This window comes from Eulemur rufifrons, chromosome 15 (assembly GCF_041146395.1).
Source record: "Eulemur rufifrons isolate Redbay chromosome 15, OSU_ERuf_1, whole genome shotgun sequence".
Taxonomy (NCBI): domain Eukaryota; kingdom Metazoa; phylum Chordata; class Mammalia; order Primates; family Lemuridae; genus Eulemur; species Eulemur rufifrons.
Genome location: NC_090997.1, coordinates 4076126 through 4215257, shown reverse-complemented (window position 1 = coordinate 4215257; position 139132 = coordinate 4076126). Strand labels below are relative to the sequence as shown.

The 139132-nt window shown below is 56.4% G+C and overlaps 3 protein-coding genes across 6 annotated transcripts; all 3 read left to right on the top strand.

The window, feature by feature from the left end:
* The first annotated feature begins 54207 nt into the window (after positions 1–54207).
* MLN (motilin) lies at positions 54208–64663 on the top strand. Its single transcript, XM_069488504.1, has 5 exons — positions 54208–54256; positions 57057–57180; positions 58996–59112; positions 62250–62397; positions 64596–64663. The coding sequence occupies exons 2-5, from the start codon at positions 57064–57066 to the stop codon at positions 64661–64663; spliced, it is 450 nt and encodes a 149-aa protein (XP_069344605.1). The 5' UTR covers positions 54208–54256; positions 57057–57063.
* A 4539-nt stretch (positions 64664–69202) lies between these two features.
* On the top strand, positions 69203–86169 carry LEMD2 (LEM domain nuclear envelope protein 2). 3 transcript variants are annotated; one of them, XM_069488088.1, is made up of 9 exons: positions 69203–69557; positions 71642–71682; positions 73957–74032; positions 77205–77281; positions 78152–78231; positions 79930–80075; positions 81077–81178; positions 81256–81358; positions 84604–86169. In XM_069488088.1, exons 1-9 carry the CDS (start codon positions 69209–69211, stop codon positions 84752–84754), a joined length of 1125 nt encoding a protein of 374 aa, XP_069344189.1. In that variant the 5' UTR covers positions 69203–69208; the 3' UTR covers positions 84755–86169. The 3 variants fall into 3 exon arrangements, with proteins under 3 accessions (XP_069344189.1, XP_069344188.1, XP_069344190.1); XM_069488087.1 differs by having other exon boundaries at positions 69203–69944; XM_069488089.1 differs by lacking the exon at positions 71642–71682 and having other exon boundaries at positions 69203–69550.
* A 20285-nt stretch (positions 86170–106454) lies between these two features.
* IP6K3 (inositol hexakisphosphate kinase 3) lies at positions 106455–129125 on the top strand. 2 transcript variants are annotated; one of them, XM_069487763.1, is made up of 6 exons: positions 106455–106644; positions 116237–116600; positions 122770–122971; positions 124102–124277; positions 125274–125449; positions 127649–129125. In XM_069487763.1, the coding sequence occupies exons 2-6, from the start codon at positions 116402–116404 to the stop codon at positions 128114–128116; spliced, it is 1221 nt and encodes a 406-aa protein (XP_069343864.1). In that variant the 5' UTR covers positions 106455–106644; positions 116237–116401; the 3' UTR covers positions 128117–129125. The 2 variants fall into 2 exon arrangements, with proteins under 2 accessions (XP_069343864.1, XP_069343863.1); XM_069487762.1 differs by having other exon boundaries at positions 124096–124277.
* The last annotated feature ends 10007 nt before the right edge of the window (positions 129126–139132 follow it).

The window sequence follows — 139132 nt, the reverse complement described above, 5'->3', positions numbered from 1 at the left end:
AGAGCCTTGCACTGGGGCTCAGGGGACCTGGGTTCCAGTCTTGGCTCTGCCATTAACTCACGGTGGCCTTGGATAAGTTCCTTCCCCTTTATTCTCAGGGAAGGACTTGGGGGCTAGACCATGGGCATCTGTGCAAGTTGACATCTTGGGCAATGTTAATAAAGTTTACATGAAAAAGTTCTGAGTTCGTATTAGTTTGGGAAACACTGAGTTTTTGTTAAATAAGTTTTCTACAGGACTTGTTAGTACATTTAATATGGTAAGTAATGTGTCAGCGAATTTCAAGGTGGGAGACAGAATAGGCAGCATTTTCTCAAAATATTTTTGGTCATGGAACACCTTTTTTCTTATAGTGTTCCTTGGAACACATTTTGGAAAGCACCAGACAGGAATTCTCATGTGGCCAGTCTGCCTGTTCCATCCTCAAGAAAGACAGGAACCGCCACGGCTGACGGCGACAGCTGCTTCCCATCGCCCACTCCGCGCTCCCGAGCGCCACAGCGGGCGGGTGGAGGCTGCTCTGACAGACCCGGCTGCGGGAGCAGCCCTGAAGGCCCAGGCTCATCTAGTCAACACTTCTGGCCCCAGCAACTGGCTTAGAGGTAGGCATGGGACCGCAGTGTATACAAGCAGAGCCAGGGCCAGGTTGCCTGACGGGGGGAAGGAAACACACCCAGTAGTTGCTAACACCCGTCGCAGGATCCCCAGAGCAGAGCGCGGAAAGAGGACACGGCCTGCAGGACACCGCTGAGCTCCTGCAACAAACTACCTGGAGACCACGGCCGTCCGGGCTTTTCCCATAAGACCCAGTCACTTTTCCTTCTAAGTCGGTCTGTGGGGGTCTTCGGCACTGGCAGTGGGAAGTAGACAGCATGTGAGCTCACCATTCTGCACCCAGGGCTAGAAGTCCTTCGTGTGAAGAACCTGGACTGGGCTACCAGGGTAGGGTAGAAACACAGCCACAGGGGGGACACGGTCCTCGCCCACCAGGGATCTCACAGCCTGTTTGGTGAGGGTTTGTGGGAGGGTGTAGCCTTGACAATGTGTTGAGAATTTGAGAATTCTAAACATTAGAGTAATGTGTAGCTGAGAAAAGTGTTCCCCCTCATCTGACTCATTCTGTCCCCTGGCTAAATGTTTGATGACGACAGTGACAATGACAGCAAGTAATGCTTACTGCGCACCTAGCCCGTGCCAAGCCTGTGCTCAGCACACTCGCCGTGCTAACTCACCACCACTTCACAACAATCCCTGGGGGAGGCACAGTCACGATCCCTGCCTTACGGATGAGGGAACTGAGAGTCGGGACGGAGACTGGCCCATCAGCTGGCCCGTGGGCGTGGCCAGGCTCTGACTTCAGGGGGCAGGAGCCTGGGACTGGGCAAAGTCCCTGCGTGGGCCTCTGGGCCACCTTCACTCACATCCTGGCTGTGCTGCTTCTAACATCTCCTCATCAGACATCACAGCCTTGATGTCAGCAGGCTGTTTTCTTAAAAATATTGCTGGGAAAGTGGCACTGGTGGAGAATGTGTTCCTGGGAGTGGCCACAAGCCCAGCCTCCCCCCGGCCCAGCCCTGTCTCTGCTCCATCCTTCTAACAAGGCATCCATGTGGCCTTTGGGAATGAGGTCAATGAACCTGAGACCCACGCAGAGGCTCTGTGGCCTTTTACTCCCTCTCAGTCTCCTGGCAGCCTGTGCCCGTCCTCGAAGGGCTCCCGAGAATGCTCTGCACTTGGTAGCAGACCACAGGTCACCCCAGGGAGCTGGCTCTTTCCCAGGTAGGCACCACCACCTCCTGCCTCTTAGGTGGACACCACCCTTGCTCAGCGCCACTCTGGCCTCAGCAGAGCTCCTGCCTCTGAGCACAAGGGCTCTTCTTTGTCCACGATGGCCTCTCACGTCTGCTTGTACTTGGAGCACCTGGCTAGGGGGCCTTGCTCTAACACTGTCCCTCATCTGACAGTGCCTCCGCCTTCCTCCTCACCTGGCAAGAGCTGAGTGCCTCACCCTGCATCAGCCCCTCGGTGTGAGCCCTGGGCTCACCCTCCAGTCCTGCGTACCCCAGGGATGTTGGCAGGAGTGGCAGGAGGGCAAGAGGGCAGGTGCAGCTCGGCCTACCCAGGCTGTCTTCCAACTGTGTTCCATTCCAACATGCCAAATTCAGAAGGTGGAAAGCTCCAGTTCTCAGACTCCCTTGCAGCTAGGGCTCCAGATGTGGTTTCAGGTCACCAATTTAGATGTGCCTGCCTGAGACTTGAACTTGGAGCTGAGTCATGTGAGGAGAGAGGCAGGGTGTGGGACACCCGTCTTACAGGTGTGGAGAATGGCAGAAGCAGTGTGATTTTGGAGCCAGCAATGATAGCAGCAACTTCCTGATATGGTGATTCCTTACTGTGGCAGACACACTGTGGTTCTGGGGCCATGAGCTGTGGGAAGCTTCTAGGCTCTGTAGCTTCCTGATTGAGGAGAGGCAACAGCTCTCTTAGCAGCCAGGTTCCACATTAAGCCTTCGGGAACTGCTCCTGGAAGTTCAACCTAAAGTCTGTTTCATCAGCCCCTCTGACAACTCGGTAAACTAATACCAGTAATAAATCCCTTTCTGCTTGGACTAGCTACAGAGGAGTCTGCCCTGCCCGATGGAGCCAGAATGACGCAGGGAGTCAGGACTGCAGGTCGAGAGCTCATCTGCCTGTAGACTGTCTCAGCTGGAGGCAGGTGGGAGCGGATTCAGGGACGGGGGACATACGCCCTTGGGGGAGTCCTAGACTTCTGCGGCGCTGATCTTCAGAAGGTTTGTCGGGGGACAGCTGAGCACTGGCAATAGCTGTGAGGAAGTCTCTGCGGTGGGGGTCAGAGGGATGCAGCTGACTGGGCTGTGGCAGCAGGCGGGACCCCTAGACCAGGGGGAGGACAGGGGGAGGATGGCACTGTGCTGGGCACGGTGGAAGGGGTTCTTAGCTGCAGGTGACAGAATCCCATGATTGTTGTTTAAGCACAAAGGGATTTATCAAGGAGCATAGATAGCTCACAGTAGCACCGGAGGATCCAATAAATAGACGGAGCTTCCAGGAACAAATCCCAGCACCACACCCGGAACCGGGCTGCCCAGGAAGCTGCTGCCTCTGCCGCCTCCAGAAGTTGCAGGCCTGGGAAGCTCCACTGAGCGCCTGTGCCACGACTGGCTCCGGTAAAGCACACACCTGCCCTTCCTCCCTCCCCTCACCGCTCAGTTCCAAAGTCTCTTGCCCCAGGCTGGCACAATCCCAGTGTGTCTGGAACTCACAGGAGTCTGGGACATGTAGTTTTAGCTGCGCAGCCTCCCCGCGCAGAGGGGAGCCCAGGAGAGGAGAACAGGAGCGGGAGCTGCCCCTTCCACGGCTCTTCTGCGGGGGCCTCGGGCTGGTGACCCTGGCGCACACCCCTTGGTGTGGCTTGAGCAGTGGCCCTATGTACTGCGGTCACATGATGAGGGCCCTGGAGGCAGAACCCACCAGCCCGGCTGCTGAGCTACCGCCCCACGACCACCTCCAAGTAGTTTAAGCAGAAAATTTTATTATGGGGTATGTGGCAAGTCACAGAGTCACTTGGGAGGGCCAGAGACCCAGGTTTGGCAGCTAAATCATAAGGAAGACCATCGCAATCACACCGCAGAGCTAGACTGCAGACTGCCGTGGTAGCCAGCCCAAGCATCCCATCTCTCCCCACCGTGGCTGAGGCTACGACGCTCAGACCTGTGCCACCACGAACCCTGGGGAGCTGGCATGCCCATGGCCACCTCACCCCAACAGACTGCTCAGGTGCCCGCCTCTCCGGTCACAGCTTCCTCTTGGTGGAATGTGGGCTCGTGCCTCTCCCCTGGCCAAGGAGAGTCCAGGAAAGCAGGTGTTGGGATTTCACAATGGGAGACAGACACTTATGGGGTGAGTGGAAGGTTCCCCCAACTTCTTAGGGTCTGAGTGGCCGAAGAGAATGACAAGTACCACTTCCAAACCCCCAAAGCCTACACTGGATAGGGGCCAAACAGGAAACTCGGCCGCTGGGGTGTGGGTGGGGCCTGGACACGATTCCACACCCCCAGCCAGGGCGGCAGCCCTCTCCATCTTCCCAGCCCTTCTCTGCTCCCAGTGCCAGCATACTGCCTGGCACCTCGAGGGCGTTGGCGGACTGTTTGTGACTGGAGCGGATCCGCCTGCGTAGCTAATATGCCTGGCTCCTAGAAACACGAGGGCGTTTGCCTGGCAGCGGGGCCCAGCCTGTCTAGAGGTGCTGTGGAGAGTGAGACGCTCTCGCCTCAGCAAGCTTCCTGTCAACTGTCACAGTGACCTTAAAGACTGGAGATGGTTCTGGTGACCGGGGCAGGCGTGGGCGAGGAAATAACAACACAATAGAAACAGCAGCTGACGTCTGTCTGCCAGGTACCGCACAGTGGCCACGCGCACCAGCTGGAGGCAGGCTGCCTGGGCTTGCGCCTGCCTCCTCCACCTGCTCAGCCCTGGGCGAGGTGCCGAGCCACCCTGCGCCCCAACTTCCTCACCCCTAAGATGGGGATGACAGCAGCAAAGTCGGTATAAGACTTTAGGTGTAAGTCAAAGAGGACGGTGGCCTTGCAGTGGTGCCTACTGAGGCCATGCCCAGCGCTAGTCTAACGCCTGTCTGGGAGGTCAGCTCACTGGCATCTCTCAAAGAGGGGAGCCCGCTTGCCTACAGCCTCACAGCTCGTGAGTGGTGGAAGTGGGATTTGAACCCAGGTTTGTCTGACTCCAGACTCTTACCCCAAGCCCAGGAAGGAGGGGAGAAGCCCAAGCAGTGCCAGTGTGCCTCCCACGTGCCCACCCTGCGGGGCCGCGGAGCCCGAGGGGAAGGGGCTGCAGCCACAGGCCGGTGAGTGACGAGGCAGGAGTGGCCCTGGGTGGTGCTGTAGCCCAGCCTGGGCACTCGGGGTGGCTTCCTGAGGGGCGTGGCATGGGCTGAGCTCTTGGTTAAGTTCATTTTGTGGGGGTATGATTTATGAATAATAAAATGCACTATTTTAAGTGAACCATTGGATGAATTTTGACAAACGCACACACCTGTGTAATCACCACTCCAAAACATGGACCGTTCTCATCGCCCCTAGAAAGTTCCCTCCAGAAAGTCCCCTTGTGCCCCTTTCCAGTCAGGATCCCCCAGCTCCCACGGGCTGAGGGCTGAGCGGTGAAAGGTGACAGTGGAATGAAAGACGAGCGGCTCCCTCCCTGCTCCCATCCTTTAGGCTCCAGCTGGGGCCGGGGGTCCCCAAAATCAGCCCGCAGCTGCAGGCTGGCTGTGAGTCCTCCCGGGCCGGAGGGAAGGTGGCTGCCGATTCCCTCCAGGGCCTGACCTCTGGCTCCCACAGGCCGCGGACCCCTCCATCCTGGCTCTGGGCCACTGAGCTGCCAGCTTGCCTGTGCCCACCAGCCTGGGTGCTCCGGGAGGACGGGAGGTGCCCACAGGACCCGGGGGTGAGTGGTAAGTGCTGAGTGACTGGATCCAGGTGTGGGGGGCCTTGGAAGGGCAGGGAAATGTGAGACACTTTTGCTCTACCCCTGCTGCCACCACTGGGCCAGAGCCCCTTCCCAGCCACCTAGTGTGGGCGGCCCGGGGCAGGGCGGAGGGGCAGGCTCTGGTCTCTCAGTCCCGGCAGGAGACACTCCGGGGCCTGGGGCAAGATAGGGGCTGGGCAGGAAGCCTCACCAGTGCCAAGAGCACTGGACTGGCCTCTCCCCTCTGCCACTGACTAGCTGTGAGCTTTGGAGCCAGCAACCCCCCACTCCCTCCTTAACCTCAACCCTTTCCTTTGGAAGTCCTTCCAAGGGTCTAACCTGCAACCCTCCAGCTCTTGCAAAATCCATGACCAACAGCTTGCTTCAGGCTGAGAACCCAGGCGGTGGAACAAAGATTGCACCCTGGGCCCACCAGGAAGCCAGGCCCAGAGAGGCAGCTGGACGCTGGGCAGGGCGCTGTTGGTGGGCTGCTGATGGTGCCCGGAGGCCAGGGGTGGATGAGTACTTCACAAAGCCAGAGCACCGTGAATTATTCCCCCTCCGTTTGTCGTGAGAGGGAGAGTGGTGGGACGCTCAGAGGGTGAGGGCAGCAAGCCCAGAAGGACCGGTTCCTCCCATTCCCACTCCCAGCCCTGGCCTGGGCCCAGGTGGGGCTTGGTCCCTCCCCTGCCCTTTCTGGTCTTGGCAACATTTATGGACTAGGTGAGGGTTAAGCACCCTGAGGCATCTACCGGGACCCAGCCCAACGCCAGGCAGCCAGGGGACGCAGGGATGGAGACCTGGCCCCGCCACAAGGAGCTGCCCTTCCAGCCGCTTTAGACAACCTGCTAAAGCCAGCGGCTGCAAAGCATGGGCCACTGGGGCCGGAGAGGCGCACGTGGGCCCTGCAGTGTGGCACTTGCCTGTCACCCTCCCCAGCCTTCCCCTCACAATGGGCCTCCCCCAGCCCAGCACTTGTCCGGGGCAGCTCCAGGGCCCCTGAGGGCTTGATCAGGGCAGAGGGAAGAGGTGACTCGGACCTTGTCCAGAAAACAAGAGTCATCCCCACACCTGAACCTCTTCAACTGTCTCCCCGAGCCTCAAAACTTCCACGGGGGGGCAATTTTACTGCCGTCTTAGAGGCCCCCAGGGGCCAGTTTATCCCCTAAGCAGCACCCTCCTTGTGGCCATTGACAGGAAGCGGGCGTAGCTCTACAGGTGAGGGCAGCCCATGCCAGCCCTGCAGGGGGCCCTGTGCCCACCCGGCTGTTCCTGTGGGTGTCTGGCCTGGTCAGAGAGTCGGGGTGGGAGTCTCTCCTGGACAGGCCCAGACCCTCCCCCTTGCCCCCGCCGGGACGCCTGGAGCTGACCCTCCTCTCTGGGATGGTCTCTGGCCCTAGGTGCAGGCTCAGCCCAGGGCGCGTCTGAAGCCCAGGCCTCCCCAGCTCGTTCTCACCCCACAGGCTGAGCTAGGGAGGGACGGGAGGAACGTCCTCATCCGTGGCTGTGCACACAGTGAGGCCTACTCCAGCCTGGACAGAAGGGAGGGTGGCGACCAGGAGGGAGCAGCGAGCCAACGCACAGCCTGGGGCCAGGGAGGAGGGGAGGCTGTTCTGGGCACTCCCCCTGCTGCTCCCCTCCCACCTGCTACCACCATGTCCATTTTCACAGCAACCTGCATTTACAGAAGCTGAGAATACTTGCTGGGGCGGGGCAGGCACCACGCTCAGGCCTCCTCCCTGGGACTTCCTGCCCACGTCTGTAAAATGGGCACGCTGGGCTCCGTGAGCTCTAGGGCCCCCTCCTGATTCCCCTGGGCGTCCTCCCTCAGAGTAAGCTGCATCCTCCCAGCCCCGGCCCTGGAGTCCACTGGCCTCTAACCAGCTGCACCCCCTCAGACAGGATTTCAGCCTCTCTGAGCCTGTTCACACCTAGCACAACAGGATGTTCACACCTAGCACAGCCTTGCCCTGCTGACCTCCTGAGGGTTAAATGTTATCAAGGATGGGAGGGGCCTTCAGCCCTAAAGCTCCCTGCAGATGTGCAGTAAGCTTATGTAATTCCGAGGCCCTCACAGTGACAGCCCAGCTCTGTCCCGACGGCTGGTCCCTTGGCCGGCCCCATGTTTCATATCTGAATGGGGCAGATTGGACAGCAGGGCGTGCAGGGTGGGTCCAGTCTGCCCCAGGCCTCCCCCGCCTGCCTCCTAGCCTGGCCAGCTGTGCCTGACACCCACCTTGGAGTCCAGCCCTGAGATTGGCGGGGTCAGTGTCCTCACTCCCACCTGGGGCTCCTGGGTCCTGTGTGGGCGGCCACAGAGCTGGAGCGCACAGAGGGCAGGGTCAGCCTGACCCACCCCAGCCGGCTGCCTCTGCCACCTGCCCTCCCAGCGGCGAGTGCCTGGCCTCCGGGCCGAGGGTAGGAAGGGGCCCGGGGTGCTGCCTCCAGCCACGGCTTGTGACAAATTGCTTCTATGGGCTCTAAAGTGGATGCATCATTTTCCCTCTTTCCATTTATAAATTTGCCGGGTCTGCCCCAGCCTGGCCTCCTCCCCAAATCTATACCTGCCCGTGCTCCCCAGACCTTAAAGAATATTTAACCACCTGTTAAATGATTTATCCCATTGAGGCTCCAGAGCTCGGGGCATCTCACGGGCCTCCTCGAGAATTAACTAGAGCCATAAATCAAAAAGACATTTGAGAAATTTCCAGCCGCCTTCGACAGCAGGCAGCGGCTCGGGCCCAGACAGAGGAAATGGCGTTTAGACAGGGGAAGTGGCATTTAGGATGGAGAGGCAAGAGGCTGGCTGGGAGCGGCCCCCAGACCTCTCAGAAGGGGGTGGTGGAGCAAGGACATTGAGCTTCCAGAGGGCTCTGTGGGGAGGGAACCGCAAGCACGTCCTCTCCACCCTTTGTGCATCAAACGGAGGCTGCACCCCAACTCCCCGCAGGCAGCACCCCAACTCCCCGCAGCCTTCTGCAGCTGGTGGAGAGCTCCCCACCTGCTGTCTCCTCTGATTTCACAACAGCCTGGGAGGCTGGCGCTGTGCATGAGTGCAGTGGGCCTAGTGGCAGGGGTTCAGGCATCTGCCAGAGGCAGGGACATTCTTGACTTGTGGCCACCCAAGAGTGAACAAATGTGGCTGGACACAGGGGCTGGACAGGGACTTTGGCCGAGGCACAGTGGCAAAAGGGAACCAGGTGAGGCTGTGTTCAGATTCCGGGTTTGGGGAGGGAAGGAGGGCAGGAGAAGCTGACACCAAGCACCAGACAGGCGCTAAACCCAGAGCCAAGTGGCAGAAGTGAACCCCTCAAATCCCACAAGAACCTAAGGAGGTATGTAGTTTTTTAAACCCCATTTTACAGATGAGCCAAATGAGGTTAAGCCTGACCAAGGTCACACAGCCAGCAATTGTCAGAGCCAAAAATTGAACCTAGATTAGTTTGGCTTCAAATCCCATGTTTTTCTTCTCCACTGTCAGGTCTGCGAAAAGTAAGAACTAAATTTTATTGGGCACTTGGCGGTGCAGCCAGCATTCTGCAATGGGCATTACCCGCACTGTCTTCCAAAGTTCTTCCAACAACCCGGGAGGGTGGTTCTCCTATTCTCCCCATTTTACAGATGAAGAAATTGAGGCCTCCAACCCTCAGCTCTAAGGAGCCGTGTTGGGGCTCAGAGCCCAGCAGTCTGACCCAGAGCCTCTCTGCATCTACCACCCAGCACATTCTCCTGTCTTTGGAGACCCAAGCTAGTGGCTCCTCGTGGAAGGCTTGGTGGCAACACTTTCCAGGCAAGAGTGAGGCAGCTGAGCCATCAGGGCCTGTCTTGGAGGGAGAGAAATCCACACAGAGGGGCTTAAACCAGACACTCAAACACCAGGCTAGGACCAGCAGAGTGCTGAGCGAGGAGCTCAAAGTGTCCCTAGGGATTCCATGGGGCAGAGGGTCTGGGCCCTGGCCTAGACTCATCTCCATCCAGGAGGCTGCCTCGGGGAAGTGCGTGCACTGATGGCTCTCCGGGGTGGTGAGGGTCGCCCTGAACCTCCCTCTCTCTTTCCTCTCGTGGCTGACAGCAAAGGCTCTGGCGCAGCGAGGGCCTCCCCGTGCGGCTGAGATGCTGGGTCCCATGGATAAGATACTGCCTCTCCAAGGAGAGCCGTGCCCTTCAGTGTCCATCCTTTGTCCCCATAACACTTGCAATGTCCTGGAAATGCCAACACTGGGTACCTAGATTCTGTCTCCCACAAGGCTTCACCCCAAAAGCAGAACAGAAATTCTTTTTTGGTCCGTGAGCCCCAGTCTGTGGTGTGAGAAGTCTTGAATTTGGGAGGAGGGCCGTAGAAGGCCTGCTGGAACCAGCGCAGCCTCCCAGAGGCCCCCGCCCAGCCACTCCGCTCCGCAGGGAGGCCTGGGAAGGAGGCAGGAAACATTAAGGCACCGGCACCAAGTGGGCAAGACACCTCGGCCACCCGACCGCCAGCCTCAGGGCCCTTCATCCCACGCAGGCTGCTGGGACGAGCCTACCAGGCCCTGCCACAGGGCTTGCAGAGAGGTCCCTGCAGGTGGCAGGCCCTGGGACAGGGAGCCTGATGCTCGCCTCCCACCCAGCAACCCGGCCAGCTCCCCACCCCCACCCCAGAAAGCAGGACCTGGACCTGCCCCTTCCCCTCTACCCCCTCCAGGAGTATAAATTCAGCCAAGTTCCAAGGAGACTAGTGTCCCCTAGAGTCTGCTCAGGGTGCCTCCCAGGCTCCCGAGGCTTGGAGCCGCTCACCTGCTGGGGAAAGGCGCCAGACGCTCCACGGGTCCCATACACAGTGGCGAGGCAGGCAGGTGTGTCCCCAACCCCACCTTCCCCCTGGGGGCTGCTTGCTGACCTCTTACCAACCCCTCAGCCCCAAACCGCTCACTCTACCTCCTCTCCTCCCCCATCAGATCCTTCCCATTCTGTGCCTCAGTTTCTCTGGCCAGATCCCAGCTGGTCTTGTCTCAGAATGTCAGGGCCAGAAGGAGCTCAGGGACACATTGTTGTCACAGATGTGAACACTGAGGCTACAGAGCAAGTGACACCAGGGTTGGCACAGGCACAGGGCGAATGCTCAGTTGGCTGATGGAGCCAGCGTCTGGTTTACGTGGACTCCATGACGGCGCGGAACTGGTTGCTGCAGATGGACTCGCCTTACCCACACTGGTCCCAGGGCCACCACCGCCCGGCCACCTCCCCGCCCACAAACCACAGTCCATGCTGGGTCTTTGTGGACTTACGGAGGCCTGCCTCTGCCCCAGAGCCCCTGAGAGAGGACTTGGGACCAGAGGCACGGAGCAGTGGCATTCCAGGCGGAGCGGGCGCGAGGGCAGAGACCCCGCAGCGGGGACACGGGGAGGCTCTCAGCTGCAGTGGGGCGAGTGTGCTGGGCCCTGCCAGAGGCCGCTGAGCCCCGACTCTGACGGATGATGTCAAAAGCCCCCAGGCAAAACAAGAGCTTCCAGACGAGAGAGAAAAGGTCATTCTCGCAGCACCTGTCATCTGTCCCTGTCAGGAGAGGGGGGAGGTCTAAAGCCTTGAGCAGAGGCGGGGGCAGGCATGGTGCACCCCAGGCCCTGGACTCAGGGCCAGAAAGAAAGTCTCTGCCCCTCTTCGTGGCTTCTGTCGGTGGAGCCCACCTGCCCCCCAGAGTGGCGTTGAGAGGCAGGTGGGCTCTGACACCGCCCGGCGGGCCTCCTAGTGAAGTGCACGGGTGGTTAGCGCTCCGGGTGCCGGGAGGGAGGAGTGGGCGCCCAGCCCGGCTCTCCCCCCTCACCTCGGGGTCCTTTGGCTGGAAGCTGTGCCAGCAGCGGGGGCAGAGTGGCTGGAGTGGTCCCACTGAGCAGAGCTACAGGGCCGTGCCCGGGTCTCCGAGGCTGGACGCCGTGGTGGTCCCATTTAATAGCTGGCGCTGCAGCAGGGAGGGTTTCCGGAGGCCTGGGTGCTGGCTGAGCACGTAGGTGGAGGTGGTGGTTGGGGGTTCCTCCCACAGCCTCACGGGAGACTGGGAGGCAGCCTGGTCCCCTCTCCCCAGCCCCAGGGCTCAGCAGGAGCGGGGCAGGTGAAGGATCTGCAGCCAGAGTCCCGCCCGCCCCGGAGGACAAACTCGCGTGTTGCTCAGGGTGCAGCTGGAGGGCTGAGCTTACATAGCAGGCGGGAGGAGCCTCATGCCTGCCACAGACACAAAGCCGTGGTAGCGTGCCGTGGTCATTCGCATCAGTTCTGTCCTTTGCTCATTGTAGTTAAGGAAGATAAGGCGCAGAGAGCGTCAGCAGCCAGCCTAGCGCGGGGACCCGGAAGGCACGGTGCCCGTGTTGTCCTAGGGCAGCTGCAGGGCGCAGGGCAGAGCGAGGACCCCTGTTTGTAGATGAGGAGGCTGAGGCTGAGAGCAGCACAGTGACCTGCCCGGGGCCCCCGCAGTGGGTCAGGGCACAGCCGGGACGGAGCCGACACTCACAGCTCCCACTTTCCGCCCCCTCAGCCTGTGACGTCGCCAATCCTGGCCTCCAACATAGCAGCCCCAGTGCACCCCTGACCCCAGGCCCTAAGGCAGCACTCAAACCCCAGCCCTGCCCGAAGCTTTGTTCCTGACCTCGAATTTGATAGGAATCCTGGTTCTAGCCCAACTCCAAATTGGATTTCAGTTCCTAAACCAAACCCTGACCCCATCTCTCCAGCCCTCACCAGGCTCAGCTCTGGGCCCAGGCATGCCCGTGTCTTGCACCTGCCCCTCAGCAAAGCCCTCCTGGGGGTGAGGACTGAGTGCCCCCCCCAGCCCCCCTGGGGTGAGCCGGGTCAGGTTCAGAGAGCTTAGGTAACTCGCCTAAAGTCACAAAGAGAATGCGTAGCAGAGCTGACCCTGGAGCTCAGGTCCCTGAGGCTCTGGGGTTTCCTGGTGGGGGTGGGAGGGCCGGACCTGAGGCCGCAAATATTGGCAGGCCTCCAGGGGCACTCCCGGGACAGTCCATGGGAGCCCCACCATGCCTGGAGAAGCGGGCAGCTCAGTGACTGTTAATCTCCATTCAAAGACGGGAACACTCAAGCCCAAGGGGAGGGGCCGAGGTCACCCATCAGGCCAGTGGCAGAGCAGAGCAAGAGCCCAAGTCCCCTGGCGGCCCACCCAGGGCTCTGCCACTGCCCCGCACTGTCCTCGTCCCACCCGGTAGGGGCTGGGAAGCCAAGGCAGGTATGGAGGAAAAAATAAAGCGGGAACTGCACAAGATCAGGGGTGGCAAACACTGATTTCCAGTCCTCATTCCTGGAGAAGTGCCCCAGGATGGCCAATGCCAACTCAGCTGCCTCTGGCGGGGAGCCGCATGGGCTCGGAGCAGCCCGCCCAGGGTCCCCACCTGCCCGCAGTGGGTACTGATCAAAGGCGTTAAGTGCCCTGCACGCCCTGTCCTCACCTGTAAAATGGGACCACACAGCCACCTCAAGATGTTGTGAGCACTAAGGTGGGATGCGGGATGCTCAGGGCCTGGCTTGTTGTGGGAGCTCCAGACGCTGGTTCCCTCCTCCGTCCACACCGCCCCGTGTCTGGGAAGGGTCACCTCAACCATTCGGGACCATCCACTCAGTTCTGGGATTTGGGCTGACGGGTGCCTTGTTCGTGCGGATAGTGGTGGGCTGTGAGGATTAACACCCTCAGTCCTTAAGAACCACCTGGAAGGCCAGCTGAAAGTAGTTAGCCCTGGCCACCTGGCTGCCTCTGGAACACTCAGGTGTCCCTGGTGCCGGCCTAGGGCCTGTGTGGAAATGCCCAGAGCTCAGAGTACTCCGAAGGCTGAAGAATGAGCCGGGAGCTGGGGAATGGGACCTGGCAGGGGGCTGAGGAAGGGGCCCCTGGGGTCGAGGCAGGGGGAGGTCCAGGCTCAGGGCCCAGAAGGAGGAGCAGTAGCTGTCAGGGTGCCCGGGCAGACAGAGGGGATCCCACAGGGAGAAGACAAACGGCCAGATGGCAGAGGGAAGGCACTGGCTGCAGCCTCCGCTGGGAAAATTAATTAAGCCTTCAATTACAGCAGGCCTGCCCCTGTCAGCTCCAAAGGGTGCCAGGGCCCCAGTTGCCCTGCCCAAGCCAGGAGTTAATAACTCACCCTCTGTGAACTCAGTAGAGAAAGAGCCAGAAGCACCCACCCATCCAACCGCCTGCCTGCCCATGCTCCAGGCAGGAGGGAGGGCTGGGGGCACCTCTTTGGATCCCTTTGTCCGCCAAGAGTCACACCATAGGCCAGCTGGAGGGGATGGCCTGGCGGCCCCTTCTGCCCCTGGGAACTGAACGTCCTTGTACTATTCCCAGAAAGGAAGGAACCAGAACCCCAGCATGTCAGGGCAGCAATTTACTGTGCTGGACAGTGTGTGGTGATGGGGACATAGAAGAACAAGACCCAGCCCTGCCCCCAGGAGCTTATGTTCAGCTGGGGTGAGTGTGGGCGGATAGACACAAAACTGACCATCATCAGAGCTGTCTATGCAGACCCTCCAAGAGGTATGGCAGGAGGTTCTCAGGGGTCGGGGAGAGAGCTACGCATAGGTAAAACCAAGGTAAACCAAGAGGTCAGGGTCATAGGGTCACACTCTTTGTTTTATGGGTGAACAATCTAAGGCCCAGAGAGGGCAAGTGACTGGCCCAAGGCCACACAGTTATTAAAGGTCAGGACCAGCATTAGAACCCTGTAAAGAAGGTACCTCCTCATGCTGAACAAGACCAGCGGAGGCCCAGAGAGTCACTTAACTGGGACTGTGAATGGAACCCTCCAGGCACCCAGCCCTCACCCCAAGAAAGATCACCCTTCAGGGAGGGTCATTTCACACAGTGAGCATCGCCCAAGGGTCCACACGCTGTCTTTTCTACTCAGCTCCAGAGAGCAGCGGCTCCCCCAGCCTCCCTCGGGTGCGTGGGCTCCTCTTGCCCCTTCCACCCCCTCTCCTGCTTGGGACCCTCAGCTGCTCACCCAGCACCTCAGGCTAGCTGGTCACCCTCCCAGGGCTGGCCAGAGCAGGGCTTTTTTTTTTTAATTTAATTAATTAATTTATTTTTTGAGACAGGGTCTTGCTCTCTTGCCCAGGCTGGAGTGCAGTGATGTGACCACAGCTCACTGCAACCTCCAACTCCTGGGCTCAAGTGATCCTCCTGCTTCAGCCTCCCAAATAGCTGGGACTACAGGTGCACAACACCACACCCGGCTAATTTTTCTATTTTTTGTAGGGACAGGATCTTACCATGTTGCTCAGGCTGGTCTTGAACTCCTGGCCTCAAGTGATCTACCCACCTTGGCCTCCCAAAGTGCTGAGATTATAGGCGTGAGCCAGGTGTGGTTCTGACACAATCTCAGCCAGAATCACGCAGGGTGCTTGCTAGAATGCAGATTCCCAGGTCCCACCCAGGATCTGGTGAATCAGAATCTGTGGGAGTAGGTCATAGGCAGCTGCATTTTAAAATGAGCTCTCTGTTTTTTTTATCCACAAATGGTATTAGTGGATACATAAATACAGAAAAGTGTAGAAGTCACAAGTGAATTGCTCAGCGCATGTTCACAAATTGCACACTTGTTTATTCTAGACCCACGTCAAGAAATGGAACCTTAACAGGCCCTCACAGACACCCTCACGCCCCTCCCAGTCAACCTCTCCAAACAGTGCCACTCTCCTGACTTCTAACAGCTTACGTCAGTTTTGTCTGCTTGAACCTCACATGTATGGAATCATACGGACACTTACGTCTGGCTTTTTTTGCTGGACATGATTTGTGAGATTCATTCACACTGTTACATGCGGTTGTGGTTGTTTAATCTCACTGCTGGGTAGCATTCCAGCCTAGGATTGTACTACAATTTGTATGCGTTCCACTGTTGATGGGCACTGGGCCATTCCTAGCTTTGAGATATCAAAAGGGGGCTGCCGTGAAAATTCTATTACAAGTATCTCTGTACACAGTGCTGATGGGTATATGTCCATGAGTGGAATTATTGCATCATAGGATCTGCAGGTTTAATAGATACTGCTGAACAGTTTTCCAATGTGACTGTACCAATTTACACCTCCACCTGCAGTGTGTAAGAGTTCCAGTTGCACATCCTCATCAGCCTTGGTGCATCTCTCCTTTCATTTTAGCCATTCTAGTGGCTGTGTAGTGATATCATTTTATGCTTCAACTTGCATTTCCCTGATGACTAATGATGTTGAGCACATCTTACTAGGTTGGTGCAAGAGTAATTGTGGATTTAGCATTGTTGACATTTGTCATTTGCTATTGGAATACATTCTTAAATAAATGTGGTTATGTTATACATAATTTTAATGTGCATTTCTCGCTTTATGTTTTTTTGCTACTGACTTATAACTTGCTGTTTGTTTTGTATTTCTTTTAGCCTATGGAAATGATGTTAGACAAAAAGCAAATTCAAGAGATTTTCTTATTTGAGTTCAAAATGGGTAGTAAAGCAGCGGAGACAACTCGCGACATCAACAACACACTAGGCCCAGGAACTGCTAACGAACGTACAGTGCAGTGGTGGGTCAAGAAGTTTTGCAAAGGAGACGAGAGCCTTGAAGATGAGCAGCGCAGTGGCGGCCATTGGAAGTAGACAACGACCAAGTGAGGGCAATTATAGAAGCTGACCCTCTTACAACTACATGAGAAGTTGCCAAAGAACTCAAGGTCGACCATTCTATGGTCTTTTGGCATTTGAAGCAAATTGGGAAGGTTACAAAGCTTGATAAGTGGGTGCCTCATGAGCTGACCAAAAAGCAAAAAACATCGTCATTTTCAAGTGTCGTCTTCTCTTATTGTACACAACAACGAACCATTTCTTCATCGAATTGTGACGTGCGATGAAAAGTAGATTTTATATGACAACCAGCGATGACCAGCTCAGTGGCTGGACGGAGAAGAAGCTCCAAAGCACTTCCCAAAGCCAAACTTGCCCCAAAAGAAGGTCACAGTCACTGCTTGGTGATCTGCTGCCAGTCTGATCCGCCTCAGCTTTCTGAATCCCAGTGAAAGCATTCCATCTGAGAAGTGTGCTCAGCAAATCGATGAGATGCCCCTGAAAACTGCAACGCCTGCAGACGGCATTGGTCAACAGAAAGGACCCAATTCCTCTCCACGACAGTGCTGGACCACATGTCGCACAACCAATGCTCAAAAGTTGAATGAATTGGGCTACGAAGTTTTGCCTCATCCGCCATATTCTCCTGACCTCTCGCCAACCGACCACCACTCCTTCAAGCATCTCGACAACTTTTTGCAGGGAAAACCCTTCCACAACCAGCAGGATGCAGAAAAAGCTTTCCAGGAGTTTTTCAAATCCCGAAGCACAGATTTTTACGCTACAGGAATAAACAAACTTATTTCTCATTGGCAAAAATGTGTTGATTGTAATGGCTCCTATTTTGATTAATAGAGATTGGTTGTAATGATTTAAAATTCACAGTCTGAAACTGCAGTTACTTTTGCACCAACCTTTATATGTATATTGGCTGTTTGGGCATCCTCTTTTGTGAAATGCCTCTTCAGATCTTTTGCCAATTTTTTAATCAGATTGTCTGTCTTTTTCTTATTGATTTATAGGAGTTCTTTATATATTCTGGATTCCAGTCTTTTGTTGGAAATATCTTTTTCAACTTGGCGTCTTGGCTTTTCACTCCTAAAGATGTTGGTCCATAAACAAATTTTACATTTTAATATAGGCCAAATAACTAATTTTTTTACTTTTGTGGGTAACATATTTTGCTTCCTGTGTCCAGGACACATTTTTTGCTCATGAAAGTCTGAGGGGTGGGAGTGCAGCTGTTCCCGACGCGTGGCGGTCTTTGCTATTGCTCATCCCCACTTCCTCCCCAGCCAGAGCCGCCTTAGTCACATGGCCACACTTGCCCTGCCCTGGGGCAGTGGACGTGCTGTGGCAGACACCCCTGTGGGCGTCTGCCCAGACTGTGTCCCAGCTGTGCCATATTGGCTGACAACTGCTCCTGGAGCAGATGGGGGCATAGTGTGGCAGCCACACTGGTACGTCACCTGGCCACAGCTGATTGGGCAGGAGCAGACCCTTACCAGGCTGAGCGAATCAGCGCCCCTCTCCTGGGGATCTGGAATTTGTCCTGGGGGGTGCTGAACTCTGTTCAGACTATAGCGGGGAGGACATATGAGAACTCAGGAGCTGAGGCTGCTGGGAAGGCGGGAGAGGGCACATCTGGCCCGGCACCCCTGGAAGCCACAAACATGGTCTGCAGAAGACAGAGGCAGCAGATGTGCAGAGAGGCTGCAAGGAGGGATGGAATGTGGACGCCATCTAGGTCCCCTCACCTCCTGGTCCTTGGCCTTCACGTGCGTTCCTGCCCTGAGGGTCCTGCAAGATACCCAGCATCTTCCCAGTAAATTCCCATTGTTGTTTAATGCGAATCCTGTCCTTGCAACCAAGAGAGTCCTAGCTAAGGTGTGCTTATCATCTGGAATCTTCAGAGCAATGGATTCTTCCCTTTTTAGAGACGAAGAAACTGAGACTTGGGCTCAGGGAATGATTTCTTAAAAAAAAAAAAAAAAAAAAATAGTATTTGGTTCCCTGATCCAGTTTGCAGACCTGAGCCAAATACACATGAAACAGGACATTCTCTGCTGCAGGGCTGGCCAGGGCCTTAACAGCAGGGCCCACACGGCATCTGCTGAATTTATTTGACCATGGAACCCCCTTTTATAAGGAGCATTGCATGGGATTAATGTTTTAAGGAAATTGCTGCAAGGAACCAAATTTCTTCTCCCCACCCAAAGGGTTCTCTCTGGGAGGAAGCGTCCTGGGCAAATGACTGGAAATGTCCGTCCCACGGGGTCCATGGCCCCTTGTTAGATATGTTGAGGGCAGGGATCTATCTTATAAATCTCTTTCCTGAGGGTGTTTCTAATCAACTCTGCTGGGCCTGGGCCCCGCTAGATGAATCAACTATAAGTGAATTTCAGAATCTTCCAAGTGGTCAATGCCCAGACTCCAGGCTCCACCAGGCCACGGTCACCCCAGGAGCCCGGCCCTCAACAAGCCTGCCCCTCCCAGTAGGAACAAGGCCAGGGAGGGGTGAAGGAAGACGGGGACCTGGGAAGAAAAGGTGATAAAGAGGAGGGAAAGACTGCAGAAAGGGGGAGAGGACAAGAGAGGAAGGAAACAGTCAGGAACAGACGGACCCTCAGACCAAGGACACCAGGAGGGTTTAGTGAAGGCACTATTTGCCAATGGATACGCAGGATTCTGGAAAACAAACAAGGATGGTTCATGCCTGGGAGCTGGCAGCATGGAGTGATGTTGCCACCCCCAGGCCTGGAGGAGCAAGGGAGAGAGTGGACCTGGAGAGGGAGGCGGTGGAGGAGGCCTCCGGGTAGTAGCTGCCAGGGCCTTTGATCTGGACCAACACCCCATCTATGCTGCCCTCTGATGTCCCAATAGTGCCTCCCACTGGCCAGACCCCATCAGAGGCCCCCAGGACAGGGAGCAGCGATGCAGCCCTGAACTGGGCAGGGTGGGGTCAGGCCAGAGCCGGGTGGAGGGCAGGGGAGGTTGTCCAGCACAGGCAGGTTTGGGAGAAGCAGGGGGAGGCGAGAGGGGAGAGCAGGGAGATGAAAACACAGGCCATCAAAGGGGAGGGCCTTGAAAGAAGCAGGAGCAGAAAGGAGAGGAGCCTCGGGTGGAAGCAGCTTTCTCTGCCTTCTCCTGCAGGCATGGGGTTGTTGCCATGGCCCAAAGCCCCCGATCTCTGAGTGCCAGAACAGCCCACCCTGGGAGGCAGGCGTTTGTGCCTGGCCCCTGCAGGGAGAGGGAGCTGGCTCCTCCGCACTCCTGCCAGCTCCCACAATCGGGTGGGCGGATGCAGCTCCACCGAGATCAGCTAAACAGACCCGCCTCTGATGAGCACAGCCCTCCCCTTCTGTAAGCCACGAGTGCCTGAAAGGTTGGGAGCATAAATCAATGCCAGGCAAGGGAGTCCTTGTTGAAATTTACCAGGAAAATGCATTACTGAAGATCCAAGAGTGAGTTCCTCTCCACAGGCAAGAGTTGTCCCTGGGCGTGTTTTTGTGCACGCATTGGGGTGGTTGAAAGTGGGCCATCCATCTGGAGGATTTCATCATGGGGACATTCTGGCCTGGCTGGGATGGGTGACGGGCCGCCTCTGCTCCCAGACCCCCGGCGTTAAGGGAAACTTGCCAGCACTCACACCCGCTCTCTGCTTCCTCCCTCCAAGTTCTGGTAACTCCACGGAGGGGGAGTACGTGTGCCTTTACCCACGCTGCCCACAGACAAACCCATGGGTGGGCGTGCAGAGCCCACTCAGGCCTGCCGGTCACCTGGCCCTCACTGTCTCCAACCCCTACTTCCCTAGCCTTGCGAGCTCTGTGCCCAGCCCCAGCCATCAAGGGAGGCCGACTCCCTTCCTCCAGTTGCCTCCCAGGGCCTGGCCAGGCGGGGACAGCAGGACAGTCACCTTCCCAGTTCACTCCCAGCGCCAGCAGCACCAGCTACCTCAGCGAGATGAATCCAGGAACAGCACGGCCAGTGCGGGAAAGTGATGTCTGAGGCTGGGGGATCCCTCATGGAGGGGACAGCTGCCGTAGAGCAAAGCCTGCTCTCTGCCTCTACATCATCATTAGCAGAGGGCAGAGGTGGGGGGAGACGGGGCGGGCGCAGGGCTGCAGGAGAGCTCTTTGCATCCCCAGTTTAAGGCTGGATGCCCCAGAGGCACCTGGTGAAGGTGAGGGGGCAACGCTAATGCCCTCTGAGCCCAGAGTGCAGTGGGGGCCAGAAAAGGGGCTCCAGGACCAAGCCACATGTCAGGGAAGGCTTCCTGGAGGAGGAAACATCTGAGCTGAGTCTGAAGGAGGTGCCAGTGGTGCCCAGGCCATAGTCGGATAGTCTGACCCCTTGTATTGGGAGAGTCTTTGCCCGTGGGGACTTAACAGAAAGGCAAGACACCAGGAGAAGGCTTGAATCTAGAGACTCATCACAAAGTGCCCATTAATGGGGTAGATAGATGAGGCAATCAGGGAAGGCTTCATGGAAGAGGTGAACCTAAGCAAAGCTTTAAAGAAAGGGAGTCGAGAGAGATCCCAGACTTGGCCGACCCCTAAGCTCTGTGCCCTTGTTGCTCCCAGGACCTTTCCTCCTCAGCTGTCATCTCAGTTTGAGAATGTACAGTCTTCTAATTGTTCCATGAATGTCACTGGACCTTGGGCTACAAGGTTTTGCTCACCATGGTGACATAGTGAATGTTGAATCAGTGTTTTTGGAATGAGTGTTTTTGGAAAGGACGAATGACTGAATGAGTGACTAGTCCCAACTCTCGTGGCCTGGAGGTGCAGTGGGTCAGTCCCACGGAGCGGGTGGGAGGCAGCGGAAGGCCTGGAGATGTCTGAGCATTGTGGAGCCACCCTGCTCAGGCTGGGGCAGGCACTGCGCGTGCGGGCTGCTCGGTCTTGTTCCGCGAGGACGCCTAGCCCGGGAGCCACAGGTGCTGGAGCCTGCAGGACGTGGGCTCAGAGGGAAAGGAGGGCCCAGTTGGAGCCAGACCTCATGCAATCTGCACCCCAACCACATGGACCCTTTCCCCAGCCCGGGGTCCCCCAGCAGCCACGGGGCCCTGCGTCCTGTCTCCCCCACGGCCTCCCTGGTCCGATTGTGCTGAGTGATTTGTGGCCCTGACAAGTTGAATTGTGGGTAAAGCGGATGTCCAAATGGGAAGCAAATTGGAACTGCGGCTCCAGCCAGCGGCCATCTGTCACCGGGAGAAAGGCTCCGCCAGCACCGCTCTGCCCCCCGCGAGCCGGGGCCAGCACTTCACCATGCCTGCCCCAGGATGAAGGGCTCTTCCCCCTTCTCCATCTAGGGTCTGAGGGGGCATGGCTGGGGGAAAGACAGGGAAGAAAAGGACTGAGATCCCCAATTCTTACATTTATAAGGTCTACTTTGGACTTTTCCATAGCATTTTTATGCTGATGAATTTCTCATAAAGCTCTCAAGAGGTGTATATATTTACAAATTGGGAAACTGAGGCATGGTACGTTTGGGTGACAGGCCCAAACTTTCAAGGCATTCACAGAGACTAGAGCATGCAATTTGCTTCTGGAATACCTGGAATTCTTAGCAAAGCAGTGGTTTCTTGCAACCTGGAAGAATTCAAAAGCAAATAAATATTCCATCTGGCATAACTCCTAGTTCCCAGAGTTGACACCTCGTGGCTCCATTATGAACCAACGAGGTGAAGCAGCCACAGAAAACACCCGTAACCTACAAGCCCTGCCTTGAGGGACTCGCCAACCGTTCAAGGAGTTGTGCCCCCCACCTGCAGCCCCTTCTAGGTAGGAGAAGCCACCCCTTGCCCAGCCTCTGACACCCATGCCTGGAGCCATGAGACCTGGCCATGGCTGATTAGGCCAGAGGTGGCTGACCGGCTGGGGGCCTGTCTGAGAAAGATGAGCTCAGCCAATCAGATTCAAGGAATTTGGAACTGGGCCCCTGAGCAACCCAGTCAGGTAGCAGCACGAGCCAAACTGAAAGGTGATGGTGACCTCAGGACTCATCTTCTCAGAGGCCCAAACTATCCGAACCCTGCTCACTGCCTCTCGCCCAACCCCTGGACCAGAAAACTCCGTGAGTATGGGGGTGGGGGAGGGGGTGGGGGTGACAGGGTGCTGCTATCGGCCACGGAGGCTGGTGAACTGTTTGTCCACATGAGTCATTTACGTTTCCCCTGCGGCCTGGGATTGGGAAACACAAAACCCAGCACCAGCCGCTTGTCTCTGTTTGTGCTGAGTCACCCTTTCCCGAGCCCACAGCTGAGCTGTCCTGCTGATTACCAAATGACTCAGCCAAGTTGGGGACCGGAGGAGCCACGGAATACGAATTGATGATCTGAAATGTTACCCTGTTACACAAGGTTACGTGTAGCCCAGGACCCCAGACTCTGAAGCTTCAGGAAGGGAGAAGGCCACCGCTGCCTCCTCCCAGGGGCGCGCACGCGTGCGCGTGTGTGTGTGTGTGTGTGTGTGTCTGTCTGCGCCCTCCTGCCGACCTCTGTGCCTCCCATTTCACTCTCACTTGGCTCTCCCTGGCTGCCCTGGCCCTGGGGCCCCTCATGACCTGTTAGCTTAATACTGGAAGTCGGGGCTGTTCGCACAAAGTGCATTTGTGTCTGTGTGGATCAGGGCTCGGCGCAGGAAGCAGAAGGCACGTGGGGATTTGAAGCAGAGAGGGCTTAACATGGGGCATTAGGTGCGCACAAAGTCACCGGAGGTGCTGCCGGAGTGGCTGTAGGCCGTGTCAGCGATGAGTCTGCACCTACTGGGTGGGCCCACCTGCGGAGGGGCTGCCCTGGCCCCACCAGGAAAGTGCCACCACTGGGACACACTGCTGTAGCTGCAATCTAAGCTCCGGAAGCCACTGTCACCACCATACCTGCATCTGGGTCCCACAAAGCTAGTGACTGGACATTAGAATGCTCCAAAGGGAAACCCCCAAGCCCATGACCCTGTCTGCCATCAGCAGACAGCCAAAGGGCAGAGAAGCTGGCCCCTGTCACCTCTGCCTCCGCATCTCATGCAGATGCCTCTGTTCAGCAGGACCCCACTCGTGAACCAAAACCTGAGGAGCACGGGGGTCTGAGAAACACGGTTTTTAGCTTTGCAGCCTCCGCAGCGCCGGAAGGAATGGAATGCATACTGAGTCCAAGCACATACCTCAGAGCCCAATTCCAAATTCCCAAGAGACCCCACAGGCCAACTCGGCCCATCTTTTATGGCCAGTGTGGACTGGCTGCCCTTGGCTGAGGCCTGGCCTAGGGGAGGCTGTGTGAACACAGGAGGGTCTGCCTGGCGGGGCCGGGAGGCTGGGCGCCGCTCTTGGAGCGCACACACACACAGGCGCCTGCACGAGCCTGTCTGGAAAGAGGAGTACAGGGGACCTTAGGGCTGGAGACCAAGCCCGGCCCACCCACATTCTCACCGGGACTCTGACAGCAGGAGCAGCCAGGATGTTAAAGTCGAGTCGGGAAGTCAGAGATGGGGTGGCCCTCAGCAACTCCCAGGGCTCCCTCTACCCCTGGATCACCATAGGCATCTCTGGGAAGCTCCCAGGAAGTCTGAAGTCTTTGTTTCTTCCTGGCCTACATTTGTTGGGGATCCCAGCCTCTGGTATTCCAAACAGGGTACCCAGAGTGTCCCTCTCTTCAAAATACCGTCGTGACACAAACACCGTGGTTGCAGATTCCCTGAGGGAGCTTGCTGGGGTGAGGCACAGCAGCCCTGAGGTTCAGGTCCCTCTGACAGTGGCCAGCTGTCTGTAGGCCACTTGGCCCGAGGCAGGACCGAGAGAACGAGAGATGCCAGAGCCAGGCGTGGCTGTGGCCCCCTCTGCCGAAGTCCTCGCTGGCAGAACCGCTCTCTCCTCTGCACTTGAATAGTCCATCTGCCGCTCCCCGCTCCCTGGAAAGGTGGAGGGGCTGCCACTCCAGCAGTGTCGAGCAGGCAGGAGGGAGGGCACACTCCAGGCTGCCCAGGAACGTAACCCGCTATGAGAAAGGGCCTGCCGCCTTCCGCGGTGTGGCAGAAAGACAAGACACCTGCCTCCCGCCTCCTCCCTCGGAGAGGTGTTCAGCCTGTAACGGCCTCAGCCTCAGGACCGACCTGGCCAGGGCCTTGCAGAGGAGGGGCCCAGAAGCTAAAGAAGGACCATCACCCCCACTCAGGCTGTCCCAAAGGGACAGGCCCCTCTTCCCTCTTCCCCCAAACTGCTCCCTCCTCCCAGCTTCCCTGTCTGTGTCAGTGCTCCCAACCCCCCCCTCAGAGACCTGCTGCTTCCTCCCCAAGGCCTCTTTCCAATGTGGCCCTTTCTTGTCACTCCTGCCTTTGGACCCTCTCTCCGGCCTCCTGTCCCCTACCTTTGTCACCACACAGGCCACCTTGCCCAGCCCTGCCTGAAGCTCCCCTCTCTCCTGTCTCGAGAGCTCCCCTGCTCTGACACCCCTGTGCCCGGGACCTGCCAACCCAGTGCCTCAGCCTTGTCTCTGGGGCTTTCTACTGCTCACCCCAACAAGCCTTTCCAGGCTATCTCCCCACAGTCCTGCCAAACTACATTATTTATCACTTCCCCAGTAGTGGGCACATGGTGCAAGCTGGCTAATTAGAGCCCTCCGCTGGGACTTCTGCCTGAGCTGGTCCTCTGGGATTCTGAGCTGTAAGGACGGTGCGGTAGACAGAAAAAAAAAAAAAAAAACATCCCTCCCAAAGATACATTCACTTCTGAATATCACTTTAGATGCCAAAGGAGTGAATATCATCTTAGACGGCAAAAGATGTGATTAAGGATCCCAGAAAGAGAAACTTATCCTGGATAATTCGGGGGGCACCCTAAATGCCATCACAGGTGTCCTTATAAGAGAGGTCAGACACATGGAGAGGAGAGCAGGCACACAAAGGAGAAGCCACGGCAACCGGAGCCGAGAGATGGGGCCACGAGCCAGGAAGTGCCCGCAGGCACCTGGAACTGACAAAGGCCCTAGAGCCTCCGGAGGGGGCACAGCCCTGCCCACAACTTGACTTAGGACGAGATGGACTAGATTTGTAGCCTCCAAAACTGTAAGAGAATAAATTTCTGTTGTTTGAAGCCACTAGGTTTGTTGCAATTTGTTATAGCAGCCCCAGGAAATGGATACAGGCAGTGAGCGCTGGAGCTGCTGGGGCCCTCTTGTGCCTGGTGGAGAGGGCTGCAGACCCATCAGCGGAGGGCAGAGCCGAGGCTCAGAGATGGACACGGGGGCCGGCAGAGCCCTGAGCACACTGGGTCACCCTGGAGGCAGCCTTCCCTCCCTGGCCTGTTCAGCAACATAAGCCAACTCTTCTCTTCTTACTTGAGCCAATTTGAACTGCTTTTCTGTCACTTGCAACCCAAAGAGTTCTGACTAATGCCCTCACCCAATAATTAATATGAGCCTTAAGAATAGCTCAAATCTTTGACCCAGTGATCCCAGCTTTCTGCCCTAAGAAAATAATCTTTCTAAGGACAGTCACTGCAGTGAGAGAAAATAGAAACAACCTATATACACAACCACAGGCCATGCGTTCATAAATTATGGAACAACCATATGGGGGGATATTATGTAGCTATTAAAAACTATGTGTTCATGCTTATTATAAAATGGCAAGTGAAAAGCAGGACATTAAAAAATATACATATACACATATACATACATCTCTATGATTTTGTATATAAACAGGATGATCTTTCATTTTTTTAAATTTTGTTTTAGATCATTTTTAAAAACACAAAGCATTATGCATACAGTTGAAATCTTTTGTGTACCTCTCCTCCTCCTTCCCTCCCCAAAGGGAGCCACTCTAGCTAAGTTGGTACCATTCCCATGCATAATTTTAAATATTTACTACCTATGCATCCATAAGTAATACATGATATTTGCACGTTTTTACTTTTCAGCAAATAGCACGAGGCTTTCTGCAACCTGTTTTTCCTCAACCAACAATAGGTTTGTGGATTTAATCCATTTTGATAACATGTAACTATAGTTTGTTACTTTTAACTGCTGTCAAGAATTTCATTTGAGTATCTCACATTTTATTCGTCTTTTCTCTGGTTAATAAGTGCTGAGATAATTGGCAATATTTTTACTCTAAAATGCAGCAACTCTTGCGCTTCCTTGTGTACACACGTGCGGTAGCCGGGGCACGGGACGCGCGCAGCTTGTCACCAGGCGCTGCTGGGCTGTGCTCCTACGGGGGGTCCCAAGGCCGAGGGGAGAGCTTCCATTTTCCACGTCTTCAATGGGGAGATGCTTTCATTTTTGCCAGTCCATGGGTAGGAAGCCGTAACGCGCCGTGTGGCTGTGAGGTGCCTTCCCTGTGGACGGTGCTGTCCGTCACCTTTCCGTGTGTTTATGTCCCCTCCGGTGTGCTCTTCTGTTCACTGTCTGCCTAGTCTTCTAGTGAGGTGTTTGCCTGTTGGAAAGAAATATATTCTCATGAACTACACTCAAATGTCAACAGTGCTTTAACAGTTTTTCTTTTTTGCAGTAACAGAACACTTTATTTGGGGCGGTGGCCCTGTCTGCCTTCTGTCTGGAAACACCCCTAACCCCCCACACCCCCACCTGCTCTGGCCAGGCTCTTGCCTGATTCTGCCTCACAGGCCACAGTGATTGGTCCAGGGTCAGGCATGTGACCCAAGCCAGGCCAATCAGAACCCTTCCCTGGGTTTTTTTTTTTAAACCGGAGCTGGCAGAGAGCTGCTCTTTCTTCCTTGATCATGAAGGCGTGAGGATGTGAGGCCACATTCCAGCGTCACAGAGACAAGCAGCCTGAGACCAAGAAACAGAAACATCGAGGGAGAAAAGGCAGTGAAAGTGGAGAGGGCCTGTGGGCAGCCAGACCTGCCAGACTCTAAATACACACGGCTCTGACCTTCGCTAAATGACACAGACGTGGGGGATGAGGCCTGGCCAGGACCTGCCCCACCACCAAGAGCCGCCAGCCTTCTGCAGGGCGCTTGCCAGGCTCCGACCCGTCCAGGGTGGCGAGAGGCCCCGGCTTTGGCTCTTCAGCCCCAGCGCTGCAGAGAAGCCTGTTCCCGAGCTGCAGCAGCAAGGCTGACAACTCCTGGGGGGCTCCCGTGCAGGGCTGGGCCTCCCGACCTGTGCGGGTGCGGCCAAGGCCTCCCTGCACGTCCGCTCCTACCCCCACGCGTCCCCTCTGAATCTGGAGGCTTAAAACGAGAAGTCTGTTCCAAAAGACGTGGCTTATGGGAAAACTTCAGCCAAATCAATTAATGATAAAACCCTTGAGCAAACACAGCTACTTTTATCACTTTAGAATGTTGTGATTTGAGTGGCAAACTAAATTAAATTAAAAACGCAGAGGCTTCAGGTCAGAACCCCAGCCTCTCTTGTTGGTTTTTAATCTCCTATTAAACGATACATCTTCCGATGGCTTTTGTCAGCCTACTGGATGTACTAACCTGGGGCGTGTGGCCTGCTCACCCTGGTCGTTTCTCTCCACGGCGCTGGGGAGGGTGCCGCTGGCAGCCAGGTCAACTGACAAGCGTACAATGGGGATGGGCAGGTGGGCCACGGTCACAGGGAATGACAAGGGGCAAACCGAAGGGCAGGGAGGTCCCCCAGGGCCTCCCATCACAGCTGAGTCACCTGGAGCCCAGAAAGCAAAAGGTTTCCAAAGTCACATTCAGAGCCAAGATTGGAACGCAGGTCTCCCAACGCCTGGCCCCAGCTCAGTGTCAGGGAAGGGCTGAACGTGGTGCTGGGAGTGTGGTCCTCGGCTCCCCATCTTCTCTCAGGGCGTCATCCGTCAGGTTTATTGAGCTCGGTCCGTGAGGCAGAATTGGAAGGAGTCCCAGTCCCCATCTTGGGGGAGATCCTGGCCTGATGGGAGAGGCAGTTCCCATGCCCTGGGACCTCCCAGGGTGATGACAGAGACACAACCCTACCCTCGGGAATGTCCCTGTGAGAAGGAGCACAGGCACGTACAGATGGCCAAGTCCACGAGTGAATTGTTTTGGTGAGAACAAGGAAGGCTGGCTTGGAATCTGTGTTGGCTTCTCCAAGGAAGGCTTCCTGGAGGAGGCTGAGAAGGAAGGAGAATGAGGTAGTTTCAAGACAGCTTAGGCAGAGGATTCACGGCAAGAGAGGCTGGAGCTGGTGAGGGAGAAGAGACACGGGGTGAATGTCCTCGATGAGTTCCCTGTGCCCACACAGACACACATAAACACACTGGCCTGTGCACACACTCACGCCTACTTGCACATACTCAACCATGCACACTCAAAAACAAGCTCACATGCCACACAGAAGCACACACGAGCTTTCTCCTACCTCCATGTGTGCACACACATGTATATACACACACACATTCATGCACACGCACCTATACATGCAATGAAATGCAGACCTACACACGGGCCAGAGCCAGGCTTCATATGCAGCTCAAATACACCCTGTACGATCTGCTCTGCACACAGTTCGGGAGCCTGCACCGGCCCCGGCCATGCCTGCGGTTCCCCAGCAGCTGTACCACCTGTCGGAAGTCCTGAGCCCCCTGCCTGGGCCCTGTCTGCATCCCCTGCCCCTACCATGGCCCCACTCTCTGGTACACCGGCTGCCTCGCCTCCAGCTCTGTGGGGAGCAGAGGGAGAGGCCAGGCGGCGATGCGGCCACAGCAAAGGCCTCAGCCACCCCAGGGCCAGCTGAGGAGGGGGATGGCCCTGCAGCCCATCCCACATGGGACTCGGGGGACCATCCTTTACACTTGCGCATTGACCAGCCACTGGGCTAAGCTTGAAGGAGGAGGTCCTCTTCAGCCAAGGGCACCCCCAGGGAAGCTGGTTCAGCTTGGAGCTGTCCGCCAGCAACCTTCCCCAGGGGGGACAGTGGGCACTCGAGTCCCGGCAGGAGGTAAGGGAACAGCACCTCTGTGTCCGCGTGTCTCCAAACGATGAGACGCCCAACTCCCTCCCACTGCAGGTCTCGCCCCGAGCCCCTCCTGCTGCAGCTGGACACTCCTCCCTCACGTTTTCCTGGGCCTGCTCCTGTCCGTCCCTCCCGCTGCATCCCATCTCCTTGGACCGGCATCACAGCTCCGGTTTCAGGCTTCTGTGTCCCTCTCAGAAAGCCTGAGGACAGGGCTCCATCCAGCACCCCCCACCCCCGCTCCCTTCTTGGAGCCTGGGGTCATCTGTGAACTCGGAGTGCTGAGCTGTCTGGGGAAGGGGCTGGGACCGTCCCCTCTGATTGCGAGAGCTCCGTGAATCAGATCAGCGGGACAGCGGCCAAGTCCATCCCTTTTGCTGTGGGCTGATGAGACAGTGGCGTGGGCTTGTGACTTTCCGACTCAGCAGGCTCTGTGGGTGGCAGAGACTTTCCATGTTTTGCTGATAGGACCCCTCCCACCTCGTACCTCGGTCCTTGGTGGATTCCCCGCCACCTCTGCTTGCTTGCATGCAGACGGCCATGGGAGCCTTTGGATCCAAAGAAAACTTTTCAGTTTTTCTTCTCCAGGGAAGGTGTGAGCTAGAGGGTGCTAGTTCTTAGACGAAGGGGCTGTCCCGCCTAGCCTATATTTCATCTGTCCTACGGTGCACGTTTGTTTTCACACGTTAATGTCCCTGAAAGTGGGATCTAACAGTTGATGGCATATCCTAGTTTTCTCCGCAGCTTTTCCCCCTTGGTGGCACCTAAAGTAATGGCGCCTTTCAAAACCCAATGGTACTTTGGAACTTTGCATCCACCTGGGAGGTGTGGGAGGTCAGAGGAGGGGATGGGGCCGGGCTGCTTCCAGCACTTCCCGAAGAGTCAGGTTTTCACTGCGATGCTTTGGGATCTGGCTCCTCCCAGGCCTCCTGCAGGCAGATGAAGAGCAGAACCACGTTCTGGAGCCAAACAGAAAATTATTTTTGGAGACTCAGGCCAGAGGTTTGCCTCTAGTGCCCTGCACACCTCATCTGCTGGTGGCCACAGCCCTCCTTCTGAAGCCGAAACAGAAGTGCCTGGAAGCTGGTGCAGCCCCTGCAGCCGGGAGGCTGTCGGAGATGCCAATGTGGGTGCAGATGGGCTCGGGCTTCAGCTCCAAGGGGGGCCTTTTAAAGTGTTCCTGGGCCTGGCTCTGTCTCGAGGAGAGAGAATCAGCCCTGTGGGGAGGCCAAGCGTAAGGAGCCTGGGAATCTAGGGAGAAAATGCAGGACTGGAGGAGCGGCCAGGGTGGGGGAGCCTGGGGTGCTGAGCTCAGAGCGGAGGAGAAGCGCATTCTGGACCTTGTCTGGCCACAGGCAGCAGGGAGCCCCCTGAGCCAGGCTCCCCGGGGATGGCTTCCCTGCCTCGGCCACACTCTGCACCCAGGCGCTCGCTGTTGCCACTGCCCTAGAGGCCTTAGTGGCCCCCCAGACAGCCATGCGAGCGGACTCCTGGGGGAGGAGGGGACAGGAGAAGGACACTGAGATCCCAGCTTCTCTTCACAAGCAGTAGAGACAGGAAGAAGCTACTCCAGGTGCAGGGGCAGGAGTGGGTGTGAGCAGGTGTCTCCAGAGGGGGAGACCAGGGGCTGAGGAGGCTGGAGGACCCCCCAGCAGCACAGACTGAGAGCCCCGCTGTGCCAGACATTACGCCCCCTCCTCCTCCTCCAACCTGAGCAGAAGCAAGGGGCTCTGGGAAGCGTGGTTTGCAGAAGGGCAGGAGGGCAAGGCAGTGGCCCCCACCCTGCCGGCTCCCGGCCAGCCCATGCCTGCTTCCTGCACCGCCACCCCACAAATATGTACCGAGCGGCGAAGCAAACACCCCCAAATTCCTCCTCAGAAGGAGTCTATGCTCTAGTCAGGGGAGAAATATATTAAACAAAATAAACATATAGGATGACATTGATATTCTCTGGGTGTCACGGAGAAAAATACCACAGAAAAGGAGGCTGGGAGGGATGGGAATACTGCTTCCCACAGTGTGAGCAGGGAAATCCTCCTGGAGAGATCTGACCAGAGACCTAAATGAAATGGGGGACTGAGCCACGAGGATATCTACAGGAAAGGTGCTTCAGGCTCAGGAAGCAGTATGTGCAAAGGTCCTGGGGCAGGATGAACCTGGGGTGGTCAGGGACTAACAAGGAGACCAGGGGCTGGGGTGGAGGGGACAATAAGAGAGGAAGAGGAGGTGAGGGTGGGCAGGGAAGTGGCATCAGATCCCACAGGGCTTTCTGGGCCATGGAGAGGACTTTGGCTTCCAATCTGAGTGAAAGGGGAACCTGCCCAAGATTTGAGCAGAAGGGTATGAGCTGACTTAGGCTTTACCAGGACAGACAGTTGTGGGCAAGGGGCAGGAGGCAGGGACACTCAGTATAAAGCCATTATAATCTTCAAGCAAGCTATGATGTTGGTTGGATTGTGGATATACTTAGAAGACAGAGCTGACAGGATTTGCTGACAGATTGGATTTGGGATGTGTTCCAGTTATCCATTGCTGTACAACAAACCACCCCCAATCCTTGGCGGCTTAAAACGACCAGTCATTTATTTTGCTCATGAATCTGCAAAATGTGGGCAGGGCTCAATGGGGAGGGCGCGTCTCTGCTTCACGTGGCGTCAGCTGGGGTGGCTGAGGGAGGGGCAGGGCCACTTTTCCGGGGGGGGGGGGGGGTCACCACACAGCCGGCAGGTGTGTGCAGACGGACTGTGGCTGGGGGCTCAGCTACTGGCCTGAGGTCTCAGCCCCTCTTTACGTGGGCCTGTCACGGGGCTCCGGGTTCCAAGAGCAAGCACCCCAGGAAACCAAGGTGGAAGCTGCAAGGTTTCTTAGGATCTAGTCTCGGAAGTCCCAGAACATCACTTCCACTGCCTTCTATTGGTCAAGCGAGTCACCAAGGGCAGCCCCGAGTCACGGGGAGGGAGATCAGACTCCACCATCTTTCAGTGGGGAGGGTAGCTAAGAATTTGTGGCCATGATTAATCTGCCACAGGTGTGAGAGAAGGGAGCAAGTCAAGGGTGACTCCACCATTTCTGGCCTGGGACACTCACATCCTTTTGCATACCACTGGCGAGGTCACCTGCATCCCAATTACCTTCCCCTCCAGAGACGGAGCAGGGTAGCCTTGTCCAAGCCCCATTCCTCACTGGACCTGTTTCTTCCTGTCAAATAAAGGCTTTGAATTAGAAGACAGCTGTTCCTTCCAGCCCTGGCACACTAGCCTCCAGGCTGGACGCGAATGCATCCCTCCCCCGCCACAGTGGGCTGGGTGCCAGGCCAGAGCCACCATGGTGGCCTTCACTCAGGAAAGAGGTGGACAGGACCAGCCTGCTAATGCCAGTTTGTGGTTTCTGGTGTCTCCAAGTCTGTATCTATCAGGGCACGATCAAGGGTCGGGATATCCAAAGTCAGCCAAGCCCCTGCCCACTGCGGCCCCCATGCCCAGCAGCCTGCACAGGGGCTCTGACACGCTCTCCTGGACACACAGAGGGTGGGAGGGGGTTGCTGCCGGTGGCTGTGAGCACACAGCTCCAGCCCGTCTAGTACATCACCTGCACACACATCTGGGATGGCCGAGGGATATACAGTCCCTCTCCTGGAGGCAAGACTAGCAGAATGCGGACCCCTCCACTCCCAAGAAAACACTCTAACACAAACTCTCACGTGCCCACAAATCTCCCAGGGGGAGTCGTTAGAATGCTGAATGTGATTCAAAGTTTCCGAATTTCTAACCAGGTCCCAGGTGATGGGGGTGCTGTGGTCCACAGAGCGACAGTCTGTCTAGGCCGGTGTGGCGAATCACGTTGTCATCCCAGCACTTTGGGAGGCTGAGGCAGGAGGATCGCTCGAGGCCAGGAGCTTGAGTGCAGTCTGAGCAACATATCCAGACCCTGTCTTTACAAAAAAATTTAGAAATTTTTAAATAGGCGTGGTGACACATGTCTGTAGTCCCAGCTACTCGGGAGGCCGAGGCAGGAGAATTGCTTGAGCCCAGGAGTTCGAGGCTGCAGTGAGCTGTGACAGACTCTCTGCACTCCAGCCTGGGTGACACAGTGAGACCCCTTCTATTAAAAAAAAAAAAAGAAAAAGAAAAAGAAAGAAAAAGAAAAAGTCTGGTCTAGCCAGACCTGTGGCTTCCCAGGTGGTCACCCTAGGGGACTGCAACACAGTCAACCCGGCTGAAGGAACCACTGTCTAGCCCCACATGTCACAGATGATGGGACAGCAGCCCACACTGAGCACCTATAATGTCACCACTAAGAGCACAGCCAGGCTCTGGGGCCAGACCACCCAGGGGGATGAGCTGTGTGACCTCTGGCAAGTTCCTCCATCTCTCTGGGTCTCTGTTTGCTCATATGCAAAATGGACAGGCACCTGGGGAGTGGGAGAGGGAAGGAAGGGTTGAGGGAGAAGGGAGAGGAGAGATGGGGAGGAGTATCGTACAGGACGGGACTGAAAAGGAGAGGGGAGGGGAGGAGGGAGGGTAGAAAAAGAAGGGAGGAGGAGAGGGCAGAGTGGAGGAAGGCAGCAAGGAACGCCGAGGCCAAGGGGGCTTAGCAGGAGCCATAGCTGGGAGGCAGCAGTGAGAAAGAGTGTGCAGAAGGGCCTGGGGGCGGTGGAGGCAGGAGGCGGAGGGGCAGGTGGGCCCAAGGGAGCTGCAGGCCTCTCATCCCGTCCCAAGCTCTCAGGTACTGGGGAGAAATGAGATTCTAGCTGCAACCCTCTGGGACACGTCCCACCTTTTCATTTACAGGGAATGGTAGAAAAATGACTGAGGGAGGTGCCACTACTGGTTTTTTTGGCAATTGCAGCAAAAATGTGTCCACTGGGAGCGTAAAGCCCATCACGATGGTTACATAAAGGCCTGGCCGCATCCGTCAGGCTCGGCATCCCCGGGCCTAGTTTCACCGCAGGGCCCTGCGGCCCAGACATGCCCGTGACCCTGCGGTGAGCTGCGGGGCAGACGTGAGACACCGGCGCCGGGCATCTCGCGGGCAGGCCTGGCCCTTCTGATACAACATCCAGGACCACCCCACCTCAGCTCTACAACACAGCCCCGCGCAGGGAAACTGAGGCATAGGAATAGTCTCGACCCCTTTCTGGACCACCACACCTGCTCATTCGTACTGGCATCCTCCAGCCATTCAGAGGCTGGTAGGGATCACAGCTGTCCCTGTGGAACAGGGCTTGTGGAATGACAGTTTTGGGACCTCCTTGAAGAAAAGAGAAATGGATATCTGTGCCTTCCTGTAGCTCACACCCCCCCCCAAAATAAAGATGTTCTCTTTTGATTTTTGCCCAAAACAGTTCTTTGTTGGGTAAGGCTGGGAGGGGATGGGAGGGGATGGGAAGGTTGGGGGGATGGAGGTGCTTGGGGGAAACAGAGGAACAATGTCAACATGCTGACAAGGGTAGAGGTTGGCATCATGGGCCTTTAAAAGGTGCCATGGTGGAGAGGGTGCAGTGTCGTACTCACAGGGTGTAATTAATAGACTCTGACCAGGCACCGCCTACCAAGCTCTGGCTGGAGGCCAGGGCAGCCCATGCCCTCCTCCAAGCGGAAGCAGCCCCTGCCACGTCTCGGCTCACACTGTACCTTGGCCTGGAGTGCCCTCTCCCTCTCACATAGCTGTGACTTTGCTCACACGTCAAGGCCCAGCACAGATGCCACCTCCTCTGGGAAGCCCACTCTGAGCCTTCCAACCTACTGTCTCCCAGCTTCCCTGACCGCCGGAAGCCAGCCAGAAACAGAATCCTGTCCGTGGAAGAATCACACTGTGCCCCGAGGCTGGGCTGGACTCTTTCTCTAAACACACGAGAAGCCCTTAACGACAGAGCGGGCCCTCGCCCCTGCTCCATGAAGAACCTTTGAAAACGCCTCTTCCTGTTTCACAGGAGGGGCCTGACAACCAGGTGTGCCGAGTGCTGCTGCTTTATCACTCTGTGGCCCTTGTCCCCCTCTGACACTGTATAGTTTAGTTCTTTTTTTGTTTATTGTCTATTTCTCCCATTAGAATGTAAAGTCCTCCTGGGTGGCTTATGTTTGCCTGTTTTCTTCACTATCATATCACCAGTATCTGGAACAGTGTCTGGCACACAGTAGGTGCTTAATAAATGTTTGCTACACCCAGTTCTTTACAAAGAGGGAATTTATGCATCAGAGTTGCTCCTTGCCTTGACCCACAAACATGCAGTGGCTGATGGGAGGGAAAGCACAGGGGTGAAGCGAGGTCTCATGCCATTCGGGGGTCTCAACCCTTTCCCTTGAAAATCTGAAAACTGGTAGCATCTCCCCATATAATTCTCCTTATCCAGAGCACAAGCCCTCAGAGAGCTCAAATAACATATATTTTTGTTCACGTATCTTGCCTGGACACATTGGAGAACACCCAGAGAACAGAACCTTTTTGAGAGTACAGTGACTTGCCTGATGTCACTCACCAAGTCGCTGGCCCAGCCAGATTCCCACTCCCTAACCCCGGGTAAGGGTACTGGCCACGGCCCATGCTGGCTCTCTGCCACCCACTGACACTGAGCAAGGCAAAAGGCCAGGAAATGAGCTAACGCTGGAGTTTTGCTCCAAAACACAATTCGAGAGTCTTCGGTGCAGGCAGCACCTGCCACACCTCCCCTCCTGGCTGGGCTGGGGGCTCTGGAGACGGCCAAGGTCCATGAGCTTGGGCACTAATGGCGCTGGTTCTCCGATGGGGAACCGGACCGCCTGGGCCAGTGGTCCTCTCCTGGGGGCTTGTTAGAACACAGGCTACTGGCCCCGGAGCGCCAGATCCAGTAGGTCTGGAGTGGGGCTCAGAACCTGCATCTCTGACACACGCTGACGCTGAGGGTGGCGGGACCCGCTTTGAGAACCACCGGCCCAGAGAATATACTCCCCGCTGTTCACAGCCCCACGCTGCCGAGTTGGACTGAGCGGGGGACGCGTGAGGGACGTTCGCTTTTCATTTATCCACCCAGGTATTGTTATGAACTTTTAAAAACCGTAGGGATTATTTTTGTAATAATTTTTAAAGTTTTAAAAGAAAACGAGCAATTCAGGCACGGTGTGAATGGCAATTATCTATTCAACCTAACAAGCATTTATTATGTGCCTACTGTGTGCAGGGCAAAGTTTGAAATGTATAAGCCTTAGTCCCCATTGTTGGGACACGTAAGGGCCACAACGGGGAGCTAGACAGATAAAATAGCATTACTGGAAGGAGGAGGAAGCACACTAGAGGTTTCTGTAGATACAATGGGAACGCGGTGGCAATTAATTGCACCTGAAGAGTCAGGAAAAACAGCCAGAGGGAAGGCGGCACTTTCACTCTGCCTAGAAGGACCCCGGCCAAGGGGACGGGCGGGGGCAGAGCCTGAAGAAAGCCGTATCCGCATTTGTGGGGAACCGGACTCCAACCCCGGGGCGCTGGGCGGCCTCCCGGTCGGAGGCCGGGAAGGCACTGGAGGCAGGCCAGGAAAAGCAGGAGGCAGGCAGGTGGCGAAAGTCCCTAAGTGGCTGTGACTTCGTACAAAGCCCTCAAAGTCCTGAAGCAGAAAGAGCGACTGTGCATCCCAAGGACGGCCTGGTGACTGAGGGTGGCTGGCGTGGGATGAGGCGGAGAAGGAGGGCGGGAGACCAGGGAGGAGACAGGTGTGGATGTCCCAGAGAGGGGTGATGGGGTCCCGGACTGGGGACAGCAAGGCAGCAGCACAGAGGCTGGGCGTTGTTCAAGCCTGGCCGGGGGAGAGGCCGCCATGCCCTAGGGTCCCCGCCTGGCCACAGGCCGAGGCAGCACTGGGGTGGAGACCACGTGGTCCCAGATCACGTGATCTTGTCCTCGTTCCCTCGCCACAGCTGATTGGTCCATGTCCTGGCACATGACCCAATCACGCGTGGGGGCGCTGAGATTCTGCCGGAGAACCGCTCTACAGGACTCCTCGCAAAGTATGTGTAATTAAGGACTCTGCCGTGTTGTCCCCACCGTCCTCGTCCCCGCACAGGACTGGGCACTCAGCCCGGTAGTCAGAGAAAAGGAGGGCGGAAGGGCAGGTGCAGTCCTGGGGACCTCCCAGCGGGGAGAGCTAGATTTGGATGGTGGAGGGCAGGGCAGAAGCCGTGGCGGGAGCGCAGGCCGGGAGGGCGGTTCAAGTCGGCTCTCCCTTGGCAGCCATCTACAGAGAGGAGCCCAGCGCAGCCCTGCACCTCTGGGAGGGAGGTCCAACTCCCCTCCCCCCACCGCTCTGGCCTGGGGTGCCAGGGAGTGGCGTGTGCCCTCTCAGCCGTGGGGAAGTGAGCCCGGGAGAGCAGTGTCTTGGCCCGTTTGTGTGGCTGCAACGGAGGGCCACAGACTGGGTGGTTTATAAGCAGGGGAAGTTTATTTGGCTCACGGTTCTGGAGGCTGGGAAGTCCAATATCAAGGTGCTGGCATCGGGTGAGGGCCTTCGGCCTTCCTGACCCCGTGGCGGAGGGAGGAAGGGCAAGGCAGCCTGAGAGGGCAAGAGCAGAGGGGCTGAGCTCACCTCGACGAAAAGCTCACTCCCGAGGCAACTGTCCCTGTGCCCTGACAGCATGAATCCACGTGTGCGGCAGAGCCCCCAGGGCTTCTTACTAGGCCCCCCTCCCACTTTTGGATAGAGGATTAGATTTCCGACACATGAACTTTGGGAGACACATTCGAACCACAGCAACTTGCCTCAGGTCACACAGCCTGTTAGTGGCCCTGCAGGACCCCAAATCCAGGCCTCTTTCTCCTGGGGAGGTGATTGGGCTGGGCAGAACTCCCTGTGGCAAAATCTCCTGGCCTATATGGGACAGGGAGGGCCAGCCCAGAAATGCTGAGTCAGAGCCCGGTGTGGCACTGAAGCCCGGGAGGGCTCTGCAGGCCTGGCGTGCACCGCCCACACATTCCTCAAGCTCCAGCCTGGGAGGCGAGGCTGGGCCTGGCGGGGTGTTCAGGAGGTTGGCAGTGCTGTGTCTTCAGAGCCTCAGACTGATGCCTTCCTGCCCCTCTTCTAGCTACCACCCCTCTGGCCTGGAGCCTTCTCTAAACCCTCCCTCAGAGCGTCAGCCATGAGCTGCCAGGCCACACAGGGAAGGTGGGAGCAGGGAGAAAAGAGGCTCTGCTGGTGCCAGGCCAGGTGCCTGTAGAACGCTCCTCAGTGGCAGGGATCCCAGCGGGAGAGACGGCAGTGACAGGCACCGGGTGCCAGACCCGCAGGTCAATCCATCGGGACACAGATGGATAGAAGTGTGCTACAGCAGAAGGGGGAGGTGGATGCCCCTACGACTGGAGGCCCCCAAACCAGGACTAACCCTGCTCCTGTGACAGCTCCAGGCCTGGGTGGGAGCAGGAAACCCCAGCTCCTCCATTTCCTGCCTCCGTCTGTATCAAACTGTGTTCTCCCCCCAGCACACACTCCATCCTTCTCTTTTCTTTTCCTTCCGTCCTGTCTTCTTCCTCCCCCCTTGGCTCCTCTCCTTCCCTCCTCCCTTCCTTTTTCCCCTCCCTCCTCCAGAGCTGTTACTGCTTTGAGTTAAACATTCTGCTCCTCCTGTGTCCTCTTTTTAAAGGCCTCTGGGGAAGGACTCGGGGTATTTCAGTGACTTACCTGAAAGGAGGCAAATGAGAACACAAAAAGCGGGGGGATGAGGAGTGTCTCCCCCCGTCCCCACATGGCCTCCTTGAACCCACTGGGATTGCGGTGACAGGAGGAGAAGCCAGACAGGAAAGGTGAGGCCAAGAAGCTGAGAAAGCGTCAGTACCTGCCCAGGGAGGGGTGCGGGCAGGCAGAGGGAAAACTGGGCTGACCCCAAATTTCAACCCCAGAAGTACCCAGAGCCCCACCCTGGCAGGGGCAGGGACCTGGTAGGGCCATAATCCTCCTCATCCCTGGCTCTTCCCCTGGCCTGAAGAGTGCTTGTCACCTGCCTAGTGGGATGCAGCAGGTGGAATTGGGTTACGGGGTGCCAATGAAGCCATTTCCCACCACGTGCACAGCAACCAGATGCGGCAGGTCCTCAGCAGGGTCGGGCGGTCCACTGCCCCGTCACCCCTGAGAACCCCGGGAACCCAGCCCCTCCCAAGGAGCCCTGGGTCAGCACTGCGCACTCTCCAAGTGCTGTCCTCCGCCGGCCCCCAGACGGCTCTAGCGCTGTCAGAGATTTCCCACATCGCACGCCAACCGAGCACAGGCAACAGACTGAACATATTGTCCCACACACTTGCTCTGCCATTTTTCAAACGTCTGAAGATGCTATTGTGAATGCAAATTCATCCAGAACGTTCCTGAGTCCAGAGTGGATTTTCGTCACTGAATTTCCTACACAATGACAGACACTAAAAGAGCAGTGGAAAGTTTTTGTTTTCAAACAAAGTGATGCTGGTTTTTATTCTTTTATTAATTTTCTTTTTAACATTTTTATTATGGAGAACTTCCAGAAAAGACAAAAGTGCAGAGACCAGTCTAAGGCAGCCCCAGATACCCCTCCCCCAGCATCACAGTCATCAGCGCAGGGCCAGTCTCGTTGCACCCACACCCCCGGCCACACCCCTCCCCTGTTAGCTTGAGGCCAGCCCTGGCTTACGTATCACTTCATAGACAAGAGTTTACTATAGATCTCTAAAAGATAAGGACTGTCTGTTTTTAAACAGAGTCAAAATACCATTATCACACTTCAAGAAAAAAATGCTTAATGGTAATTCTTTCACGGGCAGTCGTTGTTCAAAGCTGCTGAGAGGTTTATGTCAATCATGCACCCTTATACTTGGAAAGGCAGGAGCCACTGGGCTGCGTCTTCCCCTCACGTGATTGTAACTGTGCCTGCCTCTTATTCCCCACTCAATCTCCTCCCCTACACGGCAGGTAGGAAAAAATCTTAGCCCGGAAACCGGGTCAAAATCCTCTTCCCTCCCAAACCCCTGGGGGAGAAACGAGTGAGGACCAGCACCTGTGGACTCCACAGTGGCTATTTCATAAAGTATGCTCAGTTCAAATGAGCTGCATGTTTGTGCTAGAACACAGGTGTAGATCCAAGGCCTTAAAGCTCGGAGGGTAGTGAAAAGCAGTGGGCACCCCCACCCCGGCAGGAGCAGACCCAGCAAGAGGGGGTCCGGGTCCAAACACTGGGGTGGGGCATTCGGCCTCCCGCTCCAGCTGTCCAGAGCAGAGCCCGCACCCCCGGCCATTCTGCTGGGGCCTTGCCCACCGGACCTCCCTCCAGCTCTGTCAGGTCTTGTGAGAAACTGTCTCTGTGCACCCTACTCTCCACTCTGCACCTAAATGCCACTTCCTCCAGGGAGCCCCCCGGGAGCCCACCTACCACTGAAGGCCCCCGGATTTTTGTCTTCTCTGTCCTCTAGATGTTGCCTAGCCCACCCTTTCCTGAGGCCATGGGCCATTTGCCTCCCCTCCCGTGTAGCTGTATCCTCCACTGTAAGCTCTCGGTAACTGCTTATAGCTGAGCAGGCGTGGACCATCTTTCTACTCTGAGACAGTCCTTCTGCCTCACAGCCTTACTGATTCACTCTACCTGTCTGGTTATTTTCTGGCTTTTTAAACCTGGGCTTCTCCCCCACAAATCCATTTATTTCTCAAGCTCTTTCTTAATGAGCACCACTGTGTGCCAGGTACAGGGCTAAGCATAAAGGTGAGGGCCGCTTCTCCAAACCCTCTACCCCCAGATGGGCCCCACAACCCCGGGAAGCCTGGCCTTCCTCACACCCAGGTGTTGGCAACTCAGACCTGAATCAGACACTTAGGCCCATCCTTGGTGGAGATGACACTTAAGTTGGAGTAAAATTTTCACATTCGCTCATTAAATTCTTAGGCCAACCCGGGAGGTGAGGGATTGGGTAGGACTAACATGCCCAGTTGATGAAAGTGTGACATGTAGAGGTGGTGCCTTGTCCGAAGAGCACATGACACAGCGAGGAGGGAGACAGCCTGGGCCTGGGCCCAGCTCTCAACACACGTCAGCGGCCCAAGGAGCCGACCTCCAGGAGCCCACGTCCACAATACTCGGTCTTGGTCCCTCCAAACCCTTTGTTGTCACCCTGAAAAACCTCCCTCTTCCCTGTGTCTAGTGCTCAGAGAGTTAGGAGGGGCCTCCAAAGCCCCCAGGGTGGCCTACCCCTCGGCCCCCCGCCAGCTCCTTAGGTCACAGTTGAAGTAACCGAGGATGGGGAAATGCCTCAGCATTTATTGAGCACCTACCGTAGACAGCAGGCTCTTCGCATCCATTGTCTATTCAATGCTCACAGTGCCCAGGGAAGGCAGACCTTATGACACCACTATTCACAGGAAAAGGGGCTCCAACCAAGCCAAGCCCCAATATTTTTGCAACCTCATTGACCAGAAGTGGGAACAAACTTCTGTGTCAAAGCTATCAGCAATTCTCTAATTCATGCTGTGGAAAGACAGCTCTTTTGTTCTGGGAAAAATAATTTAGCAGATTTTCTTTGTGCAAAAGCATAGCCAAACTCCTCTTCTGGACTGGAGCGGGTGGATCTGATGAGAAGCACGTGCTTTGGGAGGCAATGTGGCCTCTCTCAGCTCAGCAGAGGTAGGGGGCCTGGACTGCAGGTCACAGGGCTGTGGCCAAGGCACTCTCATTAAAGGTATGAGTGGCCCTTTGGCGTCAGGTCCAACCTAAGGTGAGAGCTTCCCAGCAGGAGAGGAGTTGGAAGGTGCCCGTGGAGACACAGGGCCCTCAGACCCCAGGATCAGGGCACCTGCTAACCAATTTTTCTTTACGCTAGCTAAGCCCTAAGTGAAGTTTGCTTAAACTCCAGAGCCTGGTCTTAGCCAGACTTTGCAAATTAAGGGAATTAGGCATGTGTTCCAGCTTGGAGGGAAAGGGTTGGAGGAGGAAGCAATTGGCCTGAAAATGCCCACAGTGAGGAGGTGGCGGGCAGAGCCCAGGAACGGCTGTCAGCCGGAGCAAGATGCCGGCAGAGCCGCCACCACGGATTTTGGGAGATGTGCAAGAATTCCTTGAGGATTCCAAGAACTACTTTGCAGGGGAGGCTGGAAAAGACTGGACTTCTCACAGACAGCAGGTAGGAGAGGGGCTCAGGGTACTGTCGTATTGGAGGAAGCACAGTCCCCATAGTTGGAGAAGCCGGAGGCATCTGAGTTACTACAGATGAGTAAACTGAGGCCCTGCAAGGCCAGGTGGGTTGCCCAGGCTCCCCCAGAGCCCCTGCCCTCTTGCCTCAGCCCTGCCTGTTCCTCCCCCGGCTGAGTGGTAGCTTGGCCAGCTCCCCTTGTCGCTCAGTCAGCACCTCCACCTCGAGAGGGGCCGGGGTTCTTGGTGGGGCAGCCAGCCCTGACACGCGTGTCTGCCCTCCGCGCGGCCTGATTGACTTTTCCCTGCCCTGCCTGTCCAAGCAATAATTAGGATCCCTTTTCCATGTTAAGCAGCTGCTGTCAGCGCCATTTCACAGCTCTCCTAATCACATTTCTCCTCCTCCTCCTTATCCTGGAGGCAGGTTTCTGACAAGTCCGCTGCTTCCATTTCCCTTTGAAAACAGCAGAAGGATGTTGGAGACGGAGCCTGGAGGTGGCAGCGGTGGGGGTGGCTCTGTTACAACATGGACAAGGCGGGTTCTGACTTCCAGGGCAGACCAGCCTAGAAGGAACAGGTCACACCCCGCAGGGGAACAAAGAAGGACCTCATGACCTGATGGCCCCCCGTCCCTGATGCCGAATCCCCTCATTAGAGATGTATCCCTTTGCATAGGGCTTGTTAAAATACAGACATCCCTGGAGTGGTTTCCGGCAGGCATGTGTGCTGACCCCCGCCTGCCTGCCCGCTCTCCCCGCTCTGCTCTGGGTCACGGGGGCTGCCCCGCAAACTACATTTCCCAGGCTCCTCGCCTGCTGGCTTCCTGTCAGGCTGGACCAATGGGAGCCGTGGCTGAGGCCCGTGGGCGGGAAGAGGAGAGAAGCCAGGGTGTTTCTTCCCCTCTCTCTGGTTTGTGTTGTCTCTACGGGAAGCTGTTTATCTGGCTGTTTGCCGGCTTCCACGGGTTGCCCTCCACAGTTCCAGTTCAGCCTGGGAGGCCCCGGGCAGCCCCTTCACCGCGCCCCGGCTCCCGCTGGGCAGCCAGCTCCGGGGCCCTGGCCCTTGTTCCTCCATCCCAGCAGAGCAGGTTCCTGACACTTGCAGTCTCTGGGTCACCTGCTCATCCCGTTTCTGCTTTTGCAGCACCTCGGCAATTCATTCTGCGTATGATATTTCCTTATCGAACTCCCGGCAAAAGTTTGGTTTTCCTGCTTGGCCCTCACTGATATGACATCTCACACTTAAAATATTCAACATGGAACTGTTGACTTCACCTCCCCCAACACGTGTCTCTTCCTTCCTCAGTTCTCTCCAGCTCAGTATTACCACCACCATCCACACCATGGGCAAGTCGGACACCCAAGCATCATCCTCGATTCTTTTATCACCAAATCCATTTCCACGTATGTATCTTGAGTCTTGGGCCTCCATCATCCCCCGTCCCTCCCCTGGCCCATGGCCTCCCAACCGGTGTTCCTGCTTCTCTTCTCGCCTCCTACAGTCCACTTGCCCCACAGTACCCAGCATGATCTTTTAAAAACATAACTCAGGCCATGTCCTCCCCTGCCTAACGTCCCTCCATGGCATCCCGTTCAAAATCCCATCCAGGGTCAGTCGGGATATGTTCATCCATGTGTAACACTGCCTGTTTCTGGCTACTTAAGAAAAAAGAGGCTCTGCTGGGGATATTGGGGCCCTCAAACTGATGACAGGAGTCTCTTGATTTGAAAAACAGGTGAGAAGCATCTTTGGGCAGAAACAGCCTCGGCACAATGCGCCCAAGGCATCCCTTGTCACCACCGAGAGGGAGCCTGACTTTCTTTCCATCATTGGCCACTTGAAACTCAAAGTTCAGGGCAGGAGTGAGCAGTTGGCCAAGGCAGGTCATGAGCCAAATCCTAGCTGAGAAAGAAAGAGAGAGAGAAAGAGAGAGAAATGAACCTGTCCCTTTGTCTTCCCTCTTTCTGCCCCCAAATGGGAGGAAGGGTGGCTGCTGACAGTCAAAGCATGATAAATGTCCTCATGTGGCCTTCAGGGTCTTGTGTGACTGCGTCTCTCTCCTCCTCCCCCAGCTCATCCACCTACCCCACCCCCGGGCTCACCCCATGCCATGCTGCAGTGTCAGTTTCTGGAACACAGCTGAACTCTCTCTTGTCTGCAGTCTCTGACGGGGCTGCCCCTGGCAAAGGAGCAATGCCCACAACTCTGGCTGTCCACAGTCCTCTCTTGCTCACTCCACCTTTCCAGCTGGAGGGGTGGGAGAGCTAACCCTTGTCCCACAGGGGCCAGGCCATGCTCCAGTCAGCTGTGTGGGGTGACCCTAATCCAGCCTCCAAGGCCAGCACATGTGTGGAGCCTGAGTGTTGTCAGGGCAGCTTAGGGCGCTGGCTGCTCCCCTCGGGGAAGCGTCCTCTGGTGCCAGCTGCACCACCCCCAGGTCTGGGACCTGCCTGGGGGGCGTCTCCCAGATGCAGACCCATTGTCGGTGGAGGTGGAAATCCTGTCCCTCTGTGTCCCATCTCCCGAATGTGTCCCCTCCTGCCTCCCCCCACCTCCTTTGCCACCAACAGCTGCAAAATTTCAGTGGCGAGCATAAAAGACAGGTGCTTGTCTTTGGCTTTATTCTTTTAAGAAGAAAAACAATGAAGAGACAAACCCTAGGAAATCAAGTGGGGAAAAAAAAAACAGCCCTGTGTTCTGAGGAAATGTTAAATCAGCGAGTTGAAAAGCAGAGATGAAAGCAGGAAGGCCGGGTGGGGCCTGTCACATGCGCTCTGACAGCGGCAGGGTGGACCGTGAAGGCTGATGAGACGTGACGTCAGCTGGGGGCCTGAGTGCCCCCCTGCGGCCCCCTTGATGCCCCTGACCCCTGGGCTCTCACAGTCTCACTTCCTCTGGCAATACAGTGTGGTCTGGGGGAGCTCCCTGCCCCAGCCGCTCCTGCCACCGAGTTATAACTACGTCCCCCACCCCACCCGTGGTGCAGGAGAGTGCCCCCTGCTGGTGGCCCCAGTGACTCGCGCCATGAGGTGATGGCCTCCTTGGCTCCCCACAACTGGCTGCTCCATTTGGACCTCCTGGAGGGGAAGCACCGCCCCCCAGCTTAGCTCGCAGGGGGGTAGACTGCATTCTTGCCTCTCAGGGTGCTGACACTCAGCACCCTGGTCAGCCACGTGCGACATTGGATCTGCTGGACGCAGGAGGGCTCCAGCTGGCTAAGTATGCGGGGGAAGGGAAGGGACAGAAAGGAGGTGGCAGGGGTCTGTGAGGAGGGCCCGTCGGGAGCAGCTACTCATGCCAGGCTGTGAGATGGGTGTGAGGGAGGAGCAAAGAACAGAACCCAGACAGGCAGCCCGCAGGAGGAGTGGGGTCCCCTGGGAGGAGGGGCGAGGCTGTGGGTGCCGTGCCTGGTACCTGAGCTGGACCTAGGCCTGCAGGGGCCGTGCAGGACCTCAGGGACGGCAGCTGGGGGGGTGGAGGGTGAAGGAAAGTCCTGCTGCCCCTGCGCCTGGTTAACACTGTGCCCAGACTCTTTGGCCTCTGCGAGCTGTCTTCTCCCCGAGCACCATCTGCCCGTGTGGTTCCGTGTGGCGCCTCCACACATTAAGCTGGCTGGGAGAGTCTTTTAGGACAAATTGGGCCTTTTCCTTGGCACAGCATGGGGCCTGTCATCAGGAGCTTTGAGGAAAAACAGTCGGGGGGCAAACTGGCCCCCCACATAGACCTGACAAGGCCAGTGGCTGAGGGAAGGAGAGCTGGGCTTGTCTTTTCAGGCCACCCCTCCTTGAGAGCCAATAGCAGGCCCTGCCCCAGCAGGAAGGCCACTGCTTAGCCCCACACTCCTCTCTCCATCTTCCCGAATCTCTTGTTTTGCTGGGTGCCCTTGAATCAGGGGTGATCATTCCAGAGGCTCGGCAGGGGACGTTTTGCTGCCCTTAGGGAAAAGGGAAATATGTCCAAGTCTATTTGTTTAAATTATTCAGCCCTCCAAGTTTCAAAGCTGCATGAAGGAGTGCCCCAGGGTGGCCAGGGACATCAGCACCACGGACAGCGCACCCTGGCCCAAGCGGCCACCAGGTGCCTGCAGGCGGGCAGCTGGGAAGGGGGTGGCTCTAGGCCTAAGAAACCCCCATTCTTGAGACCCTGAGAACATGTCCCTTCCATGGCAGCTTGAAGGGACATAGAATAAGGAATGTCACCGCCGGGCCCAGCTGCCTGGTGATCAACCATTCTCAGTGCCCTGCATGGAAAGGCAATTAAAGCAAGAATTAAAAAGCCATTGCATCATTTAAAATCCAATAACACGGCTGGCCTGAAATGTGTCCTCAGTCTCTGGGGAGGGTGGAGGTGGGTGTGGGAGGTGCTGAGGGCAGAGGGATGCCACGAGGGAAGAGGAAGGCAGAAAGGGAGAAGGGAAGGCAGAGGCTTGGAGGTTTCCGAGGCTGCACGCCTTCCCACCATGCGGCTAAAGTCTGCCCGTCCACCCCTTCTCACGAGCCCTCCCCGTGACTCTGGCCTTACGGATGTTCTCTTCTGGGGAGTCCTTCAGGGCTTGCTGCCCTTGCTAAGTGCCATCACGTGGCATTCAGCATCGATTCCTGGCTCTTCCTCTTTCCCGCTCAGGCAGAGCAAGCGCACCTGCAGGGCGGGCCATCACTGGCGTGCACATCCCGGGCCCAGTGCCTGGCTGGACACTGGGTCGGTCATCGTTAACTGCTCACCGATGGGTTCACTGGCTGCAGCTTTTACAGACTGCCCTGAACTTAGCACGGTCTGACCCTGCCTGGCATTCCCTCTCCACAGCCCAGCAAGGCTGTCCCCCAGTGAGGACCACAAAACTCGTGATCCTCATGAGTCTGTGTTTTAAACCCAAGACCAACCTGGCCATTCCCCCTTTTGTTTCCAGTGTCTATACAGGATTCCTGCTCATCCCTTCGTGTAAAAGCTTGGAATTTGCTTCTTACTCCTAAGAGAGCCAGAGAATTTCTAATCTACTAGGATGACGTTAACCCTTTTCACATCAAATAAAGCCCTCCTGCAGGTAATCTTCCTGTCACAAGCTGACTGCCTTGATGTGACTTGGAAGGGAGTGGGGATACTCCATTCCCTTTCATTTTCCACCCTTCTTAGTAAAATCTGAAACCGGGAGGATTCCAGTTTGATTGGAGCTGTTCTTGCAATTTATGCCTCCTATCCCTTGAGGGCTTACACGTGTCTATTTTAAATAAATTCCCCCTTTTTCCTCTCCTTTTTACAAAGAACAACTGCAAATCTTCTCTGAGGAGAGCTTTTCTTTGGGGTGGAATTCAGTTCTGACAGTCGAACATTCATAAGACTGTGCCCTGGGTGAATAATGATTAAATGAATTATCTCTGTGATGGGGTCTTGCCTGAGAGCTGCAGATACTGTCTCAAAGTCCTGCGGTGTTTTTGGCTGTAGTTTCCTAATAACTTGGCTGCTTTTTCAAGAAAAATCTTATTCTAAGAAGTGGAGAAGGAAGAAAAGGAATGGATGCTGTCAGGGAAGGGAAGGGTGAGCTCTAATGCCCCCTGTCTTCGGAACTGCTCTGGGCAGCTGTTTCTTGTTTTAGATCTAGGCGAGGTAGCTGAGGCCTGCCACTATCTAAACCACTCTCTCCAGATCCATCCTGCCTACGCCCTGCATGCTGTGGCGTGAACACAAGATGGTGCCTCTGGCTCCACCCTACGATCCTGCCTGAGATGTTAGGACCTGCCCACTCGGTGCGTATTTCAGTTGGAGGCGGTACACCAAGAGCGCAGGGATGAGGAACTGAGCGCACACTCGCTCATGGTGGCAGACCAGGCCTCCTCCGCTCAGCCTAAGAAGGGACTGGGGCCTGAGGTCCCCAACAAGCTGGAGCTATGAATGGCCCCTGAGCACCAGACCCAACCAGAATTTCTGGGTGAACTCACCCTCCTCACCAGCCTCCCTCACTTCCCCTGACCCCACCCAGCCCTAGCCCTGGACCCCACAGGAAGCAGGTACCTCCCCCTTGCCCTGCCACTCCAGAGTGGGCTGGTGGAAGGAGGCCCCAGGGATTGCCACCCACAGCCGTCACCGGCGGAGGCTGCATGCAGCCTGCTGCTTCCATTTGCAGCTGCTGGCAGCCCCCCAAATCCAAAAGCCATCAGCCCAGCAGATGTGGGGAAGTCAACGGCTGAGGTTGCTGACGCAATGGAAGAGAAAGAGTTGGGACAGCCAGCACCTTTTACCCGAATCCACCCCGGATAAGGCTGACATTTGAAGCAATTTTGGCTTCCATTCGCCTGGTGTCAAACCTCTACCAAGACTTCTTTCCTTCTTAAAGATGAAAGTGCAAACTTTTTTCAACCACAGACTTCCTTAATCATTCATGAAAATGTGTCAGCTGTCCCTGCCTCCTTGTTCTAGTGCCTGGTGCCCTGGGATCAGGGAGCCAGGAGCTGCCTGCCCTGCAGGGATTGAAGAGAAAGGGGAGGCTTTGGCTTACGGGAGGCCAACCCTTCCTTGGAATTAATTCATCGCTTCCAAAGCCATCTGGTTTCTCTTCACACACATCCATCATCTCCATAAAAATATAAGTACATATATTGAAAATTCAATTAAAAGGAGACCTGGTATCACACACTCAAGTCACAGAAGGAACAGGCCAGCCCACAGACCCTGCTCTTAGCACCCACACCCTGGCCCTGGGAAAAAAGGTATGTGACCTCTTGTTGAAGTTTTATAGCAGCAGCTTTTGTGATAAAGCCCCATAAATAGAAAGGAAACCCAGAAGCAATTTGGTGATGGGGACATTTCTGGGAGTGTTTTAACCACCCGGAGAAACATTGACCGGGAAGTTGGCAGGGAAGCTATTGTAAAACCCAGCCGAGTCTCCGTGCTGTGTGCACACTGTCAATAGTCCACGCGGCTGAACCGAAAAGGAAAGCGTTTTATCGGATTGTTTCAGGTCCAGGTTGTTGGTGCGCATTGAGTGGACGCCACAGGAAATTGGAGATGGAGGAATGTTAATCTGAGTAGCAGATGTAACGCACAAGCAAGAAGCTTGGCAAATTGGAAGTTAATTCTGGATGGACCCGCCGCGTGTCTGTGTTCTCCTCTCCATTTGCACCGTCTGTACCACGGGGTTCTCAGTGTATGGTTTCTGCTGTGTATCATTTCTCAACAAATCATTTCTGATTTCTGATAAAAGACACTGAACCATAAAAGGAAAAGAATATAAATACCCCACAGGTCACCAAAGCCTTTGTCTCCCGGGCTGGGGCACAGTCATTGCCTAAAATACATCTCTCAGTGCTTTGCTTGACCTAGTTTTAAATGTCGTCACCATTGACTCATGTTTTTGCTCACGAGTGCAGTCGCACACTTCCGACCTCTGTGAGGGACATCAGGGACTTTAAACACGGGGCTTAGGAGCAGCTCTTTCTGCTGGGCCCCTCCTTCCCGAGGCTGATTCTCGGCCTCTCCTCGGCCCTCACTCGCCACGAGCAACACGCATTTAATGCTTACCGCGTTCTGGGCAAGCCAGCCTTTTGAAACCTTTCATTTGTCATTTTTATTCCTTCAGCTTTGGCACTCCCAGAAATCCCTGGGCTATTTCAGCTTATCTGAACTCCGTCTTCCTTTAGCCACCGTCCTCTGCCTCTCCGAGGGAGCCATCTGGAAAACAGGGCAGTGTCCGAGCGGCCCCCCACCCCTGGGGCCCCCCGTGGCAGCCTTCCTTCTTCGCTGGCCCCTCTCGCCCACCCACATCCTCCATCCTGTGTCCTCGGGGCCTTGGTGACATGTCCAGCAGCTCACCTGGCTGATTCTAGCGCATAGTTCTGACCTCCCGACGTCGTCTTGTATTAGGTCTCTGTCCTCCCTGATGTTCGCTACATCTCCCAATTTAGTATCATCTGCAAATTTAATTAACATGCCGTCGCCTCCCTGTTCCGGGCCATTAATGAAGACGTTGTAGCAGTACCCAGCAAGCCATATTTTCAAGGTCATGAGGAGAGGAGAGCAAAACTGCTAATGCCTCTGCCCAACAGGGGGAAGGAGGCCATCAAGGGCCCACATGTGGTTTGAGCCGTTTTCTCTGAGTGTTGTGAACCTCCTTTCCCAGACTCGGGTTAGGTCTTCACGCCTCCCTCTGCCCCAGCTGCGGCACATCTACGGCCGTTTCCATTTGGAAATGGAAGAACACCAGGTTATGCCTGCCTTTTATTTTTGTCCAGTTTCTAGCAGGAGAAACAGCCACTAATAGAGCATTTGTAGGCAGAGCCGATGTACGTGGTAAAGAGGAAGCGTCATTATCAGGCTTGTCATCGCCCATCTCTGTTTCTAAAGCACTGACTGTGGCCGTGGAAAACACCCTTGGAGGACCCAGGCACGTGGCAGAGAGGGGAGAGAAGACATATGCCTGGTGAGACGGTTCCTCAAGGGCTGACCCTTCGCAAGAGCTGCAGCCCGTGGGGACACGCAGGGAGGCCACTTCATCCCAGCAGCTGAGACCCCAGAGCAGACTCGGAGCCTCCCAGTAGCTTACACTCCCCCCTTGCATTGCAAGGAGTAGCTCACGGGCATCCCTGGTTTGCCTTCCGTCCGCACCAAACAGCAGCTACCACGCGGTAGTGTTGCAGATTCCTTGGGTCAGGAACACTGAATCATGGGAGGGATCCAGGACGGTGCTGTTCACGCCCAGAAAATTGATCCCGGGTAATTTACTGTTTCCACACTTCCCTTCTCTCCGGCCCTCACTACAGACCTGTCTCGGGTTTGGAGGCTCCTAATCATTTCTCAGACAGCGTCTTGAAGGCATCTCTGGACCAGAGCCCAGACTGGCCCAGCAGAGGCAGGACATGGCTTCCAGAGCCCGAGTGTGGCGGGGGTGGGGCGGAGGCCTAAGGAGGGGGCCTCAAATGTCTCCTTGTGCTCAGTGGACAGGCCTGGTTCACCATCTGCAGCCCTCCTCCCAGTCCAGGTCTGGCTTCTCCAAACCTAAGGACACACGAGAGCAACCTGCACTTGTCCCAGCTGGGCAGCTCAGACTGCGTCACGCTCAGACACCTTGCAGGGGGTGACTCAGGAGCCAGTGGCAGGTTGGTGGAATTTGTAGCAGGCCACTGTGTTGTGTCTTCCCCAGCTAGGGACGCCCATATTGTCACTCACCAAAGGTTGACAGGCAGAAAGGCACAGTGGCGAAAAGCTTGATTCTGAAGCCAGAATCTCTGAGTCTGAATCCTGGTGCAGCCGTTGTAGTAGATGTGACTTGGACCAATTGTTTCACCTCAGTTTCCCCGCGTGTAAAATGGGATGCTAACCACCCCATTTTTTGGTTACCCAAAGAGCTGGTGTGTGCGCTATGTGGCCGCTGTTACACGCTCCAGACACTGATGAGGTCAGGGGCCAGCAAACCTTTTCCATAAAGGTCCAGATAAGAAATATTCTGGCCGGGTGTGGTGGCTCACGCCTGTAATCCTAGCACTCTGGGAGGCCAAGGTGGGTGGATCATTTGAGCTTAGGAGTTCGAGACCAGCCTGAGCAAGAGCGAGACCCCATCTCTACTAAAAATAGAAAGAAATTATATGGACAGCTAAAAATATATATAGAAAAAATTAGCTGGGCATGGTGGTGCATGCCTTTAGTCCCAGCTACTCGGGAGGCTGAGACAGGAGGATCGCTTGAGCTCAGGAGTTTGAGGTTGCTGTGAGCTAGGCTGACGCCACGGCACTCACTCTAGCCTGGGCAACAGAGTGAGACTCTGTCTCAAAAAAAAAAAAAAAAAAAGAAAAGAAATATTCTCAGCATTGTGGGCCGTAGGGTCTCTGTCATGACTGCTTAACTCTGCTGTTGTAGCCCCAAAGCAGCCATGGGCGGCACGTAAATGAGCTCGAGGAGCTCTGTCCCAGCAAAGCTGTATTTATGGATATGGAAATTAAATTTGCATGTCACTAAATATTATTCTTTTCATATTGTGGTTTTTTTTTTTTGTTGTTGAGACAGAGTCTCACTTTGTTGCCCAGGCTAGAGTGAGTGCCGTGGCGTCAGCTTAGCTCACAGCAACCTCAGACTCCTCGGCTTAAGCGATCCTACTGCCTCAGCCTCCCGAGTAGCTGGGACTACAGGCATGCGCCACTATGCCCGGCTAATTTTTTCTATATAGATTTTTAGTTGTCCATATAATGTCTTTCTATTTTTTTTTAGTAGAGACGGGGTCTCGCTCAGGCTGGTCTCGAACTCCTGACCTTGAGCAATCCACCCGCCTCGGCCTCCCAGAGTGCTAGGATTACAGGCGTGAGCCACCGCGCCCGGCCTTCATATTGTTAATTATTAAAAAATGTAAAAACTATTCTTAGCTCACAGGGTGTGTAAAAACAGGTGGTGGGCCGGATTTGGCCACGGCTGTCTTTTGCCTGGCCCGGTCTAGGGGTTAGAGATGTGGGTGTTAACAGCCCACCCCAGCAGCCCGCGGTGCAGACAGAGCCTCAGGAGTCGGCAGGCCGCTTCTTGACCCCCGAGCCTCTTTGCCCCCACCTAGACTTCAAAGCCCCTCTTGCAACGGGCAGCGAAACTCCAGTGAGGCCCAAGGTTAAGGGATGGCAGCTCAGCAGCAAGCCCTGGCACTTCGAGCTCTGATTCCTCCGAGATGAAGCTCAAAGGCTTCGGAGCCACACTGCACGTGTGACAACAGTGACCGGAGTGCAGCGGAGTGCTGTGCTGCGCACACAGGCCCTGCCGGCGGGACTCGAGGACACCAAGCTGCCGTCTGTTCTCATTAACTTGCCGCGCGGGGAGTTTAGAGGTCATCCGTGTTGGGTTGAAGCACTGCGAACGTTTGTTCCTTTCTGAGGGGAGAAGCCACAGCAGACCAAAGGACGGCCGGGTGGGGTCTCCTGGGCAAGAGGCAGCCCCCGCCTGCATGTTTGGGGCAGCCTGTCTAGAAGGCGCCGTCAGCCGCTGCCCAGCCAGACCTTCGGGATTTCACACCCGGACTGTTTCCTGCCTCGGCCTCCCTGCTCCAACACCGGCACCCCACCATCGAGCGAGCTTCCAGCATGATGTTTTTGTCACATCATCACCTTCGAGGTGTCACGAGGACCCTGCTACTCTCCTGCCACATCTAAATCCTTCTGCTTGGGTCCTGAGGGCCCCACAATCGGACCCCACTGAGCCACTCCCAGCCCACACAGGGGCCTCCTGTGACACCCCATCCTCCATGCCATCTGTGCCCTGTGTCCCCAACTCCCCCCACCTCTGCTGCAGCTGACCATGTCCAGCCTTGACCCTTGGATGGAGAGACCCGGCAGTGGGGGTCACAGATGAGCTATGTCACTCTGCCCCTGTCTCTTTGTCTGTTAAATGGCACTGGTAACAGGAGAGCGCTGGTAAGTGGGGGAAACAGAGGCAGCAACCTCCCGGGCTGCTGAGTTTGATTAGGACGTCCGTGTCAAGCGTTCCCTGAGCAGTGCTGTGTTCTGGAAGTGGCGCCGGCCCGCAGCAGCGCCTCTTCCCTCTGCCCTCTCCGAATCTTTAACCTCACTGTTTGACTCGCGTGTCACCGTGAACCTCTCCCAGAAGGCGTCCAAATGTGTAGCCCGGCCATGCCGCCGCCCTCCCGCGGTTCCTCAGCCCCCTTGCGCATCTGGCCCTGTGCGCCCCTGGGTCATTTTCTTTTCATTAGTCGATCGAAACACTGCCACATTCTCCTGAACGCTTTCTCTCGTGAGGAGCTTCAGGGGAAGAGTGAAGAGAAGTTATCTCTCTAATACAGAGCTCTGACAGGATTACAGAGAACCTGATCACTGAAGAGTTGGCCTGGAGATGCTGCTACACAATGTCATAAATTTAAGGAACAAAAAAGAAAAGGTTTTCGTTAAAATGACCCTCTGAGCAATAGCAGAGTCTCAGTGGACAGGAGAATGCCTCCTGGATGGGGCTGGTTCTGCTGGTCCCTGACTTGCTTGCACAAGAGGCCTTCCAGGAAAGCTCTGGAAGCCCATAGCGTGGTTTCCACGAGCTTCAAAAATCCAGGCTCCCCCAGCCAGGGCCCCCAAAGGTGTGGCCAAAGGTTAATGGGTCAAAGGGGAGCTCCAAGGGACGGGAGGTATATAAGGGCCCGTCAGAGCAGCCGGACACCAGAGGACAAGCAGAGAGGCCCCTCCAGGCCCACACAGCACGCTCACGCTGTAAGTAGCCATCCCAGAAAGCGGGTGGGGGCGGTATCAGCACAGGCCCTGATGCAGAACCACGCTGTGAGCCGGAGCCAGCCCAGGCCAGAGCTCTCTGGGGAGAGTGACCCGCTCCTGTGTCCCTCTGCCACCTCTGATACCCAGGTGGGCTTCGGACTGAGTGCCCGAGCTAATTCCCAAGGGAACAGGGGAATCGGTTAAAGTCGCAGAGTGAGCAGAAGTAGAACTGAGGCTTTTCTTATTGATTGATTGTTTTCTGAGACAGAGTCTCGCTCTGTTGCCCGGGCTAGAGTGCCGTGGCACCAGCCTAGCTCACAGCAACTTCAGACTCCTGGGCTCAAGCAATCCTACTGCCTCAGCCTCCTGAGTAGCTGGGACTATAGGCACAGGCCAGCACACCCAGCTAATTTTTTCTATTTTTAGTAGAGACACGGTCTCACCCTTGCTCAGGCTGGTCTCAAACTCCTGACCTCAAGTGATCCTCTCACCTCGGCTTCCCAGAGTGCTAGGATTACAGGCGTGAGCCGCCAAGCCTGGCCAAGGGCTGAGGCGTAGAGGCTGGAGGGAGGCAGGCAGTACAATCCCTGCAAAGCAGAGGCTGTGTGTGTGGTCCGGCTCACCGATGGCAGGCCAGGAACCCAACCAGAGCTCAGCAGGATGCAGGGCCCCACTTGGCAGGCAGCTCGGCTCTGGAAGGTTCAGGAATAGCAGGTCCCAAGGAGGATCCCATGGCAAGGCAAGACCAGCCTGGCCTGGTGCTGCTGCGGCTCAGGGGGGGCGGCCCCCTCCAGCACAGCTGAGCACCTGAGGGCTGGGGCCCTGCCCTGGCGGTGGGAAAGGGAGGTCGCAGGCACCTCGTGGTCCAGCAGGAAGCTGCCTCTCCCATGCCCAGCTCACCAGAACACAATGAACCCAGGTGACACGCCGACTGCCAATTGGATCAAGAAAATGAGCAGCAATTGGATTTTGCCTTTTTTTATTTTAAGTTTTTATTGATTCTTATGAAGTGAATTAAATACACCAGAATGAAAAGGGATCTATAGCATCTCCGTGAAGGAAATGGGATGCCATAAATGTGACATCCGTCTCTGCTGGGCGGAAACGGGCCCCAGAGACTCCGCAGGGAAAGGACAGGAAGGAGGGGAGAACGGTGCTGGGGCTCGCCCCACCCAGCGCAGGGCCTTGGCTTCCCAGGTGGTCTTAGGCGAGCAGGTGGTCCTTCCAACCTGCCGGGAATTTGTATGCGGCTTGGATGGGGAGACTCTGGCTGCCTGAGTTCTCATGTTCTTGCTTATGGAGTTTGAACACAATGGAGAGAGAAAGCAGAAGGGGTAGGAAGAGAGTGGGGGAGGGGGAGAGAGCAGGAATGGCAAGGAGGCAGAAGGCTTGTCCTGCTCGGTAGAAGTGGTTTCGGATGGCTGAGAAGACAGGTCCTGGCTGAGAGGCAGGATGCAAGCTCACAGCTGGGAAGGTTCTCTTGAAAGGGAGCGCCGGGCTGAGACCTGCAGAGAAGCCGTGAGGCCAGCCCAGAGCACAGCCTTCTCCCACCCCCAGAATCCAGGCTGCCCGAGGGCTGGGAGAGCTCTTTATCCGAAACCCTGTAACTACCTCCACCCCACCGCTGCTGCCACGGAGGCCGCCTGGTCTCCCCTCCCTGCTCTGGAGGCCTGGCCCGGCACTCAGCAGTCCACGCAGAACAGGAAGGGTGCCCAAGATGCACTCCACAAGCCTAACCCCTTCGACGCCCTCCTTCTCCTTCTCCTGGGCAAAGGCAAAGGGAAGTTGGGTACTGGGAAACGTGCCAGGCTTCAGAAGTCCAGGGTTCCAGCTCCTGCTGCCTTTGAGTGAGTCAACTGAGGCTGGCACCGAGCCACGTGGAGCCACCCCCTCCCCAGGACCACCCTGTCCCTGCCCAAATTCTGCCCAACAGACCCCCCCCCCCCTTCTCAAGCCTACAGTCACTGTGCCAACGTGCTCCCTGGCAGGACCCAAGCCCTGAAACCACCCCACGGTCTGCCATCCTGCCAGCCATTCCAGACACGCCCACACATGCCAGTGCCCGGTCGGTACTCACCATGTCCCAGGGCATCGGGGGCTTGCAGAGAGGAGGCCTCCTGCCCATTGTGTCTGGACAGTGGCCAGCAGGCTGCTAGATGCACTGGAGCCGGGGAGGGGCTTGTTCCAGAGCCAGCGCTAGCCCCTGTGGCGTGGGGGCTCTAGGACGCAGCACCACACTACATTTCTCCATCTGCTCTTCCTCCACATGGGCAGAGGGTCTCAGAATTTTCCTTCTACAGACACAGGGTCTTGGCCTGGTGCTCCCAAGTAGAGCCCTGGTCATCTGGCGTGGGTCCATCCCTTTCATCATTCGAATCAGCGTATGGAGCAGGGAGTTCTCCCTGGGTCTTGGAGCAGGATTCTGTTGAGAATCTAAGAGATCTTCCTCTGAGAGATGAGGTTCCTCCTGGAGTATGAGCCCAGCTGGCCCCAGAAGTCCTCTCCTATAACAAAAGGAAGGGCTGACGAGTGGAATGATTCTTCCCTGCTTTGTGGTGGGGGTCTGGGTGGCCTTTCCCAGGAGCTTGGTCAGCTGTCACAGCTCTGGGGCAGGGAGGGTGCTCAGAGCTCATCTGGTAAAGCCCTGATACTAGACCCAAGTCCAGAGAGGCCAAGGTATTGCTAAAGATCACACAGCTGTAGGTGGGGCATGGACCAGAGCTGAGGGCTCCTGCCTCCAATGCTGCAGTCCCCCACCGTGCCCTAAACCTGGTGACAAGAGTTCCTTGTCATTGTCCAGCTCCAAGATGGTGTCCCACAAGGCTGTGGCTGCCCTGCTGGTGGTGCATACAGCCGCCATGCTGGCCTCCCAGACGGAAGCCTTTGTCCCCATCTTCACCTACGGCGAACTCCAGAGGATGCAGGTAAGAGACCCCCACTGCCCACCTCGCCGACACGGCTGGGGTAACTCACAGCGCCACTCAGCGCTGACGTGACTGGTGTCTCTGAAGCATGCATGCTCCTTTGGTAAGCCCGCGTTGATTACCTGTGCCAGTGACACCAAGGAGAGCGCAAAGAACCAGGACCCAAGGTGCCCCGGGCTCCAGCCGTCACTCTGGCCGCCTCCACTCCTTCACCAGCATCACTCAGAGCTGTCAGTGGCAGCATCTTTCTCACCCCTGCCCACCCTTTGGAGGAAATTTTAAATTAACAAGCTGATAAATATTTACTGAGTTTCTCTGCCGTACAAGGGGCCACCCTGGGTGATGGGCCAGAGCATGCATGGAAACCTCAGCACCTGCCCATCTTCAAGGAGCAGGCTAGGGTGCCACGATACAAGCATATGAAAAATTAACGAACAGTCAAGACAAAGAGAGATGTCACAACAGGACATGATGAATTGCCATCAGTGATGCTGATGGCGAGCGCTCAGGTTCAGAGGAGGGAGAAGTCACTGGGGGCTGGAGCTTGTTGGAAGCCAGCAGGGGAAAGGTGACACTCAGCGGGGGGCCTTGAGAGACCAGGAGTGAGGGGCCAATGGGAGCCAGCGCCTGGAGGTGGGACACAGGACGGCATTCCACGTAGCAGTGGCAAAAGCATCCTCTTCAGAGCCCAGAGCAAAGCAAGGCAGGCCTGCTGGAACTCAGGCAGCGCGGCCTCCCGGGAACTGGGCTGCTGGCTCTGTCTCCCTGGCACCTTCTCCTTTAGGCTTTAGGGGATGCCGAGTGTCTGTGCAGACATTTGTTTCCCTTTAACCCAAAGAGATGAAGAAATGGGACTGTCATGCCCCCCTCCCCCAGCCTGAGACCCAGCCTGCAATCGGGTCGAGCACATGAGTTAGCTCCCTGGGAGGCGGCAGGCTCGGTGGCACAGCCTGCCGGTATCTGCACGGGCGGGTTCCACCTTCCCAGAGAGCAGGGCCCTCCTCAGGGGCTGAACCCAGCCCCCCTGCTTCAGGGGCAGACATGGAGCCTGGGGGAGCCACCGCAGCAGGCCCTACGCACCCCCTCCTCCCCCCGCCTCACTCTCCCCAGCAGAATCACGTCTCGGGGCAGGCCCACAGCAGAATGCCAAGACTGTCACTAGAGAAACCAAAGGAATAGGGTGTGTCTGGTCTCTGTGCTCAGGGACCTGGCAAGCACCATGCCAGGCAGGATTGGGGCTGGACAGGGACAGTCAAGCTCAGTGGAATATAAACTGGCAAAATGGCAACCAAAGGACACTTTGCATGAATCTGCTCCTTTGTTTTGCTCCTCGTAATTGCCAAGCACGGGGATTTTTATGAAGAAGCTGCAAACTCCTTCCTCCATAATTCATCTCCTGTCTTGCCTCTTATAAATCACCTCCCAGGGACTCTGAGTTCCCAGGCCACCCCATGGCGCCCTCGCAGGCGAGGCTGTCTCGCTACCTTTTTTATAGGCTCTCTGCTAAGACACATTTTCATACTTAATATGCATGAAGCGTGGCCATAATTTTCAGCTTTTTAACTTAATTAACAGGAACAATCTGGGTGCAAGGAACGGGTTCCTCTTCAAGTTGGCCCATTGGTGGGCAGCCCCAAGGCCATCCTCAAGCCACTGGGTGTCTGAGACCCCTCATTCGGGGGCACCTGGGGAGGGGGTTCCTTCAGCCTGGGGGCAGCTCCATGCAGTTAGCACCCTGGGCGGGCGGAGACGGGCGAGGGGCCGACCGGTGGGTTGAGGGAGGGCGGTTTCCTGCAATTTTGTGCTCTGCCCCAGGAAAGGGAGCGGAATAAAGGGCACAAGAAGTCCCTGAGTGTGTGGCAGAGGTCTGAGGAGCCAGGTCCTGCAGGCCCCATGGAGCCCACGGAGGAACAAGGAAACACGGTGATCCAGGTGAGCACAATGGGGATGATGGCGAGAAACTTGGCGTAGGACGTGGCTCCTCAGCCTGGCCAGGAGGCAGGGCCCACGAGCCACCGTCGGCCAGGGGTGTCCTACGACGCAGCTGTGAGTGAGACGCCCAGGCAACGAGCGCCATCCTAGGAGGGAGAGATGGACACCAACAGTGGGGCAAATCGGTCATTTTAGGTACCAAAGAAGGAAGTAGGACAGAGGGAGACTGTGTGGGGTTTGGGCACTGCATTGTCCAGGGGAGTGGTCAGGGGAGGCCTCTCGGAGGAGGTGACGTTCGATTTGAAACCTGAATGAAGAGGAGCCACCTGTGCAAAGGACTGGAGCAAGGGCCTCCCGGAGGAAGGAACAGTGAGTGCATCGGCCGTGCTCAGGAGCCCTGGTGGGTTTCAGGCCCTGGTGGCAGGGCTGCTAAGAGAAGGCGAGACGTGGGCGGGGCCTGGTGCGCCACCACGGGTCCAAAGCAGGGAAACCACCGGTTCGACTTAGGCCTGGGGCAGCACGAGTGGAGGCAGGAGAGCAGGCGGAGGCAGCCACGGTGCTCGGGAGAGGTGGCGAGCACAACAGACCCCTCCTGGACTGGAACCCGGGAGACAGCTGTGGGCCTCAGCACCCAGGACTCGCGTTAGGGCACGTGGGTTGTCAGGGCTGGACAGAGCCTTGAGTTTGTCCCGTCCAGCTCTTTTATTTCACACACTCATTTATTCAAGTGATGAATAAATGAGTCCCTACTATGTACAAGACACTGTTCCGGGCACTGGGGATAGAACAGTAAACAAAACAGACAAAATCCCTGCCCCCGTGGCGCTCACGCTCCAGTGGGGAAGCAGAAACAGGATCCCAGGAACAGGAGAAAACCAGGAACAAGGTACATGGAGTGAGCAGGATGGCCGGTGGTGACAGATGCCATGGAGAGGACAAAGCAGGGCTAGGACAGGAGACGAGGAGGGCTGCAGTTTTAGACAGGGTGACAGCGCAGGCTTCACGGGGAGATGGGATTAGTGCAAGACCTGGAGAGAGCAAGGCAGTGAACCAGAAGGACGTCTGGGCGAAGAGCGCTCCAAGCAGAAGGAACGGCCAGTGCAAAGGCCCTGGAGCACGAGGGGGCCCGGTGCATTCAGGAGCAGTGAGGAGGCTGGAGAGGCCGGACCAGAGGGAGCCAGGAGCTGGGGGAAGGCCAGACTGTGGACTTCACTCTGCTGAGGTCAGAGTCCTTGGGAGATTTTGAGCAGAAGAGGGACATGATCTGATTTACATTTTAAAGGGGTCTCCCCAGCTGCTGTGCTGAGAACAGACTGAAGGGATAAAGGCAGAATTAGGGAAAGCGCTGAGGAGGCTGCTCTAGTATAAGAGAGGCAGAGAGAAAGAGAGAGAGAGGGAAAGGCCCAGCCTGGGATGGTCATGGTAGAGGCCGGGCAAAGTGGTTGGATTTTAGACATATTTTGGAGGTAAAAGCCCATAAGATTTGCTGAAAGAATGGATATAGGATATGAAGAAAGAGAATAGTAAAAATTGACTCTAAGGGTGTTGGCTGGAATAGCTGGAAGGATGGATTTGACACAGAGACAATTTAAGTCTGTGGTTGGTTGCAGGTTGTTGGGAAAAAGATCAGGAGGTCAGACTGGACCTGTGAATTAGGAGATGCTCTTGGGCATCCAGGTGGAGATATTGCACAGGCAGGTGGACATCCAAGTCTGGAGTTCAGGAGAGGTTAGGGCTGGAGGTGTAAATATGGGAGCGACCAGCGATTGGATGGAGTTTCAAGCCAGGACTGGCTGAGCTGCTGAAGGGAGGAGGTGTAGATGGAGAAGGAGAGGCCCCAGGCCTGTGTGTGGGCACCCCCGTGTGAAAGAGCCTGGGGGTGAGAAGACTGGCATCGGAGAGATCGAGGACCTTGCCAAGGTCACACAGGAGCCAGGGCAGAGCCAGGCCGGACTCCTGCCTCCTCCTGCTGGACACTCAGGCCACAGACAGTGACCTCAGTGCTGTCACTGCACTCAGCGGGGTGGGGCCCCTTTCCTCGCCACATCCACCCTGACCTCCCTGGGCTCACGAGGAGGGGGCTGGGAGTGAGTCCTGCAGCCGGCAAGGGGGAGCTCCTCAGAATCACCCTCTAAATTCACCTGAGGCAGAGTTTGAGGCACTAACTCCAAGGTTTCCATGGGACATGATACATCCAGTGTCATCTTTTGGGGGGGAGGTTTGGGGAGAGGTGCCTCTCGTGTCCTTTCCATCTCCCTAGAGCCATGACTCACGGGGCGGGGAGGTCCCTTCTGGATTACCCAGTCCAGCCCCCCATTGTAAAGTGGGGACACGGAGGCCTAGGGAGAGGCAGAACTACAGCAAGGGGGTGGCACAGGCAGGACTCACACTCTGAGTGCCCGGGGGTCTAGAGGACCCACTCCCCACACCCAGGGGCCCCGGTGGGAGGTGGGGCAGTGGGCGCTGGGACTCCTCCATGGCAACTCTCCACAGGGACAGGAATCTCCAGGTCTGCCAGCTACTTTGTGCAGCAAGACCACTGAGCCAGGACGCTCTGGGGGTGACAGGGAAGCCAATCTGTACCCTGGGCTCTGCCTTGAGGCCGCAAGAACCCCTCTTGGGGGAGAGCCTCCAGACAGGGAGAGAAAAGGTGGCCTGGTGGTCATGGGCGCAGACCCTGGAGCCAGGCTGGTACTTACTACCTGTGCGGCCTTGAGCAAGTTACTCAAACTCTCTGTCCTCAGTTTCCTCACCTGTAAAAAAGGGAAACTAATAGTCTCTACTATTAGGCTATTGAGAGGCTTAATCTACATAGAGCACTTAGCATGACATCGGCACATGATGACGCTCCTCGATGTTAGCTGTTGTCACTGAGCGGGGAGCAAGTTCCCTCCCCACATGAAAAGCCAGGGGGTTCCAGCCACCCCACCCCCCTTGTCCCAGCTTCCCCATTAGGGGAGGTGTGCTGATCTCCCCAAGGCTTGCAGGATCCAGCCCTCTGCTTGGAACTGGGGGGAGGTGCCAGAATTCTCAGCCAGCCCTAGAGGCCGGATCCCTCCCGCCACCTGTAGGGCACCCAGGGCCCAGCGGCCCTCTCCACACCTCTCCCTTCTTGTTAACTTGGCCTTATTTCACAGCTGACTGCTCCTGTGGAAATTGGAATGAGGATGAACTCCAGGCAGCTGGAAAAGTACCGGGCTGCCCTGGAAGGGCTGCTGAGAGAGGAGCTGCCGTCCACGCAGAACGGAGCTCGCAGGGCGGGGGTGTCTCCGTGGCCCACCGGGGGTTAGTATTCCAGGAGCAGCCTGAGCAGGGTTTGAGGGCTGCGATTTGTTTTTCTGCTTTGCACTTGAGAACGGTGGAGCTTTCTCCCCAGAGAGGAACCTAATCACAGGGGGCGGGCTCCGATGTCTGCAGGGAGGGGTGTCTCCGACCCGTTTCCCAGAGGCCCTTCTGGCAGAGGGCCACCACAAATCAACAGCAACCCACCCCACCCTTCCCTGCTCCAGATCTTTCCATTCCCTCCCAACACCACCAAGGCTGGGTGGCTGCTCTGAAGGAAACCCTGAAGTCCTAAGCCCTATTTGGCCTTGCAAAGTTCAAGGTCTGCCCAAGTTACTTGTGCAAAGCCAGATCTCCTCTGACAAACGGCCACTAATTACTTCTCATAGTCCCCAGGAGGAGAGGAGAGAGACACTGAGGAAGTGTCAGAGATGGAGAAACTGGGAGGTTAAATGACTTGCCTCGGGCTACAGCCAGCTTCCTAGCTCCTTGCAAAACCTCCCACCTCCCAGGCCCCCAGCCTGCCTGAACGGCCCCTCCCCCCCCACCTGCAGGCAGGTTTTGGAGGGCAGTTTCAAGAGCAAACTTGCTGACGGTACTAAGCTGCAACCCTTTGCTTTTCCCCAGCAGCCAAGTGACAGCCCCGCTCTGCTCTGCGAAGGCGCACAGACCCCTGGACAGATCTGGGAGCCCCTCCCGCCGGGGCCAGGCTGCAGAAATTCGCACCGCCCACCAGCGGGGCTGGGAAGGAAGCACCCTTTCCAGAGCAAGTCCCCTCCAGCAAATAAAGCATAAAATGCACAGAAAGGACTCTTATTTAATATTTTAATTTCCAAAGGGCAAACTCAGGTCATGGGGAAAAGGGGGGAAGCGAAGCTCGGAGGGAGCGAGCTACAATGGAGCGCACATTAGCAAAGTGTGCGGCTTCCGTGAGTCCTACATTCCAATATTAACTCAGATCCGGACAAGTGGAAGATTCTCACTGGCCCTTCCAACACAGGAGAGGAAACTGAGCCTCGGAGAAATGGCCTTTTTTGCCCGCACACGGAGTCCGTGGCAAAGCAGGGGCTGGAATTCGGGTCTCCTGAATCCTGGTCTGATTCCTGTTTACTGGATTTCTGTTCACTGATGTGCTGCGGGTCTAACGGGCCAGGGGGCCTTAAGCCCACAAGCCCTTGCTGGGCAACTTCCAACCAGCCCTGTAACCTCAATGAGGCTTCGCGAACGCAGGTAGATATCCGCCCGGAGACCTGGGGACTGAGGCACCAGCAAAGAGCAGATCACTGTAATTATTATCACCTCGTGGCTATGTGCTCCAGCATCCACAGCAAGGTTACACAGCCAGCCCCCTGATTTCTGCCTTCTAAACAAAACTGGATGGGGAATTTCATTCTAATTTAATTTTACATTAATGAATGTTCATTTATTTATAAACTGGGGCCACACGGGAACCGCAGCTCCCTCCATCCGTAGGTCACCAGTTAGACACAGTGTCCGACCTGTATTTCCACCCACCCCAACTGCTGCCAGACCTTAGCCACGGAAAGTAGTTGCCAGAATAACATTCTAACCCTCAAAAAGGACCCTCATTTGGGGTGCTCTGAATTCTCCCGAGGAACACCCAGACCTAGCAGGGGCCCGAGCCCCTGCCACGTGCACGTTGGCACGCATGTCCAGTGCGCACACTGACCAACCAAGAGCAGCTGCAGGTTCCCGGTAATAAATAGAGAGAGGGCCGCCGCGGCGGGGCAGCAGGGAGGAAAGGGAGGGACGACACAGAAATCTGTAACGCCTGCTGCTGGTGCGAGCTGGAGCCAAGACTCCTCCTGGCCCTTCCGCGCCCCCCAATGCCAGTTCACCCCATTATCTGCAACACATTCCAAGAAGCAGAAAAACAAGATGCTCACAGTCTCTTTCCTGTGGAAGACACAGATTTGGCGCCCTTCCCTCACCCTCTGCTGCGATCTGTCCCTGTAGCGAGACCACCTTCCCCCATCACCAGCAGGGGTGCCCATTTCTGGGGCTGGAGAGTTTCCCCGAGATCCTGGGTGTTGGAGAGCAGTGTTGAAATAGCTGCTGGGAGGGAAATGGGGCTCCCAGGAGACTTCGCTCCAGGTGGTCTGCATTTTTTAAAATGGGAATCGGTTCAGCAACCACAGCCCCAGTGTCCCTGACCCTCACCCCCTCTGATGTGCTTCTAGATAATGAGGCGAAACAGAGACCCAGCTACCGCCTACATCTGTATGCGCAGTGCCCGGCGCTTGTTTAGATGTGTCGGCTCCTTTCTTCTCGTTTTCCTCCTCCTGCCGCTGTTCGATTTCTCACAATCGGCTCAAATAATTCTTTCTCACCAATGAGCTCCTCCCTTTTCCAGGACAGCAGACTCGATTGCTTACGGGACATGCACAGCCCTGGAAGAAATTGAAATTGGGGGGAGGCTGGGGAGGATTCTGTGAGCTGAGCCAAGATAAAATGACCATGTTTTCACAAAACAGAAGAAAAGAGAGACATCCTCCTGGTAAAAGCTATAGAATGAGGAGGACCAGAAACCAGCCAGGATCAGAGACAGGGAGGGTGCTCAGAGTAACAGCAGGGCACATCTCACTGAGGCTTATCCAGCAAAATCTGCAAGAATCTCTGCAGATACCTGGCAAGCCCAGAGAGGCACAGATCACCCTGTCTCCATTCGGAATGCTCTTTATGCTTAACAGGACCACAGGTAATTGCAGGGCAACTCGAACCTCATTTCACGAGATGCAGATGATGAGGTATTTTCTTGGTAAACACACTGGTGTGATTTTAGAATTACTGAGCTATGTGGATTTGCCATGAAATTGAATAGTTAAAAGCAAAGAGTAATTGCCTGATATCTGCACGCTGTAATTTAGTATAATCTAATCATGAACAAAGACCAAAAGAAAACGTTCTGAAAGCATTACGTTTCTCTTCACACACAATTTGTTATTGACATCGGGTAATGTATTCCATGTCTCTAAAGGAACTCTTACCCACCGATATCAAAGTGAGAGAGTTGTCAAAAGAGTGAGAGTTTTGTTTAATTTTTAACAGATTATGAAAAGCAGGTGGCATAACTGCCCATTAAACCCACTGTGGCATTTCTCTGTGACTCTATTGACCCCCAACATTGACATGCCCCCAAACTTAGAGAGCGATGAAGAAGGTGACCTCCTCTTCCACAAGGGCCTGAGATGAGGCAACAGGAAACCGTGTGCTCCTGGGATCATTCCAGTCAAAATCTGGGCGCAAAATGGCACCTCTTTTTCAACCACACTCTCCCAGTGACCCGTCCCCACGACGTGGCTTGAAGGAAGCCCCGAGGAGCCCAGAGGCCCTGACGAGGTGGGTCAAGGACAAGTCCATGGTCGCTGAGCATCTTCGAGGACCTGACAGATGTTCTGTTCCAGGGCTTTTTGCAGCAGGAGGAGAATGGAACCCACTAAAAGATTTATGGCTGTTATTATTACAAGGCTTGGCGGAGACAGAGAGAGGTCAGCGGGGCGGAAGGGAGCGTGGCAGCCCTCCGGGAATCCGGCGCGTGCTCCGAGCAGCCCTTCACCTGTGCTAACGGTGTGGATGTGGTTACTAAGTAGATTGAGACACTGGAGCTTGTTTTTCCTCTCTCGCCTTTAATAAATCAGGAAGAGCGACCACAGCCTGCGCTGCTCACCTTTAAAAAAAACCCACAAGGAAGTGATGAGGGAGGAGGGCGTGCAGGGCAGCTTTGACGTTGCAATATGCCCTTTTCTTTAAAACAAGCCTTCCCAGCTCGGACAGGCCCAGCAGGAGCGCCACGCTGACGACACAGAAAGGCAGACTGAGGGGCCTGGGGCCTGGTGGGCAGCTCCCGAAGGGCCGGCAGTGGCAAAGCAGCGCTGAGGCTGAGGCCCACCCTCCCGAGGGGCGGGCAGCGTGCGGAGGAAAGTAAAAAGCATCAAACCAAGGGTAAAAGGGCCTTGCGGGCAGAGAATGTTGACGGAGGACGAGGAGGGGATATAAATCCAGGGAAGGGGTGAGACTGGAGCAGGGAGTTCAGGAGGAAACCAGAAAGGCTGAGACCTGGGAGGAGTGACCGGCAGTTGACTGCCGGGTGAGGTTTCTTCTCAGAGGCGGTGGGGAAGGAGGCATCAACCAGCAAACACGCGGTAAGTGGCCCAGGGCCTGGGTGCCTACTGGTGCACACACTAAAGGCCTGTCAGACCCAGCAGGACAAGGCCATTTGCAGCCAGAAGCCACTATGGAGGTGGAGGGCTGACCGTGGGTGGCAAACAGCCACAGCTGCAAATATGATGGGTTCTATGCTAGAGGGAGGAAAGAGGGCTCAGGGGAAGGGGCTGGGCCATTTGGCCCCGCGTGTGTGCAGCAGGAGCAGCAGCACTAACCAGCAGCCCTGAACACAGGGAGGCTGACACAGCCCACACCACGTACCACGCTGGGGGTGGCTCCAGTTCAGTCCATATTTTTAAATCACCCTGAGATCCATTGTGATAAAATAGACCATAACTCAGTGAAATGCTGTAATGTTAACTTTGTTTAAGCATTAGTTTCAAGCCCTCTTAGAATACACAGGGCCAGTATTGATGCCGAAAGGCTCATTCTTTATATATTGAACTGCACAGCTGCAAGGAGTTGCACAAATGTTACCAACTCGTTTGTCATGCAAACAGTGCTTCAGAAAGAAATAAAATACTATTATGTGGTATATGTGTTAGGCAATCACTATATCAAATTCATGGCATTCCGTGCAAACACAGGCAGAGAAAAGGAAAACAACACTTGGTGAGAGAACTCGCACCACATGGGAGCAGCTAAGTCGGGGAGATGGGGAGGCCGACACCGGAAGCCTGACCAAGCTGAGGCTATAATCTTCCCAGCAACTGGGGCCAGTGTTGAATACCCTTGAGGCAGAACAAGTGGCAGGCAGCCAAACCCCAACAGAGAAGCATCGCTCAGGGTGCCAGGGAGAGGAGGGACAGGTGGGGGGTGGGTGATGGGGCTGTTGGGTAAAGCTACAGGGAAATCCCAGGAAGCAGGTGGGGGGAGCAGAATTGGGGGGAGAGGTAGAAACTACGAGGCTGGCAATAAATGCTGGGAAGGGATACAAAGAGGGGAGGCAGGTGGAAGGAAGACTATGAACTATGGCTCTGTTTCGACTTGCCACAACTTCCCTTGTTTACCCTATGGGTTTCCTGCTCAGAGCCTTTGTGTAGGCAAATCACCTGCCCTGTGTGGGCTCTACACAGCAATGACAAAGGTGCAGGTTAGGTACAAACACTGTGTGCACGCGCCTGGCACTGTCCTAAGCACCTTACACAAACTACCTCTTCTAATCTTCACAGCAACCCTACCGAGGTTTACTGGCAAACAGGCTAGAAACGTTAATTGGATATGCTCGCACATCTAATAGCTGTGGTGTTGGGATTTGAAATCAAACTGTCTGGCTCCAAAGCCCACCTCCTAAACCACAAGGGATGGCAAGACTGTGGGTCTCCAGAGTCTTCCCCGACCCATCTCTCCTTATGAAAATTCCACTGTGCAGGAGTCACACAGCCTCCTCCAAGAAGCCTCAACCGCACACTTTTGGTTCTTCTGCCTCCACAGTGGATGTGGTGTGCCATGCAGGCTGGAGCCCCTTGGGGGCCAGTTTCTGTCCCAGGGCAGGGCCCACTCCCACTTGGTGCTCAGTGTCCGCAGTGTGAACCAGCCCAAAGTTAGGGACAGGGCTCGGAGCATACCTGGGGCCTATTCCACCACCCAAATAAAACCTGATCACACACCAGTTCCCAAGCAGAGAGAGAGGAGGAGGATAGCATCTCCCCACTGTGGCAGTGTTTTGTCTTTCATCATTAAGTCTTTCGTCCATTAAATCAACACGACTTTATTAAATGCTTACTGTGCAGCACCAGGGACTGCACTAGAAGATTATGAAATAAACACTGCTTGGTCTAAGGAAGGGAAGGGGAAGGGTGGAGCTGAAACCACCCTTTACAAATCAACAAAGGGGTACAAGGCGAGAACTACAGTAAGGGCCTAAAACTCTGTGAAGGGACCAGCCTAGCTAAAAATATTGATAATTATGGGCCACCGTCCCTGTTTGCTTCTCTATAATTGCTGCATCACCTTCTAGAAACCTAAAGGTAGTTTCTGAGATACCTTCCAGGCCCCCATTCCAGGGGACTGGCTGACCCACCCCGACCAGCAGCCCATCCCAAGAAACTGACTCAACTGGAATTGGGACCCCAACCCAGAACAGACTCAATGCAAGATGGTTTCTACACCTCTATAATTTTGCCCCCAACCTAATCAATTAACAAACTCAATTGCCTAATCCTTTGCCCACCAAACTATCTTTAAAAATCCTGTCTTCCAAATTCTGGGGGAGGAAGATGTGAAAAATTCCTTCCGTCTCCCAGTTTAGCGCCCCCAGAATTAAACCCTTTCTCCATTGCAACCCTGACTGCCTCAGTGTATTGCCTCTTCTGTGCCGCGGGAAATACAACTCGGTTGGGCAGCAACAGAGCAAGAGGAGAAAATTAAAAATAAAAAAGTAATATCGACCTCCACAAAGTGGCAACCCTGGGGGGGGGGCGGGGAAACAAACAAACAAACACAAAAAAACGAATCCGACCTTCTCAATATGGCTGCCCCGTCAGCCAGGCGCAGACCTTCCCATCATGGCGGCCTCTGCCGACCTTCCCATCATGGCGCGGGGCCCCGCCCGCTCAGCCGCGGCAGCCGGAGGGAGCAGTTCCGGGTGCGGTGCGCGCCGGGGGCGGGCGGGGGCGGTGTCCTGGCCATGGCCGGCCTGTCGGACCTGGAGCTGCGGCGGGAGTTGCAGGCCCTGGGCTTCCAGCCAGGACCCATCACCGACACCACTCGAGATGTCTACCGCAACAAGCTGCGTCGCCTGCGGGGCGAGGCCCGGCTGCGTGACGAGGAGCGGCTGCGGGAGGAGGCCTGGGCGCGGGGCGAGGAGCGGCTGCGGGAGGAGGCCCGGCTACGCGAGGAGGCGCCGCTGCGCGCCCGGCCCGCGGCGGCCTCTCTGCGGGCGGAGCCCTGGCTCTCCCAGCCGTCCTCCGGCTCGGCCTGCACGACCTCGGGGGCACACGGCGACCTCGGGGCCTCCCCGGCTTCCTGGGTAGGGAGCCGCGGCCTCGCCTTTTCCGCCCGCTCTGCGCCGCTCAGGCGCCGCGCCTCGGTCCGGGGCAGCTCTGAGGAGGACGAGGACGCCCGGACGCTCGACAGGGCCGCGCAGGGCCAGGGCCTCGCCGCCCGCCGCTGGTGGGCCGCGTCCCCGGCCCCAGCGCGGCCGCCCTCCGCCCTCCTCGGCCCCGACCCGCGCCCGGGCCTGCGGGCGACGCGAGCGGGCCCTGCTGGCGCGGCGCGGGCCCGGCCCGAGGTGGGGCGGCGGCTGGAGCGCTGCCTGTCGAGGCTTCTGCTCTGGGCCAGCCTGGGGCTGCTGCTCGTTTTCCTGGGCATCCTCTGGGTGAAGATGGGCAAGCCCTCGGCGCCACAGGAGGCAGAGGACAACAGTACGTCCCGGGCCGGCACAGGGGAGGGCCCTGGGGGCGCGTGTGTCCGCCGGGACAACCACTCATTCTTCTCAGCGCCAGGCCTCACACTCCTGGCCTTGTCAGCTGCCTCTGTCTTCTCACCCCCAGACCTTCGCTTTCCATCTTCCAGCTGTGGGAAGAGAGGGCCAGGGCCCTTGCATCTGCAATAAGTTTTGCCTTCACTTTGTCCTTTTCTGTCCTCGCCCTCCCTTCTAATGTCTCCCTTTCACCCACAAGCAGGGAGCAATCTTCATTTGCAGTCTCTTTCCCCCCAGCCTCTGGTTTTCTCTCTGGTGAGAAAGCCACACCTCTCTCCAACAAACAGGTCCACCCGTCCCTTTTCAGTTCTTCCCTTTTGATCTTTTGCTCACTCACGTTAGGGCCCATTTGAAGGCACCCCAGATGTCACTGGCCCACAGATGGGATCTGGTTGGAGTCCCAGCTCTGCAGCACTAAAAAGGCCGCTCTCCACTTCTTTGGACCACAGGGCCCTCATTTGCAAAAGGAGATTATACTGGCCCTACCTACTAGTATAGACAGGTGTTTAAGAACATTTTGAAGAGTTTAAACTGATACCAATGGGAGGCGCGTTTATCGTTGCAGCATCCTCACGGAGTGTAAGCGGGTCTGTGATTCAAGGACGCTCCCAGCCATCCTTCTGTCCACACTTGGTTACATGATTAAACATGCCAATGCGAGGTCTGCAGGCTATAGTATGTCTCCTGAATAGCTGAGGATCTGTGTGTTTTCTAAAAGGGAAGTTTGCCTCTCCATTAACTCGGGGCTCTAGTTGAACAGAAAATAACATAGAGATCGTTTCATTATAAATTGAGGCATAAAGTGACACTGTAGTTCACCAGCTTTTAAGATTCTTTGCAAAGCACGAATGTGATTGATACTGTTCCCAGACCTGAGCCAAGGCCACATCTTTCCGTGCCTACCAGGAACAACCAAAATAGAGGGAAAAGCTAAATTATGTCTTAGCTGTTGTGGCTGATGGTTATTTGCGTATGCACAAGTCTGTGAGCATGAGGATTACAGTCTTGTGCAGACGCCCAGGCAGTTTCTCCACTATGAGAGCAGTTTGTCAACTGTGTGGATAGTTTGTTGACTTAGTAGAGAAATTAAGCAGACCTGGGAGTGTCATGGTACTGTAGGTACTGTAACTACATTGGTGACGTCAAACAGTAGCACATTCGAACTCACTGCTGAGATGCTTTAAGACACAGCTCTGGAATATACACTGGGAGTTCCGTGAAGTTCCCCTCCCATGATGATGTTATTCCTGTTTAACATATTGCTGTTTGCAGTTTACAACACTGTTGTATATGTTGTCTTGTTAGAGCCTAACTCCCTGAGTTAAGAAGGAATGGCCTATTTAACCCATTTTACAGATGAGGAAATGGAGGTTCAGAGTGGTTGAGTTGCCCAAGAACCTTTGACTAATCATTTTCAGCTGGAATAAGGCCCCAGCTATATTAATTCCTAATCCAGGATTTAGCAATGCTTACGTTTTACCATCTGCATTTTAAAACTACCTATTTAGATGACATGTTTCTAACCCCTACCCTTGGGTCAGCAATGTTTTATTCCCCCTGAATTTTGAGAGTGGTCTCTGTATTCTTTTCCTCAACCCACACTTTTAATTTCCTCTGTGTTTCTTTTCTTGATCTCAGTGAAATTATTGCCAGTGGACTGTGAGGAAAAAACAGACGAGGTGAGTTTGCATTTCTCTGGCTTTTATTATTCCTCCTGAGGATATTAGCCTCCATCAGGAGGTAAACTTCCCCAGAAAGAACAGGATCATTTTTCAGGGAGTGCTTCCCATAATGTACCAGAATCGTGCTGTGTTCTGTGATGTTTGTGTCAGACTCAATTGTGACAGTGAAGGAGTGCTTGAAGTGTAGAAAACTGAGCTCCCCAGATCCAACCCCTGGGCTTGCTGCGGAAGCTCTCCCGTCAATTGTAGTGTCGGGGACTTTGATCTTCTGCCTGAGTCAGTCCAGGGGGATGCAGTGGGTCGTTGCTGAAGGACCTCTCAAGCTCCCTGGCATCGGAAGGGCTGATGGTTTTTAAGCATCAGGAGGCCAGGTTCTCAATTCCACATTCTCCTCTTTGGTGCTACGTCTGTGGCTCTGAAAATAGTGTTCTGATTTGAAACATCATAGGAGTTTATTTGAAACACATCTTCAGTAGAATTAGCTCTCTTAGTCTATGTTTATATTTGTTTTGTGAAGCTCTGACATTCCCTGCAAATAATATTTGGGGAAGGCAAGCAGTCCCAGCTATTCATGAATCATGAAAGCAGCATTGGTAGGAGCTAGGGTGCTGGCACTGGTGATAGTCTGGAGAAGATACCACGCAGTAAATTCTCGGGTCATAAATCCTACCAGAAGTCTGTGCTGCCAGAGGGCATGACTTAGTAGTCTAATTATTAAGTGTGCAGTGCCAGGCCTCCTGAGCCCTTAGTTAACGTCTCTGGTAGCCCAGGGACCAGAGAGAAATGATGCATGGTTATCTGGACGCCCCTGCGTTGACTCTTACCCAGGCCCCTGAAGGGGCGTCCTGGTGCAGATAACCAGATCCTGCTGTGTCATGGCTGAGGGTGTTTTATTATAGCCATTTATTGCATTCATCCGCCAAATATCTTTGCTTCCCAATTGTTTTATAAAAACAGATCCATAATAAGCCTAATCTGCCTTCCATCATAAAAACTGCAGTTGATGCTTAGAGGAAGTAGCCCAGACACATAAGCAGCCAGAGGGGAAACTAGAATTCTGAAGACTGAAAACAAAAACAGGAAAAAATAGCTTTCTGTAAGACTTCTCTGGTGCTGTTAGTTTGTCTTTTAATTAGAAAAGGGTTCCCTGGTTTCTGTTCCTTGGTCCTTCACATCTCTGAATGTATCGGACTCACAGGTGAATGATGATGCATTTGCTCCTTGGCCCTCCTCGGAGCTGGACACACTCACGCCCCACTTGAGTGAGCCCCGACAGGCACCCTCAGGTCCTCGCCAAAGATGTGCTCAGCAAGCAGACGGCGTCCGGCACCTGCCAGGCAGGCTTCATGCACAGATATTTGATATTTATAACCATTCAAGCCTGCATCAGCAGAAGCAGGGTCTGGGCCGTCTCAACATAGGCTTGTTAGGCTAAGATTTCTTGGTGCCCGTGGCCTTTACGGAGCAGCAGGTTGGGATGTGCTTCTTGGTTTTGGTGAGGCTCCTGCAGAAAGTCTCATTTTTTATGTAGCTCCAGGCTCACGGAGAACCCAGACGGGCATTTGAGTTTCAGATATGTGTTCTTTCCCTTTTTAGCCATTGAAGACTGTGACACTTTGTGTTTTTTCCTTTCTGCCTTTGTGCTGCTGAAAACGTGGGGCCAGGCTGGGAGTGGGTGTATTGTCTTAATCAGGCTGTCTCCTTATCTGGTACCTTCTGTCCTCCTGTTTCCTTTAGGTGGCATTAGCCTATGCTGGGTGGTTTGTGTGTGAGCTCGCACTGAATCCTCACCACTGTCCTCATCCAGATGAGGGCCCCGAGGTTGTACCTAAAGGGGGAGACAAGACAGCAGCCACTGACATGCTGTGCTGTCCCCTCCAAGCCCAGTAAGCTCCAACAGCGGTGGTTCTTCCCTCCAAGGAAGCTGGGCGATTGCATTCAACCTCCAACCACATCACCTCTGCCCCACAGCCCTCCTACTGGCCTTTATTCCAGGGGGCTGCGGGGCACAGGCAGGGAGCCCCTGGGACGCAGCCCCTAATAACTGTGTCTGCGTTCGGCTCTGCCTCCACTTCTGTGGTGTCCTTCTCAGGCAGCTAGCCTGGTATTTATCATCTTGCGCCCTAGGCCAGCACTTCACAGAATTTCTTTCTGTTTCTTTAAAGTATAAAATGTTCCTTGCTGCGTAGTACCTGACAGTATGGCTAGGGAGGTAGAAGTGGACAGACCTCCCCGCTCCCCTTGCTGACTGGCTGTCCTGTGCCTTTTCAGTTCTGCCAGGCCAAGCAGAAGGCAGCCTTGCTGGAGCTGCTGCATGAACTGTACAACTTCCTGGCCATCCAAGCTGGTGAGTAGGTGGCAGAAGTCCTGAGATTCCACTTGAGCAAGGTGTGGGCTGCTGCCCCGACCAGTCAGGCTGATTGGTTAGGCCGGGTGGCTGGCAGGCAGCTGAGACATTCCCTGATTGTCTCCCTGAACCCATATTCAAAAGCCGAACCTGGCCTTCTCACCTCCCCACTCAGACATCCTTGATAGGCCTTGCGTTTGGGAAAAACATACTTGGTTCTTTTTCCTATTTAAGGGTTCCAGGGTCCTGGCATGTGCACGGGCATTTCAGCAGATGTTCACTCTTCTTGGGGATGCCCACCACCTAATGCTTTGGGGCCCATGTTAGCCCTGGAAAGGGCCAGGCCCCAGGTCTTGTCAGAGTGTGTCCGCTGCCCTGGAGAGCCTCCCTGAAGCAGACAGTCGGCCAGGTGGCAGAGAGGCAGGCAGGTGGTCTGCATGGTGGGCCCTGGTCCTGATCTCCCCGTCTGGCTGCAGAGTATTGGACAAGCCCCTGATCCTCTCAGGGCCTCTGTCTCCCCATCTGACCAAGTGATCTTGGGTCTGTCTTTTCTCTACAAAATGAAAGTCAGTGCTGTCTTCTAGGGCAGGGCATTCTCAGCACCCCCACAAAATGCCGCTGAAAACTAATGCAGAAGGGCCCTCTACTATTTCATGTGGTGAACTCGTTTTTTAAGGCCAGAGAGGTCACCTACATTATTGTGTCCTCCCCCACCCCGGCATCCAGCAGGCTCTCAAAATCACTTGCTGCTAACATAGGTAAATGTCTAGGGCTTGTGCCTTGTGTTAAATATACTTGGCACAAGAACCAGACAGAGTGGTTCAGTCTTAACAAATGTTCGAGGGGTGCCCCTCACCTCTGCCGTCAGAGGGCAGGTCTTAGGCTTGCGAAACCTTGTCTGAGGTTTCACTGGGAAGTGACAGTTGGGTGGACTGGTACAGGGCCCTCAGTCGTCAGGGTCAATCTCGTGGGCATCAGCTCTCCTACCTCCTCCGTCTTGAAGGTGGGAGATTGGAGATGGTCAGGGAGGCATCCGTGAGCACTTGGAGGAGAAGCAGAAGCTGGGGCCACTGCTTGCAGTGTCACAGTCATCGTGGGAATGCCTCTGTTCTCAGGTGTCTGAGATCTAAATACCGGCCTTAGAGGGTGTTCCATGCCTTTGCATCTCAATTGTGGTCCTAGGACCAATAGCAACAGCATCACCTGGGAGCTTATTGGAAACATAGACTCTCAGGTCCCATCCCAAACCCATCGACAGAGTCTGTATTTTAACAAGATCCCCAGGGGATTTGTGTGTACCCTAAAGTTGAGAAGCTTTGCTCTAAACTAGGTCCTGGTAGATACTTCTCCCTCCCACCCTCCATATGTGGTCCTGGCTTACGCCATCGAGGGCCCTGGCACGTGTTGCCCTCTGGCAAGCCTGGTAGGGGCAGCCCTAAAGGTCCAGGTCTCACTGAGACAGGAGTGTGGGCTTTCTGAAAGGCCACGCTCCCTTGACCCCATCACCCTTCACCCCCACCCCTTGTTTTGGATCAGCTACGGGCTGGGCACTGTGCTGGCCCTTGTAGGATGTGAAATGACTCTGCTTGGGGTCCAGTAGAAGAGACCACCTCCCTCCCCGACCACTGTGTGATTAAGATGCAATTAGATAAGAACCGAGAGGCGAGACGTTCTGGGAGCCTAATGCCTTTTAGCTGGAGCAGGGGAGGCAGCATCTGCCAGGCCAGGAAGCCCGGGTAGGGCTGGTTATGTGCGGGGTGGGAAGGAGAAAGCCGAAAAGGAGACAATTACAGGTCAGGGATGGGAAGCACCGGCTTCATGGGGGAAGGAGAAACGGCGGGAATGAAGTTTGGAGATGCTGGTCGGGCCCTGCCGGGGACAGCTGTGGTGTGAAGCTTGATCCGGCAGGCAGTGAGCATCAGGGAGGCTTTGCGCAGGACAGTGATGTGCTGAGAGCCCGGTGCCAGGAAGGCAAACGTGGCAGTAGCTTGAGTGGCGCAGTGTCATTTAAGTAGAATCATTTAAAACTTTATTGAGAAAACAAATGGATTGGAAAGGGGACAGGAGGAAACCAAATAGGAGGCTGTCGAGGTGGTCCAGGCAGGCCTAGCTAGGGCAGGGATAGTCCAGGTAGGGGCAGGAGGATGCTAGAAGCCAACTTGGTCTTGGGGAGCCCAGAGGGTCATGATCAACTTTGAAGGAGGAGGATTTGGGTTTGTTGGAGGTAGAGGGACAGGCTTCAGTTCATTCCCCAGATTGTTTAATATCACCTTCATCTGATTCCTCCCCTAGCACGCGCGTGTGCGTGCACACACACACACACACACACGCAGGGAATAGCCGTGCCAGGTTGAGGGCAGTCGGGCCATGCATGAGTGTTAACGACATTGTGTGTGCCCAGCCCTGTGCTATCCCTGATCTCAGGAGTCTGGTGGACTCACAGCAAGCAGCACGTGGCAGGTAAACCACGGCACGTGATGGAGAGTCGAGGGCTGTGACAGGCCACCAAGTCTGGAGTGATCTGGCAAGTGAGAGGCCTCCATGGGCTGGGGGCTTCCCAGAGGAGGTGCCCCTTGGGCTGGGCCTGCGGGGCCGGCAGGACGAAGGGGGAGGCTCCCAGCTCCATCCTATGGGCACCGTGCTCCCAGGTTGCTCAGAGGGAGCTGTCCCCTGGCATGCCATGCTGAGGCCCCCATCCCAGCATACAGATACCCTCCTCCTCCACAGCGCCCCTCAAAACAGTGGGCCTGCGCTCCAGGCCGCCTGCCTGTGTTGTGAGTCACCGTCCCTGTGGTACCCATAGCCTCCCTGCCTTTCTTTTTTCCCAGGCCATGTTTATTTATAGTGCCATTCCGGTATCTTCCGAAGCTATCTGTCTGGTCCTTTTAGGGATCAATTGCCAAGAGACCTTGGTATTGGGCAGCTCTTTAGTCATTTAATGCAAATCGCTGCACTGCTTTGCAGGTCAGGTTTTAATGATCTGGAATCGATCCAAGCTAAGTGGCTTTTGATCTTGCTGCGGAGTGAAGATGCCCCACAGAAGCCGGGGAGCCGCGGCCACATCTCCTTATCAGAGCTGATGGCTTGATTCTTGCTGCAGTTTTAGTCCGTTTCAGAGTGATTTTTTTTTTACCTTTTCTTTGTATTTGAACGTGTGTTCTTTTTCTTCTAGGTAATTTTGAGTGTGGAAATCCAGAGAAGCTCAAAAGCAAATGCATTCCTGTTACGGAAGCCCAGGAATACATAGCAGTAAGTAGGCCCGGTGCTTACCCATTCCCGGGAGGGCCTGGTGCTTCCGTATTGATCTTTCAGGCCCTACAGGGTTTTTTTTCCTTTCGGTTTTGTGTTTGCTTTGTGGCTTTTTTTTTTTTTTTTTCCTTTTCTTTAAACTTAGTGGAGTGTTAGGCTACCTTAAGTTAAGGTGGACATGGTGGTGGCTGCGCTGAGTCGGGCCTGCCGTGTGGGCAGGTGGGGCTCACGCTTTAGCTTTAGCCCCTTCCGCAGGGGGGCCCCGTGCTTGCTCCTTCCGTGGTTCACTTCCCTCCTCTCAGCAGCGTTCAGGGTTCACGTTTAACGTGACCATTCTTTCCCCTTCTGATTGCCATGCAGACTGCTCGGGTCCATTGGATATTGTGGGGTGGAATTATGGAACTTTGGAGCTGGCAAGAACCTTACGGGTCCTCTAGTTCAATTTTCATTTCACAGATGAGAAAACTGAGGCCTAGAGAGGGTCAAGGACTTGCCTGAGGCCACATAGCTGGGACTGGCGGCTGGACCCTCCATCCCCAACCCCGACGCTCTTTTTCATTTTGCCCCAAGATTAGCTGCCAGCTCTGCGGCCTAAAGCTTCAGTCCTTGAGGAAATTATATTCCTTTGGCCTCCTCAGACCCGCATTGTTTTCCCGTGTGTGCTTCCGCACCACCTCCTCCGGTTACAGCCTCTTCCTTGGCTCTCATCAAGCCCAGATTCCCTTCCTGCCAGTTTGCTGTGCATTTAGCGGAACGGACCTTTGGGGATGTGGAGGACACGGGCGAGGGCTTCCTTAATCCAGCAACAGAATAATGTCCCAGCTGCTCCGCCCAGACGCAGAACTAATCTTCTCCCGCGCCCTCCCACAGAATGTGACCAGCAGCTCCTCTGCCAAGTTTGAAGCTGCTCTGACCTGGATACTGAGCAGTAACAAGGACGTGGGCATCTGGTGAGTGTGGGCAAGGCGGCACCCGAGGGCAGCACAGCTTGGGCACTCGCGGCCATCGTCCCGGCGCAGCTGACGCCTGTGCTCTGACAGAGGTGTCTCGGGTCTGCAGTCGGAGGCCGGGCCTCCCAGCTGAGCCGTGTGGGCTAGGTTTGCAGCGGGGCAACAGAAGGAGGAAGCATTTGGAATGCAGTGGAAAGGGGGTTTCAAGATGCGACACAAAATCCAGGTGTTGGCCTGTTGGCCTGGTATTCCAGCTAAATCTTGTCTGGAGTAACTCAGCCTGTGCCTTTGCAATTCACAGACCTCGCACGCTTTGCTGGAGAAGGCATTTTTCTGTATTTCCTCTCCTCCGGTGCTAGTTTTCATTTGCAGAGGAAATGATTCTATATGTTGGTTTTACTCCGTTTGGAAATTGCATAAGGAAATACTGGATTTTTATTCTGACCAGGCAGTTGCTGCCTCATTTTGTCAACTGGTGAGCACTGCAGTAGAGATGGCTGGCCCTTTCACAAGGCTAAAAAGCCCGTCTACTGCTCAGCCCAGGGGGTGGGGCATACCAGCCAGCTGGCTGCCCGAGAGACCTGTCCCTGCCCAAGAGCAGGCGTCACACTGCCCTTCCCCCCGCCCCCTCCCCACCTCCCCACCTTTCAGTGTTTGTCGGGCTCTCTGTTCAGGTTACAGCACTTGATATTAAAACACACTCCAGGGTTTTGTTCTCTTCCTCTCTAATCCACCCAAATTACTAATTCCATCAGCAGTGCATCCAGCAGAAGCCCCTCGGGCAGCTCAGCCTAAAGCTTGCTAACTGGATGCGTGGCACGATTAAAATTCGTTGGCTTAAAAAAAAAAAGCTGCCCTGAGTGGCTGAGTGATTTTCCTGTGTCAGAAAAGGCGGGGAGAATACGGATTTGATCCCTAGCAGCGCTCACTGGAGCTGCTAACACAGAGGAGTGATGACACTCACCTTCTCGTGTGGGGGCAGGCTGCCTGGGGGTGGCCGAGCCTCGGATGGCCAGTGCTAAAGTGGGTCGGGAGAAATCCAAATCGGGACACTTCTGATGCCAGCCATTCCAGCACGCGGCTTCCAGAGCACGACACTGTGGCCCTGGGTCACCTAGCTGGACGAAGGCTCAGGCATTAGCGTCCCCACAGGTCCTGACACCGCCTTGCTGCGGGGACCAGGGTGGAGGCGCTGTGGCAGGGGCCTGGCCTCGAGAGCCTGGTAGTTTTCATTTCCTGTGAACCTCCCGGATGCCCCGTGATCTTTACGCTTAAACAGCTTATGTGCCTCCTCGTCACGGAGGAAAACGCAACCTCCCGGATTCTGCCTTTCATTTCTTGCCACGCAATTGCAAAGCTAGTGATTCAGTAAACATTTCCATTTCTCTATGCTGGGAGGTGGGAAACCAATTTACAGTTTAATCTTCTGCACGCTGAGAGAGGCTGTCAAAGACCTGACAGAGGGGGACGTCACTTTATCAGTAGGGGTTCAAGCCTGCTGCCGTCTTTAGAGCTTCATTCTAAGTAGCCATCGTGGGAAATTTCTGGAATGAGAGCAACCAGGATACCAAGCCTATTCCATAAGCAAGTAGAGGTCTCAAGGCCTCTGCTTCGTTGGCCGCCTCCTATTTGAAGTGGGCCTCATACCGCAGCTCCTCAGGGCTTTTCAGCATGTTAGAGCCCCATGTCCTGTTGCAGGTTGAAAGGGGAAGACCAGTCTGAATTGGTGACGACTGTGGACAAGGTGGTCTGCCTGGAATCTGCCCGTCCCCGTATGGGTGTTGGCTGCCGCCTGAGCCGCGCCCTGCTCACTGCTGTCACCAACGTGCTCATCTTCTTCTGGTGTAAGTCCTCAGCTGCCTTCCCTCCCCTTCCGTGCAGTCAGGCGCGCGCCTGGGCATGAGTGATGAGCTATAGACATTCCAGGCCCGGACGGTTCATTTCTGTCTGGTGAACCTGAGGTCTGCCTAATAAAACAGAGGAGATGAACAAGTCAGCCTCTGCCCTGGGTTGTCTTTACCTTTGGAGATTGGTGGCAGGAGCAGGAGGATAACTAGAAAATGTCCTTGAATCAGAGCAGGGCACCGTCAGCTTCCCTGAGAGGGACCTGGCCTGGGCAAGAGCCAGGCATCGCCCCTTCGGGCAGCTCTGTGAGGATCCCAGTATGCAGACTGGCTCCAGGCCGGAGGCACAGTGGGGGCCTGGCCTAATTTTACTTCCTGAAAAATGTAAACATCTCTTGGAGCGTTACAGATACCTGATGAAAGCAAGAAGGACCCAGGGTGCTGGGCTGAAAAGGAGAGCACAGGTCTTATCTCCTGACATCAGGGGCCGCCTTTGAGCAGAGACCTCAGGGTGTCTCTGAAGGCAAAGGCCAAGTCACAGAAACCGCAGGCTCTCCAGAGATAGCCCGAGCTGCAAATCATAGACCTGGATGTGCACACAGCTCCCTCCCCCACGCCGCCAGGCATAGAAATCATTATCGGCAGCAGCATCTCAGAATACAAAGGGCCCCACATGTATATATGTATGAAACACTGTGTTCTGGTTCACAAGGGAGGAGATGAAAGCCCTGGAATGAGGCTGGGAGGAGCCAAGATCTGGACGGCTGGGGTTGCCTCTGTGGGTGGGAGGAGGATGATCACTTCACAGCCCGTCCTCCCTCTGCATCTCTGCGTCCTTTGTTTCCTGCATGCCAGCCCTGTGCCTGGCACACAGTAGGCACTCAGAGCACATTGGCAGATGCCCCGCAGCCTCCAGCAGTGTCTTGCCCACAGTGAGAGCCACTGAGTGTCTGACGGCCAAAGGAGATGTGAAGGGTTAACGGTGTTTTGTTCCCTCACAGGCTTGGCTTTTCTGTGGGGGCTCCTGATTCTCCTGAGATACCGGTGGAGGAAGTTGGAAGAGGAGGAACAAGCCATGTATGAGATGGTGAAGAAGATTATAGGTGCGTGGCCCAGGCAAAAGGGCTGCCTGACCCCTGCCGGAAGGTCCCTGCCCTAAACAGCGTGCTCTCTCCTGCAGACGTGGTCCAGGACCATTACGTGGACTGGGAGCAGGACATGGAGCGCTACCCGTACGTGGGCATCCTGCACGTGCGCGACACCCTCATCCCTCCACAGAGCCGGTGAGTCCTCCCTGGCTGGGGCTGCTGGGCGTGGGGTGAGGTCCGACCCCACCGACCTCGAGCTCCACAGAAGGAAGCCCAGAGCCTCCTGACGGCTGTCAGTAGAGGGCAGCTCAGCCCCCAAGGGCACAAATCAGGGCACTGTTCACACCTCCTGTGGCTCCTCAGCGTGCTCAGCTCTCCCAGCAGAATGAGCTAGACAAGATGTGAAAGCGTGGCCCTCTCCTCTGTACGGATAGTGCTGCCAGTGGTGATACCAATTGGGATGCTTCAGGCTGCAAGTTAGAATCCTCCTCCCTCAGTAGCTTGAGTGGTGAAGGATCTGTTGTGTTTCCATACGTGGAAGTCCAGAGTAGTGTGGGCTCCAGGCACACAACTGTCAGATCTCTGGCTCCGTTTCTCTGTGATTCTCATGGTCACAAGACAGTGGCCAACAGCTGGAGCAGTGTCTACTTTGTCTTAGCCAGCAGGGGAGAGTGGGCTTCCTGTTGCTGTCTCACAAGCAAGAGAGAACATTCCCGGTAGCCTCCAGTGGCACGCTCCTGGAGGCTCTGTTGGCCGGAGTTGGTTACTTGCCTATTTGTGAATCAATCACTGGCAAGGAGGAAGAGATTTTTAGTTTTTCAACTATGACCCATAGTCAGAAACATATACTACCTGCGATATAATAGTCCAGGTCTTGCACATACATGCTCACACTCAAGCATGTGCATGTAATTGAAAGTGAAGTTTCACAGTGGTGAGTGGGGTCAGCTGCCAGGGCACAGGGCTTAGTGCGAAGCAGTGGCTGGGTGTTGTCATGCACAACTGCGAGGGCACCTTGCACACTGATTTCTGGAGTTGGGGCCATGATCCTGATAAAACCAGGCGCGGGTGGGGAGGAGCAGAGTCCCAGGAGGCAGCCAGCGGGGCCCATCACAGTGTTAGCTCAGACCGTGGTCCCTCCATAGCAGACCTAGCTGTGGTCTCTGGCCAGATGCTGTCCTCTTCAGATAGTGCTAAGATAGAGAGATAGATAGTCCTCTTCAGATAGAGCTCACACTTGCTGAGTGCTCGCTGGGAGCTGGGCACTGCTGTGACCTCTCCGTAGGTACAAACTTACTCGCTTGGTCCTCACCCACAGCCGTCATTTTGCAGATGAGGCAGCTGAGGCAGAGGGAGGTTAAGGAACATGCTCAGAGTCCCATGGCTAGTGGCATTTCTAGGCTCCTGCCACCAGGCTGTACTGTCAACATCACCCCCTTCTGTGCAGCCCAAGAGGAATCAGAAGAATAGATCATTTAAGGGTCTATTTTAAACACGAAGGTGCTTGGTAACTTTCACGCCCACCCACCCCGTGGAAAGGTGGTAGGCAAGAAGCTGAGAGCAGACTGACAGCAGTGTAGGGCGTGGCTGGTCCCCAGCAGGAGGCAGTCACACGACCCTCCAGCCCAGGGCAGGCCACTTGGTGTACTCAGACTCCCACCTAATTCCCGGCTCTGACAGGAGTCATGACCTGAGCCACCCACTCACCCCCCTGAGCCACAGTTTCCTCATCCCAAACACGGGAAACCGCTGCCTTGCCGGGGGCTGTCAGTCACTCACTCACTCACTCAGCAAATGTTCAGTGAGCACCCGCTCCAGGCCAGGTACTGTCCTGGGTCACAAGGAGACAGCAGGGAGTGGAAGAAGCACTAATCCCTGCCCAGCCCGACCGTGTGTTCTAGGGAAGGTGACAGATGACAAGTGCTAAGGAAAATATGTAATGTCAGGTAGCGAGTGGCAAGTGCTAAAGGAAGGGGGATGGGTTGGGGAGGTGCCTTCGAAGCTCACCGAGTCAGTGCCTAGCACGTGAGCGCCCATGCAAGGGTAGCCGTTATTACTTGGGCTTCAACGATGTCTCCAGCACACGTTCACTTAAATAAGAATGTGAGGTGGCATCGAAGCTTGCCCGCAGCCGGGGACACTCACCCGGAGCTCCTGTGCTCTAGCGTAGACTCCAGAGCTGCGCTCAGGTGGCCACCCTGCAGGGCCTGAGCCTGTCGTGAGTCGCAGTCTCGACTCGTCCCCCAAGGCACCCAGTCAGTCCAGGCCACGCTCTCGACACGTAAGGAGACGGGCTGGATCGTCAGGGCTGGCCAGTGGTGGAGGGCCTGCCTGTGGAAGGCTGAGGGGGATGTGAAGAGCATGCGCGGTGAGAAGGTCAGGGGGGCTGCCTGGAGCAGCTGGCCCTGGGCTGGCTCGCGCATCCCCGTCGGTGGGCTTCTCGGTGGGCAGCCTGGGAAGCGGGGCTGGGGTGAGGCGCCGCCCACCCAGTGCTCACTGTCTCAGGGCACCGGCCTGAGGTGTGGGCATCCTTGTCCTCAGAGCACAGTCTCCAGGGAGTATGGCCTGGGCCAGACCAGCCAGGTGGGGGCTGCTGAACAGGCCATGGGGTTGGTTGGTGGCAGGGCCTGACCCAGGGGAGGAAAGCCCCTACAGCCCCACCCTGCCTCCTGCCTCACCGGCCACCACCTCTGTTTGTCCTCCCCGGTGCCTCTTCTCCCACACGTACACACTCGCGTTCGCTCTCTCTCCACACGCGGCGTCACGGGCTCTGCGGTGCTGAGAGAAGGCTGAGGTCTATGTGACCAGGCTCATCAAAGAGAAAAGGTCACAGCAGCCCTCCCCAGCAGCCTTGGAACCTTCCCGTCTAGTCTGAAAGGAGGGAGGGATGAGGGGGGGCTGTCTGAGGGGTGCAGGCCCCAGGGACCCAGTGGAGCAGAGACTCTGGCCACTGGAAGGGTCTCTCTGGTGGCTCCGGTTCCCTCAAGTGGCTCCCCCGTCTTGGCCTCCGGGTCCGATGCTCAGCCCATGGCCATGCCCTGTGGTGTTGTGGAGCCGGACTCAGCCGGCGGCCTCTCCTTAGTGAGCACCATGGAGCATTGCGGTGCAGCCACACTGGGAGGGGGGCCCGCCCAGCACGGCCCTTCATGCCGGGGGCTGGGGTGCTCCTGACACCTCGGCCCCTTGCAGCCCCCTTTCCTTGCATGCTTTTGGAGCAGACTGGGTGAGGGATCCTCTCTCCGTGGCCCCAGACATTGCCTGCTCTGCAGTTGTCATTTAGCACCTCACAGCTTTTCCTCCCCTGGATAAATTCCGTGCTGGAGCTTGGACATTTGTCTCCTTTGTAGAAGGGCGTCCGTGGGCCAGCTCGCCTGTCGGCAGTGCCAGGCAGAGCTGGCGAGGGTGCCGCTGGCCTGCTGAGCCCACCCCTCTCGCTGCAGGAGGCGCATGAAGCGGGTCTGGGACCGCGCCGTGGAGTTCCTGGCCTCCAACGAGTCCCGGATCCAGACGGAGTCCCACCGCGTGGCCGGAGAAGACATGCTGGTGTGGAGATGGACTAAGCCCTCCTCCTTCTCCGACTCCGAGCGATAAGCCTGGACAGACACCTGTTTCCAGTCAGCCTGTCCCCTCCAGGGGCACAAGAGGGTCACGAGACCTGCCGGTGCTGAATTCACACTTGCCTTGACTTTTTGTCCTCCTCCCGACACAGTTCCAGAGGTTTCTCTCTGTAAGACTCTAGAGGAGCTCGGCTAGTTAGGAAACGCAGGCTTCCTTTGAGGGTGGAGGGGAGAAGCCAGGGGTGAGGGCCCATCCTCTGCCCCGTTTTGCTGGCAGAAAAGGGGAGAAGGGTTTGTTTTTCATGAATAGAAAAGACAAAAGAGCAGCAGCTGTCAGACCCAGCAGAGCCACGTGAGGGTGGGTGCACGGCCCGGGGCTCGCCCGCCCGGCCAGTCCGCTGGGCCCGGGAGGTGGGGCAGGGACTGGGGTTGGGCGGTGGGGACGGGAGCAGCTCGGTCCATGTGCCTTCGGGGGGCGTTACCCGGGAGCTCAGGGTGAGCCTGGCCTCTGGCTGATGCGCCTCTTTATCCTGAAGGGGGAAGATGCTAGAAATTAGAACGAGTGACTGTAGGGGAACTGTCTAGAAACACCAGGCCCTGACGAGGGGCCCTCAGGTCAGGAGAGAGCTGTTGGCATGGCTTCCCGGAAGGAGGAACCCGGAGGAAGGGCGGGGCTGAGAGCAGAGGGAAGGGTCCGGCTGCCGGGCAGCCGCCACCTCCAGGGCCAGGGTGGGCCCTCTGCAGTGGTGCTTCTCACCCAAGGGGCGACTTTAGACAGGACCTGCAGCCAGCCAGGCATCGCATCAGGCCGAGACGCGCATTCCAGCCTTGGGGTCCCGCGTCAGCTGGAGCCTCGCGCTTCCCGTGTGGGAAGATCACCTTGTTTTACTGTGACCACAGCCTCCCCAGCCGGGGCTGTTTAACCAGAACTTAGCACAGCGACGGTGTCTGTGCCACCCACCGCTGCGGCTCCGGGGCGGGCGAGGCGCGGCGGCCGCACGCTGCCCCCTGCTGGCCACACGGCGCTGCCGCAGACTGCCGGCCCTCCCGCCGGCTCTGGCTGGCTCTGCTCGGCCCGCCTGGCGAGAGGAAGGCTCCAGAAACACCGCGGCGGGGCCTTATTAGTTAAGTGAGAAGCCGCTCTGGCCAGCCTGTCCCCGTATGTCCTCATCTGCAGCAGGCGGGAGAGGAGGAACAAACACAGGAGATGCCGCGGCTGCCTCCGGAAGACATTGGCCACCCCTCTCTGGTCTTACTGATATTTTTGTCTCCGTAATAAAGCTCCAGTCTCCCTCACTTGAGCAATACTCTCATTTTCTCTGATGTTGGCGGAGGCGCGATCCGCGGGGCTGGAGTCTGAGTGCCGCCCGCGGTGAGGCCGCGTCCTCCAATCAGGCTCCGGCCAGAATAGAAGAAACACCGCGACGGGCTCCAGTATCAGGGTTGAAACTGCTGGATGAATAAACTATTTATTAAAAATGGATGGTTTCTCGTCCGTGGTCCTTTCCCTTCCCCCAAAGCAACATCTAAGGAACGGCGGTGTGTGGAGTCCTTAAGCCCCGGCTCGGGGAGAGGGCTGAGCAGAACGTGGGCTCCGTGGCTCCTCCAGACGTCTGGGACTCCACCGCTTAGTGACCAGTCCCCAGAGCCTCGGTTTCCACATTTGTGACACGGTGTGATGACCCTGGCCTGCAGGGTGGCTGTGAGGATTGCGACTCGCAGGGTATCGGCCTGGCCCCAAGGGGTGGCTGGAAGTGGGAGCCAATGGGGCCTTTTTCCCTTCAGCTCCATTTCTGGCTCCCACCAAGGCCACAGTGTCCCCTGGAGTGCTCAGCACCAGCTCCCAGAGGTGGAGGAAGAAAGAGCAAAGTCTGGTGGCGCTTCCCAGCAGCTGACTGTGTCCCTTAAGGAGACAGACTTCCTGTCTCCTCTGGGTCCCAACCGCTGAGGAGACCACCCACCACCCGCCTGTGCAGCCTGGCGGCTCGCGGGGCCACCCGTGTGCAGGGCCCAGCAGGACTGGGCAGGGTTTGCCGTGTGTGCTTCAGGCCCCCGCCCTGCCCACCGGTGCTGCCCCTGCCCTGCAGGAATTTGGGACGGCGCCAACACCCAGCCTGGGCCCTCCTTTTTCGGGGCCCAAAGATCAGTGAGCCCTGCTGTGCCCGTGGGGTTGCACTGCCCATTTGTGGCCTCCTTTCCTGTCCACAGCGGTGCTCGTCAGACAGCTGGGTCCACAGTCCAACAAAGGACCCAGAAACACCTCGGGGCGGGGCGGGGTGGGGGGGCGGGAAATGAGCCCATCTTTCCCTTTCTGTTCCACCAAGGAACCTCCCTTCCCTTGGCCGCCCTCGGCCGGCCGCGCTTCGTCTTGAGCTCAGAAGGGAGCTGGTGCGGCTCTATTTCTGTGAAGCTGTTTGGAGAGCAGGAGAGAGATCAAAATAAACCGAATAACAAAAGGCCCCCGGCAGCCCAGCTCCTTCCTTTCTGGAACACAGAGGCTGGCACAAAGGTGCGTCGCAGCCGGCTCAGATCAGGCTCTGCAGCCTCCCCACCTTTGAAGGGCCAAGTCTCACTTTTAAGTAGCTCTTATTTCACAAGGGACAGCAGGGGGGGTGGGGCTTGTCCAGGGAGGGGGCCGAGCCATCCTGGGGCTGGAGCTGCTGTTGAGAAGTTCCAGTTGTTCTGCCCGAATCCCTTCTGAGCGCTCCCCAAGTGGCAGACCTGTCCTTCCTCGCTGACAAATAGCCCTCCCGGCCTCCATGGGCACGGCTGAAGAAGCTTCGGGGGTGAGGGAGGAAGAGGCTGTACCCCACAAATCTCAGCCATGGACATCCACCCAGGAGCTCCAGGCCACCTTCCAGAGTCTCAACTCAGGAAGAAGGTAAACACGGCCATTTGTCACTGACTTATCATAAGAACTGCGGTAGCAGCTGTTCCCCTTAATTAATACACCATTGACTTTGAGCCTCAGAAAGAATGCCTTTGTTGAGGCAGGTGCGTGGACTCAAATCCATTATCCTGTCGGCCTCCCCCAGAGGGGAGGGGCAGGGGAGCGGTTCCATGGCAAGTCACCCAACTGTTCCCGAACAGTCGTCCTGGGCAGCCAGGCCAGCCCCTCCACGCTGTCCCCAGAGAAAGCACTAGAGACAGGAGATGTGCCAGGGAGGAGAAGGGCAGAGTGACCAGTGGGGCGGCCGGACCCCTGGGCCCTGTGCCACCTGGTGCCCCCAGGCCTTCCCTGGGGTGGGGCTGTGCCGGAGGGCTGGAGGCGCGGGCTCAGCATCCTCAGGACAGCTCTGCCCCTCAGCGCCCGGGGCCTCGGGCAAATCCCTTTACCCCGTATCCAGGGCAGGTATTAAATGGTAAAATTAGCCCACGCGTGACAGCGTCACTACTCCCTCCTAGTGAGCTGCGGCTTGAGGACTCCTCAGCAGCCCCGGCCTCATGCTGTAGGTGCCACTGTCATCCCCTCTACGTGGGGGAGTCAGGAGAGGAGCCAGCGTCAGAGCCCAGGCCACCAGGCTCCAGAGCCTTGCCTCCGCCCTGCACGCTCCACTTCCCTGAAGGAAGGAAGGCGGGGGGCCGCTCTCAGACTCGTGCTGCTGCGGATTTGCCCGAATAAACAATTTCATTCCAGAGGAAGGCCAGGACCTCACCCCCCACCACCACCCCGTGGCTGCCCTTCTGCTCCCGCTCTGCTGGGCCCACGCCCCTTGCCCTCCTGCCCTCACCGCCCACTCCTGCCTCAGGGCCTTTGCACTAGCGGCCTGCCTGCCCTGCGTTCCCCCAGAGCTCCACGCGGCGCCCTCCCGCCTGTCCTTCAGGTCTGGTGCCCTGTCTGAAGGTGTGACTGCACCCCCACCCCGCATGCCCTCTGGGACCCAACGCCCCTTTTCTCTCTCCTACTCTCCTGACACCTGACTCACTACAGGTTTTATTCATTCCTGTTGTCCCTCCAGCCCCACTCGCCTGCCAGTGCCTCGAAGGCGTGAACCTTCAACTCCCATTCTCATGCACTGCTGTCCCCAGCATAGAACAGTGCCAGGCACACAGCAGGCACTCAATAAATAGTCAAGAGATAGATAAAGGGAAACCACCACCCCAGGAGAGCCTGGCACTGAGTTTCTAAGGTCTCTGTTCAGGCTGGTTTTGTTCCTTGTTTTTTCTTTTCTCACTCTGAGTGACCTGAGGGACCCTCTCCCATCTGCCGTGGGCCCCAGCACTCCTCACTGCCTGGCAGCACCCACCTCTCCCTGCAGGTCTTCTCCCTGAAGGGTCCATGTCCCCAGCCCAGGAAAGCAGCCTTCATTCTGGCCACAGAGGGGACCAGGCGGAACTGAGTCGGGGCAGGCCTCTCAGGTTGGCCGGAGACGTGGGACAGGAGCAGCTGTGTTTACCACCTGGCAGGGCACTGAGGACCTGCCCAGCCCCCAGCCCCGTGTGACGGAGGAAGCTGCGGAGAAGATGGCCTAGGGGCCGGGGCCTCCCCTCGACCAGGCACCAAACCAGACCCACCCAGGATTTGTGTAAGACGCCGGTCGGGCGGCCCCCCGAAGTGTGATTTCTCACCAGCCCTGGTGCGCGAGAGCTTGGGGCAGATTTAACCTGATCTCTAAGGAAAGGGCTGGCATGACTCTCCTGCCAAGGGCGTGGTCCGGTTCTTCGCTGAGGTCTGTCCGTGACGTCGAGGGCGATCGTCTCCACATCGCAGGCTGAAGGGAGACTCCAGGTGTGGACAGCCCTTTGCCAACCACGGAAGTGCTGCCCGGGCCAGGGGGGTGAGCGGCAGAAGTCCTGGGCAGGGTCTCAGGACGGGCAGGAGCGGAACAGCCGGCCCTGAGGAGAAAGGGTAGAGGAGGTGGCCCTGGTGATTACGGCCCCATTTCTAAGCTGCTTCTGTTTCGGAAGGAGACAGGGGAAAGTACAGTAATTTCCTTCCATGAAAACAGGCAGCAGAATTCCCTTTGCCTCGCTCCCCTTGCAATTAAGCTCTTCTCTGCAAATGAAATGATTTGGTTTTCATCGGAACTAATTTAAGCACACTGGAAGGACCGCTGAACTTTTTGATTGCAAACACCAGTGTGTGCAAAACAGAACCCAGCAGCAATGCCAGGCTGGTGAGGGGGTCCTGCCTGCGGAGCCAGGGCTCTGCCGGGGTGAGGGTGGACAAGCCCTGGCTGGGAGCCCAGCTCTGTCCCTAAACCCGTGGCCCTCTCCGTGTGGCTGGTCCTCTTCCCCTCTCCAGCCCCCACCTCCTCATCCCAGGGGAAGAAGTTGGACTAGATCCAGGATGGCAAACCCAGAAGCCTCCGACACATTTGGCAATGGCAGTGAGCTGAAGACCTGCTCATCCGTCGCACTCCTCTCAGCAAGGGGTGGAGTCTTTCTTCTCCCCTGGGTCAGGGCCGCCCGTGACTGCCTCGGCCAATGGAACGTGGCACTGGCCAGTTGCCCCGAGGCCTCGAGAGGCCTTGTTGCTTCCACTTCCTCCCTCTGGGGCCCAGGCCGCCACAGCCAGAGGCCAGCTGCCCTGCTGGGGAGGCCGTGTGGGGAGAGACGCCTGGCCAGCCCCAGCTGTTCCAGATGTCCCAGCTGACACACCAGATGCGTGAGTGAAGCCACCTTGCAACAGCCCCAGCCGCGCCATGTGAGCAGATAATCTATCCCCACCAAGCCCTGCCCAAATGGTAGAGTCACGAGTAAATAAACAGTGGTTATCATTGTCTTAAGCCACTAACTTCATATTGTTAGTGCAACTTTTTAATTTGAAATAGTTTAAGACTCACAAACTGATGGGAAAATGGTACAGAGAGTTTTCGTGCATCCTTCACCCAGCTGCCCTTAATAATATCCCGCGTCACCACAGCACACTGTCACAACCAGGAAATTGAGTTTGATACAATCCTATTAACTCGGGTACAGGCCTTTGTGAGGTTTCATCAGTTTTACACGCACTTGTGTGTGTGCGTGTGTGTAGTTCGATGGAATTTTATCCCAGGAAGACACTAAGTTTCAGGGTGAATGCACGAGACCGCCAGGCATGCGCAGTGCTCGGCGCTGTTCGGTTAAAAGCAAGAGAAGCAGCTCAGACACTCGCAGGGCAGGGTGGGTGCACCGGCTCCCACAGCCAGCAGGGCGAGGCAGGGCAGGGGAGGCATCGGGGCTGCCCAAGGGCCACGTTTCCTGGAGGGCTCCTCCAGCGGACACACCTCCGAGGGAGGGGAGCAGGGGAAGCCTCGGAGTGAGCCAGGACCCACCGCTAGGCCATGCCTGGGGCTGGAGCACTGTGGGGTCAGGACGGAGCCCTGGGCCTCCCCTGGGTCAGGGCACAGGACGGTGCTCATGGCTGGTCAGAATCAGGAGGGTGCGGGGGAGGAGCGATTCCCAAAGGCAGGGTGCAGCGCTGCGACCAGACGGAGAGAGCCCAGGCCAAACCCGGGCACTCGGGTCCCAGGTGGGAGGGGAGGGACATTCCACACTGACTCAGATCGAGTGTCCAAGAGGTGTCCTGGGAGCCTGGGTGGCCCTGAGGGGTAGGAACAGCTAACGTGCCGAGCAGTCACTGGGGCCATTTACCAAAATTCCCGGCACCAGGAAAGGTTAGATCTCCCCCCCACGCCCTCTGAAACCAGGCACAGCGATAGGACTTGCTTTAGCCAATGAAACGTGCATGGAAGTGGCAAACAGCTCTCTGAGATGGAATCGGCCGGAACCCATTCACCGTGCCTGCTCTTCCTCTGCCATGTGCGGTGCTGCCGGGGCTGCCCCTCAGCCTGGGCCCCACAGTCCCAGCCGCCCTGCAACGTGCGGCACGAGCAAGAAACCCCCCCGTGCCGGCATATGCCGCGGGGAATCTGGGGGTGTGCGTGTGCTACCGCAGCCTCGGCCTGCCCCTGCTCGCCGATCCCGGTCACTAGGACCACCGCGCGTCACAGCAGGGGAGGCATGGGGGCACGCCTGAGTCCTCGACACGCCTACGTCCAGTGCTGGGATGCTGGGGAATAGGCTAGAAAACTCTGGAAGTTCTGTCCAGGTCCTGGGTTTTTGGCTCTGCTAAGCCTCGGTGCAGAGACCAGGCCAGTGTCCGGCAGGCGCTGTAGTGAGGGGCTGAAGCTGCGTCTTTCCAAGCTGGCTCCCCCTGCCGTGCAATCGCCGCCAAGACAAGGCCACGGTCCCCTGAAGAGAAGGATCAGAGAAGCAGGAGTCCTGCCAGGCCGTCGCGCTGGCTCCAGCAGCAGCCACGGCCGCAGCAGAGAAGCTGGGGCCGCACGTTCAGACGCTGCGCCGTGCAGGTTTAGCAGTGGAGCGAGGCCACGCGGCAGTCCCAGGACAGCCAAGGCCCATGACGGCTGCTCAGCCTTGACCCAAGCTTGGCGGAAGAAGCCAGGGGGCGGTCAGGACAGAGACTGTTCAAACGGCTGTCAGAGGAGGTGAGGTGGCATGGACACCCCCAGGGCATCCCATCCCCCACAGGGACACAGGTGCACGACCTACAAGTGCCGAGTGCCAGGCCCTCTGCGGGGCAGGTGCCCAGGGTCCCCACCAGGACTGTGAGGGTGAGTGGACAGGGGCGACGAGCCCAGGCCAGAGAGAGGAAGCGCGTGTGTGAGCCGTGCGTGTGCGTGAAGGTGTGTGCGTGCCCGAGCATGTGCGCCTGTGCGCCAGCCACCCAGTGCGGGGATGGGGCTTCCTCGGGGACAAACACGCTCCGTGCACTTTATCAAATTTGCAGATGCCACACAGCCCGGGGAGACGATGGCAAATACGCCAGATGACAGAGCTGGGATCCAAAGGGAAGTTGACAGGCCGGAGCGATGGGGTGGATCTAACGAGATGAAACTTAACAGGGACAAACGTGCTTATTTCGTCCTGTTTGTGCCCGGCCTCCCTGCGTGGGGGCGGGGGAAGGACAGCGGCTGCCAGGGCCGCAGACCTGGCTGCACAGGCGCAGGGCTGGGCAGGGCTGGGCGAGCGCTGGCATGGGAAGGGGCGTGACGACGACGGTCAGCCCTGTGGGCAGAAGCGGCTGTGGCGGGGGCGTCAATCCGCGGCCGCATCAGTAAAGGTGTAGCAGCCAGGCTGAGGGTAGTGGGGACTCAGGACTGAGAGCTCCGGGGTTTGACGCCAGGGACCTGTTGGGCAGGGACTTTTCAGGCAGTTCAAGCCCGGCCCCCTCCACACTGTCCACCTGGGAAACAGCCACCCATACCCCCTCTCTCCTTCCCTGTGGCCAGGGCACCCCAGCCCTCTCCTTTTAAACATGCCCCGCCCCAGAGTCAGGTCTGGGCCTCTGAGATCCCTCAAGTGCAGAGGACATAGGTCGGTCTTGCAAGGACTCTCTCTCCACTTTCCACCCCAAAGCTGAAGCACGTGGCTGGGCTTAGGGTTTCAGCAGCAGCTGCAGGTCGGGAGTGAGACTCCTCTTCCCTCTGGTAGGCACATCCCGGTTCTCCAAGCAGCTCTTACTGGCCGTCTGTTGGCTTCTGGTTGGGAATAAGACTCAGCAAGAAGAGGGTCACTTGCTCCACACATCATAAGAGGGAGGATCAGGGTGGTTCTGAGGACCCCTGAGGGGGGCAGAGCCGGGTCCTGTGAATAGAAGCCTCTGAAAGACAAACCCCAACTCTATAGGAGGAGGAAGCCCCTCACTATTTTGAGCCTTGGGCTGCCTCAGAAGTAGTGAGGTTCCCATCACTGGAGGTATGTAAGCAGAGGCTGCATGACTCAGCAGGGATGCTAGCTCTGAAAGGATGGGCAGAACTAGATGAGTTAGCATCTTGCGCTACACCAAGGTGGTGTGATTCCAGGCAAGCTTTTGGTTAAAGCTGGGCGGAATTTCTTGCCCATGGGAATCCTCTTGAATGTGTTTCTTCTCCCTGGGGGAGCTGTTTGCCTGGTCTCAGTAGTTAGATTGAAAAATGGAAGGGGCTGGAAGTGGCAGCCAGGGTGGGGGCTCCTGTGGCCACGGATGTGGCCGAGGGTCACAAAAGGAAGGAGGAGTCCCCTGGTAGCCAGAGCTGTCCTGCCTCTTGTCCCTCACACATCCACACAGCTTCTCACCCTGTATGTGTCCTCGTGCTCCGGGGAAAGCTGGGACCCAGGAAGCTTCTCCACGCCCTTCCCTGCTCCTTGTCCTTCGAGGCGCAACATCTGCAGCCTCAGCCCTGCACTGTCAGCACTACTGAGACCTCAGCCGAACCTGGTGTCTGCCAGGCAGGGCCAGGCCATGGGCCTGCAGGAAGATGTCACCCCCATGGCCGCAGCCCTTCCCATCCTGCCAAGGGTCAGACTGAGCCAGGCCTGTGCCGGCCTCCCAAACACGGACTCCTGGGGTCCTGCCCAGCTTTGAGTAAGGGCCTCAGGTGTGGAGGGGAGGGGAGCAGGAGGAACGACCCCGCCCCACTGCAGACCCCCTCACACCACACGTAGATGTGGCCCGTTATCCTCTCCCTGTTAGAAGATAACAGAAAGGGAGGGGGTGGCTGTGCCTGGAGGGCTTCCTGGAGGAGTAGTTGATCCACTGCGGGTCTGAGGGAGAAGGTGTGAGTCTATGTGGGCGTCAGGGCCTAGTGCAGAGGTAAGAACCAACCAAAGAGGGGCAAAGGGGTGGTGGGGTGGGGACCCATGAAGCCCACAGCACAGCCAGCAAGTCATGGGCTCTGGATTTGAGTCCCCCATCCTGTGACTTCCTGCTGTGTGGCCTTAGGTGACACACTTCCTCTGGGCCTCACATTTCCCATCTGTATAATGGGATGACACAGGCATCACCTTCACAGCTGCTGAAAGGATTAAATGACATGATGCGCTGTGCCTGGCACACAGTGTCTGCCGTTGCTGTGTCACTGTGACGAAAACGTGTGACTCCAGAGGGCGTAACCAGGAACAAGCAGATGGGAGCAAGCAGTAGTCAGACTTCAGCTAATTACGAAGCACTTTCCTTGGAGGCAGGAACGTCTCTGCCTGGAGCAGGCTGCCGTGAGGGGGTGAGCTTCCTGTGCTGGAAGCATCCAAGTCCCAGGGCACTGTGCAGGGACACCCCCATGGGGACGTGCGTGAGGGTGGCCAGCAGCACAGTGGGAGGGGCTGGAGGTCGTCGGCCAACCTCCCACCAGCTCCAAGGACTGGAGTGACAGAGGGATCAGGTGGCCTTGCCTCAGGACAGAGTCCCCAGCCACCCTGGGCCCAGGCTGGGAGCTCTGACAAGCGTCCTGCAGGGGTCAGGCCATGCCGGGGAGATGGGAAGGAGGGCTCTGAGCGTGCAGTGGGCCGGGGGGCTCCGGGCAGGCTGGGACTGGAGTAGGGGGGCTGGCGTCCCAGGACAGGATGCTCTGCATATAGGCCCCCAGAAGGGTCACTCAGGTGTGGCCCGCTGACCAGGCCCCTGTCTGAGGGCCGAGACCTTTTTCACCTTCTGAGGTCCGCAGTGGGGGCTGGCGGGGCCCATCCAGCCCCACCCGCAGTGCTGAGCCCCTCAGCTCACTGGGGGCCTCCTGGGGCTGGGAGACTGAGGGTGAGGAGACTGGGCCGAGGGGCCAGGGACTCAGCCATGTCCCTAGACCCTCATCCCAGCTGGCACAGCCAAAGAGGGCCCCCCAGGCCCTGTCCCGACACTGCAGGAACAGGGGCCTGAGACAGGGCTCCCTAGAGGGAGGGGTGCGGAGGGCGGGGAGGGGGCAGAGGATCAAGCCCTGCCCTGGCTCCAGAGAGGAGGGGAGTGATACACCCCTGCAGCTGCCCTGGCGCACACAGGCCCCGGCCGGCTGCTGCGGACTCGCTGGGGCTGAGGATGGATGGGGGGCTCATCCCTTCCTTGGACGCGCCGAGGCCTCCCACTCAGAGAGAGCGGCGCAGCCCCAGAGACAGGCCGGGAGCCCAGTCCAGGGCGGAGCGGACACTGTGCCACAGCCGTGGGGCCACACTCCGATGCGGCTGCGGTGCCCTCCACTCACGGGCCTGGCCCAGCCCCAGCCCCCAGGAGGGGGTGCAGGTCACTCCTGGCCCCTGGAGGGCACCCCACCTCCCCCTGGGGAGGCTGTGCCAGAGCTGGGCAGGCAGGAGAGAGAGGGGCAGGCTGAAGGCAGGGAGCGGAGAAGAGAGGGCACCCGTCCCTGGCAGGTGGCCCATTTTGGAGCTAGAGGAAGCCGATGTCCCCTAGCCCCACCCCCACCCCAGGAAATGTTCTGGCTACTGAAGGGAAGACTGACCTGGCCAAGGTCCAGGAGGGATCCTGGGGCTTCAGGGACACAGGGAAGATTCCCTGCCCGAACCCAACCAAAGCCAAAGCAAATAAAACCTCTCCTAAGAGAAAGGCCCGAAATTCCATTACAGATTCATTCCTTTAGCTTAACACTTTGTCCTTTTTAAAAGTGCAAACCTTTCATTTTCACCTACGCCAGCAGGTCTGTCAAAGGAGGGAGAGTGCACGGCCTCTGGTGAGGAGAAGCGGAGGAGGTGGGCAGGGCAGGGAGAGCGCGCCGGGCCTCCTAGGACCGACTTCCCGGCTACCCAGCTTTGGCCAGGGGCCAGCTCCAAAGACGGCTGCAGAAGCGGGAAGCTCTGGGTCTCACGGCCCTCCGCCAAGGACACCATCCACATGTGCACGCACCCTCACAGGCATGTAAACACATGCACACCTGTGCACACACATGTGTGTGAGAAACTGTCCATGCAAACCTGCACCCCTCGACCTCCAGGTCGTGCATGTGACACGGGACCCAGGAAACATGACTCTGGGCCCAGATGACCCGTGGGGGAAGCGAAGGGGGCACAGTCTCCACTGCCGGCTCCCAACACTCTCTAGGCGTGGTTGCCGGGAGCTCCCTCCCAGCCAGGAGCTGCTTTCTAATTTCGGGTCAATGCATCCAGCCAGTGGGTATTTACGGAGTGTCTGCGGAAGCTGCTGAAGAGCCCTTGTGACAGCTGAGAGGCGCAGCGATTAACCCATTAGCGGGGATTAGTTCTCACATTAGCATCTGCCACTGACCTCCTGCAGCTGGGTCCCCTCTGAGTCCTCAGCCGCTCCCCCTGCACCGACCCCGGCCGGCAGGTCCCCCTGGGTGCCTCAGACCAATACACCAGGGGCCCCTTCCCTTCCCTCCCTTCTGTTTAAAGTAAGTTTAACTGTTATAAAAGTAACACGTGGACATGATTTAAAAAGTCAAACAGCACTTCGCGGCTTACGAAGAAAGAACAGCTGTCCCTTGTCGGCCCCAGGCCTGCGCGCCTGCGCTGTCACCTCGGTGCCGCGTGATACGCCGGTGCCACAAATTCGTGATTCTTCTATTTCAGGCTTTGCCTGTTGATTTCTCACAGAAGATCACATTCTAACGTCCCATTAGGGTGTGACCACACCGTCGCCCACCCCCCTCCCGCATCCCACCCCTAACCTCACCGTTTGTGCTAAGACCGCACCCATCTTCACATTAGCGTTGCCGCTTGTCCGTGTTACTCCGGCTGGGTCGTATGGGGTGTCAAGATCACATGTCCTTCAATGTAGAGCTTTCTGGGTTCCTAAAGTTAATTAATTTGCCTTTTGGTCCTTGTTGTCTATTCCCTGAGGTTTCTATGGACCTTCCTCAGTTTACCCTGAAACGCTCCAACCAGACTTAAACTTCCTCCCGAGGCGGCCGCTCACCTCTGGTAATCTGACAACATCCCCCCAACCCGGAGGGCTCTCAGGCCTGCAGACCTGGAGGCCGGGGACGCCCCTCCCCCAGCGTGGCGCTGCATTCTCTGCTGCCCAGACGCGCCATGTCGTGCTTTTTGTTGGTTTACGTCCTCGTTTTGTGGAAGTCATCCCTCTAAGAGCTTTCTGAGACAGGGTACATGGCAGTTGGATCTTTTGACATCTTTGTGGTGAATTGCTGGTGGCCACCAAAATCCACTCTCCCTCCTCTCTGCCTCCTTGTATGGTTCGAGAATGTGGCTGCCTAGCCGGGCTGTTTCTCACCTTCCTCTGCAGTTCAGAATGGCCGTGGCTGGCAGGCACGGTGGAACATGCCCGTAGTCCTAGCTGTTTGGGAGGCCGAGGCGGGAGGATGACGAGCCCAGGAGTTCAAGGCTGCAGGGAGCTACGATGGCACCACTGCACTCCAGCCTGGGCGACAGAGTGAGATTATGTCGCAAAAAAAAGGGGGCAGTGGGACGAGATCTGTCAATGGGATGCATGTGAAAGTGACGATGGCCACTTCTGGACTTGGCCTTAAGACACTGGGTCTGCCTCCTGCGCTCCCCTTCCTTCTGTCTGTGGGAACCTGGGCGGGTGGCCGGGGGGCTGAGCCATCTGGTCCCTCATCTAGCAACAGGCCGTCGCCAGCTCCCAGACCCAGGCTGGGGAGGGCATCTGCGTCTCACCACTGCTCAGCTTTCGGGTGTGTGCGGGGCCTCCAGCTTCAGAGATTTTCTACCTTGTTTCTCGCTGGGTCCCTTGGCGGCCGGCCCTCCCCAGAGCGGAGAGAGCTGGAGGGCGGTTGGTTGCCACTTGTCCACCTCTTTCCCTCTCCCGCCTGCAGTGCCCTCTTGCTCGTTCTTGCTGTCCTTGTGGCACACACCTTCTACCCTTTGCTGTCATTCGGTCGGCGTCTGGGATACAGTGTCTCGTCCACACCATGCGGAATAACTGGAAACACAGCTCTGGTTTCTTTTTATAAATCCCAGAAGACCCAGCACAGTGCTTGGCACGGAGCAGGCACCAAATGGATGGATGAAGGAAGGAAGGAATGGCAGAGACACGATCCTCTACCCTCCGAAAGCTCAAAGCCCAGTTGGGTGGAGGATGCAGGCTAGAGGGGAGGGAGACTGAGAGTACAAACAACCGCATCAGAACTCAGCGTGGGGCGGACAGCAAAGGAGCAGGCAGGTGAGGGACGAGGGCGCTCAGACCAGCCTGTCTGTGCAGAGCTTCGAGTGCTGGGCTTGCCCCATGGCTGGGGGGCCACCGGGCAGGGACATGAGGACGGCTGTGCCTTAGAGAGCCAGGTGTGCAGAGGATAGGGGTGTCCTCCACGTGAGAGGTGACGGCTGACGCCATCATGGGAGTGGACAGGCGGGAGTGGAGGCTTCAGCCTGGCCATAGGGATGAGGCAGTGGCCAGAGGCGCCTGGCAGAGCAGTGCCAGTGAAAACCAGGCAGGGAAGGCGGCAGGGAGGCTCACACCGGGGCAGGGCAGCCACAAGAGCCTCCAGTTCCCTGCAGCAGGCTGGGGCTGGAGACCAAGACGGTGCTGCCCACGGAGCAGGGGACTCGCCCCAAACTGAGTTTTCTTCCTGGTTTGGCTGTGCACTCTTGGGCTAGTGACCTACAGCCCCCGTGAGTCAGTTCCCCCACCTATAAAATGGGGACAGTCTGGCCACATCTCTCCGTCTCCACCATTTGCACTCCTGTCACCTCCAGCTTGACAACTGCAGAACCTCCTTACTGGCCCCTGTTTCCTCCCTTGACCCCAGAGCCAGCCTCATGATACAAAACCCATGCAGTCAGCTGCATGCTCGGAAGGGTCCCACGCTTGGTCTAACGCTCTGCTGTTACCATCTGGGAATTCTTAATAATTTTTGAACAAAGGTCCTACTCTTTACTTTGCACTGGGCTTCACAAATTGTATAGATTAGACTTGGCTCCCATCTACTTAAAGTAAAAGCCAAAGTCTGTCTGTCTGTCTCTCTCTCACACACACATCTCTGACCCTCTATTCTACCACTCTCCCCTCACTCCCTCTTTTCCAGCCACACTGGCCTCCTTGCTCCTGCCCCAGGACCTTTGCACTTGCTGTGCCTCTTCCTGGCATCCATCCTCTTCCCCATATCTACACAGACATGTCGCAGACACAGAGAGCCTAGTCCAGCCCTCAGGGTACAGCAGGTGCTCAGGAGAGGGGGCCCTTCTCACGTCTCTCCAGAGCCTCATGGCGGGGACACCCAGTGTGTGTGGCAGGGAGCACTAACATCTGCTTGACAGCTGAGGAAACCGAGCCTGGAGCTGCAGGGAGGGCTGCCAGGTAAAACATGGGACCCCACTTAAAGTGAGTCATACGTGATGTTGTCACACAAAATCATTCATTGTTTATCTGACATTCAAAGGTGACAGGGCATCTTGTAGTCTTGTTTGCCGCCAGGCCACCTTAGCTATGGGGACTCGCCTGAGGTCCTCTATGCTTTGGCCTAGACCCAGCCCCCAGCCCTGCCCTGGCCTTTCCCCAGTTGCCCTTCCCGGCATTCCTGGGGCCACTGGCTTCGCACCTCCCAGGCTGAACTTTAACCTGCACCCGGAGGGCTGGCCAGGGTGCCAGAGGAGGCGGCCAGAGGGCCACAGCTTTGGAGACAGAGCGGGCCCAGGCCGGCCAGCGGACTATCACGCCTCAGAACTTGGGGTCCCAGCAGTAGGGGCAGGCAGCGGGTGGCAGCTGGGCTAAAACAAGGCAAGAGGTGAGAGAGGGACAGCCTGCAGAGCCTCGCTGGCTCAGGAGGGCCCCACACCCTGGGGGACCCCTCGGGGCCGGGTCTTACTGCGTCTCACCCGACGGCTGCTGCAGCCTCCATGGGGCTCCCCAGAACCTCCTTGGGGATTCTCAACCCCGTGTGAGGAGTCAGGAGCCTGTGCCTCAGTTTCCTCATCTGTGAAATCTGGGGACAGTGATAGCACCTCCCCCACATAGTTATTGGAGGATTAACTGAACTGACACGTGTTAGCGGTTAGAATCGTGCTTGGCACATAATTAGGGCTTTCCATGTGTCTGCTGATGTTACTGCCACAAACATCATGACTCAAACCCCTGCTCCTGCCACAGGCCCCAAGCCCCGCACCCCGACCCCCGCCGCCCGCCCGGCTCCTCCCAGGACCCTCCACGGTCTGCAGCAGCCTCTGCAGCCTTCCTGGGGCAGAGATGGGGCCATGGGGAGTAGGCTGCCCGGAGGACAAACTCCCTGACCACCGACCTGCCCAGGCGTCGGGCAGCTGCCAGGGGACAGGGTGGAGGCTGGCCGAGGATGGATGGCTGCTCCGGCCCGCGCGCCCAGCTCAGCAGAAAGCAGGGCCGGCAGTAATGGGCTGGCAGCCCCCAGCTGCAACCAACTTCATTTTCTGCCACAATTAAATGATTGCAGGCGTTTGCTCACCCTCACTTATTCAATTACCTAGTGGCCCTGAAGGACTCTCAAAGAAACAGAAACATAAATAACACGCGCCAGCCACCCCCAGGCTGTCATCCCTGACCCGGCTTGCAGCCCGGCACTGCGCCCTCCTTCCCGCCTGGCCTCGCCGGCTTGCCCAGCCCAGGCCCCGGCCCCCACGCCCACATCTGAAAGCCCAGCCCCTGGCCTGAGAGTCAGCAGAGCTGGGTCCCCACCTGGCTCTACCTCTGCCCAGCTGGAGTCTCTGGGGCGCCACCCCTCTGTGGGCCTCCATATCCTTTCTGTAAAATGCAAGAAAATGTTCATGTCAGCTGTGAAGTGTTGACCCTGTGCGGGGCTGTGGTCCTGGCTTCACAGTTGAAATGTGGCACCCCCAGGAGAGAGGAGGGGTGAAATATCCTCCCTCCACCTGCCTGCACCCCACCCCCACCCCAGCTACCCTGAAGCCTTCCAAAAATGCCATGCTCTTCCATGCCGCTGTGTCTCGGTGGATGCTGTTCCCCTTGTTGTTCCCGTCACTCACTTCTCTGCCTGGGGACTCCCACCCACCCTTCGGGCCCAGCTCGGATTCCATCTCTTCTGAGAAGCCTGCACCACCCGCCCCCCCATGGCAAGTGGACTAACTTCTCCCACCTTCCGCTCCCACGGCATTTTATATGTGTTCTGGATTTGGGGACAGGCCCAGATTCAAACATTCTGAGCCAGGACATAACCGTGTCAAGACATGAATCTGAATTCAGGGTTGGAAAGTACGGCCACCCTGCTTCCACTGCGGGGCAGAGGCCCAGCCCCACGCGGCCCGGCTCACATTTATAACTGTAATCATAACAGCCAAGGTTTGGGGGCACCGTGTGTCAGATATTATGCTAAATGCTTTTTACTTGCATTATGTCACTGAAACGTCACAATAACCTTCAGAAAACTATCCCTGCTTTACAGCTAAGGAAACTGAGGCTCGGTGAGGCTAGGGTGCTTGTCCACAGTCGCGTCCCCAGGGGACGGCAGAGCTGGGAACTGAGCGAGGTGAGTCCACGTCCACCGTCCGTGGATCCGCCGCCCGTCCCTGCCAGCCGCGCTCTGCCACGCGCCCCTTGGGTTCGGTTCCGGCTCTCCCGCCAGCCGCAGCGCAGACCCAGGCCAGCCCTCTCCCCCTCCCGGCCTTCTTGTGTCTCTCCTCTCCTGTGAAATGAAAGGATCATAACAGGAAGCCTCTAAAGGCCCCTCCAGCTCTGATGTTCTGGGATTTTCTACCTTCTGTAAAGGACTGCTCTGAGCTGAGCCAACCAAGCTGTCAAACTACGGCAGTAATGGTGGGTTCAGGCCACCCCTGGGGAGATTCTCTGGGCAGGGCCCTCCCGGTCTCCTCTCCTTGAGCCCGGAAGGCAGGTGGCAGCCTGTTCTCTCAAGGAAGGCAGTGCCCCCCACCCCCCACCCCACCCCACCCCCGCCCAGAAAGGGCAGCAGAGTTCTTGGGACAGGCGGGCAGGGCAGGGCCCCCAGCCGGCCACCATCCATCCTCTGATGGCCTTTGATGTCGGCCACCGTGCAGGCCTCGTAAGTTTTACTTGCAGATTGTTTACAGGGCGAAGAGGACACGAGCCGCAGTGTCGATGGCACGCAATTGGGTTCTCGGTGCCACACGCTGGCTTTCGCGTGGATCAAAACCCCGCAGGAACCTGCCTTCCTGAGAGCGGTCATGGGTTGGGAGGTCCCAGCTCCCCGTGTGGCCCTTGGCAGGACATCCTTCCTCCGGGCCTCAGCCAGATGTGAGCTGGGGGTGTGGACTGTCACCCAGCGCTCTGGGAGAGCCGGGCCAGTGCAGAGACCCCAGCCTGTGTCCACGTGCGCGGGCGGCCGACTCCTCTCTCCTGCCAGCCTTCCCCAGGCCCAGACATGGCCCAGGCCTGGCCGGGAAGTGGAGGTTAACCCCGTGCTTTCCCCTGGCCTGGGATGTGTCTCGGCACCGATGTGAGGCTGTGGGGCTGCCCAATAATAAGATAGGGCGTGAGAGAGGAGTGGGGGCTCAGGTTCCAATCCCGACTCCGCACTTCCGAGCTGAGGAGAGAGGCGAGGGTGCAGAGGTCTGGGCCTGGCCCCTGCCGCCCTGGGGCCTCTCTCTCCAGCTGTCTGGGCGACAGGCAGCAGCCCGGTGGCTCTGGTGCAGAGCCCTGCGCGGGATCCAGCACCCAGGCTGGGAGTTCCTGGGTGTGGCTGGGGGCTGGGCCAGGACAGGCCAGCATGGTGCGATTCTCAGTGTGCGAGTCACAAGCCGCCGCCCGGCCCTGAGACCTCCCCTGACTGTGAAGGGCTGGATAGTGACCTCTCCCAGGGTGTGTCCCATCCTGCGCTTTCTAGGACGTGGGGCGGGGTGGGAGGGAAGAGGAGGGTGCCGTGCCAGGCTGGGGTACAGTGAGGCGAGCCCAGCACGGGAAGGAGGGGCTCTTGCTGGAACCTGGGCAGGTCTGTGGCAGCTGCCCATGTTTACACCGTGGTAAGGGGGTGACGACAAGCCCTGGAATGCGGAGGCTGTCTCTACGGCCAGAACTCTGGGTCACAGGAGCAGGGACGGGGTGGCTGCTGAGTAGGGTTGCCACAGAGCCACGGTGACTGGGGCAGGAGGAGGACAGGGAGCCCTGTTGTGCAAGCCCCAGCTCCCAGAGGCCGGGAGGGAGAGCCAGAGACCCAGAACAAGCCCATGTGTTCACTCACTCGTTCATTCACAAACATGTTCTGGAAGGCTGGCGCTGGGACATTCTGAGGACATAGTGTTGAGCAAAGTGAGCCAAGTCACCGTCCTCAAGGAGGAGAGTCACGCAGTGGACAAATGGCACAAGTAAACATGCAACTTCATCTGGCAAAAGTGCTTCCAAAGAAAGTACTGGACGGTGGGCTGTGTCGGAAAGGTCAGGGAGGGCTTCTGGGAGGAGGTGAGCTTGAGCTGGCATCTGAAGGGTAGAGAGGAGTTAGCAGGTGGAGGGGTGAGGGGGGGTTGCCCAGATCAGAAAGGACAGAAGGTGTGGCTGGACCACCGAGAGCAAGGGGGTGCCACGTGAGGTGGGACTGTGGAGGGACTTGGAATTTATTCTGAGGACAGGGAGCCACTGCAGAATATTAAGCAGGGAAGTGACGTGATGCAAATCATTTCAAAACATCACTTTGAGGAGAACGGCCTGTAGGAGCGGGTTTGCAAAGAGAACCAGGGCACTAAGGAGCTGCGGGTGTCCCCCGTGACCATATGGTGGCCAGGCGGGGGCCGAGGAGATGGAGGAAAGGGACCAGCTAGAGAAACGTCTGGGACGTGAGCGGCACAGGACAGGGTGGTGGGCGGACGGCGGCGAGGCAGCAGACAGGGGAGCCCTCCGAGGTCCGGCCAGGCTGGGGCCAGCCAGGGAGGGCCCAGGCCACCCTGCGCCTGGGGGGAAGGGCCTCAAGCAGCAGCGCGCGCCTCTGCGCCCAGGCGTTTCTGCTGACTGCCTGGAGCAGGAGGGACGGGAGCCAGGCCCGAGGGTGGCCGAGGAGCTGCCATCTGGGCGAAGGTGGGTCCCAGACACGGCTGTGGAAAGAGACATAGCAGCAGGCACCTTGGAAGTGAAGTGAGCTTTGGAGAAATGACCGTCGAGAGAACTTGGCCGCAGCCAGGACACAGAAATAAAGTGCTCTGTTTGATTACGTAACGGAAAGGTCCGGCAGCAGGGCCCCGTGCGTTGTGTCTACTGCTGTATGTCCCAGGTCACATATTAGGGGCTCAAAATGTTGTTAAATAGGTAAATAAGAAATCAGTATGAACTTCACTCTTGACAACAAAGGCAGAAAGCAGGCAGTGGAACGTGGATCGGCCCTCCTGGAGACCAGGGTGCCAGCCCACTTGCTGGCCGTCTTCTCGGGCAGGAAGTTCCTTCCGCTCTTGACCCTTGCGGGTCTCCTGGCTCAGCCCCATGGTGGTTCTGCGGTTCCTAGAACAGGGGTCTGAGTCCAGCTGGAAGGGCAGAGGGGAGGTGAGGGAGGGCTGGGGGGAAAGGAGGTCACACGCTCTTCCAGGGCCAGGTAACCCGAGCCTGGCACACAGCTGGGCAGTGGGAGGGCTCGTGCACACGGGGACCATCTGCCTTCCCTGGCGACATGTGGTCAGCCACCTTGGGCTCGGGGGTGGGGGTGGGGGGTATGCGTGGGATCCCCACCCCCAGAAACTCCTTACATGCCTGCGGGGCTCTACCCCGCCTGGGTGTGGGAGGGCTGGCCGTGGAGACGGGAAGGCTGGAAGCCACTGCCAGGGCAGCTGGGTGGGCGGGCGGCCTTCCCACCCACCTCATTCTCCTGCTGCTAACACATTGCTGAGGGCTCCTGCCATGCCGGGCCCCGGGTGGGCATGGAGGGCACCCAGGGGGCGATGCTGGTGCACGAGGGCCAGGAGGCCTGGGTTCTAGTCTTGCCTCGGTGCTGCACCTACAGGTCTCGGGGGCCGGGAGCTGGGGGAGGGGGTCCAGAGAGAGGCCGGACCGGACCAGGGGGCAAGCTGGGCCTGAGGGGTGTGTGGGCCGAGAGCAGCTGGTCTCACACACAGGAGAAGCCCAGGAAGGGCAGGTGGGCACCCAGCGCCCGGGGAACTTGAGCCAGAAGTCCAGGGGAGCTTGAGCCGCCCAAACGGCTGACTTCGGACCTTCCTAATACTGATCCGGGGCCGCTCAGACCGGAGGCCTGAACCTTCAGGAACCCTCCTTTTCCTCCACCCGCCTCTCCCCGTCCACAGCCACCAGACCTCGTCCAGCCTGACCCGTCGGTTCTCAGGAGCTCGCCCACTCCTGCCCAGCCCACTGCCCCTCCCCGCCAGGCCAGGACCCAGCCGGAGACAGCGCCTGTCTGCCTGCCTTTGAGGGTTCCACACTCAGACCCCAGCCTGACTGCGCCTGGCATAAAGCGCTTTAGTTCCTCCCCAAGGCTGGGGACAGAGGCCTGTGGGGTCCCTCCCCTCATTGCTCCACATCCCTGCTCACTTCCAGCCCAGAGCCCACCCCACCTCCGGGCCTCTTCTCACCACCTCCCCCCTCTTTATCCAGATGACCCTATTTCTCCGTCAGGTCTCAGTTGGTCACTTCCCCCAGGATGCCATCCCTGCCCCTCCTAAGCCCCATGTTCTCCCACCAAACACTTACACTGGAATTGCCCCCACCTATAAGCCCCCGACAACAGGCACTTGTCTAGGGTCCTTGGTCAGCCCTGGCAGAGGGTCTGGCACACACAGGGCCTCAAAACTTGAGGCGGCCCTCGGCCCCCTGACGGCTGCCCGGCCTGCCTTCTCAAACTACAGTCGGAAGTTGGGAAGGCGGAGGGCTGGGGAGACCAGGGGAAGGGAGAGCGTGACCCCCACCCTCGACTTACCCCTTTTCTTTTGAACAAAAAAATACCCAGGGGCCTTCGTGCCCAGGGCCTGCCATCCACCCAGGCAGCTGAGCGGAACTCTCCTCCCCTTCCCACACTCCTGCTCCTCCCCCTTCCTTCTCCTCCTCCTCATCCCCTCCCTCCCGGCCCCTCTGGCCCTGCCCCAGAGCAGCAGGACACCCAGCTGACAGCTGGACATGCCAGTCCCTGCCGGCCCTTCCCCAGAGGGTCAGGTGACCCTTCCTTCCCCAGGCCACTGGCAGCCTGGCCCTTCTGAGCAGCCCTGTCCACCCAGGGCTCTAGGGGACAGCGAGTGAGTACTCCACGCTGGGAGAGGCCTTCGCCCCACGGCTGCAGCTGGGGGCACTGGCGACTGGATCCCCTTCTGCCGGACCCTCCCCACCCCCCCCAGAAGGAGGCCCTGGTGAGTGCTGCCTGAGTGAGGGGAGAGTGGGTCTCAGGGCCACGGGGCCTGTTCACACCACAGGGCTCTCGCCCCATCCCGGGCTGCTAGGAGCCTGCCCCACGGAGGTGGCAGCGACGCGTGTGGGTCTGTGCGTCTGTGTGCGCCGCGGGGCTGCGCTGGGGTGTTGGGGCAGCTCAGCAATGTGGGCGTCCTGGCATTTGCTTCTCTTCCACCTCTCCTCCCCTGGGTGATTCCAGCCCTCTCCTTCCTGGAGTGTCCCCAGATCCACTAACATTGGCCCCTGCATGGACAGGGAGGGCGAGGGGGTGGGCTAGGACTGCAGAGGAAGCCAGGGGTCGGGGGCAGGTGCCAGGGACGGGAGCCGACAATTCCCACTCCACGCTGGGTTAACCCGTCGCAGAGGCCAGTGTCCAAGAAAGGCGGCAGCAACCCCTGGGCCCCAGGGACAGCACGTCCCATGCCAGCCGCCCGCCCTTCCTCCCGGAGGGATGACGTCAGCGCCCACACAGCAGCTGGGGCTCGGGGCCTGGGGCTCGGCACAGGGAGATGGGGGCGGTCAACAGGAGGGGGCCACGGGTGTCAGAGGCATGTCACCGCCAGGCAGTGGCCCCTGCTGCCCTGGGCAGTGGCAGAGTCTTGGTGGCCCCACCTCTCCGTGGCTCTTCTCGTTCCCCCAGTGGACCCAAGACCTGAGCCTGCCCTGGGGCCCTCAGGATTCCTGGGGACCTTAAAACCGCCCACACCAGCCCCGTCCCCAGAGACTCGAATCCCACAGGGCGGGACTCAGGTCTTTATGTTTTTTAAAAACTACCAGTTTATTTCTTTAAGCTTTTTATTATGAGAGACTTCAAGAATACAGGGAAAAATAGAGGGAATGAGGTCACGAACAGGTGCACATCCTGCGCCTGGATTTCCATGGTTGTTTGAGATCTGCCATATTTGCTTCATCACATACGCTAAGGCTGAAGAATTTGAAGTAATTTATGGACGTCGCAGCCTCCCCCTTCCCCGCCACAATGAGCCCCGCAGGCTCTTGCCAACCCCGAAACCACTGCCCCACTCACAATGGGCAAGTCCCAGGAGCTGCATCCAGTCCTGTTCTCAGTCCCACAGCTGTCCCTGAGGTGGCCAGTGCTTCGCTAGCCCGGGATCCAGCCAGGATGCCTCTGAGCTTCCCTTCAATTCGGAGGTGTCTCTGCCAGCTCCCTCCCCCGCCACGTTGACTTGCTGAATTGAAGGGCCAGTTGTCCCCCAGGTGGGGTCCGACAGCACTCAGCGCAGATGGGCCAGTGAGGCCAGAGGGGACAGGGAGTCCTGGGGGGATCCAGGTCTCCTGCCCCACCGTGCTCCCTCCCAGGGGCCTGGACAACCTCTCCTCTGTAAAGGGCCTGAGGCCCCTGGGGCCCTGCTGGTCCTCCGCCCTGTGCAGCCTGGGACCCCAGGGTTCCGTAGGCCGGGCTGGGCCCACCCCGTGGCCAGCAAAATCCCCTCCTCTCCCGCTCTGAGCAGCGCACAGAATAAATCCTTCTCAGGGGAAAGCCGTATGGGCGCTATCTGGTTCGCCAGCAGCCTCGGGGAACAGCAGTAAACTTTATGAGCACTGGGTCATTCAGGGAAGGAGACCAGCGGTGGCCGCAGGAGAGGAAAGGTGGGTGCAGGAGGGGGAGGGGCTGGACAGGGCTCTAGGGGCCAGGGCTGCGCCCAGTGCCGCATCCACCGGCTTTTCCTCGTAGTTATTCTTCCTCACCTGGGTGCCAGGGCGTGGGGCCTGGGTGGGAGGGTGAGACCCCGCCGTGCTCCGCTCAAATGTGTCTCAAGCGCCACCCCCACCTCCTCCGCAGCCCCTGACCCCGGGTACGGGGGTGGGGGGAGAGTGGCAAAAGGAGGGGGAATGTTGGTGGGGAGGCTCCTACCTTGGTGACTTTGAGCTTTCCAAAACCGCCTGCCTGGTACAGGCAGGAACACTTCAGCTGCCATCCGGACTCTCTGGGGACAGGTCTGGGCAAATCCTGGGCAGACCCAAGACGCGTCTGAGAATGTGTCCCCTGGTCACTCACTGGGCAAGGGCTGGGCGCTGGCTTTAGTTTTCCGACAGAGTTAATCTCTCTCTGGGCAGAGCCGGCCCGAGCGTGTGCTGCTGCCCTCTGCTGGGGAAGGCCTTGCTGGCGTTGGAGTTGACCAAGGCGGCTCCACGGCCTGAAGGACCATGCCGCACAGCACACACAGGCACGTGCACGCAAACACACACACACACACACACTCCGCCCCATTACTGTGCTTTGACCTTAAAAAACTGTGCCTTCTTGCAACTATAAAACGTCCAGGCTGACCACTGGCTCCCAGGCCTCCGGCGGGAGACAGGCAGTGGGTCACACGCTTAGAGAAAGGCAGGAGGTGTGGGGCGGGGTGTCGGGGCGGGAAATGAATAGGTGGGTCTGGGTGCTTAGTAGTATCCGAGGTCCAGGGCGCAGCTTCAAGAGGCGAGGTCCGGGGAGCGAAGCACGCCTGGGAGGGGCTGCTGGAGCGGTCGCTGACCGTGCCGAGGGCCCGCCGTGCTGGCAGGAGTCAGGATCTACTGGGCTGGGACGGACCGGCCCTCGCAGCCTCTGCCTCCCCCGACAGCCCCTGTACCCGCACAGCTTTCGAGTCACCTTCCCCCCTGTTTCTCCCGCCTTGACAGCACGATCAGAACATGGCTGGCGCTGCTAAGTGCATTTGTCAGTGGCTGAAGGGCTTCTAAACTAATAATCGCTGCATTAAAATCGTATTTGGTCCTCGAGCTCGAGAAACGTTGGGAGGTTTTAAATGTTAAGAAAAAAGGGTGAAAAAAATCCCCTCTCAAAGGATAAAATCAGCCCTGAAATAAGTTTCTGTGACTGAGGAATTTGAAGTATGGCTCTCTGATTCTGGCAATCCAGCCTGCCCTGGGAGGCAGATGCTCCAAAGCCACATATTTGAGCCGCGGCTGGGAAGGTGACGTGTGAAGTCCCCCGGCGCTCAGTATTGATCCCACCGAGCCAGGGAGCCACGCACCGAGGGCGCACCGCCCTACGGCCCTGGAGTCATTTTTAGACTAGATTGTAAGCTCCATTTTCTTCCCCCTGGAAAATAAGCTTGTGTCTTCCCGGCCCAGATGGCCCCAGATGATGCACGGCCCTCAGCCACGTGAGAAACTCCACGTTTCCTGTACCCATCACAACCTGAGCGGTTTTAAATGGTTTTCGGGTCCTCTCATCTCTAATAGATTAAAAAATGCTCCCCTGGGTGCCGCAAAGACATTGAATGGTACTTGTACCAAACCTCTGTCTCCAGGAGGCCTGTGGAATGCACGTTAGAGCTTCAGAGGCGAGAGGGCCGGCCATAAACCACGCTGTCTGGGAACCGTGCAGCCTGCCGCATTTCGTATCGCTGTCTTCTTTGCTACAAGCTGTTTCTTAATTATCTTCTCCCCAGAACGCCCTCTCCCCACCACCTAAGATTTCTCAGGATGTGGTCCTGAAGGCTCCAGCACCTTGGTATCTCAGGGGACCAAGCATCTCCTCTGGCTGGCAGGGCTGGGACCCCTCTCTGCCCTCTCTGCTGCTGCGGCGCCGCACGGCTCGCGACACTGGGCGGGGCCGCACAGCACCCTGTGTCTTCCTCCTCCACACAACCCTCCCCTCCAGCCACCACCTCCTGCCCGTCCCCTACTGCTCCTGTACACACACGCCTCGGAGCAGGCCCTCCCCAAGCGCCCCAGTGCTGAGCCGACATCTCCCGCCTCCTGGACCCCTTTCTGGGCCTCTCAAGCCACCCCCGTCTCAGCCGGGAGCAGCGCCTCTCCTGACCTTTTCAACCAGGCTCCTTTCCCACGTCCTGTTTCCCTGCCAGTCCCAGGCGATGCTCATTATACTTCTAGGATCTGCTGATTGAGAAAATAGATGATGACAGAAACCACTAGGACTTCAACAATGCCTTTACGTGCATTTGCATTTCGATCATTACCAACACACTTACGTGTGAGAAATGATCATGCTCCTTGGGTGTTACCGCTCTAGTCTGCAGGTGACGCCTGTGGTGGTGTGGAGCAGGGTACGGCCCAGCCCGCAGGTGGGGCCCCACCCAGGGCACCGTGAATCCGCACTGCCGCGCACCTCGTCACACTGCCACTGGCAGCGTCCTGTGCCCCGGTGTGGGGCTCTCGCTGCCCAGCCAGGCGCAGCTCCTGGAAGGCTCCCATTCCCGATGCAGGTCACCGAGGCACAGGCATGGAGAGGGCCTAGGACAGGACCCCAGCCCTAAGAACCTGACCCGGGTCTCAGGACTCCCAGAGAGAGCCAGAGCGGCTTGGCAGCCACCCCCACTCCAAGGAGGACTGCACGGGGCGGAACGGGCATGGACTTTAGAATGAGACAGACGTGCCACGGCTGAGTCCCAGCGCTGGTCCTCACCAGCTCAGGACCCTGAGAAAGCTCTGCAACTTTTCACACCCTCAGTTTCTCCATCTGAAAATTATTACCTTGAGAAACAGAGGTGTGATTGTAAAGCCAGTGGTCCACTGTCGATGCTTACTAGGAGTGGCCATTATGTAGGATATATTTGTGCCATGAAATATTTGAGTGCCTGGCGCAAGCGAAGTTGCTTTCAACTTAAGAGCTCCGCACGGGCTGTGAGCCGGTGAATCGGGCGGCACGGACCAGGCTGTGCTGCATAACAAGCCACTCCAAAGCTCAGTGGCTAAATACAGTGAAGACCGATTTCTCTGCCATGCTACACATGCAGTAGGTACAGCGACTCAGGGACCCAGGCTGGCAGAGCCCCCACCTCTTCCACGATCACCATGGCCAGGGAAAGAGAATGTGGGGAACTGCAGAAGGCGCACATGCCACTGCCATCCACATTGTGCTGGCCAGGAAGTCGTGTGGCCACACCTGCCTGCAGGTCAGCTGCAGTGGTGCCACGTCCCCACGGGAAACCCAGAACAGCCGTGAACAGCCCTGACCATGGCGACAGTCCGCCCGTTTGTTTCCAGATAGAGGAAGTTGACAGGCTTTACTAAGACATAGTCCATGACTAATTTATTCCAGGTGTGAAGCCCTACAAGTCTGATGTGTGGTTTCGTCTGCCATCTTCCCTGAAATGGGAGTGGCAAGTTCTAAAAGAGATGCATCTTCTGTAATTTTTAACGAACTCAGATTTAGCTCGTTCGTAGAGGTTGCACACACACAGCCTCTCTGAAGTAAACTGTGCCGACTGGTGGTGACAAGTTATGATGCCCTCATCCATCTCAGCTTGATGGGTGGCATCTGTCATTGTATCTGGCATCCGTGAGGTCTTAGGGTCTTAGAATCACTGGTATTGTCATCTGTCCCCACTCTGGGAGCCAAATATACCTGAGGCCCTGCTGTCGGTGACCCTCCTTCCATACCAGGGAGTGTCTGGCAGCCCAGCGGCAGGCTGGCTGTCACTCAGGCCCCGAGGGCTGCAGAGCAGGGTTTGTACTGACACAGACAGCCCAGGGCCTCATTTAACAACCGGCTTGGTGGCTGCGCCCCATCAGCAGAAATTAGCCCCTGAGTTTCCTGGAGTGAGGCCCAGAGTTATTTCATTTAGGACATGACCCAAAGACAGGAGGACACAGGGACCTGGGGCCATCTGTCCAGTTCCTGGCAGTGGGGGGGGGGCAGCATTTAAGCTGAGCTATTCTGGCTAGGGGCACCTCACCCCTGCCCTCCGCCCTCCCCCCTCCTCCCTCCTCCCCTCTCCTCCCCCCTCCTCCCTCCTCCCCCTCTGTGTCCCTCTTACACCTTTCCAAGGAGCCCTGGGGAAGGGTGCTGGGCAAGGGTCTGGGCTGTGCGGCTGTGGGGAGAGGTGTGGCCTGGAGAGAGGGACATTTGTCTCCCTTCAGAGCAGTGAAGGGAGCCCGGGGCATTCAGCAGAGTGTCGGAGGGGCGGGAGGCCGCATCTCAGGCCTTCCCTCACCTGCCTTCGCAGCGCCCAGCTGGCTCACGGGTGTCGGCCCTGAGAGTAACCCGCAGTGACAAGCCCCAAGTGGTGGAGCTGCTGGGAAACAGGACTCGACAAAGGAGTCCTGTGCATGTGTCACCTGGGTGTCATGCAACGCTGTGGCAGTAGGCGGTAAACCAAACTCAGAGCAGTTGCCCAGCTCACCCCAGGGCCTTAGCAAGCTGGTGGGAATGCCTGGAATTGCCCCTGGCCTCTGATTCTTGCCTAGTGCTCTCAGGAAACAGAACAGGGCCAGAGGCATTGATCAAAGGCCCAGGCCCATGGCAGTGACAGGAATGCCTGCTGGTGGCAAAAGGAAGGTCTGGGCTGAACAATGTCCTATCAACTTGCATTATTTATTTGGGACTTGCACAGAAGGAGTGGGAAGACGGGGGCCTTCCCTAGCTCAGTCCCACAGAGCTGGAGGCCACCGGCAAAGGCAGACACAGACAGACCTCAGTCTCCCCTGGGAATCCGAGTTCAGCATCTGTGCCAAGGGGGAGCCACAGATCGCTTCCCCAAGCGGTGGCAAAGCCCACCCTGCCCAGCTCCAGCCGGTGCTCCAGGGCTGAGGCCACTGCTCCTCCCCTGCCCTTTGCCCCTTCACATCTGTGTCAGACATGCAGACCACACGGCGCAGAGGCAGGAGGCCCTCTGGCGTCACCTAATCTACACCCTAAGGTGGCCTTGAGAAAGGGCCTCGGTTTCCCCAGCTGTCAAGTCCAGCTTTTTTAAAAGTACGGGCTGGCTACCCAGCAGCCACCCAATCACTGCTAACCGCCCCAAGGCCGGGGCAGGAGTGTCTGCATCACGGGTGTGCTGGAGGCCCAGGGGTCTTCCTGGCCCACTCTGCGCTCTGTGAGAAGGAACAGCCAGGGATCCTGAGAACGCCTGACGTCGAGGTGGGAGGACATCACAAGGCTGTAGCAGGAACCAGTGTGGGGCTGGGGATGACAGTGCCTCTCAGGTCTGGCTGGCATCCCCGGCCAGAAAGCCCTGGAGAAGGTCAATGCCACCCCTGCTCTGGGTGGGCCTCCTGCCCACCCTTCGTGATGGTGTCTGCAGAGGTGGGGGAGTGATGCTGTCCTCTCCAGCCCACACTCCACGTCATTAAGTGGGGTGGGGGACAGGCCAGGGGACAAGAAGACCTGTCCCAGCATCACCAGTGACTTGCAGGTGACTTTGGCCAAGTCCCGGCCTCCTTTCGGCTCAGTTGCCTGATATTTAAAATAGATAAAAAATAACCCTCAGCCTCCCCGCAGCGTGGCAGGGGAGCGCACCGTGGGTCTGGTGCACCTGGGTTCAAACCCCGGTGTCCCCTCACTATCTGGGTGCACGGGGAAGTTACTTAACCTGTCTGTGCCTCGGTTTCCTCATCTGTAAAATGAGGCTGATTCCCTCCTAGGATAGCAGCGAGGCTTAAATGGGTTACTCCGTACAAAGCACTGGAGCATGGTGTGGCACCCAGCAAGCTCTGTGTGTGCATCTATTGCTATTGTTCCCTCACCACGCCCCCCGCTGTCCACGTCCTTAGAGCGCCTGCGCAGACGGGTGGAGGGGAGAGAAGGGCGGGGACCGCGTGGGACCCGGCTGGGACGCGGCTGGGACGCGTTGGCAGAGCTAAGCCGGCGCCGGCAAGGCCAGGCCTGGTTTAGTGCTGGCCCAGGCCCTGGGGAGACAAGTGTGAGGCACGGAAGCCAGGGCTCCTTCCAGGAGTGGCTATAAATGAAATTTGCAGACTAGCTGTCCCTGTGGTTACCGGAAGTGCCTCTGCCTGGGGACAGGTCCGCCGTGAAGGCCCACATGCAAGCAGCCCAGTGAGGGGAGAGGCGTCCGGCCGCCTTGGTTTTCTCTGCGCTCTTCCTTCTTGCCTTCTCCAAACCTGCAAGTAGAATCGGGTTTGCCAAGCAACGGGGATACCTTGCCCCATAACTGGAGGGTTATCAGACTGAAGGTATCGGCTCATCCGTCGGTCCGTTTCCCAAGTATAGATCCCTCTCTCCAGCTTCTTTTCTCAGCTCCTGGATGGGCTCCCAGGTGGGGCTCACTTCTGCGCTGCCCTAGAGCAGAGCTGTGAAGAGGCCCCGGGTGGAGCGTCAGGCCCGGGCCGCTCACCATCAGGCCTCCCCCCAACGCCTCACCCCTGCAACCCCAATCTGCCCAGTCACACTCCAGCCACGCAGCTGCCCCAGAAGCCTCACCCTGCATCCTGCAGAGCACATACACATGCACCAGCCAGAACCCCCACCCCTTCCCCTTCCTGAAGGAGCTTTTTTTGGCCAATCCTGTAGGCCAAAAAGCTGATTCTCCTTTGTTGGGGAAGGAACAGGCCAGGCTGAGGCTGTCAAAGCCACTGTGAGCTGGAGGCCTGGGCCGCTGGCGGGAGCCTCCCTGAGCCAAGGGCCTGAACAAATTGACGGGCACCACTGTGTGTGGATCCAGCCAGCCGTGCCCGCGGCCTGGACTGAAGGTCAGTTAGAGGGTTAATCATGCCCAGCACTGCCCGCCTGGTCGCATCTGTGACCAGGAGTCCAGCAGAGGGAGAGAGTATTAATAACTCAGCGATGACGGGCACCGCTGTGGGAATGTCCTCTTGGACAGGACAAATACAGCAAGAAGAGCCTCCCCCCAGAGTGTCTCCTTGGTACTCTCCTGACACCAAGTCAGGACATGTTAGGGGCTGTGTTTCCGGCCCAGGTTCCAGCATCTGCCTGAGATGCACAAGCCCACCCTAGACAGAAGGGCAGGTGCAGGAGGGCACCGGGCCCAGGGAAGAGGAGACCCTAGCTTGACTTCTGCTCTGCTCCTGGCCAGGAGAAACGCTGGGCAAGGTATCGCAAGCCTCACTCTCCTCGTTTGCAAAGTGTCCTCCCTTTCCTACAACGCAGAGCTGTTGGGGAAATAGGACCCCTGTGGTCACAATGCTAGAGATAATAATTTCTAGACCACATTCAGTGAGCACTTTGCTCTGGGCACTGGGCCGACCTTCCCACCATGGGCCTTACCTCAGCTCTGTCCCGAATTCCATGAGGTAGGTATCATTATTATCCTGTTCTACAGATGGGGAAACTGAGGCCCAGAGAGGCCCTCAGGAACTCGTCCAGGGTCGCACAGCAATTGTGTGGTGGAGCCATGATGCGCACTGATGGTGTATAGCTTACGGCACACCCCCAAAGCACCCCGCACCCCGGCCCTGCAAGACCCTGAGTGCCCGGCAGCAGGGCTCTGCCTGCTTCTCGCTGAGCCTGGGGTCGGTGTTCCCAAAGGACAGAAGCCAACACGACGAGAGCAGTTAAGACACGGTCTTCAAACTCTGGAAGCTTATGGATATGTTGTTTGATTTTTAAAAATGTTTTAATTTAAATTCAAAAGGTACAAAATGGTATTTAAAGTCTCCTTTCACCCCTGCTCCATGGGGGCAATGACTGTTACCAGTTTCTTGTGATAGACTATTCCAGAAGGAACCGATGCACATGTATAGGCTTGTTTAAGCTACCAGGGAGGAACCTACCTGTCCTGGTCCAGGCTGGGGACCGTGTGGGCCCTTCTGAGCATGCCACCTCCCGCATGTCATATCATTCCACCTTCCTCCTCTGCTTTCCAGAGGCCACACGCGGGAAGACAACTGTGCCCAGACAGCAGTGAAGGCCAAGAAGGAGAAAGCTGAGGACCACTGACGGCCCGAATTCCGTCCAGGAGCGGATCTAGCTTCTACCTCACCCCGTCCTCTCGCAGGTTCTGCAGGGTGACCGGCTCCCTGTGCGGAATCATGGTCGTACAGGGCAGCGCGGACGCCAGGGATGCCAGGGCGGGCGTGCAGCTGGAGCCCTTCCTGCACCAGGTCGGGGGACACATGAGCGTGATGAAGTATGACGAGCACACCGTGTGCAAGCCCCTCATCTCCCGGGAGCAGAGGTTCTACGAGTCCCTGCCGCTGGCCATGAAGCGCTTCACCCCACAGTACAAAGGTGAGTGTCCGGCAGCCAGGCCACGTCTGGGTGCGGCCACACCGGGCCCAGGCCCATCTGCACACACCCCCTCTTCTTGGTGCACTGTGGGTGTGTGCAAGCGTTGCCATGGAGATGTGCCCCTCTCCCGGGCTGGCCTTCGTGCCCTGGTTTCTCTGAACTCTTCATGCCTCCAGGGCTGGAGTGTAATGCCATTTGGCTTCCAGACAAATTAGCTCAAGCCACCAGGCTTCCTGGAATTGAGAATGGAGTAACACAATGCCCCTGTTCCACCCGGCCCTGAGGTGGCAGTCTGGGCTGTGCCTTGAGGGCGTCGTGGCTGGTTAAGCATGGCTGTAAACACGGGATAGGTTGAGGCCTCCGTAACCTCCCTCTGGAGGCCCAGGCGGGTAGCAGGAGCCTGGGGCCTGGGACAGGGCATGGAGAAGCTGGAACGCAGCTCTTTTAGGAAACCAGAATTCCCACCTTCACCCAGGAAGGGGCAAAGCCCGGAGAATGGGCTGCCACCTGGGAGCAGCTGGGGCGCCCTCTGCACGGGGCTGTGTGTGCTCTGGATCAGAGCCCAAGGTGACTCTGGGGAGAGAAAGCGGGTGGGAGGCCCAGTGCCTGGGGGCAGGCCGCTGAGTCCCCACCCGGCCCTGGGTAGAGAGCCCGCTGGCTCTGCCCCCGCGAGACCCCCCGTGGGGCGAGTGCTCAGAGAAAAGACCTCCCTAGAGGAGCTGAGAGTTCACCACTGCAAGCTCTGCTCTCTTGTCTGCGGGGAAGGTGATAACGTCCAATAAGTCCGTTAAAAACTCACTTGCACTTCAATGACCAAGATAACTGGGGAGGAGGGGCCTCTCTCCACTGGTGTCTCTCCAAGTGCGATCCAAGGTCAGCCGCCTTCGCAGGTGCCCAGGCCCCACTCCAGACCCGAGTCAGGATCCCGGGTCCTGGGCTGAGAGCAGGAGTCCGCACTCAGCGTGGTCCAGATGGAACCGCCGGTGGGGGCGCCAGGCCCTGCGCTCTGGGCCTTGCCTCCGAGCACTGTTTCCCACGTGCCAGGGTTCAGGCCAGCCTGCCAGGACCTCCTGAGAGCCTCAGACAAGCTGATGATCATCGCACACTGAGAGACAGGGGAGGACAGGCCAGGGCCGCCTGTGCAGCCGCCTCCTCTCCGCTGGGGTCTCCCGGGCCCTCAGGCTGCTGTTGCCTGGCTGGTTGCGGGTCACTGCCCATCTTGTCAGGGCACCCACCGGAATTAATGACTGTCCCTTCGCAACTGAACTCAGCCCAGCAGAGGGATGGCAAGACGGGGGTGGGGCGGCCTCCTGCCAGCAGCATTTCATGCCTGCTCTGCAGGGCTCTGCAGCTGAGACTGGCTGCCAAAGCGGGAAAGGGACAGAGGCTGGCCTGGTCTTGGGGAGACCACCTGGCCCCTCCCCTGCTCTCTTCTGTGCTTGGCCAGGCCTCTGGCGGGGGTAGGAGGGCGCTACTCTCGGGCGCCCAGGCACGGGTCTGCTGTCCAGACCCCTGCTCTGCCCTGCTTCCCCTCAGGTTGGGCCCGGCACTGCTGTCTCCCCTGGGGCTCTGCTAGCTCAGCAAGTGAATTAGAGCCAAGGTGTCATAGCCAAGTGCAGCAACAGCTTCGAGACACAGGAGACGGTGTTTCTAAACAAGCCGGGCAGGCACCTGCGTCAGGGAGCCCTGTGACACCCCTCAGATGAGACCTGGTAACTGACCACCCACCCTGCTGTGGCTGAGGGGGCGACAGAGCCGTGGCTGGGGCGACACCCACAGGAGACTTTGAAGAAGCAGAAACGCTGACTCATGCCGAGCAGACCGCGGCTCGCGCAGCGCCCGCTGACCGAGCACGAGCACGCACAGCTAAGGAGACACCAGCAAAAGCCCCGGACCCGGGACTGCCAGGGCCTCGGGAGCTGGGGTGGAGGCGGGAAGAGGGCGGGCGGCCGAGGTCGGCTGTAGACAGGAAGGCTCCCTGGGAGGGCCGTCAGGCTGCGGGGCTGCTCGTTGTCCAGTTAGCAAAGTGGCATCAGCTGACCTTGGCTCTGCGCCTGCCACAGCTGTAAGCGGCTTCCGTGTTCCGGTTCATGTGACCCTCACAACCTGCTGAGGTAGACACCTTTATTACTCCTGTGTCACAGGCGAGGAAACGAGGCACAGAGAGGTACCCGGCTTGCTCAGGCCACACAGCCAGCGAGAGGTGGATCAGGACTGGAAGCCCCAAGTGTGGGCTCTGGCCGCACAGGCCCGCTCCACTGAGCTCCACTGTTCCTGGAGGGATGGACTCGGGGTGCCAGTGCTTTGGGGGTCATCTAGCCCAAGGGGGGCAGGGACATGACTTGCCCGGGGTCAGTCAGCTAGTGACCTCAGGTCAGGGGACTCAAATTCCCCAAGGCTGCCATGGGGGTCTCCCTTTTCCTCCCCGATAGGAACAGCCCCCCAGAGAGAGGGCCATTTCTGAAGTGGCCACCACCAGCCATGGAGCACAGCCACCGCCTTCTCGCTGGCCTGACCGGGATGGCCTCAGGGAGAAGACTGGGCAGGGACGTCATTCCAACGGGCAGCCGCCTCATGCCAGAAGCTCGGCCTGGACCTCTGCTGGGTTCCTTGGGCGCAGCAGCTCCTCGGGGCTGTGTCCCTCTGCCTCCCGGTCTGCCTGTCCACTCTGGGCGAATGAGGACATGCTCTTAGGTCCAGCTGGTTAACGGTTGAGCCGATTCATATTACAGACAGTGGCAAGTTAATGCTCTCATAAGCTTAAAAATAAATACGTGATAGAATAGTCACTGAGGCTCAGGAAGCTGCTCGGCCAAACCAAAATTGCTGAGATGCTCTGGGCATGCCAGTCGTGGCAGTAAGCACTCTTGCCTGCCCAGCTGGCATGGTCTCAGGTGGAGGTAGGTGGAGAGGGCTGGAGAGCAGGCAGGAGGGGACTCTGGCTGGGTCCCACACTCTCCTAGTCGGGGCGGTGGGGGGCCTCCAACGCCTAATCCCCACAGACACACAGGGCAAGGCAGAGGCCAGGGGCAGCCCACGTGGCCCTTGGTTAAAAGCACAACCCAAGCACCAAGGAGTCTGGGTTCTACCGACATGCTGCTCTGCCAGGGGCAGCAACCTGAGACCCCCTGCAAGGGGCTGTCGGCTCTGGGTCCCAGCCTGCAGGTGCCGGGCTCTGGACGGAAGGGCTGAGCTGAGCTGCACGGGGCACGGAGTGGTGAGAGAGAGACGGAGGGGAAGGGAGACAAGAGCCGGAGACAGACACAGCCGGCAGAGGCGCGCAGAAAGGCAGAGAGAGACGGGGACGCAGAGCCTGGCTGTGTAGCTCTGACAATATGAGAAATGGAAATGACTTTCGGATTTTATTGGTTTTGGGTTATTTGCACCTCTGCTGTCCTCCATTTGCTCAGACACTCAGAACTGATGAGATCAGACAAGAGCTGGAGCCTGGAGAGGGGTGAAGGCCACGTTTCTTGTCCTCCAGGGAGACCTCCTGGGCCTGGGGCTTCCCAAGCCTGTGCTTTCCGCAGGCCTGTCACCGCAGCCTCACAAGTGGAGAAGCCGGGGGGCTGCTGGGTGGCAAGTGAACTTTACAAGACCCGAGAGGGCTTGGCCGGCACACCTTTCCGGCTCCCAGCAGCCGGGAGGCCTGAGCTCCGCAGGGACCGGCACCGCACCGAGCCAGCTCCCTCCCGTCGCGAGTGGAGCAGCAGGCTATGGTTCCGGAAAGGTCACTTCTCCCTAGAACAAGCACGATGACGACACCCCTTCCCTGAGGACTCAGGGCTGCAGATGTAAACCCCAGGCCCTTTGGCTTGGCGCCCCAGCCCTCGGTACAGACAGCCCTGTCCTGGGTGAAGGAATCGCGGCCTCTCTGTTCTCCCCCACGGGACAGAATGAGCAGAGCACGTGTGACTGGGGACACGGCAGGAGTGTCCCTCATGCGCACGCAGGGTAAACACAGCGTGACGACACCGGGCTCTCCAGAGACAGTCCCTGGCTCCATGTCACTGCTTGTCCCTTCTTCCACACCACGACTGGGGTGGCAGCTCAGAGCTCCACCCTGTGTCAACCCTGTGACCCTGAGCAGGTTATTCGATCTCCCTGAGCCTCAGCGACCGTCAGCGGCCCTTGCAGATGCATCGGGACTTAGAGGCAGCAAAGGAAAGCAGCTCGGAGCCGGCCTAGTGCCACGCACGGCAGGCAGCCAGACGGGGCGGGTGGCTCCAGGATTCCTCCCCGCCAGCAGGCCTTGCTCCACGAGTGGGACGGCTATGGTGGGCTTGGCCTAGGGACGAATGCTGGTGGCAGGGAAACGGTAAAATGCCAGGTTTGGGTACGGTGTTCTCATTACCATCGTGATTACATCACAGGACACAGGAGCGAGGGGTGAGGAAAAGTGGAGTTTTTTTAGGAGTTGGAAAGGACTGAATGTCACTCTCAGGCTGCAAAATTAGGGCACTGGGAATCTGAGATGACAGGACTGGCCCAGGGAGACCGCTGAGCTAGGCACAGATGGCTCTGGAGAGCAACTTGCTGAATTACAGAGCAGCCCAGAAAACGAGTGTCCACACTGACCGGCCAGGGGGACCAGGCAGGCAGATCAGCTGCCTTTATGGCTTGCTCAGCAGAAATTGCCACGCACTCTGAGAAGGTGACCAAGTGGCTGGGGAGGAAATACCTTGGAGGACGTACAGACACGCAGCCCACCCTCCATCAGTCGGGGTCCCAGCAGGAGGCAAAGGGCACGCTCAAAGCGGTTTCGATGAAGAGAATCTTGAAAGGAGCTGTCTGCAGATGTGCAGGCAGGATTCAGGGAACAACCAGGGCCGAGGGCAGCGGGGACTAGCCACACTGCAGAGCTGTGACCACCCAGGCCACGAGGGCCAACGTAAGGGGCAGTGTCACCAACCCAGCGAGCGTGGAGGCCACAGGGGGCCGCGGCAGGTGTGGACGCAGGCCAGCCCACGGTGAAGCAGGGGGGACCCAGCCTTTCTCCTCCCACCCTCCGCCTCCCGCCAGTGCGCCCCACTGGCCGAAGCCACTGGGAAGCCGCAGGGCAAGGAGGCCATCGGCATACTCCACGGGTCAGCCCTGGGGCACAAAGCAGGGCACAGCGGGGTGAGAGTGGATTGGTGCATGGGGCGGGGGGCACAGAGACTCACGCATCAGCTGCAGGAAGGACAGGATGACAAGGACTCTCACATCTGGTTCTCACAAAACCACATGCTGTCTCCTGGGCCACCACCAGGGCGCTGCCAAGGCGGGGCACCCCCTGGACGCTAAGCCCCACGGAGGGAGGCTTAGCTCTGCCCCGAGAACAGGACTCCAAAGACCACAGAGCCGGAACGGGCCTGCAGCAGCTGATGGCCCCGCCTGGCCAGTGCCCCGGAGGGCCCACGAGCACGTTTGTTCAGGGTTTCCGGGCAGCCTTCGCTTTCACAACCAGTGGGCTTTGTTCCTTGATCACAAACACCGATGACAGGCACCGCAGGGAAATCTCGCAAGTGCCCTGTTTCACCAAAGAACCACGTGCCAACGGCCTTCGTGTGCCCATGCGTCTGACCAGAGGACAGGGCAGATCACCAGTGTGAAAGGCAGAGAGACGGGGAGGGTGAAGGAAGCGGTGACCCGGGTCCTGGGCCCCGCGTGCTGTCAGACAGGTGACGACAAAGGGAGAAGAAGGATGAAGGAGGCAGAGGCTAAGAGGAGGGGCGGGAGGGGCCCCAGCTTCCCTCATTGCACTCGGAGGTGGGAGGACCGGCTCTGAGGTCCCCAGGCAGGGCACAGCGGGATGGTGCGTTTGTGTGTGTGTGTGTGTGTGTGTGCATGCACACGTACCAAGAGTATGGAATGCAAGAACAAAAGGGACAGGGAGGGCTTTGCCTAAGAACGAAGGAGCAGAGAGGGGCTGAAGCAGAGGCCGTGCTGTGGGCGGATCAGCCCAAGGCTATTTCCTACAGCCGGAGCTCTGGGCTCGTTCTGGAGCAGCATCAGGTTCAGGAGAAACCAGGCCAGTCCCAGAGCTCTTTACTGAGCGAGGCGTTGGGGAAGAGGGGAGGTTGACCTGTGCCATTAAACTGAACTCCCAACGCTGTCACCCTCTGCCACGTGTCCACTGGGAGGCCATCTCACCTGGTCTTTCCTCCCCTCCCTGTGTGTTCTGCAGGCACCATCACAGTGCAACTCTGGAAAGACAGCCAGGGCCATCTCAGCCTGGTCGCCAACCCACTGAAAGAGAATCAGGAGCCCTTCAAGGTGTCCGCGGAGTCGGCGGCGGCGGTGGCCCTCTGGCAGACGCTCCAGCAGAGCACCAGCGGCAGCGGCAGCGCCCGCATCCTTGCGCAGCTGGCGCGCTCACCCAGGGAGAGGTGAGGGCTACCTGGCAGCCTGGCAGAACCCGGCACCGCTCCCACCTGTGCCCGAGGCCAACCCTCCCTGTTAGGGCTGGCGCCGAGGAAATGAGAGATTCAGAGGAAGGCTCTGTCTAGAATAACCAATGTGCCCAAGGAAAGGAATGGATTTTCCTTTATGCCACTTCTAGAGGGAGGATTACGGTGCATTTTATCTCAGAAGTTGATGCACAGGCAGAGTTCTAAGCAGAGTACGTATTCGGTACATATTTGTTTAATTAAACACGTGTTTCACTGAGACCATCAGGCGTCTCTGAGGGAAAAGTGTGCAGAACAGAAGCCCTAGAATAGTTTACATAAAGGAATAGTGTGGCTAATTGCTCAGAAATCATCTTTCCTTAGCGGTCAGGACGTGATGAGGGGGAAGGTCCGCGCGGCTCACAGCGCGTCCAGACGTCCTTGGGGAGGGCTCCGAAACCTCTGACAATGTCAGCTGGCCTTCCTCAGATGAAAAGGATCCCTGGGGATTTTTAAAACACGTATGGAAAACAAAAGGGAGCTACCACAACGACAATACCTCCCTTCCCTAAGCAGCGGTGGATCCAATTACGCTCCTGGCTCAGTGTCAGGCAGCAGCCCACGTTATCTCCATTTCACAGATGGGGAAGCCAAGATGCAGGAAGGCAGGAGAAAGGGGGCGTCCCCAGGTCCTGGGGCTCCCCCAGCCCACCTCACCCCGCTCCCCATGGCACTGTGAGGTCTCAAGCACACACAGACCTGCCAGAGTATCAGAGTCTAAGCCTCCTTGCACTTCCGGACGGGGCTGCTGCCCACACGTGGCCCCATGGGAAGAGGAGTAATAGTCCAGATCACTCACGGCCAGTTTAAATCACCTCGGCCCTCCGATGGGTGACACATTCCAACGACTTACTCTGGGGTTTGCAGAAAACCCGAGAGGCCTGCAGTGTGGTGTGATCTGGTCCCAGGGACCCGAGCTGGACAGGGAGGGCACTTCCAGCAGCCTGGTGAGGGCCGCCAGGGAGGGCAGCTGGGGACAGCCCTGTCAGAGCCCGTCCCAGGGAGCCCAGTCACAGTCACAGCACCCTCCCCGCACCACCCTGACGGTCGTGTGCTCCCGCCAGCCGCAGCCCAGCCAAGGCGCCCCTGAGGCCCGAGTCCCACCTCAACGCTCAAGTGTCCTCGCTGGTGGAAGACGCTAACGGGAACCAGGTTGAGAAGAAGAGCTGTAACCCGTGGGGCCTGCACTGCCACCAGGCCCACCTGACCCGCCTGCGCTCCGAGTTCCCCGAGAACAAGCGGCACCGTATCCTTGCCCACCTCCCACCACACGCAGTCCCAAGGCAGGGACAGGGGACAGAGAGACATACCGGAGCAGGCGTGGGAGGGGAAAGCAGACAGGTACGTGGGGCCGAGGGAGGGGTGGGCAGGGACAGCCAGACGGATGTGAGGGACCAAGAAGAAATCAGATCCCTCCAAAAGAAAAATCAGAGAGTACGGGGAAGTCAGGCTGGGAATGAAGCGGAACCCAGTGCCCTGCCACCTGGGCAGTGGGGGGTGGGACGAGGGCCGCTATGCCACGCTGGGTGGAGGCAGCACGGGGCTCACAGGGCTAGATGTGGCCCCGGCCCGACCTCCCATCCGTATCTGCACATTCCCCCGCCGGCCTCTTCCATGGGGAAGTATCCGCGGGAGGGACTCTGAGAGGAGGTCCCCCCTCAACGGGCTGCCAGGTTCTCAGGGAGCAAATTTAGGTTTGAAGTGTCCCTTTGTCACCACTGGGCTCCTTCCAAAAAACGGGTGGCTGGTTTCACAGTATGTACTAAGACACATCTGCAACCCTAATCCCTAAGAAGCTTTTGCAGGATAATTACTCCACTGAAATTAATATTCCTGCAACACATCTCCAAAGCTAACATCCACCCATTTCTCCCAAAAGGTACTGGTCCACTCAGTGACGGGAGGTTTTGGCCTTACGATTTTCTGCCATCAAATGTGTATTGGGCCTGGCCTGCCAGGGACTTCTCGCCTGCATTTAAATTTCAACCTCAGAGCAAATGAAGAAGGGAAAAGCTCACACACTCCTAAACTCCCCCTAAATAAATGGACTTATTAAAGCAGCCTGCAAAGCTAATACCTTGAATTCTTAACAGCAAGGCTGAGCTTGTCTGTGAGCGGGGCCGGGAGGCGGGGAAGGCGCCTGAATGGGGAATTTGCGCGCAGCCTCTAAGGCACGCTGACGGCCTCCGGTGGGGCAGCAGCCTGGGAGTCCTCGGAGTCTTTCTTAACTCAGTGTGACTAGGGTTCCTGTTGCTGGAAAACGTGGTGTCGCAGTACACGCACCCCTGCATCCTGGACCTGAAGATGGGGACCCGGCAGCACGGGGACGACGCGTCCGAGGAGAAGAAGGCCCGTCACATGAAGAAGTGTGCGCAGAGCACCTCGGCCCGCCTGGGCGTGCGCATCTGCGGCATGCAGGTAGGTCGCGGAGGGCCACAGCGCGGCACCCGCGTGTCCGCTACGGCACCAGCGCGTCTCCCATCCAGACACCCCTGCCCCTGCAGAGCCCTTCGCTGGGGAGCAACAGGGGAGGAGCTGGGAACCAGTCTCTCAACAGAGCCGTGCTGTCTTGGTCTGCAACACGCTGGGTTTTCTCAAGAGCACCCTTCAGGATAGGAGTGCCACGTCTTTGGCATCTGAAACGTTCCACAGTGGCCACGTGGCTCCTGCCCATGCGGCGAGCAGACCTTTGATGACAGTGTGTGAGCAGGGGCTGGGGAGGAGCCAAGAGAAAGAGTTCTTTGCTGCACTCTGTGGCTTCCCGAGTCCTCATTCTCTTGAATAATAAAGCTGAATCCTTTCCTCAGATGCTGTACGGCAGTCTGCTCCCTGAATTCTCGTTAGCCATTTCCTCTTTTTTAATTTTATTGTTTCAGACAGGGTCTTGCTTTGTTGCCCAGGCTAGAGTGTGGTGGGGTCATCATAGCTCACAGCAACCTCACACTCCTGGGCTCAAGCAATTCTCCTGCCTCAGCCTCCCGAGTAGTTGGGAGTATAGGTGCTGCCACCACACCTGGCTAATTTTTCTGTATTTTGTAGAGACGGGGTCTCGCTCTTGCTCAGGCTGGTCTCGAACTCCTGAGCTCAAGCGATTCTCCCACCTCAGCTTCCCAGAGTGCTAGGATCACAGGTGTGAGCCACCGCACCTGGCCCATTTCCTTTTCTTAATCCACCTGTTCTGCTTCTTTTTGTTACCTGTTCTGGTTAACAAAATGGGAAGGTCATAACCTGCTACCCCCGCAAGGAATGGTCGTTTTCTTATCACGCAGACTACTCATCTCATTTTCACTGCTCTGATGTAGCTCATGACAGGGGCTGCAGGAGAACAGGAGGAAATAAACGTTCCCCACTCATTCCCTCTTACAGTCTGTCTACTCAAAGCAAAACCAGACACCAATTTGGCGGTAAACGTTATAGCTTTCCTTAATTGAAACTGCCACCCCTTGAAGCTGGAAGTTAAGTCTATAAATCTGTTGCACACATGTCCCTTGGAAGGCTTGGAATGCAGTCCTCAAGAGAATGCAGTGTGATGATTTGTGGTGTAAATGGAATCTCTCTCTGGACCTCAAATCTTCTGAAATTGATCTGATTTATTCAGAAAGTGATGCCTGTCACATATTTATGATGGCTAATTTAGCAGCCAATCTCCAGCCCTGTAAAGGCAACCCGAGGTCTATCCTATCTTTCTGATTTTTTTCAACACTGGTTTTCTATAAACATATCATGTACTGTGAAGGCAAGAAAGACCCGAGAAACTGTCTTGGCCAGGTATGGGCAGCCCTTCCAGGTGTGCCAGGCAGAGGGGCGGCAAGTCCCCCCTGGCCATGCCAGCCGCTGGCCTTGGTTCAGCTTTGCTGCTGCCTGTGCCATCTGAGTGAGACAGGGGTGGCTGCCACTGTCCCCCCATCAGCATCTCTCTTCCATCTGCTCCCTTCTGGTGGCCAAGACATGACAGGGGAAGGGAGGGCAGACAGTGCCAAGGAGAGGGGCCGCCAGCCCCACAGAGCTGCTATAAACTGCCCTCCTCCACCCAGGCCCCCTCAGCTGCACTGGCTACCTAGCACCTCTGTCCATACCTGACATAGTCTGTCTTGTTCTTTCCAAGCAATTCACCTCACTCCACCTCAAGAGCCATTACTGTTTCCTTGGACTCTGCAGAGAAAGGACTTTATAAACTTCGTTGGGAAAAATTTAATCTAGTTGGCTTTCCAAAGCCATTGGCTGTGATTTCAGATTCCTATTAAAGCTTTCTAGCTTGGGTTTGCTAATATTTGAATTGAAGAGGGCCAGAAGCCAGAACTTAAATCATGATTTGGAGGTTGACATTGGAAATTCACAAGAAAGGAGATCCAACTGTTCTCCTTGTGGGGGAGGCTCACCTCGTAGGGTGAAGGGTCTTTAGTCCTAGGATTACTATTAAGATTTGCATGGAAAGCATTTTAAAATGGAAAGGCCACAGAGGGTCACCTTCCACTCACGTCAGTCACCCCTGCCCCGCATCTCCTGGACATCCGTTCATGTGTCATCCTAGCTTGTGATGCTGCAACCGTACCAGATACAACTTTTTTTTTACGTTTGCAATTCTTCACATTTTCTCTTTCTTCTTTTTAATGTAAGGTTTATCAAACGGATAAGAAGCACTTTCTCTGCAAAGACAAGTACTATGGAAGAAAACTCTCCGTGGAGGGGTTCAGACAAGCCCTCTATCAGTTCCTGCACAATGGAACCCACCTCCGCACGGAGCTGCTGGAGCCCATCCTGCGCCAGCTCCAGGCCCTCCTCTCGGTCATTAGGAGCCAGAGTTCATACCGGTTCTACTCCAGCTCTCTCCTCATCATCTATGACGGGCAGGAGCCATTGGAAAGAACCTCAGGCAGCCTACATCCTCAGGAGGTTCCGCAGGTGGCCCACGGCAGCTCTCCCGGGGGTCTCGCCAAGGTTGACATCCGCATGATCGACTTTGCTCACACGACATACAAGGGCTCCTGGAATGAGCACACCACCTACGATGGACCAGACCCTGGCTATATTTTTGGCCTGGAAAATCTCATTGGGATCCTGCAGGATATCCAAGAGGGACAATGAAACTTCCTGGGCTTATCTGGATTTTTCTGGGCTACAGATCTCAAGAAGGGACCTATTGGTAGCTAGGGTAGTCTAGACACCCCTTAGATGTCCTTGTAATAGTCATAGCTACCCTCAAAGCCATCTCTATACATGGCAGACTACATTAACAGCTGTCAATCAGCTCTGGGGGTAATTCCACATACCCTGGCATCCTGCCCTAATGCTGGTCATCGTAGAAGGGACAGTCAGGATAAAGTGGCACCCGTGTGGAGTGCACCGGAAGGAGCAGCATGATGAGCTGGAGGCCAGCACTGCAGTGCGGTTCTGGAGCGTGTGCATCTGAGAGTGCCCGCCTGCTGTCACGCCGCAGTCCTCGCACGCCGCGAGGCAAAAACCGTACTTGAAGTCGCCTTGAAGAGCGAGTTCCTGAGTTCATGGTTTTCCCTGGTCTGGGCTGCCCACTCCAAGGACAGACAGAGCTCGTGAATGCCTCGTACCTTCCTGCGAGCAGTTGTAAATGGGGCAGGAGGAAGCGGAACAGATCTGCCCACCTCACCTTCTCGCACCCAGGTGCTAAGTGGACAAGGACAAGCCCAGGCACAAGCACAGGCAGAGCAGGACCCCAGGTCCTCCGTGTGCCTGTAGAGACGAGGGTCTCTTTAGAGGCTTGTTTTTTTCCTTTTTTGCTTTTCCTTTTTTCCCCCCAAAATCTATTATACTGAGGAATCTCTTTACAGACTTCTGGTGCCTGCTGGAAGTGATGATTCTGCCACATTCTGACCATGAAATGACTCTGACCATGAAACGCAGCTTCCAGTGGGGGGCGGGATGCACATGAGGAGGAGCCACTGACACTAAACTACACTCTCCGCTTTCTATTTATTTATTTTGGGGGTGGGTTGGGGGTGTCAGAAGAAGCCGGAGGACCGAGGAAATCAGGGGCAATGTTTACGAGACTGGGGGACAAGCATAAATATGGAACAATAACAAACAGCTCTAATTAATTCCTTCTTCTGCGGTATGGAAACCTATTACAATGCCCTTGAGTCAAGCACTGAGATACGTTACCCAATTAGGGAAATAAATTTGTTAATAAAATTGCTGAGGTCACCAGTGATTGTTGGCGTGCCTTATTACCCTTTCCATGTGTTTATTCTGATCACACTGTATGGCAGTCCCAATTTGTGAGTGACTAGAGTATACAACACGAACAGTTCACCAATTTCCTACAATCCTTCAGGGAACTCGGGCGGAAATGGTGGCTAATGAAATATTTGCATGGATCTCCAAGGCGGGCACCCGACCTGAGAAGTAAGTTTCATTTGAAGCCTATACAATGTAAAGTTAAGTAATTTTTGGATTCTCATGGATAATTACCATCAACTTTCCAAGATCCACACTAATAGAAGGAAATAATAAAAAAGCTTGTGTTTAATTTCGAAATACGCTATGGAGACTTCAAAGCAGGTTAACTTTCCAAATCATGTTTGGCTGTGCCAATGATGTGATTAATTTGCATGCTTTGTGCCCATGGTAGGACAGTTGAGTCCAAGTATGTTGGGTGGCAAAAGGGAGTCAGCCAAAAACTACATATTTGCTAATGACAAAACAGAGCCCTAAATACTGCTATTTCCAGGCTACTTCCTTGCTTGAGAATCTGGTACCATAACAACCAAGTCCAAGGCTCCCTGGCTTAGCTTCTCATTCCTCCACCCATGCTCAGCCCTGGGAGGTGTGGGGCTTTCCAGACAGTCCGCTGGCCTACCCACGACGCTAACCGTGCTACCGCTGCTCCCCAGGGCCTGGGTCCTAATTCCTGCCTATGTGATGCCCCCCTCTTGGCTATTCCTTCACCCCCCCCCGCCGCGCCCTTCTCATATGAGACCTTCTGTCTAAATCCTCAGCCCACGTTCCCGTCTCCTCCTGAAGATGTCCCTGACCAAAGTACAATTTGCTATTTAAAAACAAAAAGGGACAAAGTTGGCTACTGGTTTTAGACTATTCTCACTGGACTGCAGACTCAGAGGGTCACTGCGGTCTGGAAACTCATGCATGGCTCTGCAGATTCAGGAACTCAGTGAACTCAGAAACTGAATGGGCCCACCCAGTTGATCCAAATCTGGGAAGAGGAAGAACAGAAAAGCATGGAAAGAAAAGAAGATGATGGGTGCATATATTTTTGGTCTCCAAGCTGAGTTTACTTGAAAATGGCACAAGGAGTGAGGGAGGCCTAAGTCACCTGGCAATTGGCAGATGTCCCCTGAGCAGCTGTTCCGTGCTGATCCCTTTGCTCTTGCTGTGGAAGATGCAGCTCCTGGGGAGCTTAGGTTCTAACTGAAGAGGCAAGAATAACACACATGGACTGACAATAAACCACACAAGACAATACTCAGTGGTACCGAGGATTAATCTGTGTGGTGCAGACGATTAACCCAAGGATTTAAAGTTGGAAGAGGTTCACTCAGAGCACAGTCATCATAGACATTGTTGGAGGAGAGGAGAGGTTATCTGGGCCCTGAAAGGTGACCCGAGTGGAGAGGAGCTGGGGGATCAGTGAGGGGAGGTTGGGCGGAGATGGGGGAAGGAAAAGTCCGGCACGCTTAGGAGTCTGTGGACAGAGCAACCCACCTGGAGTGGGAGTTTGTGGTTGGGAGTAGTAGAAACAAAGAGAAATCGAGTGGACTCAGATGGCGGAAACAGTTAAAAATCTGGCCAAGTAGTTCATTCATTGTTTGTGATTTCATTAGTCTGCCTGCCTGCCTTCCACCCACCTGACATTTGCCAAGTGCCTGATACATACAGCCCAGTGCTAGGGCCTGTGTAGGGCACAAGGAAGTGTGAGGATCATGCTGTAATTGTTAAGAACCTCATAATTTAATGTGAGTTAAGACCGCCTTATAAAAATATCGTGGGTGCTTCAACCGAGATGCTGAGCTGTGCAGGGTACTACCCAGGAGAGGGGAGGCAGCGAGGCTCACCGCCACACGGCGCGGTTACAGAGGTGGTATTTGCATTGTGCCTTAAGAAGGAGCCGAGTCTGAAAGGTGATGAAGAAGGGTGGGTTTTCCAGGAAAAGGCTCAGCAAGCATGGGAAAGGGAACCAGGCACTCTACTCAGGGAACAGCAAGTGGTCTGGGTTGGCCACAGGGAGCCGATGTGGTTGGACACCGAGAGAGATTAAGATGGACATGGAGAAATCCCAGAACATGAGAACTAAAAAAAACCTCTGAACCTTCTACCTCTACTGCTCCCTCTTGCCCGGAAGACTGTGAGAGCCTCTTGGCTGATGTCCCTTACCCAGACTGCAGAGCTCTCTTCTTTTGCGAATTAAGAAACACGCAGGTATTAGTTAGAGTTAGGCTGACTGCTGTAACAATCTCCAGATATCAGTAGTGTAACACACAATCCAAGGTGCTTGGCCGAGAGCCTCTGCTCCACACAGTCATGGAGGGACCCGGTCTCTGTCCATCGTGGGACACCACCATCTTCAGACACCGTTGACAAGGCTGCTCTTGACAGGTGAAAGCTAGACGGTATGGAGAAGGCACATCCACAGCCCATGGGCCAGGACTAGTCAGGCGGCCCTAGCCAGAAGCCAGGGGTCTGACGTGCTGTTTAACTGTGTGCCGAGAAAGAGGAAATGGGTTTAATGAGAACCTCTTTCTCCATAAGCCTCGTATCAAACTGATACGTAAGGAGGGAGCAATAGAGACATAGAGAGCAAATGGGGAGTGTGGGAGGATGGCAGGGCCTGGCAATGCCAGGGAGGCAGGTTCTGATCCAGATCCTTCGTCTGGCCGTATCCTCATACAATCAGTGTGCTCTGCATGCTGGTAGATTTGCTTAGCAACTCCCCTACCTCAGTTTCCTCATCTGTCCCATAGGAACTCTAACTTGGTCCTCAAGACAGGTGACGTGGAAGAGCAAACATAGATCATTACCATATCCGTGGAGCAACCTGCTCCTGCCCTGACCTCTCCACTGCTGCCCACTACCAGGGGAACAGGGCAGCCGGGAGACATTCATCCTCCACCCCTACTCCTGTCCCCCAGTGTCCCCTGTGTGATTAAAGAGGAGACTAAAGAGCGGAATGTTATTACAGCTTTTCCATAATGCAATGTCATCAGGAAGCCCTGGGCCTCTGGGCAGCACCCTGGCAGCCCCATCGCTCTTCCCAGCTGCACGGAGCTTTTAGACCACGCGGGAAAGGGCAGGAAGCAGCCCAACAAAACAAATGGCAAGGCAACACCACTCATCAGCAGCTCTTCAGAATGATCTAAACTTCTGACTTTTGATTTAAATCTGCATCCTCTGTTGCCAGAAACATAAAACAGAAGATGAAGGAAGGAGCTAAAATGAAAGTGTGGGCGCCAAGCATCGGAGGGGAGGGAGGGAGGAGAAGAGCAGCCCTGGGACAGCACTGAGTGGAGTGCCGGCCAGGCAGGCTGACTTGCAGCCAGGTCCGGGCCCTTCCTAGTAGGCATTGCTCAGAGTGGCTCCCTTCTGTCGCTAAGCTGCCTTGAAATGCGACAGAAAGGCTGAGAGCTAGTCCAAGAACAAAATCCGAAATCCACCTGTTCCTGGTTTGCCCTTAGCCTTTCTCCCTCAGCCCTTTAAGAGGAGTGAGGGCTGGGGTAGGTGGGCCAGGAGGCCTGGGTTTATATTCCAATGTCCTTCTCATCAGATTCTTTTTTTTTTTTTTTTTTTTTTTTTGAGGCAGAGTCCCGCTCTGTCATCCTGGCGAGAGTGCCATGGCATCAGCCTAGCTCACAGCAACCTCAAACTCCTGGGCTCAAGCAATCCTCCTGCCTCAGCCTCCTGAGTAGCTGGGACTACAGGCGTGTGCCACCAGGCCCAGCTAATTTTTTCTGTATATTTTTAGTTGTCCAGCTAATTTCTTTCTATTTTTTAGTAGAGACGGGGTCTCGATCTTCCTCAGGCTGGTCTTGAACTCCTGAGCTCAAACAATCCACCTGCCTCGGCCTCCGAGAGTGCTAGGATTACAGGCGTGGAGCCATTGTGCCTGGCCTCGTCAGATTCTTTTACTGGACAAATATTAGTGAGAGATGAATGCACGTCTGGACCTGCTGTCAAACAAGGAGCAGTGCTTTGAAGCAAAAGGGGACAAGAGTGGCAGGGGCTGCTACTGTAGATGGGGCTTGGGAAGGCCCCTCTAAGGTGTCATCTACTACAGAATAGATGCGAGGAGACAGGCAGATCCTCCCCGGGGCAGACAACGAGACGTCTCAGCAGAGCTGAGGGGCATCAGGTATGTTAGGCTGCACTTCAGGTCCCCACTGAGCCTATCCCAGCACATCTCAAACACATGTCTTCGTAGAAAGCACCCCTCCAGAATGAGGCCGCAATCTATTGCCAGCGTGACCCTTTTGGCTACTTTTACCCAGGGGTACTTAAATGATGAACTTTTCTGATGCAAGTCCAGACCCACTGTTTTTGGTAACATATCTGGGTATTGCAGCCAATCATGTCCTCTGGTTGAGTAAGTTGAAAGAAAAATCGGGCAATCGTGCCGCACAATGAAGCTAAGTATTCAATTCCTTTTTAATGTTTACATTATTAACACCAACGTAACAAAACGATATTTTTACTTTCGAGCAATTTAAATGTGCAATTTGGTATCTCGATTACTGGGATCATTATAACCTGAAAAACTGAAGCACGTCTCCCTCCCCCCGCTCTCCTCCCCCGATGGTGCCTCCTTTCTGTAGAGTGAGCAGCGCTCGTGAAGCCCAAATGCCCCCTCCAAATGGCTGGGGAGGCGCGGCCCTGGTGGGGGTTTTCAATGAGCTGGGGGAGGCTGCATTCAGTGTGGAGTCAGTGACAGTGGCAGGTGGGTGTTAAAATGGTCATCAACACCCCAAGGGGCTGGCACACCAAGCTGCATTCCAGACAGTGCCTATTAACGTGCCCAGAATGGCACTGGGTGATTGACAAGCCAGTGCGCCCCGATGGGCTCAAACTGCCCACGGGCACAGGGAAAGGAGAAGGGGCCCAGCAGACGATCAGTAAGAGCCACTGCAATTCGACGGCCCATCCGTGCCGGCACTGGCCACGCGCCATAACACACACGGAAACGCACCATGCACCTGGTTTACGGCGGTAACGCTGCCAGGAGGCCCGAAGAGGCACCTGACGGGGTGGGCAAGAGCACGGGCTCTGCAGCCACTCAGCGTGGGTTCAAGTCCCGGCTCTTCCACCTACTAGCTGGTGACCTTATCCTTGCTGTGCCTCAGTTTCCACCTCTGTAACAATGAGGATAATAGTGGTACTTAGTCTGAGAGCCACTGTGAGGACTAAAAGAGTCAAATGTGAAAGGCATTTAGAATTGTGCCGGGCACATGGCAAACACTCTGTGTTAATTCGTCATCGTAACTCCCACTTGGAGATGAAGAAACTGGAGCTTACAGCAATTAAATAACCCACCCGAAGGCCTCCTGGCTGCCCCTCTGCTTTAGAAGCTTCTCTTGCCGACCTTCCTGTGGCTGCCCCTCTGGGCGACTCTGTCACACTCAAGGTCCTCAGGGATGGCCTCCAGACCACCCACCCCACCCTGCCCCCACTGCTGCAGGCCCGGCACCCTACCTCGGTCTCCCCCAGCACTCCGCTCGCCCTGCCAGGAAAGGGCCGGTACACATAAAGCACGTTGCCGTCGTGCGTGTGCTTGGCTGCTGCAGGAGCAGGGCCCCGGCTGTCTTGTCCGCCACATGACAGGAGCTCGGGCCGGCCTCACGGGCGCGTGACCTGCACAGCCGCCCAGGGCCCGGCACTCAGAAGGGCCCACACTTGGTTTAATGCTCTGTTACTGTCTTGAAATTCTTAATTTTTTTTTTAACAAGGGGCCTCACGTTTTCACTTTGCACTGGAACTCCAGAAAATCATACGTCCTCGGTGAATGAATGAATGAGCAAGGCCACATTCCAACCCAGGTCTGTCAGACCCCAAAGCCTCACTGCTTAACCACCATGCCAGATAAGCCTCCAGGTGGGGGGAAGAGAGGTGGGCAGGGCAGTCTGAACCCAGACAACCACAGCCGGACCCAGGAGGAGACTGGGTGTGGGAAGGGGGAGCCTCAGAAGGAGGCATCTGTTCGCGCTTCCCCTGCGTCCAGGCATTCCTCGCAACCTCTCATTGCACTGCGCCTCGAGTGGCATGAAAACCATCAGCTGCCCCTAATGTTACTCTTCCTGTTGCCTACGACAGAGGGACCTCGCCTCTGCCTCCCAGCACCACTGTAGGCCAGCCAGGTGCTCTTCAAAGCCACAGCCGTGGTGAGGCCTCAGGCAGAACTACAGGCTCGGGCACTTGGCACAGCCCTAGGAGCTCCATGAGTAAACAGATAGGATCCTTGCCCTGTGGGCTCAGGGCAGTCATCAGAACGACCGGGCTATAAACACAGCCAAGGCAAGGATGCAGCAGGCATCGCCGGGCTGCGAACCTGGTGCGGCCCATCAGGGACACTTTCTGGAGGTGACGCCCCTGAGCACCTCACTTTCCACTCCTGCTGAACTGTCCTTACCTCAGATGGGCACTGCACAGCCTGGGTCCCCAGACGTTCTCCATCATAGGTCTTCACCCCTAACACCCTAAGCTGTGCCCTGCTAAAAGCACCCACTCATCTTTCCTCAGACTCAACTCTCTTCCCAGCCCTGCCCCAGGCCTGCCTCTCGCTGCTCTAGGAGCATCCCTGCTCCTTCTCCCACTCTCCCCTGAACAGCCAGAAGGAGTATGTCTTTCTCCAAACCCTCTAGCATTGTCCAATACTTCCGTTAAGCGCCTGTCACCTTTAACTTTGTGTCCTGGTGCTGTACACCCTCCCAGGCCCAGCAGTCAACTCCGTGAAGGCAGGATTCTCCCAGATTCACCTTTACAAAGTAGGGGGGGCAAGAAGGAGGCGATTCGGGGGAAGCAAAGGTTGTAGCGTGCGATGGTCTTGGCTAAATACAAGACGATGAAGACACAGAGCGGGGCTGAGGCTTTCTGAAGGAAAACCCAGATGGTAGGGCAATCTTGTGAAAGGAAAAGCAGTCCACATGTGATGTAGCTAGAGATGTATAAGACTTAGTAAAACAAACAAGTTTCAATGAGAGAAAATATATTGAAATTATATATATGATAAGGGATTAATATCCAGAATATAGAGAGCTCTTAAAACTCAATAACAAAAAACAAACAACTCAACTCAAAAGTGGACAAAGGGCTGGGTGAGGAGGCTCACGCCTGTAATCCTAGCACTCTGGGATGCCAAGGCAGGAGGATCACTTGAGGTCAGGAGTTCAAGACCAGCCCAAGCAAGAGGGAGACCCCCGTCTCTACTAAAAATAGAAAGAAATTAGCCAGGCAACTAAACATAGGAAAAATTAGCTGGCATGGTGGAGTGTGCCTGTAGTCTCGGCTACTCAGGAGGCTGAAGCAGGAGAATTGCTTGAGCCCAGAAATTTGAGGTTGCTGTGAGCTATGATGACGCCACTGCACTCTAGCCCAGGCAACAGAGTGAGACCCTGACTCAAAACAAAAACAAAAACAAAAATGGGCAAAGGATTTGAATAGACTTCTCCAAGGAGGACATACAAATGGCCAATGAGCACATGAAAAGACACGCTTATTGGCACATCTTCGATAATTATTAGAGAAATGCAAATCAAAGCTACAGTGAGATACCACCTCATACCCAATTAGGTTGGCTACCAACAAAAACCTGGCACTGAACTAGGCTTATCCAAGTGCAGTCATGTTTACAACTAATTGATCGCAACCAATTACAGATTTCTTTGTTCCTTCTCCACTCCTACTGCTTCACTTCACTAGCCATATATATATAATTTTTTTTTAAGAACAGAAAATAACAAATGTTGGTGAGGATGTGGAGAAATTGGAACCCTTGTGCACCAGTGGTGGGAGTGTAAAATGGTGCAGCTGCTGTGGAAAACAGTATGGCAGTTCCTCAAAAAATTAAAAATAGAACTACCATATGATCCAGCAATTCCACTTCTGGGTCTATACCAAAAGCATTTAAAGCAGAGTCTTGAAGAGATATTTGTACATCCATGTTCCTAGCACCATTACTCACATAGCTAATACGTGGAAGCAACCCAAGGGTCCATTGATGGGTGAATGGCCACACAAATGTGGTATATACATACAATGGAATATTATTCAGCCTTAAAAAGGAAGGAAATGCTGACATACGCTACAACATGGATGAACTTTGAGGTGAGGACATTAGACTGAGTGAAATAAGTCAGTCACAAAGGTCAAATACTGTACGGTTCTACTTCTATGGGGCACCTAGAGTAGTGAAAAATCACACAGCGCGGCGAGGAACTTTTCACGTGGAGAGGCCACGTTAGTTTAGCTGTAATCAAATAAGGCTGCATTCAAGAAACGTCAATTAGATATACTTAAAAATGTACACTATTTTGTAAAACTTGAACTGCTACGTATTTAATAATTTCAAAAAATGAAAACTGTTAATTTTAAAGTTAACTAACCTTTGTTGTCTGCTTTTTGTTGGAAAGCATTTGAATATGTGGTTGCAGCATGGAGTTCCGCAGTTTCAGTTGATCCTCTAGGTGGGTATCGGTCATTTCTGACCTTAAGAGCATCTTGATGTGGGTTAGGTAGGAGAATGTAGATTCGCAGCAATAAGTAGTTGAAAAGCAAGAAAGCATTTTTCAGGCATGTTGCCAAAGGCATGGGTATTCTACTGCATTTTTCCATATTTCAATTGGATCTTTCTTAGCATCAAACAATGACTTTAAAATGTTATCTACTGAGAGCTCAATCCATTCCATCTACAGCTTTTTAGGTGTGTTGGTGATATCAACTAGGCTAGGCTGAAGTGCTAATCTGAGTATGATGCCATGATTCTCAAAGTCAGTGAACGTTTCATTGTATTCTTCAATTAATAGATCTACAACAGCTGCGTATTCTTCAAATGATTTGCATATATCATCCTAGTCATCAATGACCTTTGCTAACTGGGGAAAATATTCATCCAAAATTTCCTTTTGAAGAAGAAGTGTTTGAAAACAGATAGCTTTTTTTCAAAATGCTTGGACTTCTTGCCACATACCATATACAGACTTAGTTTTACCTTGCAAAGAAATATTCAAGTCATTTTGACTTGACATGATACCACACAGAAATGCTATATTCCTATAGAAATCTCCTTTCAATAATACACATTGCTGATTCTGTTCTTCATAAAATTTAACTACCTGTTCTCACAGAGATAAAACTTTGGCTAACACCTGTCCCAGTGATAGCCATCGCACTTTAGAATGATACCACAAATCCATATTGAATACCTCATCGTTCAACTTTAGCATGTTACCACCAGGCCATGTTGCACTTGCACAAATAGTTAACAATAGGTATAACTTGTTGCAAAGTGTCACTTAAAATAGAAGCTTTAGCACACAGATTTTGCTGATGTAAGATACAATGAAAAGAAATGAGAGCATCTGGATCTCTTAATACTTTTTTTATCTGTACAATAAACCCTTCATATTTTCCTGTTATGGATGGTGCACCTTCTGTATATACACTCACTAAATTTACCAAGTTCAGTCCAACTTCATGACATTTATCTTGAAAGTTGTTAAAGTATCGATTCCTTGCATTCTGTTCGCAAGAGTGCCCAAAGCAAGTAACTCCTTGTATCAAAGAAAATCTTCTGTTATGACCAGAATGAAGTATAAAACCTGCACTGAGTTGGTAGTATCAGTTGATTCATCCAAAGTGATTGAATAATACATATTTTCCTTTTGAAGTATTGCATGAAGTTTTTCTGTTAAGTTTAAGGCTAATTCATGCTGCCAATTAGTTAGGGTTTTTCTTGAAAGAGGCAGTTGTTTATACTTTGAAATGTTATCAGGGTCTAAGCATCCTACTACTTTGACAATGCATTCTTTCACAATTTCTACATCACTGAATGGCTTCCTTTTTTCCCTGAGTATGTAAGCTACTTTATAAATTGCTTCAGTGGCATTATTTCCAGGTAGTCAATGAGGT

Excerpts from the sequence above, each read along its gene's own strand:
- IP6K3 (XM_069487762.1), top strand. The coding sequence starts at position 116,402 with ATGGTCGTACAGGGCAGCGCGGACGCCAGGGATGCCAGGGCGGGCGTG. Across the intron at positions 116,601-122,769 it reads CTTCACCCCACAGTACAAAG|GCACCATCACAGTGCAACTC; the intron begins GTGAGTGTCCGG and ends TGTGTTCTGCAG. Across the intron at positions 125,450-127,648 it reads TGCGCATCTGCGGCATGCAG|GTTTATCAAACGGATAAGAA; the intron begins GTAGGTCGCGGA and ends TTTTAATGTAAG.
- MLN (XM_069488504.1), top strand. The coding sequence starts at position 57,064 with ATGGTGTCCCACAAGGCTGTGGCTGCCCTGCTGGTGGTGCATACAGCC. Across the intron at positions 59,113-62,249 it reads AAGGAAACACGGTGATCCAG|CTGACTGCTCCTGTGGAAAT; the intron begins GTGAGCACAATG and ends CTTATTTCACAG. Across the intron at positions 62,398-64,595 it reads GTCTCCGTGGCCCACCGGGG|ATAATGAGGCGAAACAGAGA; the intron begins GTTAGTATTCCA and ends ATGTGCTTCTAG.
- LEMD2 (XM_069488087.1), top strand. The coding sequence starts at position 69,209 with ATGGCCGGCCTGTCGGACCTGGAGCTGCGGCGGGAGTTGCAGGCCCTG. Across the intron at positions 69,945-71,641 it reads ACAGGAGGCAGAGGACAACA|TGAAATTATTGCCAGTGGAC; the intron begins GTACGTCCCGGG and ends TCTTGATCTCAG. Across the intron at positions 81,359-84,603 it reads CTCATCCCTCCACAGAGCCG|GAGGCGCATGAAGCGGGTCT; the intron begins GTGAGTCCTCCC and ends CTCTCGCTGCAG.